Source organism: Amphiprion ocellaris, chromosome 23 (genome assembly GCF_022539595.1).
Source record: "Amphiprion ocellaris isolate individual 3 ecotype Okinawa chromosome 23, ASM2253959v1, whole genome shotgun sequence".
Classification (NCBI taxonomy): domain Eukaryota; kingdom Metazoa; phylum Chordata; class Actinopteri; family Pomacentridae; genus Amphiprion; species Amphiprion ocellaris.
Window position 1 is genome coordinate 12,229,004 of NC_072788.1, and position 112,288 is coordinate 12,341,291.

Sequence of the window (112,288 nt, forward strand, 5' to 3'; positions counted from 1 at the left end):
ACCTTTAGTTAACAGCGGTATTTTTCAAAAAGTGAAAGTTGGTAGCAGTGAGACGAATAAAGCTTCTTCATTGTCAAACTAAAATTGGAAAAATTCATAAAATATATTAAAATAATGCAACACATCTAAATGAATTGCTGCCGTGCAGATTAATTTCCAGCACTCACCAGTGTTTGTAGTATATTTATATTTAAAAAAAAAAAAAGGAATCACCACAGTGTAGTGTTTTTGCAGGACCTGAGGCTGTGGAGGCTCAGTGTCAGAGGCTGGAGGTGCGAAGCAGCGACGGAGGTAAACTTCTGTTCACTGCAGACGAAGAAGAGGTCGTCATGACGACAGAGAAGTTCACAGTCACAGGTAAACTGTGGCGCAGTCTCACGTGATCATCTTCTGATATCTGAAATGAAAAAAAGCATGTGTTGGTGGGTATTGTGTGGGAAAAAGTAACTCCAAATAAAATCAAACAAATCTAAAAAAAACTCCCCACCTGACCTCCTCAGAATATGCAGATTTATTTTTTTAGTTTAAGTTTTATTTTCATACTGTGAATATTACAGTACATAGAGGTGGGTCAGATTGTCACACTTTTTATTTGACTTTTTCCATAATTTCCGAGCCTCATAATTCATCAGTAAAGCAGATAAAGACTTATGAGTTCTGTTAAAAAACAAATCAATTTTACATCCACTCCAAGTGTCTAAATCTGTTTTTTTTTTTTTTTTTGCACCGTTTTTCCTATAAGCAACTTTGAGCATCAATATTATGGGGTGTGTCATAGTTTGAACAGTAAAACTGCAGCAGTTTAATGTCTATGACATAGAGACATTGAAACAATCATTGGTATCCTGGATTTGTTTTTGTTTTCTGATAATTTACCAGAGGAAACTTTAAAGAGTGCATTGTGGGTAAACTTTTAAGGCTCATATACTGTTCAAACTAAGATACAGCCCATAATATTGATGCTCAAAGTCGACTGATTTGGTTTTTAACAGAATTCCAATGTGTTTTTCAGTCCTGAAAATTCCATGTGTTTATCCGCTGTTCTGATGATGTTCAGAAATTATGGAAAAGTAACACGTACAGATTTTAGACTCAATATCTGAAAACACTCATAGTACAAAGGTAAAACTTTGCATGGCTTCATTAAATATACTACTGTTAAGTAATTGTACATGAAAATCAGCTGATTCTGAGGAGGCCAGGAAGGATTTTCTTTCAGGTTTGGTTGAGTTTATACGGAATAATCCATGTAAAGGAAACCTGTGAGAGATTTTGACTTTCATTTCTTTGAATGTACTTCAGTAATTACCAAAAAAGTGTCAGGAATAAGAAGCTTACTTGGGTGAATTATAAAAGTGAGTTTTGTCAGCAGGTTCAGACGGCGCCGTGTTTGGTCATTCAGTAGAAACTCCACTGATCCAGGCGAGGGCTTCTGAAGACCTGAAGTGAGTTCATATTCAGACACTGTTCAGAAATTCATTAAAGCTTAATGTCATATGTTCATATCCTATTGAATTAAAATTAAGATCTTTAAATAATGATGATAAATGTTCCTTGGCATTTCAAAGACAACGGCTGAGTGTCAGGAACCATTATTCACCAGTGTCATTACCCTAAGCACCCTCTTGGTTGCTTTGTTAAATTTGAAGCTAGACTCTCTTAATTCACAGCCAAAGGGTTGAGCTAATTTGTTAGTCATTCTGTACAGCAGTCAGGATTTGATTAAAGCAGTGACAGAGCGTTGAGAAAGTGGTTGAAGTTGGTGCACGTGATCATTGCTGCACTTCGCCTGAGGCTCTGAGCTTCCATTAACGAGACATAACGAGCGCCGGTTTGTTGTCCACCTTACTGGTCCTGAAAGGAGGGCTGGGATCAAAGTTGGCAGAAAAAGCAGTGTTCTGGCAGCTAATTCCTCCACAGTGAGAGGAATACTGATGAGTTTTTCACTTTAAAGCGAGCACACAGAGGCTCGGCTCAGAGGTGACCATCTGCAATGTGGTCGAAATCTTAACGAGAGAGGCGACGGAACAGGAAAACAGCAGCGTGATGTTCGCTCGGACACCACTCTGTTCTGCATGTTTGATCAAAGGCGTTTAATTTATCAAGGCTGGATCCTGCTCAATTTAGAAATAATTTCATTTCCAAAAATCTATCACGTCTGCTTCTAAATGACTTCAAAATAAGCACATGTTCTGTCTGTCACGACTGCATAAGCACTCCTTTTATCTAAACCCAATTTCCTTTACCAAACATCATGTAAAAGAAAATGAAACAAACTGAATCATGTGGGCTATTAATGACGTAAATTGGAGCCTAACACGATTTTTGTTCCTTTTTAAATTATTATTTACAGGGTTTGTAGAGTAATTGGGCTGTGGGCAAAGTAAACAACATGACTGGTAGCACGTCACAGCAAAAAAACGCCTTCTTTTATATGTTTTACAGAAATCCACACAACTTTAACATGCTGTAGGGTCTGGCAAATGCTGAAATGTTGAAATACAGATTGTTAAAACAACATTTGCATGCAATTAGGCTTAAAGAAATGTCTTTTCACCAGCAAATAGCCAAAACTACACTCCTAAATAGTGGGAAACAGTAAAATTCTACTCTTTCTTTTACTTGTAATAGTTCACTTTTTCTATAAAATGATATGTTATCGTAAGTTAAGGAGTCACAAGTTGGAAATAAGTTGTATAAGCTTCTAAATTTTGAAAACAACTCCAGGCTTTCCCTCCAAAACTGTAATGTAATGTCCATCTTATTTTAATAATTTTTTGACAACAGCTGCTGATCATCCATCTCTGACTGGCCTGAAATTTGAATAGCTTAAACAGTGGATATTTTTGAAGATATTTGTGAAGTTTTACTGGATGTATCAAATACTATCCAAGATACAAGTTGTCTACAATTGCCAGTCAATCTGCTTTCAGCAGGGGTTTTTTCACATTGAAATTTGAGGCTGTTTGAACAACAATATCTCAGAAATTATTGAAGATAAAAGCCTGAAGTTTTCACTGTTATTTCTCATCACATCAGTTATTCAGAATCTGGAATATTGGAGTAGATCAAATAATTTCTGATTCTGTTATGGATGAGTTGAAATCCTTCCCCCTAAATAATTGAAGCCATCATAAAAATGAAAAAGTTATTTTTGTTGAACTTTCGGAACTGATTGAGCAGGTAGCACAAAAATAAAGTGGGTTCTTACTATGACAGATATGAAAATATATATAAAAAAATACATTAAATAAAATGATAAATATTTTTTGTTAGTTAACAAATCATTTTAAAACTCTGCTACTTAGGTTATCTATCAATATTTTAGGCAAACCTGCTCAATCAATAATGAAAGCTCAATAAAAATAACCTTTTCTTTTTATTTTTGTCATCAAGTATTTCATTTTAGAAAGTATTCTGTATGTTTACTTTGTATTAATGAGAAAAACAGCTACAAATGGATGGGAACAACCCAAGCAGCCATTGTTTCCTAGAATACCCAGAGCCTTAGACTGTGTCGGCCCAGTAATGCTGACATTGATATAGATGCATAACTCTTTTATGCACAGCAATTAGTCTGCACCCGTATTTAATGTGATTTGACATTACCAGCCTGTGGAACAGAAAATCTGCAGCACCTCCAACTGATGTTACCGAAGTAGGAGCTTTTTCATTATAAAATCAGACAGTAAGTCATAAATTACAGTAGTGCACTGATTGATTACACAAGTACCTCTCATTTGTCAGCCAATATGATGACATCATACTGCACTTAACCACTCATGTTACCACAAAAATGCATTCTTTGCCTAACGTACCTTATTCAGTAAAGTCATTAAAGCCAATTTTGAAGCAATTTTTATTTTGTTTTTCATATTCGTACTAAAAGTGACATGTGCATAGTTGTGCATTGTTTGTGGATGCAGCTCTGGGGACTTTCCATCAATACTAATGAATGTCTTTCCTCCCTCTGCCACACCGAAAGGTAAACCTCCCTTGCAAATGGCATGCCACTTGTCAGTAAAACCCTCTGGATGATAGAAACATGTCTTGGCTTGCGTCCATGTTTTTCCTCTTTTAAGAAAGATCACTCTCTTTGTGGTGTGATGTATTTCTCTGCAAGCCAGAGGTAATCTGTGAGATGAACGGAGCGCAGACAAAATCAAAGAAAGCCAGTGGAGATCCTCCTCCTCTTTGAAACACCTATTCTGCTCCCTGAATACTTCATCTGTGTGCACTGGTACTCAAGTTTGTCATCATAATGCTCTCTCTAAGTGCAATAACTCCACTGACATTTAATGACGTTGTTCGTGGCTTACCTTAAAACATGACTTATGTTTTAAAGTGTACTTGCGAACAGGATTTCTTTACAAGTATATATGTAGAGTATTTCCTTTTATGAACTATCAAAAACCAAGACTTTGGAAAGACAGCATTGAGAATTCTGGCCCCACAATAGAAACTCAGTGCAAACAAGAGAGGAAACACCTGTGATGACTGAAACTAAACTGTCCACCTGTGATTTCCAGTCAGTCTAACTGCATAAACATAGTTATAAAATGAGCTGTGAACAACAAAAGACCTACAGACTATGTCTATCTGCATGTCTTCGTCATGGCTCCACATGGAAAAGAATTGAACAGAGAAACTGAAAAATGTGATAGAGACTTCACAAATATGGTAAAAGATCCAGGATGATCAACTGAAAATCAGTAAACCTCCCGTAGTAACCAGGAGGTATAGAAGGAGCCATAGTACCACTAATCAGAGCTGCAACGGTCATCCCACTAAAATTCACAGTTCACAATTTGCAAAAAATTTAGCTCTCAAAAACGGACATCAGCTGATTCAGACATGGCAGTGAGGTTATTAAGCAAAATCAGCTCAGACAGTGGAAAGGACAGTTCTTTATATCAACCTCTATGGAAGGCATCCAACTAAAAACCTCAAAAAAGTTAACATTTTAAGAACAAGAAAAGAAGCCTAATGAATGTTGGGAGAACATTCTTTGTTCAGATGAAACCGAGATGATGTGTTGGGCTCAGATGGACTTCAACATGTTTGGTGTGAACCTGGTCAGGACTACCACAGTGAATGCATAGTCCTGACAGTGAAGTGGGGAATGTGATAATACAAGGCTTCATGAGTGCAGAAGGTGTTGCGGAAATGGCATTTAGGCATGCAAATTCACAGATAAGTCATATGTCATGAAAGTATGTTTTACATTAGCTGCAGCTTTTTGTTACTGTGGTGACCAGAAGAGCTGGTAATTCGTACTACAGGCAATTAATGTTGGAAAGGAGAGAACATTGTCTGGGTTTTAGCTGGCAACAGGCACTATGACCAAGTCCTCTGTGATGGTTAATTATTTCTGGCCGGAGCTCATAATTTCAAGATGAGTTAATTTTCTCATACAGTGTTTCTGCTGTTGAATGACAAATGTGACAATTCTCTTTTCCTGGCCGTTGTTAAAGAAGATTCTATCAACATGTAGGACAACGTCCACTCAACCTTAATTCACTGATTAACAACGTTGAGCAGTATTTGCTATCAAAATAGTTTTTAGCTGTTTTGGTCCCCTGCAACTGACTTGCATCCTTTGTTTTTCCTAACAGCTAGGAAACATGTTGGTGTTTGACGACTTGTGAACCATCGCACTGGTGCTTATCAAGAACTGAGGCCTTGTTGGTGAGCTCTATAAAAGAAAGGGAGTGCAGTTATAAAGTGGATATGATCCTGCTGGAGAGACGTCAGTTTGTCATGTCTTGTCTCGGCTCACAGCTTCATTACCTTTAGTCACTGCTGTTGTCAGGCTCTGATCAGCTCCTTCACCTCACACTGACTCCTGTAGTTCAGTTCACTTCAGCTGCACTCTCAAAACACCCTCCGGGGCTGAGTTTGAGACAAATCAAACTAGATAATTGCTGAAAACTTGTCTGTAAGCATTAGTGTTTAGCTATCTGCCAATTCCATAATCACATAATTTTTTATGTTATTTTGAAGGATGGTGCTCTGATTCCTCACGCACATGTCCCAAATCTATCAGAGAAGACATGGAAGCTGCTAAAAACGCTGTGACATGAAGCAGATCTCCAATGTGGAATTGCTGTGTGATATTCCTCTCATCTGTTTTGTGAATAATGAGGGAGAATGTGTCTCTTCTTTTAAAGTCTATGGAGGACAGATGAGAGATGGACTTGTGATCAATGTGTCAAAAATTCTCCAGGTCTCAATCGTGTCAGCTTTATTTTTTGTACAGGCTGCAAACTGCTGCTTAAAACCACGTAGGAATCTGCAGCGAGACGAGTCTGACACTAAGCAGACCAGACAGGATTTGAAGGTGCTCCTGTTTCTTACAGTGCAGACATCACATGGAGCGTTTTCCATTTTATTTTCTGTGTAGCGTTCTGCCACTGGAGCACCCCGCCCCCGATCTTCTTCGGGTTTTAAAGTCTATTTGCAATGCAGCCAGTCGTACAGGCCTCTTCAGTTTATCCGAGCAGCTTCGAGTTCAGTCTCAGCAGCCGGCGTGTCCACACAAGAGTGACAGGTTCATTAAGAAGATAAAGGCAGAACAGGACAACTCTTCCTGGTCCCACTTAGCTCTGGTCCGACTTTTCTACCACCAGTTTGATAGGACTGAGATGTAGTGTAGCAGCAGCCTATTTCACCCTTTGTTTCTTTGTTATTATGATGTTTGGACAGCTGAGACAATTTGTGCAAAAATGGAGGAAATTGGTTTGAAATTTGGAAGGGATTATTGTTTCACAAGGTTCAGACACTGTTAAAAGAAAGATTGTTGCATCTCATAGTTCCACTGAACAGTAAAATCATCGATGCAAAACCGTGTAATCCGTATCACTTCTCAATGAAAGCACTACTTGAATTTTTTGAGTCATTTTATTGTGTCCATCCCATTCATCTGATGATGTGCTTTTGCTAGAAAAATCATGTGGCTAATGGTGACGTTTTTTTCATTTCACTTTGTGTATTTTAATTGGTTTCATTTGTCTTTGGTTTGCTCAAGCTTTACCTTCCTCAATTCGCTTCAGACAGACTCAGGAAATTTGTTGCTGCACCGTCTTTGGTCAACATTTGACCAACTTTTGAGGCCTCTACCATTACTAGAATTTAATGTGTGGCAAGTATGTCAACAATTTAGACAAAATTGCAGCTGAAGCTCCTGCCATCTGTGCCCCAACAGTCTTTTAAAGTTGCTTAGACCTTTTTATCTTCCTGTCTTGATACAAAATGATGATGTTTTGAGATGATAATTTTAGACCTTTTAATTTTCGTACTCTCACCCGCTAACAATCAAACAAAAAATCTTATTTGGCATGCAATTTTAAAGGTTCAGTATCTCCAGATATATAACTTTCACAACCATGAAAGTTGGTGAGACAACAGACAAAACTGTGTCCAGAAAATCCACATGATTGAATGGTTCTGGCAGAAGACAAATGATTTAATGATTTGCCCTTGAAAATAGAGAAAAGTGCAGAATTTGAAAACAAAGGTGCTGTTGGAACCCCAGAAAGTTCCTGTAAGTGTATATATATGGATGTATCCATATTTCTTTCTAGAAATTCAGATTTTGGTCGAAATTTCACCAGGCTTTGAGGTCTCTAACATCAGTAGAATTTGGTATGTGGCAAGACAAGGTTCCAGTTTTTGCTATTCTGACTTGACAAAATGTCAATGTGGACTCATTGGTAGAACCACAAAAACTGGTGCAAAGGAGTCTATATATTGTCATTTTGTGTGCAAAGTTCCAAGCTGCTTCCATGTTTTCTTGACGTTGAGATTTACCAAAACCTATTTTGTCTCTCTGAATGCTTCCGAACATATACATGAAAGGAACACTGAAAGCTCAAAATTGCTTCGTCATTTAGATGTTTTTTTGGCTTAGTTTTTTTTTAGAGTGAAAATACAAAAATTCCCAGGTCAAGATCTTGGAAGTAAATGCACCAGTGAATCACCTCACTGGTTTGTGTATTCCAGTATCCACACTACCAAACTCTATCGTGTGAAAGATTTAGCTTGCGAGAGCAAACTGACAAATGACAGCTCCTTGTGGACTACAGACTATGGATGGTGAAAGTTTCAGGTGCAATATTATAACAAAGCTGTATGTCCTAACAGTACGTACTTAAAGTATGTTATTTGGATCGCAGCCTTTGGAAAGTTTTGTTTATGCTGCGTCAGCCAGATGTTCATTGCCCCTCATTACTGACCACATCCACTTATAGAACACAGACTAATGCCGTAAATCCCATTGGGATACTGCATGTGCTTGTGACCGAGAAAGATAAACTTTCACCTTTAGACATGCAGTGTTTAAACCAACGTCTTCGTCTTTGGTGCCGTCAGCACATTCGTTCAGCTTCCTCCTCTACAGCACGACCTTTCTGTGGATGGAAAGGTCAACCTGAATGCAGGGAAAAAAAGAAAAGAGGTTGGTCAGGTTTCCCAGAGAACGGGAGCTTGTCATAAACAGCCTTTATGACCGCAAATACCACATAAGTTATCTCCTGCAAGGGCTTCACTTATCATCAGAGGTCTGTGGAAGAAATCCTAAAAATATCGTGGGAGCAACAAGCTTTTTGTCACGGAGGAGGACGAAGTTTTCGATGGCCTCATCGGTCATTCTGATAATGGGAAAACTTTAAGACATTGTGACATTTAAAATAAACTCACGTTGATGTCCAGGGTTTTCAAAAAATACCCATTTTCTCTGCAAAATGGAAAATTATTAGTTATTTGTTAGATATAACTGGTTGTTGTACCACAAAAGTAAAGCATTGGTACATAGTCTGATCTAACTAGAGCAGAGTTTCAGAATGGTCAGAGATTCTTTTATCTACTTGTCCAATATTGCAGATTCTGAATCAATGACATGATGGGGAAACAACAGTTAAAATATCAGACTTTTATCTTTAATAGTTCTTGAAATATTATTGGTTAAACAGGCTTAAAATTACTGGCTGAAAATGAGTGGACAGGCAATTTTTGTTAAAAAATTATCTATCTAAATATTTGATCTATCAAGCTAAAATTATACAGATACATTCTTAAATATATTTTGTGATAAAAAAAAAGTTCCAAGCAAATTAGTGTTGTAATGGTGTCGAAAGGCTAATAGATGATTAGAAAACAATTGTGCAATCATGTTAGCACGTGAATAAATGTGTGAGTTTTCATGGAAAACATGAAATTGTCTGGGTGAGCCCAAACTTTTGACCGGTAGTGTATATATAATAAATATATATATAAAAATAATAAATATAGATATATATTTAAGACTTGTAAAATCAGTTCAGATTACCATTTAGATTGGATCAGAATGCCAGTTCACTCATTATATTTAATACAATTATCAGGGATACTGGGGTTAAAATGATGTAATTAAACATGTGTAATGTATTTTAAATGGTATCTCATTAATGGTTACTGCTTATGACAGTCAGCAGTAAAGTGAAATGTGACTTCAGGCTGCTGTCGGAGCCTCACAAAGACCATACATGATAATGGAAGTAGTCCGGGGTGGTTATAAAACACGAGAGACATTTTTAATTTAATTTAATTCATTTAATGCTTTATTCTGGACTCTGTCTCAAACAAGCACTCTTGGAAATTGAGCACTTTGTCTTCTGGCAGAATTGCCTGGTCTGTGTGTGATGACAGAAACTGCTTTGAATGGAGTGAAAATATCACGCACACATGCGTCACACCCTGTATCACTGATTTCTTACTGTGCAGCCAAGTGCAAAGTGTTTAAAATGTGTCTTTTTAATGACTCCTCTGTCCAAGCCACAAAAAACATCGGCAGATTAATGTTGAATAATTATTGAAACGTGAAGCTGAGGAGCATCGAACGAGAAGAAATGCACATGTGGTGGTGCAAATGACTGAAAAATCACTCAAATTGTCATAAAGGCATCAAATTTGCGTTGCTTACAGGCTCCCCATTAAACTGGAAATGCGTCGATTTTTCAAGATGGCGGATACTGACTCATATTTATACACATTTGACTCCTTAGAATTTGATTATGGCAAGAGAAAGTAACTATGAACCTTTAAAATACAGTCACCAAAACCAAGCAAATCGCTCTATGAGATCATGTAGTGTGAAAATATATTGGATTGCATATCGGAAGTGGCGCTATCTTGAAAAATGGTCACCATTTTTAAATTTGCGCAGCTAACATTCTTGGGTCAATTAGGGGGATTTAACATACAAGAACTTTAGTGGCAGACATTTTTAAAATGGGAGCCATTTTACATCAATTTTAAATTAAATAATTATTAAATACATTACAAATTTTAAATAAATGATCAAAAACAATGCAAGGGTTGTGGATTGAGTTAAAAATTAAAAAAGAAAATCTGCATAAACAAGTCATGATGCTGTCTGTTGCTTCACAGTTTATCTCTGAAAACTGTGCAGCAGACGAGTAAATAAAAGTAACTGAGCAGATTTCCACTTTATTTATTGACACAGGTCTGAAGCACAAACAGTCCCAGGTCAAAGGCGCATTTCACAGATCCCCTTCAAACTGTATCTACTGACAGGCTTTTCAAATGCAGATGAAATTCATTTGCTTTTCTATTTTTTCCCCCTCTTATTCCACTCGCACATAATCCAGAATGTGTGTCAGTTTCAGAGGGTTTGGAGATTTAAGCGATTTCAAGGCGGCTCCTTAAAGTCTTCCATTTAAAATTCATTGAAAACAGATTTGGGGAAAGTGGGGGGTGAGGATCAATTTGAGACGGTTATGAGTTATGAAAACAAATTCCACATTGATTGGCTCCCACATTTATCTTTCCCCGTGTAAACAAACAGTCCGCAGGAGCAAAATGCAAATTGCATTAGCCTCAGTGTTGCTGAAGGTCAAAATCAGCTCATACAATTAGGGGCTCTTTAGGATCGCCGCACTGCTTTGGAATAATGAGAGGAGCTACAGCTACAGGTGCAGAAGTCATCGGTGCACCAAAAATACAAATGCAAACAGAAATAAATTGTGCTTTATTCTGACCCCGCTTTTATATGCTTTGCTGCTTTGTGTGAAACAAATAGAATGTAAAAAAACAAAAAAAAAGAACTTTTAATAATGCGACCATACTCACAGTATCAGCAGAATAACTGGAGTTTATCCTTTGAATCTCTAATCTTGTTTTCCTTTTTTTCCTGTCCTGGTCAGGCTGGAGTCTCCAACACGAACCCTGACCATGGAGGCTCCCAGAGGGGTGGAAGTCAGCGCTGCCAAGGGCCCTCTGAAGGTCAGCGGTCGGAAGGACCTACAGCTGGAGTCCACAGAGGGAGAGGTGAGGAGGATTAGATGTTAGTCCAGGACTGAAACCTGCTCTTTATTGCCCTTTTTCATTTGCACCTTCCTCACTTTGCTCAGTATTTCATTTTTTCCTATTTATAGAATTATGCTGATATTTAGTGTTTGTTACCAAAACATGTTTGCTGCATTTCCTTTCTCATAAAACTGGTCTTCAAATTTAAACTACTGCATTGTGTATCTTTTAGTGATGTCACCATAAATTGATTAAATGCTGTTAATAATACAAGAGAAATTGATGCATGTTGTAGATGAGCTGTAGTACCTCCTTGTTCCACCAGGTGGCGCATGTTTACTTAGATGTCAGACTGAAGGCGGTGGTCATTTGGACTACAGGCATGTTGGCAAGCAAAGAGCATTCTGTGACTTTAGCAAACAAGGGACACCATGACAAAGACTTAATAATTAACGGGCTTCCAACTAGAGTTCATATTCAAAGATGAGACTGAATGTTTGAGAAAACTGTTCCTGCCACCCAATGACTGATTTAACCAAGCTGCTTTTACGACGAGTGTCACATATCTGTGGTGAAAAATAGCTTCATCAGCATATGAAATAAGGTTCCCTGCACTTAATTTGTTTTAATTATAAATGAAGTACTGAATGGTAATGCCTGCGGGGTAAGAAAGTTCTTTTAGAGTTCAGAGAATGTGTCAAAAAAAAAAAAAAGCTGCAAAATCCTGTCAGCAATGGTGCCGGTAAAACATAAGTTAAAAAATGGTGGATTACTGTAACAGTCAAAAACTAATATTATTGGCAAACATCTGTTTACTGTTTATACATTACAGTAAAAAAGTGTTTAGTGAAATTACACATAACTAATAAAATCACAGGAAAAAAGTATTAATTAGGATAAAGCTGTAAATAATGTCCACATCAAAAACTCATATTTTCACAATTAGTCATTTGTTCTTTTATAATGTTTCAACGTAGAATGACACCATTTTCTTTACCATATTTAAATCAGAAAAAGTGTAGTTATTTTAGGAGTATTTGTTATTTAAAAGAAAAAAATCTGTATATTAAGGATTGAAAAATAATAATTTCTTAACTGTAAATTTAAACACATTTGTTGTTTTGACAAATTACAGATACTATTTAGTAAAACAAGGAAAAATATTAGTTTAAATGTTGACTGTAAAAAAATACGGCCAAAACTAATGTCTGTCAAAAATCTGGTATTTAGTAATTTGTACTTTACAATGTTAGGCCATACAATTACACCATTTTTACTCAGTTAAATCAGTCAAAAATATTGTTATTTTACAGATATTTGTTATTTGAAAGAAACATTTTGTATGTTAAGGATTGAAAAATAGTAACTAATGTTGTAAAGAAAAAATAAAAGTAAAAAAAATTACAGATAACTTTTAAAAGTGTACCCAGACAGAATTTCACAGTGAAAGTGATCCTTTAAAGGGAAGCAAACTAAACATAGACTGTGTTGTACTTCTTTCGACATTACACTGTACTGTCAACATTTACGGTTTAATGGCTAAAATGGCTAAAAATTGTCAGTTTTCTAAAGTAAAAAGCATCTTGACTTTACGTCCTACCTGACCGGATCAGGGCTGCTGTATTTCACTCCATTGTATTTACTGATTGCACCACAGCCATTCATCAGTTCCAGTTGGTGATACATCACTGCAGGGCTCCTCTGACAGTGTTATTTGAATGACTTCCAGCACCACGTTGTTTTCCTCACAGATACTTTTAGACGCCAACAGCATTCAGCTCGGCAGCCTCCCGCTGGGCGTCTATGCAGCGTCTGCCGCTCAGGCCTCCGAGGATCAGGCCTTGTACGAGGTTTGCGTTTGCCCCAGCGGTAAGATCTACCTCTCCCCCGCCGAGAGCAGCTCCACCTGCCAGGCCATGAGCAACATCTGCCTCTGGAGCTGACCTGGTCGACAAGGACGCCGACAACATCTGCTCTGGAGCTGCAGACGCCAAACTCTTCACTTCTTCCACCAATGGAAGCTCCCTGAAATCAGGAATCCGTACAGGAGAATCTCCACTACCTTCTTAGAGTCAAAGGACTTTCATTTTTCTACAGTCGGTTTATTGCGGACAAGCCGTGACTGTTTTCCCGACTCAAAGAACAGAAGGGAACAGATAAAACACAGGTGCCTTCAGCTTTACACGGCGTCATGTTGAAACTGTGCAATCGGAGTCAAATGTTGAAAGTGAAAGAAGCACAATATCCCCCCTTGACGAAATGCTCTTTCTTTCCAACCATGTTAGTGTGTGTTTGAAATTAAACATGTTTTTATGTGGTACATGATGCTGTTTTGAACATTCAGGTGAAGCTTTTACAGGACTTCCACTATTCCAAGGTAACTATTACATGTTTTCTATGGGAGTGTATAAACACTGAAATAAGCGTAAACTTTGAATTATTACAGTTTGAATTAATGAGATCTTACTGTAGCTGGAAAACAACATAACACTGATTTGTGCTTGTTCTTTAAACAGTTTGATTTATGTAAACAAACTTGGATCCACTTCAGGTTGCATCCTTGAACAAAAGCTAGCAACATTTCCTGAAGTTTTTGTAGCTGTAAGAGTTTAGTAACTGACAAGAAGGAAGATTCTCATATCAAAAAACACTATTAAGTTGCAAGCTGTTGTGTTGGAACTTGCAAATTTGGATTCTGCTGGCTAAATTCCACATATTTTGACACCAAATCCAAGCAAGTTGTTCTACAAGATCATGCCGTGTGAAAATATATCGGATTACATATCAGAAATGGCATTTTGAAAACTTGCGTAGCTAACGTTCTTGTCTGAAAATTGGGTCGATTAGGGTGACGTTTCATACAAGAATGTTAGCTACATACATTTTTTTAAAATGGTAGCCATTTTAAATAAATAATTTTTAAAATATAATAACTATTAAATAAACAGTACATGTTAAATAAATGATCAAAAACAGACAAGTGATTAAAATATAACATGTTTTACATGGTACATGATGCTGTTTTGAATGTTTAAATGAAGCTTTTGCAGGATTTCTACTTCTCAGGGGTAACTATTATACGTGCTTTTTATGGGAACTGTTAAAACACCTTGAAATTAGCATAAAGTTTGAGATTTTCATGATTTTTTTTCTAAAAAAGCACATAAATCACGTCATTAGTAGCTTTGCTGGGGCTTTTCATCATAACATTCTATTGCAGTGAACTCAAACTGATAAATAAATTCCGAAAAGCTCCAGAACAGCTAATAAATGAACTTTGCGGTAAGTATTTTTTAACAAGTGTACATTTTGTGTCTCATTAGTGATTTCAGTGAATTCCTGCCACTGTGTCTGCTCTCGCTAACTTCAAAGACAAGTGTAATGGTTTAATTGCCTGCTAGTAACTCCAGCATATTACATCCCACTCAGTGGTTGGCTGACCTTGGAGCTGCAGCTGACATCGAGGCTGGCGGCCACGTGTCGACCGACAGCGACCTCCGGCAGAGACGAGCTGCTTTGGTAAGAGCCGCGATGGCGTTTGCACACTTGACGCTCACTATGTTTGCTGCTTCAGACACACAGGATGACATTTTTTTTCCTTGTGTGTAAAAATCTACTCATGTAGTTCCCCGAAAGAGTCAAGTGTGGCTCCAGGAGAAAACTGTTGCTGCAAATCACATGGTGGTGAATGTTACTGATGAGTCATTTCGCATAAAATCAACCAAAAAAGTTCTCACCTAATGATTTTTGTGCAGTAACTAGTATATTTAATGAAGCCATGCAAAGTTTTACCTTCATACTATGAATATTTTCAGAGTTGCAGCAAATGAAAAGTCTCATTTTTCCTACATTTGATTTAATCTTTTGTATATGATTCCTTCTGTGTCAAAATAGTTTTAAGTGTGATATGATTTCAACTCACCCTCATCTATTTAAAGGGAAAAAAATCTGAAATGTTCATAGTATGAAGGTAAAACTTTGCATGGCTTCATTCAATATACTAAAGTTATTGTAGATTTTAAAAAATCTGCTGATTCTGAGGGAGTCAAGTTAGAACTTTCTTCAGATTTGTTTGATTTTAAACAGAATGGCATCTGAAAGCAGCTTTACTGTAAGAACTGTAACGGATTTTTGTATATTTATTATACTTTCTACTCAGAAGAAGAAACGCATTTTTGACGCCCTAAAAATACTCGAAAACGCATCACAATTTGAACACGCCAAGACCAGCGAAAAATTTGATATTTTAGGGGAGCACGTGTGCCAAAATGGCTCAATAGCGCCCCCTGGAATATTATGAAAATTCAGCCCAGGGACCGTGTTTCACCTAGAGCTACGAAATTCAGTACGCATATGTAACTCATCAGGATGCACAAAAAAGCCTCTTGCACCAATACCCAAAACCCAACAGGAAGTCAGCCATTTTAAAATATGAGTCATATTTTGAACAATTTTGTGTCATTTTTGGACATTTTCAAAAGCTATAAACTCAAACAGGCTAACCCCAAGAGAGCTGAAATTTGTCCAGGATGTACATCAGGAATAGGTGATCAAAATTTATCAAAATGCACCACAAAAGTCTGAAGGGGTGGAAATGGCAGCCCATGGAATGCGGCCATGTTGAAATATGGTTCAAATTTTGGATGATTTTGCGTAGTTTTTGGACATTTTCAAAAGCTATAAACTCAAACAGGCTAACCCCGAAAGAGCTGAAATTTGTCCAGGATGTACAGCAGGCATGGGTGATCAAAAGCTATCAAAATGTGCCGCAAAAGTCTGAGGACGTAGAAATGGCAACCAGCAGAATGCGGCCATTTTGGATGTTTCGCCATGAAACAGGAAGTGCTGTCAAACTACCCTCTACATGCTTCAATCTGCCTCAAACTTCACGTGTGATCAGAGTCCGGACATAATCACATCCATAGGCCAATATACATTCTCAGTTGCGGCGCCAGCTGGTGGACATGCGTGGGATAGCCGAGCTGCAAGGACGCGAGGATCCAACCAACGCTGCTCGCAGCTTTAATTATAATTAATTCCTTCTGAATATGTTTTTTGCAGTCTGTTGGTTCTTTAACATTTTAGCCACGTTTTTTGGCAAATTGTTTGCAGCTCAGGGGTGAGATACTGTGGTGACTTCTGATTCTGCCCTTTAGGTTAGAAATACTTGATTACACAATTACATGCACATCGGCCAACATAGAAATGCAGAATACATTGCACAGAGCTACAGATTGATCCCAAAGCACAATAACTTCTTCAGACAACTTGTTCTGTTTAACCAATATCAGAATTCAACCATATTTAGTTTAGTATCATAGTAGACTGAGAAAATCAACTATTGACATCAGCAAATCTGGAAACAGTAAAAGAGTCTTCTACCAAGTAATTGAGTTTGAGCCTTGTTGCTCCATATTAAAGTTAAACAAAACCATTACTTTAAGCACAGCAGCCATAAAACAGACAAGCGCCACTTTAATGAAAAAACAATTCCAATAAAGTGACTAAAAGTGATCGTACAAGTGAGTAGAAATGAGTTTCATTACTCAGAGCAACGCGAATCAATACCATTTACATCCAAGCAGTATCTACTTTGACTTTTATTTCTCTAAATTAAGAGGAAAATCTTGGATTGTACACCGAACAGAAGGGGGAAAAATGACTCAAGCAAGCTCAAAAAAAAAGTCCAGCCTGCCCTGCATAGATGCTGACACCTGGTAGATTTCATTATCCACCCTGTCCCTGTATCATTGATGTGCTTCAGCATTTCACCTGGAACATCATAAAGGCCTGAGGAGAGCGTTTAAGTGGCAGGGTTAAGAAGAGATGTTATTGTAGCGGGCTGCTGCACAGTCATGCCTCAGCGCACATTTTCTGGCTCTAATTAAGCCCAAAGTTGCCATCAAAAAGCACGGATTGGTGTCGTAACAACTACTGTAGAGGATGTATTTTAATCTCAGTTTTCAAAAAGCATGTGGAATTACTCACTAGATGTTCAGAGCAACTTTTTTCGCTTTGCAAAGTCACGTAATTAACACTGGGATGTATCTGCTTGACTTGTGAGCTCTTCAGGATTAGCATCAGTGGGGTGACCGGTTTGTATAAGTTGGTGCAGACTTCCAGAAAATTCAACAATCTGTTCACTTAAGGGAGTTGAATGTTTTTGCTGCTGGCTAAAAGGAAAAAATACACCATTTTGCATTTCTTATATTGCTGAAACATTCATTCAGTTCCAAGAGGCAGCAGATGCTAAAGTCCTCTGAGACTGTGGCTGTTTTGGATTCATATGCAGATCAGTTTAAAAGCTGAATGTGGATATTTGCGACAAAGTTGGGGACAAAACATGAATAGGTATTGAAATTGTTTGGAGAGTTGGGACACAGTTTGAAGTGTTGCTCCCAGATCACCGCAGACGAATGACATGTTGGATTTCATACAGAAAAAGGTTGGCTTTATCTCCAACCTGGGCTTCTGTGCAAACGACTTTCAGTTCCTAAAATCGTTAACATAGTGTGTTAATGTCCAGATCAGGTTTTGTTGCCTCCAATCCAAATTAAGTCATTAAATATTTACCTTTTGGCGATATTGAGTTCCAATCTGATACCATTTTCCAAGACGATACATATTTCAAGATGTGTAGATTAGCTGTAGTAATTGGTTCCGCCACCAGCCTCTTACTGTTTTAAACTGTAGCAACCAGAGAGGACGGACAGCAAGCAGAGAACACTATAGGGTTAAGCTAGTAGAGGGGCACCATGACAAAGACGTCTATGACACTTAATGATGTCCAACCACAGACAATAGAACCAACTAAGACAGATTTTTTTTTTTTTAATATCGGGATGACATTTTGTGACAGTTGTGAGTTTCTAAGATGCGTCTGTGGCCTAAAATAGTGATTATAAATAGTGATTGAAAATAGTGGTTGATAATGCTGCACTTAAGAATTTTTAAAAAATTTACGACTTGTGACAGCACGCGTAAACAAAATTTTTAAAAAGGCCTTAAACAGCCACTAATTTAGTGTATAAATCTTACTTTATCACAAAGTTGGACCTTTAAGAGCTCACTGGGGTTGAAATTGAACTTAAGACATGACAGCTGTTCAGGCCTCTCGGGTAGTTGAGATGAGATGAACAGCTGTCACTTCAAAAGTCATCTTGTGTTTTTTTATAATGTGATATTGCTCTAAATTCACAGATTGCATCACGGTTGACGTTGCATCACTTTGCCAACATGTTGAGGGTGGAAACACAGATTTTCCAGCTTTAAAAGTGTCTGATGTTTTACTGCCGCGCCTTAATGTAAAATATTACGTCTTATCAACCAGTTGTAAGTGCAGTTATTGGTACAGAGATGCCTCCACATGTCTGATAGGTCGAGTCAATTCAATGAAATTTCCAAGTTTCAGCAGTGCAGGTAAATGCAGCAATAAATGATTGTAAGAGGAAAGTGTAAGCAGCAGCCAAACATCACAAAGAGCGCAAAAGACGCAGTTTGTGACTTGTTGCTTCCAGCTGTTTGGAGTTTTTCCTCCGAGTTTGTTAAATACCTGCAGCAGGATCCATAAGTGTCTCCAAAATGAGAGGTATTTACACAATAACTTTATTATTATATATGTCCAACATGGGGACAGAATTAATCAAAATCTAACGTAAGGTCGTATTATTAACCTCTCTTCAGATGCAGTTAAATCATTAGTTACACAGTTGAATCCTGACATCTGAATATTATTCTACTGTAAAATTCTGACCTGTTTGCAAAAGTCAAAGTGTTTTTCTGTCGTATCTAGTTAGGGGAAATTTGCAGTTTCACAGCAGTGCAATTGATGTTCAAATGCATGACTTACAGAAAATGACCTCTGTAATCAATAAAGTAACAATAAAAACCCATTTTATTGCACCAAAAGTAGCTGTACTTTGATAAATTATCATCACACATGGACAGAATTTTTGATATTCAAATCACAAACTATTTAGAAGTGCTCCTCAATTACTCTGCACCTTCTTTTCTACTGGCAAGATGTTAACTAGCTAAATTAGTCAGATAATTAGTAACTTTCACTGGAAAATAAGCAAACAAAATATATCAAAATGCAATTTCACAACTCTCATACTGACAGTCTTTGACTTGCCTCCACACTACAACAGCATGATAGAAGTCCTAAAATTCAGATATGGCTTTTGGTATTTGTGTGCCAGTGTTAGTGTTCTTATAGGTTACAATTGCAAGCAACTGTATTTACACTGTGTTTATAAAATCTAATTAGGACCTCAATGCTGAAACAGTAAGTTCAAGTGTCCACCATCTATGACTCTCCTGTCGTTTCACTGCAGATTCAGTTGTGTTCTTGTGCTGCCATCTACTGGCTGACAGAAATCAGGTTAGAAAATTCAATTAACTCTGTTCAAAGTTGGATTTCTGCCTGGACGTAGGGCAAATGTCCCAAAGGACCAAAACACAGGTTCACGGCAAGTTAATTACTCTGTTATAATTCAATTTATAGCAAATTTGTTTGTGAAACATGCATTGCTCGCGTACATCAAAATTAAGCTCAAGGTGTATCCTGCTGAACTCAGCAGTGTTAACTTTCTATTAATACTGAAGGAGCATGAACAAAATCTAATCTGTGGCTCCAAAATGACCTCCTCAGAATCAGCTCATTTCCTATGTACAATACCTTTAATGTATTTATTGAAGCCATGCAAAGTTTTACCTTCATACTGTGAACTTTTTCAGTCACAGGCCCTTGAAGTACATAAAGGTGGTCCAACTTTCGTACTTTACATTTTAAGTTTTCCATAATTTCTGAGCCTCATAACATACATCAGTACAGCAGATCGACACATGCAGTTTTCAGGGCTAAAACACACATCTGAGTTCTATTAAAAACTGCAATCATATCAGTTTTAAATCAATAGCCACAATCGTTTTTGTGCAGCATGATTTTTAACCACCCTTTAGCGATAATAATGGGATATATCATAGTTTTAAAAGTAAAATTACACTTGTCTAATACAAATATATTTTGACATTTACAAAATGTGACATTGTATTTGAGCAAAAGAGATAGAAACAGACCAACAGATATATAAAACATGTCAACACCAAATTTGTTTCTGCTTTTAACAACCAGAAGATATATATTATATTCTAGCAAGCTAAAATATGTTCATATTCACTCCATGTATTCAGGATTCACACACTTCAGATAGTGACATCTGGAGTGGATATAAAACTCATTTGGTTGCAGTTTCTAACAGAACTCAGGTGTGTTTTTCAGCCCCGAAAATTTCACATGTCCATCCGCTGTACTGATGAAGTTATGAGTCTCAGAAATGGATAAAATGGAACGCAAATTAAAAAGCAGGAAATTTGGACGCACCTCTATACTTCAAGGCCTGTAACCCTAAAAATATTCATAGTATGAAGGTAAAACTTTGCAATGCTTCATTAAATATACAAAGTAACACCATATTTAGTATTTATATTGGTGAAGACCTGTTTAAATAATGAGGCAGAAATTCAGAGTACGAAAGAATCTTTAATTCTTATTTAAGAACACAAACTTTATAATTAATGAAGGGGCATCCGAACAAAGACTCAGATGTTCCACTCAATGATAAACCGTTGATTCAAAAGTCTTCTTAGGAACCAGTTTTTAGGTATATGACAAGATACTGCGTCATGTTGTATTATAGAGGGTTGCACCTGTTGTACAGCAAGGCAGGATAAAAGTGCAACTTACATTAAACGTATAATCTGTAATAAAGAATTCTGGATTAACATACTGATCATGGAGAATTTAGAAGCAGGTCATATATGTGAGGCTCCTGTGAGACCTAATGTTCTACAAATGGGAATTAAACTAGTAATAACTTACGGTTCTCAGTTTGTAAATGTAAAAACCATCCACTGTAATGGAATACTGAAGTTTGGTGAGCAAAGCTAATACCATAACTAAGGGGTAGTCACCAAGTGAACATATGATTGCAGATTAGTCAGACTTATGACATTCTTACAGACTGTTTTGTAATCTGTTGGACAAACCATGTTGCCTGTATACTGATATTTAAAATATTGACCTGTAACACCATCAGGCTATAAAAATCACATCGTTGTGATGTTTTTGTTGATGCCTGGAATCACTAACTTACATAAACCTGACAATTTAAGTTGTCAAACAATATTTTTAAAAATTATCCCTAAAAATCTGTTTAGCCAATGAGCTTCTGTGATCCAACAGAAGTAGAGATACTGTGAAGATACCGTTGATTAGTCATTTTTGAACATGACGAGGTCCTGTTTTTATAGAAGGCAATGGTCAGACCAAAGCAGTCGAAAGGCATCTGTATTGTTTCAGTAGTTGCCTCTGTAGTTCTGGACATGTTTGTAAGGGCGAACAAACCTCCGGTTTCCAGCTGCGTTCCTCCCATCATCATACTCACTGTGTCTGTAATCAATAAAATTAGATGCAAAACATGACTCAGTTAAATCTGGATAAATTGGCTTTGATATACTAATAAACGTCTGTTTCATTTAAGCCAAATAAGCTGTATATTTATATTTACAGGTTTAGATCTGGGCCTGTTCCAGTCAGTGTATTTACCAAATAAGCCAGGCTTTAGTCTGACTTGCTGTCAGGTTATTTTAATTGAATACAGCTAACCAGGTCCAAGGCAAGCTAACTATGAAACTAACTGTGAGGCTAAGTATGAGAAAAACCATTTGACTAAATGCCAGGTTAACTGAGACTGTCTAACTAAAAATAATAAGAATAAAAATTAAAAAAAAAAAACAATAAATGTTTCAATTGTCACATCATCTCTCCTTTTCATAGCATCTGCAGCATGTTTCTCCAAACTGGATGTGTTTTATCACTGCATAATGCAAAAGTAGCTCTTTAAAAATGTCCTGCTGTGACCTTTATGGGACTCTGTGTACATCTGATTTGATAATCTGGCCTTCATTAGCAAACAGCTTCACTTTGGAGGCAGTTTTAGAGACAGGCAACATGTGACGGGCTGAAAGGGGAGGATGGTGACAACACAAAGTAGCATGTTTAACGAAGAGATAGTAGGGTAAAATGTCAATGTGAAATACAGACTAAAGACAGCAGGAGTGCTTCTGTTGTTCACCAAGAATTAGCTACAGCACATAAATTTCAATAAAAACTCAAATTACTCCAGAAAGAAAATGCAGTTTTGTTTCCGTTTCCCTCTGCCTCAAAGCTAATCACATTCTGGATCCATTTTTTTTTAATCTAAACTCCCAGAATAACAGCAAATAAATTTATTTCCCAGAATATTTTAATGATTCCTTAACGTAGCCTGTATTTCCCATCAGCTGCTTATGGAACAATAGTCACATGAAGAAATGGTGTAAAACACAAAGGAACCAACAATTTACTTGAAGCAATTCATAAAACTCAACTCATTTTTGAAAATACTACTGTATAACGCCAAAGAGTCAGCACTGACCTGACGTTTTCGTCTTGCAGGTCTTCGGCTCTAAGGGCAGATTTGGAGATGCCCATACCTGGAGGAATCCTGTCTGGATATCTCACAACCATTTTGATGCCGTTCAGCTCATAGCCCTGGAAAAGAGAATAAATTACTTCATAGCAGGAGGCAGAAAAAGTCCTGGCAGGACTGTGAACAGACAGCAGAGGTACGTGTTTGACACTGAACTCAACCAAAAGTCAACAGTCCTGCAGAGCAACAAGACTTTCTGGTAAGATTTTAAGGGTTGACAGGTTTTTAGTCGTGGGTGTAAAGGACAGGTTTCATCACAATACAGAAATCAATACAATATTTGCTGATATCACAAAGTCTGAAATAGTCAAATAACAGTGAAAACTTCAGGTTATTATCTTTCATAGTTCCTGAGATATTGTTGTTCAAACATCGCTTCAATGTGCGAAGAAACCTGCTCAAAGTGAGCAGATGGGCAATTTTTATTCAACTTTTATTTGTTATATTAAGGTAAAATTTAACAGATACCATATTAAATAACCAGCAGAAAGTTTGAGCAGAAGGAATCTCATTATCTGAAATGGACTCCCCACCCAAATCCCAATCATGACCATAAAATGAATTACAAATCTTGTTATTAAAGCTCATAAGACAGTTCAGGATGTACTTACATTAAAGCGCCGGATTGCTTCATCACAATACTCTTGTTTTGTAAAGTTCACGAAGGCACATCGTTTGGAAACCAGAACCTTGGCACTATAAACAACTCCGGCCCTGCAGGAGAAGAATGAGTCACTACAGTAAAACTCAAGTGCTTTAATGCAGAGTTCATTTATCAGTTGAATCGTAGGAATGACCTGAAACAAAACAAACATTACATCATCGTGTCTTACTTGGTAAACAGGTTGATAATCATGGACTCAGTTACAAGGTAATTCAAGTTTCCGACCCAAACTGGAAACAGCTCTCTATGAAAAGACAATATCATTAAAACAAGAAAATTAAGGTGACAGACATCCATGAAAACTGTTTTGTAGACAAACATCAGTCATAACACACAGTCTGAACTGCATGAAAGCATCCAATGATTTTCTGTTCTGTTGGAATATACCGTCTAATTAAAGGTGAAGCAACACCAATAACCATAAATATACTGTCTGAGTACTTCATTAAGCTTTTCCATTACAAAAGCTGATTGGGGATCACAGTTTTAATTAACCTTTGTTTAGATTGGCTAGCATGGAGAATTTGTAATGCTTTGGTAATTTACTTATACATTTAAAGTGACAAGTAGTTAAAAGGTTGAGCTCTCAGTTTTTAAAGTTCTAATATTGATGCCTAAAATGGATAGTTATAAACAAAACAAGTAAATTCTGTGCTTTAAAGACTAAACTCTAGAAGATTTTAGTTGTCTGCCTCTATCTCCTGCGACTTCTTTAAACTCAGATAGAGATGTTGGGGATTAATTGTTAAATTATTGTGTTAATAATAATAATTTAGAAAATATTAAACGACAAGGCAGAAGATGAGGGACATGCATGTCAGACAAATTGTTGTAGATTAGCTGTAGTATCTGCTTGCACCACCAGGTGGAGCCTTTAACTGTTTAATAAGATGAAGTTACAGGTGTGTTTGCTGACCGCCTATAAAACAAATGCACCGCCCTGTTGTCTAACTGTTAACTGTGGCAGTCGTGTTAATGAACTCTGCAGCATCAAGTTGTAAAAGGGCGGCTGTTTGCAATAGCTAGCCACCTGCAGCTAATGCTAAGCTATGATACTAACACAGTTCAAAGTACAATACAACAGTCAGTATAGAAGCTTCTGAAAACACTAAAGTGATAAAGTGTGTTGGCCCGACTATAAATACATTTTAAAGGCAGCATGAAAGAGATTTTTCTGAGTGAATCAATACTCACGGTGGTGGTTGGTCACCATCATCGCTAGTCTTCACTGACCGAGGATAAACGGGCTTTGACTGACTCTGGACATTGGACGTATTGTGTACTGGACCTAAAGGTTTGTTAGTATGTGTTTGTTTTGGTGCATCCTGGGACGGAGCAGCAGCAGCAGCAGGAGTGGTGTTGGCTGACAGGACTGGAGAGACTCCAGTGATGTTGACTACCTGAGCTGGTTGGATTGCGCCATTTTGAGTAACACCTGAAACAAAAACAGAGCAGTCTTTGAATCAGTGCTGCAGAAAATGAAGAGTTTATCACACTTTATAGAAGCTTAGTGTAATGAGAGTTTGGACATAACCCCTGTTGGCTCACCTGGTTGTATGTTTAATTTGCTCAGCACCTCTAACGCCTTTTCTACCGTCCCATGAATAATTAAAGCATTTGAGCTCTGCTCTCGTGTAAAACCAAAGTCCTGAAGAACAAAACACAGAAATACAGGTTTAAAAACACTTTCTGTGACTTCCTGACTCCTAAAGCAGGGCTCTAGACTGCGACCAAAACGGTCAAATCTGCTGCAATCTTTTTCTAGAGTATGAGAGTTAAAATTTCAAGTGGCTGCATTGTGCAAGGTCATGATGATCATTAAGCTGTATTAGTGTTGCTCTAACTGGCACAGGCAGCTACTGTGTTAACCACAGTGATGGAAAGTAGTGCATTTATAACTTATTGACTAATTTTAAAAGAGTGCATGTAAAATAAAATTACTCTTGACATGAGACTTCACACGTTTAACTCTTTTTAAAATAATTTTTGGTCACCAAGCATCAGCTACAGCAGCCTGCGATGTGGGGCATTTAGGGAGCATTGGTAAATTGTGTCCATCAATAAGAAAATGTTCAGCAAGTGATGTGTTTTGCCTGTGACAATGTGGGAGGTGCTACCAAATGGGAAAGGTGGTCTGGAGCCCTGTAAACAACGCTGTTTTTGTTTAGATACATGGAATAAATGTCGTTTATGGAATACAGCACTAATTTTGACAAACCATTAGCCGTGTTATCTGCACACGCATCAGTTCCTGGGCAGCTTCTGCACATGAACTGTCCATTTTGAGGACTTCCCTGAAGGCCTGTGTAGCTTCTTCATACCTCTGAAAGAAGAAGAAGAAAGTTTTCATTGACTCTTCCACCGTCTTGTCACCCGGTTATTAAACGTCTCATGCAACAGCTAGTCAAAACAAGTCTGAGTGAATCATGCAGGTCTGCAGCTACAAGGACACAGTGATAAAAGTCATTTCAACCTGACCTAGAAATGAAGAAAAAACACCTTATTTCTTCACATCTACAAACACAGCTGACACAAGGCACAGAACTTACACAACGAGGCACAAACTTCTGTGATTTTATGGTCACTTTGATACAGCTCATTAACCCTCTGACCTCATACACTTTCTGCACATTTTTATTAAATGTAGGATCATTTTTCACTGCAACATAAAGTCCTGCAATTTTATGGAAACAACACAACCATGGTTAGAAGTAGAGAGAACTCAAAAATGTCTTTAGAAAAAAAAAGTCAGAATCCCACAAATCATATATAAAGAAAAGTTGAATTTCTTTGATTATTCATTTTACAAAAATTGAAAAAAACTTAGAATCAACAGATTATTCCCACAGGTGTTAATAATACTTGACATGACTCTACATATTACAGATGTTTTATTACTTACATTTTCAATTTGTTTCAATACCCACTTCCCATCTACTCGATGAAAACACAGCCTGCAGTTCAACCAAAACATCTGTTCCTGTTTGTTGCAGTTGAGTCATTAATGGTTTCATGACTGTCTCACAGAACTTTCAGTTAAACTCTTTAAAATGAGAATTAAGTGATTTTTACTCATTTGGTCATTTTTCCCCAATGAGACCAAACATCATATAATTAGTTAAAGAGTTGAAAATTCAATAACCGTTTCTGTTTTTACAGTTTCTTGCTTAAAACTTTGGTTTGGTGATGTTTCAAAAAAAAAAAAAAACAGGCCTTTAAACATCATCAAAAAGTTTTGGGGGTCAGAGGGTTTAATACAAAAATAACTTATCGATATGCTAAAAAAAAAAAAAAAAAAAGACAAGGATTCCTTGTTTTGAGTGAACATTACAGAAGAGTATGAATTCTACATGTATGTTCTGTCTTTGAGCCACACTAACCGCTACTCAGATCAAATACAGAGCGCATCAAACAGTACAGAGTATTTGTGTGTAGATTACAGATCATTTACCTTGAGTCCAGCCAGAGCTCTTCCCTTTCTAAACAGACCTTTAACCCAACCTGGACAGATTCCCAGAGACAGCTCTGCATCCGTCAGCGCCTTGTCATATTCTTGCAACTTTTCAAAACAGAAGGAACGATTTCCAAACAGCCTGTGACAGAAATACAGAGTGAACATGGCATAAAATCCAGCGACGTTACACCAACAGTAAATTTCCTTTAAATGAAGTTCTTACTTAAATTCTGTAGGATTATACTTTATAGCATCAGTAAAATACTTCACGGCCATACTGAACTCTCCAGCACTTGCATATTTATTTCCAAAATCTAGAAAAAAGGAGGAACTTTGGTTAGAATTAAATTCACATATGAATAAATATTTATCTACACTCGAGTCTTAAAACTTACTTGCAAGATTGGTACTTATTTTAACGTTTTCTTCAAAGGTGGCGCTGCTCGGTGCTGCAGAATCCTGTTTAGACAGAAAGATTAGATTAGCAAAAAAGTCCTGTGTACCAAATGCAGATTATTATTACTGCATTATAGTCAGACTGTAGTTACTGGAATCAACTGTCACCTTCTTCCCATCCTCCTCTCCTTTATTAGGGTCGTCAGGGACAGATTTACGTTCTTCTTTTTCCGGGGTCTTCTTTTTCTCCTTCTTCTCAGCTCTGGGCTTCTGCTCCAGTTTACGCATCGCTATAAGAGCTGCTTTGCTCACAAAAGTACTCCTCATATCCAGCCCCTGAAAAAAATACGCACATCGTAAACAGAGACAGAGTTACACAATCTTCCAGCAAGTCTCTGTAAAACTATGTATTCCCATACTAACTAGCAACTGTAAGCAACTTTCAGCGCACAGTAATAATTTCACACCAAATAAAAGCGATACAATGTTAAAATTTAAGCTACAGGGTAAAAAACATCAATACTGCTGCTGCCAAATGTCAAAAGCGTGGATGTTAATACACCAAAATGTTAAAAACATAAATATCACCAAAGCAAAACAGCCAAACTTGGATATTAATCTCCCTGGATATTGCAACAAAAGTCAAAAATATGGATATTAACACACCAAATTTAAAAAAAAATCTGGCTATTACCATAGCAAAACAGCAAAAATGCAGCTATTAATGCACCAAACTATGTAGATATTAACAGACTAAAACATCCGAAACCTAGATACCACACCTTCAACTGCCTGGATATTAATGCTGCAAAATTTCAAGAACCTCTACATTAACACATCAAAATATTAAAACCTCAATATTTTACACACTACAGCTCCAAATATCCAGATATTACTGCATCAAAATGTCAAAAGCCTTCATATTACTATAGCAAACTTGCCAATATCTGGATTTTAACTTACCCAAATGTCAGAAGTCTAAATATTCACACTCCCATGCATCAACACACTAAAATGTCCAAAACCTGGATATTAATCTAATAAAATGTCAAAAATCTGTATATTACAACATCAAAACATTACAAACCTCGATGGTAACACAGCAAAACAGCGTAAACCTGGATGTTAATTTGCCAAAGCATCAAAAATGTCAACACCAAACACACACCAAAATGTCCAAAAACCTGGATATTACTGCACCAAAATGTATAAACATGTATGAAAACAATAAGCAGGCCCAGCTGGGTCTGATTTTAAAAGACAACAGCAAGACAAAAAGCTCTAAGTGACTTTGCAACACTGCTGGGGCACAGATGGCAGGAACTTCAGTCGCAATACTGTAAAAATTGGCATATCATGCTTGCCACAAATCAAAGTCTAGAGGCTTCAAAAGTCAGAAATGTTGAGAGACACACACACGCACGCGCACACACACACACACACACACACACACACACACACACACACACACACACACACACACACACACACACACACACACACACACACACACACACACACACACACACACACACACACACACACACACACACACAATAACTTTCTGGGGCCAATAATTAGGAATCTCCTTCCTTGATAGAAACTATTCTGTTTGTGTCTTCACCAGGTTTGGGTTTTATTTCTGGAGGTAGTGAACTTTTCAAATGGCTTCCTAGATGTTTTTTAGAGGGTGAATTTCAAAAATGTTCAGGTCTGAACACATGATATCCTCAAAATTCAGTCAAAATATTTTGCATTCTTTAACACTGACTCCAAAACAACGAAGTAAACTCTGAGATGTTGGTGCACCACCTTACTAGGGCACTTCATTGGTTTTTCCTTTAATTTGTCACCTCTCTGTGACAAATTAAAGAACATAAATTCTGTATTTATTTATGTAAAATGTACCTCTGAGTTGCTTGAGTCATTCTTGGCGTCTCTATCTTCATCACTGGATTCATTTTCACTGCTGTCACTCGTGTCTGTATCTTTAGCTGAAGCAGAAAGTTTAACACTGGAATTGGTATCGCCTTCATCTTTACCCGCTTCATTCTCCTCTGCATCAGACTGCTGCGCGTCGTCTTTTTGCTGTAAAATAAAGAAAAATAAACCTATTAAAATGAGAAACGTTTATTTTTCGTTGCCTTTGAAGACGTTGCACAGATTATCGTCACCTCCTCGTTTTTTGCAGGGTTCTGTTTTTCCTTCTCCAACTTCTCACGCTGTTTTCTTTCCTTCTGTTTCTGTTGGAAAAGAAATTAATTATCACAAGTTAAGATTCACTCATTATCGAGCAGCTTGTGTTAGAGAAACCAGGACCTACCTGTTTTTTAAGCCGCTTCTTCTCAGCCTTGTTTTTGCATTTTTTAGATTCTTGTAATAATCTGGTTTTCCTTTCAGTATCCTGCAGGAACAAAGCAAACGCTGCATAAATTTAACATTAACACCACCTGAACCCGACAGATTCACTTCAGAGTGTCAAAACGAAGTCATCTGACTCAAATGAGACAAAAATAAAATCGAACTCACATTCTCTTTGGCCTGAACTTTTACAGCTGGATGAGAAGGCTCATGAGCTGAAGTGTAGTAATGCAGCGGAGGATGATAAACAGAACTGGATGGGTTTCTATGAAATCCTCTCCCGTCACTCCTCCCAGGCAGCCTCCCGTATCCATGGAAACTGCTATGACCATGTGCCCAGTGTTCAAAATCATCATCCTCACCTGTATCATCTAGCTCATCACGATATTCCATACCTGCAAATAAAATCCACATGATCACTTCTACAACTAATTTAAAATGCAATTTTACAAATAAAAACAGACAAGTGTGTGAAGAGGAAGTGTGAAATGATTAAATGATATCTTCTTACCAAACAGGCCACATGTTATGATCCTTTGCATATGAGGCTTTCCATCAAACATATTCACAACCTTTTGCTGGACAGAAAAAAAAAAGAAATATGAATGACAGTTTCAAAGAGTTGCATAAGCCTTTCCACAGCACTGTGAGCTGAGCTTCTGAGCTGCAGTGAGACATCCTTAAGTTTCACTTTCGTTTATGTAGAAAAAGTTGACTCTGGATACACATCAGCAGACAGGCGCGTTTATTTACACTGCTGAATAAGATGGCGACAATTTCACATCTATTTGTGGGAGGTTTCCATTCTCTCTAAGTCACTTTTGTTTGTACAGCACATTTAAAAGCAACAGGAGTCGACAGAAAGTGCATCCTACTTGTATAGTAACTGGATATTACCGTAGATAAATAGACAAAACCTGAATATTAACGCACCAGTGTCAACAATCTGGATGTTAAAGCAAATAAAAGTGAAACCATGAACTCAGACCACATATCGACTGCTTAGTAGTTTAATAATCTATCTTATTATGAATAAAAACCCTCAGAAATTGATTTCCGTGTCCGCTGGAAGCTCTGGCCGCTTCTAGACGCATTTTTCTGCGGATCCAAATGTCTCCAAGCCGGACAAAGTAAGTTGAGCAGCAGCTCCTGTGAGGCCGCTGCATCTCTTCGGTTAACGGACAAAAACACCGACATGACCCTGCTTCATAATGCCCGAGCTTCAGTGAGGAGAGATTTACTTACGACCACATGGATGTCCGGAAACTCTGCAAGAGGAGAAAGACAAACAAATCAGTTAAATTGTGATTTTCCTGCTAGTGCGACCGTTAGCCAGTTAGCTAGACGCAGCAACCAACTTCCACGGAGCGGCTCGTCTCCGTTTTCTTACCGGGGTCGTCCGTGAATATGTCCATGTGTGCTGCTCTGCGCCCCGCCACGGCTCCGTTCACTCCTACCACCGTGTTATTTTCACGCTAAGTGGATGTTAGCGGCCTCATAGTATCGCCGTTAACATGTCGTGCCCGCGCTCTCAACTTTCTTCTTGTGCGTGAACGGAGCTTGGCTTGCAGTTTGTGTGACGCATGCGCGCTGCGGCCCCTAGTGCTCTGTCGCCCCCTGCTGGACCCAAGGTGGCTGTACGGAAGTTTTAATGGACGCTGCCTGTGTAAAATATTAAAAAAAAGCTGGATTACAACTCCTCAAAACGATAGCACCTAAATATGAACACATTATAACCTCAAAAAGCCCTTCATTAACACATCAAAACTTTAACAAACCAGGATAACAATGGAAAAAGCATTCAAAACCGCGATATTAATGCACCAGAAATGGACCTTACGGTAGAAAGACATCCAAAATCTGCATATTAACTTATCAAAATACCCAGATCTGGAAATAAACACACCATAGCATCAGCAACTTGGACATTAACACACCAATGTGTCCAAAAACTGGCTACTAATGCATAAGAATGTCTTAAAAACAGGATACTAACGCAACAAAATATCAAAAACCTAAACATATAATTCCAATACCTCAGCTCCCAGACTGTTACATGTGTTTAAAACGCATGTGCAATTACTGCATGAGTTGTGCTGACCTGGGAAAAAAAAAGGGAGACACAGGATTCAAGCACAGTCCCAGGCTCTGAAGGACTGAATACATGAGGGTCATAGACAAGTCAAGATGGAGCTATACAGCTGCTTCACACACATATAGAGTGTCTCTGCTCTTCCTCACACAGCATACTCCTATTACCTTATAAGGCAACAACTGATGACACTGAAACTGCCTTTCCAAGGTTGATTTAACACTGGTAATCATAACAATCATCCCTGTGAGGTATCTGCATCACATCACAGCTAACAAAGGAATAGAACTGCACTGCAAAAACTCAAAATCTTACCAAGTCTGTTTGTCTTATTTTTAGTCAAAATGTCTCATCCCAGTTGATTTAAGATAAATTCACTTAACAAGTGACATTTCAGCAAGATGGAAGGACTTGTTTTAAGACAACGCATCTTAAATATCTTGTTAAGTCAAACAATCTTGAAATTATCTCGTGTTGAGCTGAATTTTACAAAAAAAAACTCAAAATAAGTTTAACCCTCGTGTCGTCCTGTGGGTCAGATTGACCCATTTCAAAGTTTGAAAATGTGGGGAAAAAAAATATTGTCACAGTGAAACTTCTGATGTCCACATTTTTGGGAAATCTTTGAACATTTTTTGGTGAAAAAAAAAATGTTTCTGAAGAACATTCACATAAAAATCAACCAAAATCCAGCGAATTTCGCTGGATTTTGGTAGATTTTTTTCTGAATGTTCTTAAAGAAAATATTAGAAGTTCCACTGATATATATGGAATTACTTTAGATATTTTTCGGATTTTTTGGAAGATTTTTACTCATTTTGTTCAAAATATTTACAAGAATTTTCTTGCCAAATTTGGGGAATTTAAAAAAAAACTTTTAAGGGAAACTTTCAAGGAATTATTGGAATTTTCTTCCTGAAGGTTTTGCAAATTTTCAGAAATTTGGGGAATTTTATGGCTGATTTTTTTGCATTTTTTTCAGACAAAGAAACAATATTTTTTGGTGCCTGTAAATGAGGACAACAGGAGGGTTAATACATCTCAAATTAGGAGGTTACATGAAAGCAGAAATCTATTTTTGAGTGAAAAGCTGATTTTGTTGTTTTTTTTTAGCATGTCTGGCTTATTTTAAGACACCTAAGCTTGATAATCCTGACAAAATAAGTTTTCCCAGCTAATTTTGAGATCTCAATATATAGGGGGATCTTACAGGCTTTGTGTCTGTGTGACAGATAGAAAATGCGCCTCTCAAAACACTAGTATGTGACACAAAAAGTGGATATTAAAGCACCATTACCCAAAACAAAGTGTCAAAAACATGGGTAATAATGCCCTAAAATGTCAGAAATGTCAATGTTAATGGACCAGAAAGCACAAAACCTGAATATTACTGTAGCAAAATGGCAAAACCTTAATATAAACTAAACAAAATATGAAAAATCAGGTGAAAAAACCTGGAGATTAAGGCAACAAAAAAGTCAACAACCTGGATATTAAGACACTAAAATGTCTAAAACCTTGATTTTAATGGACTAAACATCAATAACCTGGACATTATTTCACCACAACTTCAAAAACCTGAATATTGATGCAGCATAACTTAAAATACCTGGAGATTAACACACCAAAAGGTTAAAAATATGGATATTTATGCACCAAAAAAACTCGAACTATTATTGTGCAAATTGTATGTGACACAAAAAGTGTAACAAACGTAGTCAGACCGTGGGAAAAAGTGGTGGTTGGTCAGGTGACGCCATTTCTTGTGTGCCGTAATGTATGCTAATTTATGCTAATTTATGCATAGAGAACAATAGATTGATCAAAGTTTTGACACAAAGTATATGGATCCTCTCTCTCACATCAGCAAAGATGTCTTCTGGTCTCATCACACCATAAAGAAGGCCCAGCAGTGGCTGGACTTTTTGAGGAGACTGTGCAACTGTCTAGTTTCTGTGCACACGACAATAAACGTCTTGAATCTCTTAATTATTAGCACACCAAAATGCTAAAATCCCAGATATTAACATACCAAGCCCAGTTTTTACCCCGAAGTATCCAAAACCTAGATATTAATGCATCAGACTGTCAAAAATTTGGATTTAACACAAGAAAACGCCAAAAAAAATCTCAATATCAATCCACCAAATCACCAAAATTATGGACAGCAATGCACCAAAATGTTAAAAACCTAGACATTAACATATTATACCATCAACAACGTGGATATCAAAACACCATTACTCACAACAAAGTGTCAGAAACACGGAGAATAATGCCCCAAAATGTCAAAAATGTCAATGTTAACAGACCAGAAAGCATAAAACCTGGGTAATACTGTAGCAAAATGGGCAAAACGTGAATATTAACTCAAGAAAAATTTCAACAACCTGGATATTAACACACAAAAATGTCAACAACTGGGATATTTATGCACAAAAACACATTAAAACATCACAAACCTGGACATGAATGCACTAAAACAAAACCAAACAAAAACCTCTATATCAGCAAACCAATATATTAAAAACCTGGATATTTACACACCTTAGCTTCAGATATGTGGATATTACTGTAGCGAAACAACCAAATCCTGGATACTAATGGAGAAAAGTATCAAAAATTCAGATATGAATGAGCAAGAACGTGGGGAAAAATGGATATTAACACAGCGAACCAGAATACTGAAATGTCCAAAAATGGATAAAAAAGCACAAAAATTTCATTTTAATGTGTCACATATTAACACATCAAAATGTTCAAAAACTGGATATTAATGCACCAAACTCAAACTGTGTGCTTTGGAACTTCTTGTTTTCATCATTCATTTCATTTATCTAATAGTAATTTGGATGACCAACCTTTTCAATACTCCAGGAGGAAGTATGCTGATGCTGCTGAAGGGAAAACTTCACCCATAAAGTCCTGGAACACAAACAACTAATAATAACCAGAGCAAAGTGCCGTCTATGTCTGAATGATAACTTAGCAAATTACAGCAACTTACAATAAAACCATGAGAGAGAGCATATATATATATATATATATATATATATATATATATATATATATATATATATATATATATATATATATATATATATATATATATATATATATATATATATATATTAAAAAAACGTTTTTGTTTTAGTATTTTATTTAAACAGCTTTCTAATTTTTCTTCTTTCAATCCGTCTCTTATGCAGATCATGTTGGATATAATTTATAAATAAGATAACATCAGAAATGATAAAATACAGTGTTATTAAAGTGAAAATACAAACATAAGATCACATAAAATCTTTATCACTCAGTTAATCATTAGCATACACACACATACACACCACTTTGCATAATTTCAGGTAAACAAAAACCTTTAGTTTTAAACTACAAGTGAAGCCGTTAAAGGAAAATGGGAAAAATATTTTCAATATTCTTCAAGACTTCAGTGAAGGGAATGTTTAATTAGTACCACCAACATAATGTTTATCCTCCAGGAGAGTTTTCTCTCTCTGAATATGTGCCACAACTTCATTCACAGCAGGTTCCAGTGCAGTGTTAGCTCCTCTATAACTCACCAAGCAGCCGTCATTCCTTACCTCGGCCTTCTCTCTTCACTGTAGACTTTAAAGATCAGAAACCTGAGTTAGAAAATCTGAAAGGTTTATCAGTTATCACACTGTAAATTAAGGAGCAGCAACAGCCGTCACTGTGGCCAGGATTTTAGCCAAACAGAAATCGGCCTCCACGTTGTTATTCTACAGTCCTTCCATGGCGCACAGAGAAGGCGATGAGTCTGTGGTAGACTGAGCCGAGCAGGACGATGGCTCCGACCACCAGAGCACAGATGAGGCTGAAGGCCCAGCGAGGGCCCAGGATGGTGTAGACGTGAGAGACGAAGATGGGGGCCAACGTTCGAGCCCCGCTACCCGACGCCGTCAACCAGCCCATATAAACACCCTGAAGAAAACAAGGAAAGAAACGTGAGACTCGGAGGCTTTCTCCTTTCTTTGCTTTTCAACATTGATTAATGGTCCATGTCATTTATTTGTCTTTCTTAACCCTGTAAGGCCCAAATATAGAAAAAAATGAGCAAAAAAAAGTAAACAAAATGAAAAAAAAACATATATATATATATATATATATATATATATATAGAGAGAGAGAGAGAGAGAGAGAGAGAGAGAGAGAGAGAGAGAGAGAGAGAGAGAGAGAGAGAGAGAGAGAAACAATGAGCAAAAAATGAAATAAAGCTAAAAAAAAACATATATGTAGAAACACAAATCTAAAAAAAAAGCAAAAAAACCCAAAAATAAATAATTATGTATACATATATAGAAACCCAAATATAGAAAAAATGAGCAAAAAAAAAGAAAGAAAAAAATATATATATATTAGAAAAAAATAATAAAAAAAATAAAACTGATGTATTTTTGCAATAGTAGGTTTTACAGGGTTAACAAGAAGTCACATAAAAAGACTTTTCTTTGTCAAAGTTAAAGCAGATTCCTACAAAGTAATGTCAATTAATTAAAGATTTAAAATGTAAAATAAGTGATTGCATCAGACTTCCCCTCTTGAAGTCAGTATTCAATAGATGCACCTTTGGTCGCACATCTGGATGCTGCAATTTGACCTCATTCTTCTTTGAAAAACTGGTCAAACTGTTGGGTTACACAGTGATTGTGAGTGAACACTTCTTTTCAAGTCCAGACACTAATTCTCAGTTGGATTGAGGTCTGGCCGTTGACTCAGCCTCCAGAATATTGACCTCGTTGAGTTTAAACATTTCTGTGAATCTTTGGCTGTTTGCTTTGGCTCATTGTCTTATTGGAAAACAAATCTGCATATTAAGGCACCAAATCATAAAAAAATCTGAATATGAACTCATCAAAAATGCTTCTCTATAATAATATGATATGTTATTTATAGGACTATGTAAATATTACAGTAATTTCAGGTGAGTTTCAGGTCACAATGAATTATGAAACATTTGTTTATATGTAGTAGATGTTCTCTCAACATAATAACCCGAATAGTTTGTATATATGATATTAATGCACTCAAAGCACCAATTGGCTGCACTTGTGTTCAATAAGGTGACTCACTTTAAAGCGTTTGAATACTTATGCAATTATTATTAGTTTTCACTTTGACATGAAGAAGACTTCTTTTTGGGTAAATTCTTGTCCAAAAAAACTAACTATACTGACCATAATTCAATGTTTAAAAGCAATAAAAGGGGAAATCTTTCATGGACACTGTATGGCACATTCAAAAGTAGTTTAAAGCAATGCAATAATTTCTCTTTTTTTAAAAATGCACTTCCATTACCTGAGGTTTTGGTCCAAGGATTTTGGAATACAGCGTGTAAGACATCACATTGCAAGCTGGGTATCCCACCCCAATAAGGAAGTCAGATGAAATGTACTGGGCGAGGTGTATGGCAGGAGTATACTGGCACCAGGTCTGTTCATATGGGCAGCCTGTTGGCTCCAAAGAGCTGTTGGGTGCTATCGTGGCGCCAGACATCATACTGATCAGCGAGTTGTTTTTGACATCTGTATATGGAAAAAAGAACCTAAATGTGAGCACAAATTCAATCAAAAAAGACTGAAGTCTCAGCCAACATTTATATTCGTCCCACAGTTGTATTATTTTAATCAGAATCAGCAGAAAAGAGTCAAACTGGCATTGGAACAAACCAATTTAACTGTACAGTTAAATACATGAATCAATCCATACCTGCCCACTGGATTTTAGGGAAGTGATTTCCCCATGGAAGCAGAATAAAGAAGCCAGCAAATATAATAGCCAAGCCTGCTAGAAACACAGGACGATCCCCAACTCTGGAAGAAGGCAAACATTCTTCTTAATAAACCAAATTCAGGAGAATCTAATTAGATTTAATCATGCATGCAGGAGGGAGGGTACCTTTGAGAAGCCATTTTTACCACCAGAAACACCAGGATAGATTCACATCCAATGCAGCAGATGATAATGCCATTGTACAGCACAGCTTCCTTCCTGGTCCAGGCGAACATGTCCATGGTCAGCGGGGTGGCAATTCTGAAGAAAAAAAGTTTAAATCAGACCTTTGTACAACTGACTACAAAGAGGAAGAGGTGAAACTTGACTGCTGTAGTTGTGTTTAACGAAACACATACGTCTCAAAGACAGCGAAGATGAACATGACGACGAAGAACAGGACGTTGGAGGTCACGACCGCCACCTGATCGATGGTTTCCTCGGTTTCTTCGCTAATCTCAGCTCTATCTACAGGAGGATAATGGAGAATTAAACCAAAAAAACTAGTGCAACATCCTGCGACATCCTGTGTCATGATCCTATTTGGTGTGAGACAATTTTGAGCCCAAAACTATTTTATTTCTGTCTCTACGTACAGCATGTCATTCCTCTGCAGGCTGTTTATAGTGCTTACAATACATTTTTGGAAGTTTTCCCCATTTATTGCTTTACAACATGGAATCATCATCAAATTAAGTAAGCTTTTTTGCCAAAAAAAATTTACCAAAGAAAGACTCTTTTGTGCCAAAGTGCAAACAGATTTCTATAAAGTATTGTCAATTTTCTAAAAATATAATAATATTCGGCCCATTTAAACCAAAGAACGGGGTAAATATGATCCTCAACTTGAACCAAAAGGTGCATCTACTAAGTTTATTTTACGCTTTATATTTTTAATTAATTGACATTACTTTGTAGAAATCTGTTTTCATTTTGACATGAACGGGTCTTTGTTTTGCAAATTCTTGTCAATAAAAGAACTGACTGATTCAATTTTTTAAAAAGCATTAAAAGGGAAAAACTCTACTATAATCTTATCTGATAATAATCTTAATAAAAAATTAAAAAATATGACAAAACATACCTTCTGATGTGTAGTTGATAGCTTGAACGCATCTCCCGTGATCATCAACACGATGCTCTCTGATGGCAACAATCACAAGAGATATTTTAGCACAAGGACAGCGGATTCAGAATTTTTTAAGTCTGTGTTACAACAATGGTGTTTTAATATGTATTCGTGAACTCACTTCAACACCCAGAGAACAAGCATGATGTTGATGATCCCGAGAGCTGCAGCCAGTAAAGCAGGAGAAGTGTACATGTTGAGTCGCAGGTGGATGAACTCCACCGTGACGCCCTGTTCACCGATGAATGACAAACCCGCCTGCAGAGCTGGCACATAAAAATGAAGTAAAAAAAGATGAAAAATTAAATCTGCAACACGAGTTAAACACCTCTTTCAAGACACTTGCTGCAGTTCTTTTTATCGCTGCTCAGGTTTCCATAATGTTAACAAAGTATCCTTTACGTTTTGATGCTCCAAAACTGTCAAACTTGCAAAAACACATTTATCAGTGGCAATACTGGCACACTAACACGACCAAACATGCAAAAACACATTTTTTAGGATTGTTTTAAGTGGAGAAAATTTGTCATTTATTAGCAACATTTTTGGTGCACTAGACTGTCAAACTTGCAAAATACATTTTTAGCTACATGTTTGGTGCATCAAAATGGCAAACTTACAAAAAATCCATTTATTAGCGATGGTTTTGGTACACCAAAATGGTAGAACTTCAAAAAATGCATTTATTAGAGATGTTTTAGGTGCACCAAAACATCGCTAATAAATTAATTTTTGCACATCCAACAGTATGAGTCCGTTGGCAACACAATATCTTTACCCGGCCCGAGGATGAAGCCCAGAGCCTGACAGGCGCTCATGTTTGCCATGGCGTTGGTCCTCTCTTTCAGTGATGTAGCTCCAGCAACATAAGATCTCACCACAGCAACATTACCTGTCATGAAAACAGCAAAACTTACATTAGGCTCACATGATCAGATTTCTGCTCCACTATTTCTAGCACGAAATTTGGATATTTATAAAAATATCTGTGGCATTTTCAATTGTCGTGTAAAATACTTTCAGAAATTTTTTTGTAAATTGCCCATCGATTCACTTTTTTTCGCACACTGACATTTGAGGCTTTTTAAACGACAATATCTGAGGAACTATTAAAGATAAAATATTTAAATTTTTACTGCCATTTCTCATCATGTCATTGATTTAGAATCTGCATGTTGGACAAGTTGATCAAATTACCTAATAATCAATAAAACTGAAGCCATCATAAAAAGTCTCATCTTTGAGCTCATATTAACAAAAAAATATGATAATGCAGAAGTCAACCAGTGATTTTTTTGGTCCATATATAGCTGCATGTCACATTAATACAAAACTAAACATATAGAGTACTTTCGAAGAAAAAATAGTTGGTCACAAAAATGAAAAGAAAAAGCTATTTTCATTGAACTTTCATAACTGATTGAGGAAGTATGACAAGTTGTATAACAAAAACAAAAATATTGGTCTGATTGGTAGAACAGAGTTTGAAATGTTCAGAGATTCATTAATGTATTTGTTCAATACTACAGGTTCTGAATCAAATACATGATGAGAAACAACATTGAAATTCTCAGACTTTTATCTTGAATAGTCCCTGCGATATTGTTGTTTGAACAGTCTCAAAGTCGGGCAACTTTCTGAAGAAAAATTACATCAAAGTATTTGATACATCAAGCTCAAATTACACAGATAGCATTTTAAATATTCACAGTTTATGATTAAAAGTTTCAAGTAAATCAAAGATGGCCGAGCAGAAGGAACCTGACGACTTTAGATGGAATAAACCATCCTTATTTGGTGGAAAAGATTTATTCAGGTCTGTTGGTGTTTCAGAAATACATCACACAAAACCATAACCTGCTCCGAAGCCCACGAAGGCTCTGGACATGAGCATGTGAAACTTGTTGTTGGTCTTGGGCAGGTAGACGTAGGCGTAGTAGATGTTGGCTGACAGGTTGATGAAGATGGAGCACACCAGTGGTTCCCTGCGAGGCCGGTGGTTGGACCACCAGCCAAAGATGGGCGAAGCCACCATCTGCCCGAGGCTATAGGCTGCTACCACCCATCCCAGGAAGCTGGCGTCGGCACTACTGTCAATCTATAGGAAACAGTCGACCAGGAGGTGGTTAGAGTTGCTCTTAGTGGGTCAATCTGGGCCATATAAGTTTACTTAGTTGTTATTTGGGACACAAAGCTAAGTCCTGCAAAAAAAATTGGACATTTTCATATATATTCAGACCTGTGAATTTTCATATTTTCATCCTCCAAAAACATCCAACCTAAGAAATCATTTTAAAGATTCAATATCTCCACAAAATTAACTCACAAAGCCATAAAAGTTGGTGATGATACGGGCAGAATAGTTTTCAACAGATCCGAATCACTCAATGGCTCCAGCAGAGGACAAAATGGTAGTTAGTGGCTCTTGAAAATTGAATAAAACTGCAAACTTTTCACCGGTATTGGCCCTACAAAGTTTCTATAAGTGCATATATATGGATGTATCCATATTGCTTCTAAAAGTATAGTCTTTGGTCGACATTTCACCAACTTTTGAGGCCTCTAACATCAGTAGAATTTGATGTTTTGCAAGTATGTGAAGACAAGGTTCTGTTTTTTGGTTATTTTGACAAAAGTGTGACTGAAGCTCCTGTTATAGTTTCCAGCAGATCAAAGTGATTAAATGACTTCAGCAGAGGACATTTTATTTAATTGTTGACCTTGGACATTTGTGAAAAGTACAACATTTTCAAATAGGGTTGGTATTGTGGCCCTAGAAAGTTCCTGTAAGTGTATATATATGGATGTTTGCATATTTCCTAGTAAATATACAGTTTTTGTTCAACAATTCACCTACTTTTGAGGTTCTAACATCAATATAAGATTTGATTTCTGGAAATATCAAACCCTTACAACGGCTTCCGAGGTGAGACGTTGCTTTGGGGGTGAAATTCTAAAATTGGCAGGTCTGAAAACCATATGAAATTCACAAAAGTCAGCTTAAATATTTGACAGAACTCAGTTTGGGTTGAAATGATCAACAGTTTCTCTGTTCAGGGTTCATTTCAAGTATGTATGGAAAGAATCAATAGGGCCAAACAAGCCTCACATGTTGTTAAATGTTTCAACATGAAGACAACATGGAGGCAACTTCGAACTTAGCACAATATATAGATGTTTATACAGACCTGTGTTTGAGCTTTTACACGAGTCTCCACCAAAATAGCAAAAAACTGGAACCCTGTCTTGACATATTTGCCACACATCAAATTCTATTGATGTTAGAGCCTACAACGTTGGTGAAATGTCGACCAAAAACTGCATTTTTAATAGGCAATATGAAGACATTCGTACACATTTACAGGAACTTTCTGGAGACAAAATACCAACTTAGCTTGAAACTTCTGCCCTTTTTTGCATTTTCAGTAGTCAATAATTAAAAATGTGTCCTCTGTGGGAGCCATTTATAGTTGCATGCAAAATTATTCAATCCCCCTGACGCAGCGCACTCCATGCTGAAGGGCTTAATACCAGATTCCCTAGATGGACACTGCTTCTGAAGCCACACCAGAAGAAAAATCGTCTCCAGTACCAACCTATCAAAGCCACACAAGTTCTGGGAGACTCTTCTATGGACCGATGAGACAAAATTAGAGCTCTTTGGCCCTATGGATCAGAAGTATGTCTGGCGCAGGAAGAACGAGGCATACGAGGAGACAAACACCCTGCCTACTATGGATGGTGGTGGGTCTGTAATACTGTGTGGGCATTTTGCTTCTAATGGAACTGTAGAGGCTAAGCCAATGCTTGAAGTCCCTGAGGTGCTTCACCGGGACTTAAAAAGTTGACGCAACGACAAACTTTACCGCATCTGATGAAGAGAGCCTGAGACAAATGCTTGCGTTGCAATAATCTGTGCATTTATTGCTCAAAACAATTGTAGTCCAACAGTCTCCATCTAAAACAAACAATTCATCATTACCGGCTTCTTCAGCAGTCAAAACTGTTTTACCTTCCGGGTGGAACACCTGCCTGGACAAAGATTGGTTCCTACCTATAATGTAGCACACATTGGCTCCTACAGGAACCAGGAATCTCCGATGTATTGACGGCACCGTGCATTCAGGCAAGTACCAGGATATTCTGGCCAAGAATGTCATTCAGTCCATGAAAAAGTTGAAGCTTGGATGTAATTGAACATTCCAGTAAGACAATGACCCCAAACACACATCAAAATCAACAAAGGTTTGGTTAGAGAAAAAAGCCTGGAAGGTTCTTGAGTGGCCATCACAATCACCAGACTTAAACCCAGTGGAGAATCTGTGGTGGAGCTGAAGAAAGCTGCTGCAGCATGTAGATCTGAGAACATTGCTGAGATGGAGACCATTGCCAATGAGGAACGGGCTAAAATTCTCAAGGAGCTGTCAGAAGCTTGTTAAAGATGATACCTGCCATCTACAGCAGATCATTGCAGCAAAAGAGTGCTGCATGAAGTATGAAAGATACAGCCTCATAGGGGGTTGAATCATTTTGCAACCTCTTTTTTGCAAAAAAACCTTGAAATTTTGTATGGATTATGAGTTAAATCATGATTTTTTCCATGGTATTATATTTCAATAAAATAACTGTTCACTTCTCATATTATTTATTAATCGTCTGCTGTTGTAATGTTGCTCATGTTGCCAGAATGTCAAAAACGTCAGGGGGGTTGAATCATTTTGCATGCAACTGTAGCAATTTGGATTATCTGGAAACTATTATGTCTGTGTCCTCACCTATATTTTTATATGTTTTAAGTTGCCTATGAACAGCAAAAGCGGTCAATAATTTTACATCAGTAATATCAGGCAACAATTTTTTACTCAAAACAATAATGAGACATGCATACCTTTTGCAAATAGGGCCACAAGGATGTGATGACAATAGTGAAACCTAAAATAGGACAGAAAACAGAGATGATGTACATGCTGCAATCAGATTACTGGAAATGATGGATTGTCTCCTCAGCTTTCAGACAGTCTTTGAACATATCATGTATGTATGGGAAAGATAACAAAAATGTAGCTTTAACTAGTGATATTTCACCAAAATGACTTTTTTTTCAACAATAAAAACCTTTGAAAAATTCTGAGTTTCAGATGAACTGTAGGCAGTGTTTTCACAGAGCAGACAATAAAACATACTGGAGCAATAAATTAAATGCAGCATGGTTCAAAAACGTTACACATAGGGGCAGGATGTTAGAAGATACATTCAGCATGGTGAAACATCTGTATGGTGGGTTTGCTCACCTACACTGCTGAGGAACATGGTGAAGTACATGACCCGGATGGACCTCCACCGGCTGCTGCTGTCCTCCTCCACAGATCCATCACTGCTCACAGACAGGACAGGTGATTTAAAGTTTTATTCTGGACAGGTGGTTTAATATTCATCCTGGAACCTTGCTTCACTAGAAAGCACCTGGACTTTCCTTTATGTTTTTATAGCATCACAAACAACACACATTTATTTTAAAGCCAATATCCTATAACATCCCATCAAGGAGGTGAAACATCTTCAAGAACTTTAAAGGGAAGGATTTATGTTGCCAATCACAGAATCAGACAGTCTCCTTCCTGAAGGGGGTGTGACAACAACTGCTCAGCTGCATTAAAAGCTAAAAACACCAAAACATCTTGTTTAGAACAGGACGAAAACCAGCAGTTATACAGTCATGGCGAAAGACATGAGACAATTAAAGTAAAAACTGAACAGTTTTAAGGCCATCTCGTGTGTTTTTGTGGCATCACCAACTACAAGCATTTATTTTAAAGCCATTATCATGCAACATCTCATCCTAGAGGTGAACCGTTTTCAAGAACCTTAAAGGAAATTCCAGGTGCTTATTACGCAAGCTAGGATTGCCATGACCTGGTTGACAGAGCATCTACACAGACATATATGATTCAATTACACTAATATGAGACATTAAAAAAGTAGACGTGCTTCGACAAAAGAGACTACTTTGAATCTGACCTGCTCTCGTCGTCCCTGAGCAGCGGTGTGGTGTCATCAGGATCGAGCTGAGACATTTTAAAGCTGAATCACGACGCTGCCTTTGGACTCTGAAGGTTCAAAACAGTGCCACTAAGTCGCCATGTTGCCCAGGGTCAGTGAACTACGCGGCTAACTCCTCCGAAAAGGCTCTGGACGAAGCTAGCTGCGGTGTCAGGCTAGCGTCAGCTAACGTAAGCTAACGGGTCACATGCTAGCATGTACGGTAGATGAGCTAAAGCCGTAAACGGTTCGTTACCGACCGACGGTGAAGGGAGTAAATAACGGTACGAGTCGGTAAAGCGCACACAACTGGACTATGACACCAGAGGAAGTTTAAAACTTGACCTCTGTCAAAGTAGAAAGCGTCAAACCCGCAACTTCTGGTTAGCTCTTTCAAAATAAAGTTCTCCTGAATCCTATAAAAGCATCATGTTTCTGCTCTTAAAAGACAAGCAAATTACCAATAAATAAATAAATATATACAATTCTTTAACATGAATTAATCTTGGTTTCTATTGTATTGTAAGAAATGAGTTTGTTTTCTTCAGAATTGGCTTAAACTGATGCTATTTATCACTCTACATAAAGATTTAGTACTGGTAATCATTCTAATACTCATTACTGTTAGCTGTAAGATAAGTTAGGGATGGTCCTCCCTTTGTCAGGCCTCAAACACACTGTTTTATTTATTTATCTTACTGTTTTCAACCCCTTACAATACTTCATTCCTGTCTATAACAAACTTTTTTTATTACCTGGAATAATCTGCAGAACAGTCTAAAACTGGAGTCATTTTAATTCTTGGCGGAATTGAGGTTTTTAATTTCATCCTATTTAACTTCCATCTGCTTTACTTTTAGTTGATTAACTTTTTTAAAAAAATAAAATAAAACACACATGCATGTTCTTATTATTTCACTAAGTTTGGCTGCAAGAGTGAACACAAGAGTCTTCATGCACTCCTAGCATCTGAGGGACTGAAGACTGAGTGGATCGCTTTTATTTTTTGACGGCAGTCACTACAATAATTGGCATAATTCAAAGTCTACCACAAAAACACTGTTCCCATCACTGTCAGGCCTCATTCAAGTCATGCATTTTCTACTAACTTGATCATTAAAGGTCAAGTATGGTGAAAATCAGTCGCTATCGTATTTTGTTGTTGTTCTAAACTTAAAGGTGCCAGATAAAAGCTTTGAAAATATTAAGATGCACACTACAGCCAGACTTTCCTTCACCTGATCTGCCATTAAGAATTTCTACTTAAAATCTGGGTAACAAGTAGCTCTTGACATAAAAGTTTGCACTGCTTTCAGATCAACCATTCAGAATAAGCAGCTGCAATGGTGCAATATAGGAACTTCAATGTGAAAATTAAACAATTTTAAGGCCCTCACACTTATTTTTGCAACATGCACTTACTTTGAAGCTATTCTCATTCAACATCCGGGGATTTCGTGTTGTTAACTGTTTACCTTGACGCAGCGTTCTCACGTGAGAGCAACATAAACACACCTGAACCTCCCTTTAATCATCTTCTGTCGTTTCAGTCCGAAAACATCCAGCAGGATTACATATAATTATTTGTAAATGTTTATAACAGAATAAACCAAAAACAACTGAGAGAAAATACATTTTACCAGAATATAAAACAAAGAATATTAACTCATTTTTCACATTTTCTTAAGGCAGAAACCGAAATAATGTAATGTCAAATATATATCATTTACAAATATCAGCTATCAATCTTGATTACCAATAAACAATATTGATATTAGCTCTTCAAATACAAATCAGTCAACCACTAATAGTCACCTACATACATTGAATGTCATTAGTTTTGCAGGAATCTGGTTATAAACCAAAGCATTGGACTAATTTAAAATTTTGACCAGGTGGCTCAAGCTGAAAAGTCTTAAAATTAACAATATTATTACAGTTTATGATGAACAAGTCAAATGTTTCACTCAGAACTGCTCTACAAGTAAAGGCAAGGTGTTAAAAAAAGTCTTTTAGTTCATTACCTGGGGACGATGAATGTGTTTGAAGAAGAATGCTATGTTGACTCATGTAGGAGATGCAGAAAAAAAGATATTTAATTAAGTGAAAGTTGTGTGGAGGTAAACCAGTGGGACGCCAACATCAGTAGGATCCATTCTGAAATGTCTGCACAGATTTTACATCTAAGTGACAGTTGATAATTTATTATAGGCCAAAGTGCCTAAAAAAGGATTTAAAAAAGAGAATATGCACCAAATGTAGCTATTGTTTTCATTTCTGCAAAATAAAAATCACAAATTAGAGTTTTTTTTAAAGTGATCATGTTTGTTTTTTGTTAAAGTATTAGCTGTGACCGTTCAGTTTAGATCGAGTTCATTCACTGAAACTCTGATGTCCAAGTTTCAGTGAATGCAACTACGGTGTCAGAGTGCAATTGAAAGCAGCACTAAATGGTTTCACGTTTGACAACCATTTACCATTCATCATTTAGTGAAATGTGATATAGTAGCAGGTACCATAAATATCACAGAGAGAGAAATACATCATTTGTAATTTCAGCTTATAGAGGCGACACACAAAAACCTTAAAGGGTTAACAGGAGCTGGACTTTAATTTGTTGCTTCCAAATACCATCATTTTATTCACTATATTTAAATCAGCAAACATTCTAATGCTGTATCTCAGATATTTGCCACTATTTGAAAGAAAAAATATGCATATTAAGAATAAACAAATAGTAAATAATTGTCTGATATCAACTGTAAAGATGAAAAAGGCCAAAACTTAACATCTGCATCATAAATCTATATTTTTTTCAAATGCTAATTTGTTCTTTTATGTTTGACTTTTAAATTACACTATTTTTAAATTTTTTTTTTTTAGATCAGTTAAAACCTACATTTTACATTGAAATAAAAATCTTGTTTGTACTCATTTTGAAAGAAAAATATATAGTAAGATTTGGAAAAAGGTAAATATTTTTTGACTGTTATTTTACAGATTTCCCCTGTTTTGTTAAATATTTAGTAAAATCACAGAAAAAGGGGTCATGATTTAAGTAATAATCATAAAAAAATATTGTCCACATCATGAAATGGTATTTTTTTTTCTTTAAAAAAAACAAAACATAAATGTATATTAACAACTGAAAAATTATTTGAAAAAAAGAAAAAAGTACTTTTATTTTAGAAATTGTCTCTGTTTTCTAAAATTAGCACAAAAAAAATCGACCAAGAACCACACACAAAAAAAGCAATTAATTAAAAATGTTATGTTGACTGCAAATAAATAAATGTCCAAAACTGCACATATTGTGTCTATTAAAAATCAATACTTCTAAAAATTGCCATTTCTTCTGACTAAAAATGAGCTGTTTGTCTGTATTTAAAACCACAACAACAACAATAATAAATAGATCAATTGATAAATAAAATAACAAATAACTAAAAATAAAGAGAAGATCGGACTTATGCCAGATATTGCTCAGAAAAATGCAATGCCATAGAAGAAGAAATGTAGTGCCAAAAAGTAGAAGCAGTGACATGTAAGTACGACACGACTGAAAATAATATAAGGCTATAATAGAACAGTTTAAAATAAAGCTGGCAGCTCTACTGAGTAGCAGCAGCCGCTGACAGACAGGTTTAGTGTTTTAGTTCCTTTGAATTTCTGCAGCCTTAACGTTGCTGGATGTGAAAGTGAAAGTAAACCTCTGTGAGGCGACATCTTGGAAGCGTGGTTGTTGTATTTTCGAGCTCCACGGAGAAATCACACTAAAAAAGGCAAAGCTGACTTCAGACCTATAAATATAGGTTTAATTACACCCTGATTTCTGTCTCTAAGGAGTTTAGCTCGATTTCACAGCTGGGACTGTAAAAGCAGAATGGGTAGGTCGACGCTCCCTGTTTCAGTGTTTCCGACTTGGAATGAAAAGACCTTCAGTCATAATTACTACATAATTATTAATTACTTCGTGTTTTACAGACGGACGTGTGATTCATTTGTGGCTTGTGGGGTTTTTGGCATCATCTTGCGGAGCTTCTTCAGGTAGGACAGGTTTCTCTACGTCACATGTTGACACAGGTTTTATTTGCTTACCTGAGGGTTTTACTCACTCAACTGGGGTCAGATACCTCCCTACTATAACTACTTTCTTCACCTCTATATATGTGTGTGTGTATGTACATTGTAAAAAATAAAAGTTTTTGTTGTATTTCTTTCTTTTGCTATGCCCAGTTATTTTGCCAATATGAGTTACAGATAATATCCAGTAAAATCACAGAAAAAATGAATTACTTTGTGTTAACTATAAAATAAACTTCCAAAAACTGTAAATAACATTTAGCGCATATATATATATATATATATATATATATATATATATATATATATATATATATATATATATATATGTTTTTGTTTGAATATGAATTATAATAAAGTTATTGTCCAAACCCATAAATTCTAAATCATTGAATACAGAAACACAATAATTAACAAGAAGTAAAAAAAATTCTAATTATCTATGTTATGCTATATTAGCTTGCTGTAGCACTAGCTAGCTAGCTTGAATTCTTATAATGTCAGCTAATCCTGTAGTGATTTGACTTTTTTTTGTCAGGGATTTAAGTATTAACCATGATAACTTATTGTAAACATTTAATAACCAATAATGACTGCTTTTAAAAAACAGTTAAACGTATTGTCTGTTTGAGTTGGCTAACAAGACATTTTTAAGTTCATATCCTTCATAAGGAACAAAATGGTATTGATAAAATGACTCGTAAGGTAGGATTCGCTAATATGAAATACAAAAAGAAAAAATACAAAGACAGAGAAATGTGATTGACATGAAAAACGGTATGATTTACACAAAAGTGTTTCACTTAACCAAAGCGGTACCGTTTTAATGTCTTAATGCGTTGATGCTACAAAATATTGGGTAGGTGTACATCTTGCTAGCCTGTGTCGACACAATAATATGCAGGTAAAAATGTAACTTAACCAACGGCATCCATGTGACACTTTCAGATAGTCTGGTGGTTTTGGTTGGGCCTCCTGTCTCGGTGCACCGTGGCCACACAACCACATTACCATGCTGGCTAAATCCACCGCAAAGTGCTGAGGATCTGGAGGTACGCTGGTTTCGTGACAATGACTTTGACAGCCCCATCATACTTTATCAGGGGAAAAAGGTCACTGTAAACCAGGAGGCTTCGTATGCTGGCCGAGTCTCATTTGGCTTAAAGGACACAAACTCTGACGGGTTGAAGTCAGGTGACGTGAGCCTGAAGCTGGAAAATGCCGTGATTGAAGACATAGGAGATTACACCTGTTATGTAAGCAGCTACCAGGGTTATGACAGTGCAACTATTAATCTCCTTGTAACAGGTGAGTGTTATGAAGATGGAATGAATGCAGATTATCAAAGAAAAGATGGGTGCATCTAATGTTCTTGATTTTCCTCCTCCTTCCCAGAAACTGGAGCCCCTCCTCTGTTGTCAGCTGTGTGGACAGAAGATAACAGGGTGAATGTGAGCTGTGAATCTGAAGGCTGGTATCCGAAACCAGCGCTGCGCTGGTTGGACCAGACGCAAGATCTGACCCCTGGAACTGTGCTCTATGGCAACGGTTCTTCTGGCCTTGTCTCAGTCAGCAGTTGGGTGCTTGTCAAAAGCTCCTCAGAGGTCTCCTGCTCTATTGGTGTTCCCAACAATGCAGCAAAGGAGGCTAGAATGCGCCTGGAAGGTCCTCCTGCTCAGAAGGGTAAAGAGAGTTATGTGCATGTGTGCAACAGCTCTGTTTATTCAGTAAATGAGTTACAGGCCCTTGAAGTACATAAAAGTGGGTACAGATGTTACTTTTTTCATTATTTCTGAGCCTCATAACTTTGTGAGTATAGGAAATAGGCACATGAAATTTCAAGGTCTGATAAACACATTTGAATTCTGGTATTTTATATGGAATGACTTGAATATAAGATTTCCTGCTCTTTATTTAGAGTCCGGATCCTCGACGGCTGGATGGGTGGCCTTCTCACTGCTCCTCGTAGGCATAATATTAGCTGGACTAGCAGTTATGTACATCAGAAGGAAAGGTAGACTTTAATACATAGATGTGTGTGTAACAAATTGAAAGTGTGTCCACAGTGATGTAAATATGAGCACTGACTGAAGCAAACCCTGACATGTTTTTATTATGTTTCAGGGAAGAAAACCAAATCAGACCGAGGGCAGGGTGACGGTAAGAAAGACCATCGACGATTACTTTGTCACAACATTTCCTTTAAACTGCATTATATTCATTATATATTTGTCTTACAATTATGGTGTTGACTTTCCATAAAGTTTAGGTAACAATCTGAACTAAGTGAATAATTTACTAAATATTCTCAAATCATCAGGTTCCTTTTGCTCAACCATCTCTGATTTAATTGAAACTTTTTTTTTAACAATAAATTATTATCTCTGATCATGAATGTGAACAAAAATTTAAACTGTGATGAAACTCCCATCTTTGAGCTCATATTACCAAAAAGTTGCTAATACAGAAGCCAGTGAGTGAACTTTATGTGCTTGGAGGTAAACTCTTCAATAATTCTTATGAATATGCATAAACTCACACTTTAACTTTCTGCACAGAGTCCAGCTGTGCCTTTGGTCTTGAGTCCAAGTTTATTCCCACTGAAACATAAAAGAAGACAATCATTTTGATCCTATCACACATTTTCCATATGTCAAGTCATGAAAATTTCTCACTAGAAAAACCCCACTATCCCAACAGTTCTGTGTTTTTGGCTGTATTATGTTGATGTCATCCTAATGACTTAATGCAGTGATGATTCCCATGGAAATTGCACAAAACTACATGACAAGTCTCGTCCTAACCAAAGTTTCTGTTTACAATGTGGGGTCTGAAACTTGAAACATCAGCAGAATATAACCATGACCAAATATGTAGATCTGTTGGGACATTGGGATGTATAAAAGATGAACTCAGGCCGAGAGACCATAAACTCGCGACGAAAATGTTTACTGAGGCAACACATCAAGACTACAGTTGAATCATTTTCTCAGCGACTTCAGTACAATCCGATTTATTTTTGCAACTAGAGGAGTCGCCGCCTGCTGGCTGTTAGAAAGAATGCAGGTTCAGTTTCCAGACCCAGATACTACGTCCATCTTTTATAAACAGTCTATGATCATTTCTATGAAGGATACAGCTGTACATCTTCGTTCATCCTTCAAGATGTCGGGCTGTGATCGATTTTCTTTAGGAGACAAGGTGACTAAAAATAGAGAGGTAATGCAACAGATTAGCGGGGTTGTGTTTGCAAACTTCCTCTCAGAATCACAGATAATGGGAAAGGAAATTCAACTTTCTGTGTAAACTCGGTATATTTCTTTCATAAAAAACACAGCAATTTTTTTTTTTTCCCAGAGATTGGTGGACGTTTGCCAGAAGATAGGAATGATTTCAGACTGTCATTGTTCTTGGAGTCAAAGAAAAACCCAGCAAATATATTAACAGATTATTTACATTTCAGTACAAAAACGTCCAGCAGGATTACATTTATTTGTTTAGAAATGTTTATAACAGAATAAACCAAAAACAGCTGAGACAAAATATATTTTACCAGAAAATAAAACAATGAATATTAACCCATTTTTCACATTTTCTTAAGGCAGAAACAGAAATAATCTAATGTCTTGGAGCATAAAGAAGAAAATTGGACTCTTATGACAAATAATTACATTTGTCAGATAAAAGATAATTACTTTGGATTGACTGACTAATGGATTTATTCACCATTTTTAAAAAAGCACAACTTTTTATATCATATTTTAAAACAATTCTCTCCACAAAATACAAAAAAATATATATTTAAATATGCATACAGCACAAATAAACAAAGGCTGTTGTTGAGAAAGATTTAATTTTTTACTGTAAATATATATCATTTACAAATATCAGTTATAAGTCTTGAAACAGTACAATAATTACAATAATAAACAACACTGGTATTAGCTATTAACTTTTCAGCACATCGGTCAGCCACTAATAGTCACCTACATTTATTGAATGTCATTAGTTTTGCAGGAATCTGGTTATAAATCAAAGCACTGGTCAGATTGTACATTTTCACCTGGAACTGGCTCAAGCTGAAAAGTCCTAGAATGCAGGTTCAGTTTCCAGACCCAGATACTACGTCCATCTTTTATATACAGACTGTGTTCACTTCTACGAAGGATACAGCTGTACATCCTCGTTCATCCTTAAGATGCCGTGCTGTGATCGATTTTCCTTAGGAGGCAAGGTGGCTAGAAATAGAGAGGTAATGATTAGCAGGGTTATGTTTGCAAACTTCCTCTCAGAGCCACAGATAATGCTCCTGACAAAAAGAAAATTAGACTTAATGTGTAAAATCAGTGGACTTTTTTCATAAAAACACAGAATAATGTTTTTGTATTTTTTTTTCAGAGGATGACCCCCTTTTGCCAAAAGAAATTTCTGTTCTATCAGAACTTCAACAGTATTATGGTAATTACTTCATTTAATTTCTGGAGAGCCACAGTTATGAACTCCTGTTTTTCTAATCCAATTCTAATCCGTTTTTGTTTTTAATCACTTTCAACAGTAAATATTCAACTTGAGGACACAAACAACAGATACATCACAATGAAAGGTACTTTACTCCGAGATGCCCCTTGTGATAACTTTCCTGATGGACAAAACGTCACCTGTCTCACTGCTGTCAAAGGAACATCTGGGTTCTCCTGTGGACGACACTACTGGGAGGTTTCTTTGAATAATCCAAAGCTCGGCCCCAAACAGTCCTGGTGGGTCGGAGTGACAAGTGCAACTAAAATTCCTCAGAAATTAGACCCTCCAAACACAGCTGACGGCTTCTGGTTCCTGTCTTCTTCCCCCAACAGAGCAGACAGATTTCAGTTTAGCACTGAGCCAAAGGTTTTTATTGGCTGTCCAAGACCGCAGACAGTTGGTGTGTTTTTAGATTATGATGGTGGAGAGCTCTACTTTTATAATGTGGAAGATACAACTCTAATTGGATCTTTTAAAGCCACATTTAGAGGTGAAGTATTTCCACTTTTCAATCCTGGGAAAGGTGATCAAGCACCTCTTGAGATTTTACACAGGGAAGAAGTGAACCAGTCTGGTGATGAGAGGGATTGTGTAGTTTCAGTTGCACAATAGATGGAAACCTAACCAGAATTCAGGAAATACTGTATGTTGCTGCAGCAGCTCATATTTGTTCAGGCTTTTCTTATTTGCTATTTGTGACCCAAAACCAAGTTCTATAAAATATTTTGGCTGAGTTCTGAGAATTTCATATGTTCTGAGCTGGGAATTTTTCTAATTTCACCCCCAAAACAACGTCTTACCTGTGAAACCATTTTAAGGGTTGAATATCTCCAAAAATGCAACTCTTTCAACCACGAGATTGGTGAGGACACAATTCAATTTCAATTCAGTTTTGTTTATATAGCACCAATTACAATTCAGATTGTCTCAAGACGCTTTACAGAACCTATATGCCTGAATACAGCCTTTCACCAATCTGAAGGCCTCGTCAGTAGAATTTGATGTGTAGCAGGTACAGCAAGACAAGGTTCAGGCTTTTTTTTTTTTGCTGCTATTTCTATATGCCAAAATCATGATTTGAACTTGTTGGTAGGGCCACAAAAACTGGTATATATGATGTTCTATACGTGCAAAGTTACAAGCTGCTATAAAATACCGAAAAACTGAAACCTTGTGTTACCACAACAAATTCTACTGTTGTTAGAGGCCTCAAAAGTTGATGAAATGTTGGTTCAAGACTATTTTTAGTTGCAATTATGGATACATCCATCAATATACATTTGCAGGAACTTTCTGCAGCCCAGTTGCCACTTCTTTTTTTGCACTTTTTTCCATTTTCAAGCACCAGTAAATAAAAGTTTGACTTCTGCTGGAACTATTCAATCATTTGGATCTCCTAAAAAAAAAACACTGGTCTGTGTCCTCAAATGGCACAGCTGTGGTAGGTATATTTCTGGAGACATTGGATCCTTATAATGGCTTTCCAGTCAAGACATTTCCTGAGGGTGGAAATACAAAAGTTCCCAGGTCTGACAAAAAATAAACAGAAGTCTTAGCCAAAATATTTTACAGAACTTAGCTGTGGGTCCCAAATAACAAACAAGAAAACCACTGAGAGCGTAGTACTCCGCCAAGGCTGCTCAGTCGTATCGTTTCTGACGGCTAAAATCTTGAAAAAAAATTTGTGGCAGAAATCATGGCAGCATAGAATGTGGCCATTTAATATAAATGTACCAACAAACAAAATGACCTTGCGCTGAGCACAGGTTTGTGTTGTGCATGTGTACGTTACGTACGGATACGAATCCCATGACCTAAAAATGTAGCAGGCGGCGGGAATTAATGGGACTTGGAAACACATCCACAATTTAATCAATTGTTCCTTGTTTCATTTCCAAGGGATAAGTCCCGATAAGTCCGCAGCGGCCGATTTGTAGTAGGATCACAATCATGTGATCAGCAGGCAGCTGACATAGTGTTCACTTGTCATACAGTGATGTCGTGCCGCTATCTGGGAGTGATACAGAAATCTTTAACAAGTCCATGGATCCAGACTATAAGCCGCATCACTGCCAAAATCTAAGCAATTGGCCCTTGTGTCATTTCTGACTTTCCCTGAAAATTTCATCCAAATCCATTATTCCATTTTTTGAGTAATGCTGCTAACAGACAGACAAACGTACGCCGATTGTCACATAACTCTGGCGGTTCCTTGGAGGAGTAATAAGTAAACTCTGAAAAGCGAAAATTCTGACATGGTGGCGCAACACGCTAACTGAAATGACACTAGCTGACCCTACTCCCATTTCAAGAAGCTGGTTGAATGCTTTTTAATGTTTCAGCATTGTCCTGTGCTGAAGAGAAATCAGGGAAGTGAGTATTCTGAACTTATAGATTTTTTCATACACATTTTTCAGCAGCAAACTGTACACACTTGAGTAATGAAGGATGTTGTCTAAAGGGATTATGTAAGTGGCATAATTATCGGCAGCTTTGTGACACATTTGAAATAGCTAAACAACTGAGACGTGACCGATGGAGAATCAAGGGTTTTGTAGCAAATAATCGACGGGGATGCAGTATTACGGTTACGGTTTCTATGAGGCTCAGGCACAGGAAAGGAGATGGAGCACGAGGGTTTAAAACAATGGCTTTTTTACAGAAAGTAATACACAAGCATACAAGACCTACAAAGGAAACCAGAAAACTACAACCGGAAGTATACCAAGAAACAATATTGTCAAAGACACTAACACTATGAACTCCCCTAGTGAACGGGAGGAAAATTACACAATAAGCTATCAGGCAGGTAAGAACAAACCCACGGAAGGTAACGCCTAGGCAGGCTCGAGGTATAGGGAGAACTAGACAGCAAAGGAATACTAACCTGAGATATACAACAATCAGAAGAGTGACACTAAGCACTCAGAAAAAAAAAACTAATCCAGAAGAATTTAAAATTCACAAGACAGGGTGATACGAGAAATACTAACACAATCTGAGAACACGAATAATTCTACAAGCTAGATTAATACAATTAAATCTAAGACTAATACGGGCTACACTAGCAACAAGAATTCAGTCTGGATTTGCAGGAGACTGGGACTTAGCTGAGTAGAACAGGTGGAGAGTGGAAGGGTTTGGGATACTGGGGTTTCTCCAGGCCAGGAGGGAGCTGGGTGTTAGGAACCGGAACAGCTGGAGGGACCTCGGTGGTTGGCAGGTGGCGTGCAGAGGAGCAGACTGAAGTCGAGAGGCAGGGGATCCAGGGAACGGACGATAGCTGGCTATGGCAGGCAAAAACCAGGAGAGGCACGAGCAGGCGGGAATACAGACTAGAAGAAAACAAACACAAGTTACTAAGAGCTCAGAAGCCAGGGAGCAGGACTGAACTGAACAGAGAACTGACTGGTGATCATTCACGGTCTGGCGACGAGTGGCTGTGGCGTCTGTATTTATTGCAGCTGGGGATGTCTTGATTGGCTTGATTCCACCTGCTCATGCTCAGCTCCTGTTGATTACCAATGACTAGCACCTGCCGCCACAGCCTGTGTCACACACACCTAAAAAAGAAGAAAGGGCGGGGAAAGGGGAGAGAGCTACCTGGAGATGCAGGCGTAACATTAACTGCAAAAGAACCCATTAACCTCGAGTGCCACTGTATTGTAGACCTGCGACCTACCTCAGGTGTCCAGGAGTATAAGATATAAAGTGGTCAGAAAAATTCAAAAACTTGATCGCAACTTAAAGATTCACAACTTTAAGAGCCAAAACATACGTGAAAATTAACTTTTACAGACTTTATGGACAAAACAGCACTCCATCACATGTATCTAAGTAATCCACTGCTTGGCTCAAAGGCCTCAAAGATGACTGAATAATGACTCACTCGTTTCTCACTGACTGGAATCTTTTTGAGAACTTGAAATGACGTTGATGGTAATGGGAGATGATATATCTCTAAGCAGCATTTTATGAGACTCTGTTTGCTGCGTTGGTGAAAGTAAAGATACCAAGAATCTGACACACCACAGATGGCAGTTATTGAACAGGAGATTGGTTCTAATGGTGTGACATTTACGATACATTTTTATAATAAAAATGGGAGGGACAAAACTCACTTTCCCTTCGTTAAACATTAAACTTCGAGGTACAGTTAAATTTTTAATGATCTGAACGCATAGTATTTGTTAAACCCAATTATTCTGATATAATTTGTTTCATAATTTCGCACACTATCTACACACTACTGTAGCTACCAAACCAAGACCCGGTCATTGTTTTTACTTTTATATTATCGTAAATATTTGTGTGTAATGTGTATATATAATTCATGTTAAAAATGAAAGTCGTATTAGCTCAAATGACACACCGGATTGACAAAATGATCCGTTTTATCCGTTTAGCAGCATGTGGCATTTTAAAGTAATTATAGTTAATATTTTGTTAAGTCCAGTATGCTTATTCACTTTGATGCTTGCTGTGTGGTAAATATGTAGCTGGAGCTGGCAGCCTGTTAGCTTAGCACAAAAACTGGAAGCAGGGGAAAACAACTAGCATTGCTCTGTATGAATTTTAATGTCTAACAGATGTTTAGACACTTTTTGTGGGATTTAACAAGCAACATATATACATTCAGTGAGCTTTTGGGATTCTGGTAGGTCAACTTTGTTACCTGGAGACTAAACCTACCTGTTTGATCTAAGCTAATCAGCTGCTGGCTGTAGCAACCAACAGGTGAATTTTCGAAATCCATTGCTTTAAGTGTCTCTTTGTTGGTCGTCTTGAGGTAAAATGCAAACCATGACTGATGTTCTGATCGAGTTTCAATCTGATACCATTTTTCTAGACAGTACACACATTGAGTTCATTGAAGCTATTCAAAACAATCCAGTGTAGATGCTTGACAACTGAGTGGCATCCATGCTGTTCCTCAATGTTCTATAGGTGGTCAGGAACTATGGCTGCACAAGCTCAAACATGGTGAAAACCTATACTCTCTACATGCATGTCAAAAAATGTATTGTCGATTAGCTGTAGTACCTGGTTATTCCACCAGATGGAACCTCCTACAGTTTATTTCTGTAGAGTCCAGAGGAATTGGTCATTCGGAGTTCATGTTGTCAAGCAGAGAGTGTTGTGGGGGTTTTAGGTAGCAACAGGTACCAATGACAGAGACTTTTGGGACAGTTAATGACCTCCAGGCAGAGCTCATGTGTTTAAGACAATCTGGGATCAACTGCAACACAGTTTTTATATCTTAGTGATGTGTGGAACAGAGCTGTGATCAGTCGTGATCACAATCTGAGCTATAACAGGACATCCCTACATACCACATAATGTCATGCCTCTGGTTTGTTGTGACATGCCTCTTAGTCAGCATTGTTTGGAGTTCATATGACCACATTGCTACATCAGTGTGATCTTTGAGACTTAAATAGTTCTGCTGTGTCTACATTTCAATAATTTCCTTTTATATAGAAAGTGCTATCCAGTACTGTAAGTTTTATTGACTTTTCTTATTGATGTGAAGCTATTAAATGCTGTTATGTATTAATTTACAATAAGCTGTTGTTAAGGTACTCATTACAACATGTATCATCATGTTGTCATTTCTTGTGCTTACATACTTCCTTTAGCATCTTGACTCTGCAGTTTTTATAACAAAATGTAAACGTTTCTTGCCTTGTAACCTAAATATCATAGAGGTACTTATTTACATTTCAAAACATTGTTTTCACAATCTGAGTAGGACAAATGTGAACATCTACTCTCATTTCTTAAATTGCTTTGCTGCATACGTGTGGAATTTTAAATTAATTTAAAGTGGATTTATTTTTAACATGTGTTCCTGGTACAGTATAACTGTGTAGCGGTAAACAGTTCTAACTTGTCTGGTGTTTTAACTACTGTACATGTCTGATGACGAGAACGTTGCCTGGTCTTGGTGTTTTGAATTTAAGTCCAACTCAGTAACTGATAAGTTGTAGTAACACACCTGTGGAGGGCGCCGCAGGTGTCTCAGGTGAACTGACTGAAGCAGGAATGACGCGTGAAAGGTGTGTTATTGCCACCTACTGGACTGTAATATGAAACACTAGATTGTCAGATAAAAAGGAAAAAGAAGCGAAATTAAATTCTCTAAAATAATCCTGTTTCCTTGAGGTACTTACTGTAATTGGGTGACTGTATATTCACCAGGTGTCCCAATCTGCTAAATCTATTAAATGGGTCACTTGTTAAAAAAACTCGGAGATGAGCCATGATTGTGAATCCCTCCACTTAACACCTCCTATTACTAGAACACTACTATTATTTAGATTCTTTTTGTCTTCCTCTGTTTTTTACAGAACAGTTTATCAACCACGAATACAGAGAGAAATATGGTTATCATTTCTGTACCTAAAGATGCATTTGACAGAAAATATACACGAGTTGTTTAATTGTTTAAGTGCAAAATCATTGCCGACAGCAAATGACACATATTTGTACTTTTAACGGGCTTATTGTACAGGCCAGTGATGGTCATCGTTGATTTAAACAGTGTGATGTGCTTCTTTAAATAAAAATGCTACTGGCAAACTTTCATGCAGTTCTGGGTTGTTGTGGCTTTTAGACACTTCTATAACCTTCATTAATAACTATGTGGATTTGAATTTTATTCAATTCAGTCAGTCTTTACATTGCATTCTTATTTTGCGATTTATGATGAACACTTTTTAAAATAATATTGTAGGATCAGTGTTCAGAATGAATAAATGTTTTTATTGAGATTTATTTTGGTGTTATTTTGTACATTTTACTTCATTAGTAGTTTGCATCTAGTTGCAGCACTATCGATCAACTTTTTAAAGAAGGAAACAGCCATCATCTGCTAAGTAAAACAGTGCTTAATAAAAATGAAGCAGTTTAATATTATAAGGACACCGTCTTAAAATAATGGCCCATGTCATTTTTTAAAGTTTTTCAGAAAACACTAAAAAACTGAACCAAACATTGAATATAAGATATTTATTAATAATTTCACTCAAAAAGGTTCTGACAGTAAATGACTACTGACATACCTTGGCAAATGTTTTAACATGCCTTTGAGACTGAAGCAAAGAAGAGACAAAGAAACCAGGTACCTTGACCTGAAGTGTTTTGTGCAAGGTACTGTTGGCTAACTGAATATCTTCATTGACAATACTCAAGCTAATGCTATGTTGTTGAAGTTAGGTAGTTACCTAATTCAGGATACTGTTAGCTAACTAGCTAACTTTAATGATTTCCCTAAGATTACTGTTAGGTTGTTTAAGTTCGGTTGTTAGCTATTTTAAGCTACAGTTAGCTAGCTAGCTAACTTTAGCACCTTGTGGCTTGTAAGCTACACTCTTATTTGCTATTTGTAGTTTGTATGTTATGTCATTTTCATCTTTTTCTCTTTTTTTAAACAAGTATCTCAACTTAAAATTATGAAAAAGTTATGACAGGATAGTTGTTACTTCAGAGTGAGTTTTGTTGTTGTCTGTTTACACCGGATCTTCCGTACAGTAATAATTACAGATTTGGGTATTGGAGTCATTGGTTCCCCTGAAGTTGTGTCGCGACCGTAGACTGACCCATTCCTGCTGCGGTAAGTTTGTCTGTGCTGGACATGGCTGAAATAGGTTATCTATAATGTTTTTAATGTTTTGTTTTTTCAAATGTGATTTTTATATACGGTTTCTTTAGCATCATAAGTCGATTATTAAACGGCTTTTATGCTTCGCTTCAGCCTCCGACGGTCCCGGCCTCCTGTACTTGACGCTGCCTCGTTAATATTAATCAATATTATTATTATTTACATTTAGGCGTAGAGAGCAGAACTGTCACGAAAAGTTGGTGTGTTGTTAACTAGCTAACTGGTTTGTCGTGTTTTAATGGGAGTTTCTCAGTCATAACAAGAGACACCTGCGCTGTGTTTAGCTAACAGGTAAGCTAAGCTAACTTCAGCCATTTTCCTTCCATTGATCCTCTGGTTACAAGTGTGTATTTTACATTTTACATAAGTTATTTATAATGTCGCTTTTCTTTGTCACTGAGACTAATTTGCCGGCTCTGTGCTCTGAATTAGAAACCAATCCAGTTGTTTTTAACCAGTTAAACTGACCTAAAAGTGCCAATTCAACTCATGTAATACAGTTTTCCACATAGGTAGAAGTGATTTCAGCCCCTAAGCTGTGAGTGAAATGTTATTAGATAAGATAAGCCTTTAGTGCAAAAATATAGATACGTTTATATTGTACGTATTTGTCTTTATGCCGAATTTCAGATATTGGATAGTTCTTTCAATGTGGAAAATTACACTATTTCACAGGGTTTTCTGTATGTTAAAATATATCGCTTTTGCACATTGTTCCATGATTAGAACATACCGAGAATATAATAGATACTGATATTGCACAGATTCTATTAATATTTATATTAATGCATCGGAGTTGATTGACACAATAAATTAGGATTGCATCTTGTCTTTATATATTCTTATTCCTTTTTATATTATTATACATTTTGTTGAGCGTGTTCGTTTTTTTTTAGATAGAAGACAAACTAATTCTCTCCAGTTATGCTGTTTATTTTCTAAATATCAGTGTCTCAAAAGAGTCTTGTACAAGGACCTTTTCTGTTTGGAACAGGTGGGGATAAACCGTGGTTGAGACTCAGTTCTCCCATTAGTTGGTGCACAGAAATGTCCATATGTCTTGGCACACGATTCATCCAATCTCCAAGAACCGCACCCGGTACAAAGAACCCTCCTGCAAACTTCTTTCCGCTCTTTACCGGTTAGTCTTATTCCTAGGTTAGCTGTGATGTGATGCAGCGATGTGATTAGTGGTATTTCATAGGGAGGATTATTATGGTTTCCACCCTTAAACAACCTTGAGTTTAGCAGTTTCAGTGTAATTCATTTCTACCTTATAAGGAAATGGAAATATACTGTGAAGCAAAGCCAATCTCTATATCTTTTTGATGAGCGTGTGTGAAAACACTCTTTGTACTGATGTGTGTGTGTGTGTGTGTGTGTGTGTGTGCAGCTGTAGCTTTCCAGCTTGACCTGTCTGTATCCTTCATGTATTTAAACCTCCTGTTGTCCTCATTTACAGGCACCAAAAAATATTGTTCCCTTCTCTGAAAAAAATCCAAAAATTCAGCAAAAAAAATCCCCAAATTTTTTGAAAATTTGCAAAACCTTCAGGAAGAAAATTCCAATAATTCCTCAAAAGTTTCCCTTAGAAGTTTTATTTAAAAAAATAAAAATAAATAAAAAATCCCCCACATTTGGCAAGAAAATTCTTGTAAATATTTTAAAAATTGAGTAAAAATCTTCCAAAAAATCCTAAAAATATCTAAAGTGATTATATATATATATATATATATATATATATATATATATATATATATATATATATATATATATATATATATATATATATATATATATATATATATATATATTTATATATGTAAAACTTCTAATATTCTCTTAAGAATATTCACATAAAAATCAACCAAAATCCAGCGAAATTTGCTGGATTTTGGTTGATTTTTTTGTGAATGTTCTTAAGAAACATTTTTACCTTTCTTTTTTTCACCAAAATATGTTCAAAGATTTCTCCAAAATGTTGAAAATGTGAACATCAGAAGTTTCACTGTGAAAATATTTCCCCCCCCCCACATTTTCAAACTTTAAAATGGGTCAGTTTTGACCCGCAGGACGATACGAGGGTGTAGAGCCTGGGGTTAATGCGCTCTCTCTATTCAGGTCAACTCATACATTAATTACACAACAAATGAATATTAATATCAATATTGTGTTACTAATAGCTGATATCAATTTCAGTGTTCAGCTGGCAATGCCTCAAAAAAAATAAATCATAAATTGGGTATTTTAATGTGATTTTACATTAGATGTGAAAAATAAAATATAAAAAAATACAGAGATAAAATATGTCAACTAGAAAGGAAAAAAGTCTGTGAAATTACACTTTTTTTTTCACAGTGATATGACAACAGCCGTGTTGCACAACAAGTTTACAATATGCATGTTCCTGGTGATAATGCTGGACTTTTACTGATGTAAGAGTTTGATTACAACACTTTGAGGAGGAGGGAAAGTCTTCAACAGCACGGTCTTTCCCCTCACTTCTCTTATCTCGCCTTCAGTCATAAAACTGGGCTTACCACGCACAATGGACACTAAACAAACTGCTCTCTCACTGTCAAAGTCATTGATCTCTGCAGAGTGACTCCCTGCATTTTCCTGCTCAGCGTCCTGTGGTTTGGATGTCCGTCAGCTGCTGCTTTTACTGGATTATCTGACATCATCAGGTGGGAGAAGATCTATTTATTTTTTTAGTATTTCAGGTGTTTGTTCAGTATTGATCTTGCTCTGGTTGAGATTAATCTACATTAGGAGTAAGTAGAGACACTTTAGAGCTTTAATTTTTACTGAACAGGATTTCTTGTGTAGCAGAAAAGGGGAAATGAGCATTAGCTGCTTCTGAGTCTTACAGACTTGGCTTCAGTTTCGTGATCAGCAGCACTGCAGCCTGGTGAGTCCTGCTGATTGTGCAGATACAGCATTTTAATGTGATTTTCAGCAAATGGAGCCTCTGTTTGCACATCAGCTAATTTGTAAGCAACTAGTCAAAGCTTAAAACTCTTGCTGGCAGATACACAAGCGTTGGTTATTTGTTCAAATGTTGTGATGTGCGTCAACAAAAGTGCCTTGATTGTGTTTTGACGGTTCTACCCACGTGAGTGAGCTTTCCTGAAATTAAATCAAGTAGTTTTGTGCGTGAACCAAAACAAACTACATCAAAGGGTTACAGAAGTCACTTTTGCAATGTTTATTTGAGGCACAGACAAACAATTGGGTGCTGATAGATAGCGCAGTTTTTACATTGATGGTCAAAATAATGTGATTAATCAATAAGAAGCCCTTAGTCTGTGAAAGCAATTGGCTTGGTTACTATGCAGGCTAGTAATCTCATTAGCTGAACATGCTAACTTGGGCGGCTAAAGAATTGTATAGAAGTCTATGAGAAAATGGACATTGACATCTCATTAAGGTGGTCACAAAAGAACCCAGACTAACTTCAGAAGAACTGCAGGCCGCATTGGCCTCAGTTAAGGTCAGTCTACATGATTCCACAATACGGAAGACACTGTGTGAAAATGGCACCCATGGGAGAGTTGCAAAGTGCAAACCACTACTCATCAAAATGACCATAATGGTTCGTCTGGCATTAGCAAACAAAAATTGCTGGATGATCATCAAGACTTTTGGGATAACATCCTGTAGACTGACGAGTCAAAGGTGGAACTTTTTGGAAGACATGGGTCCCGTTATATCGGATGCAAAGCTATTACTACATTCCATTGTCATAATTCATGGAGCCATGAATTCTGCTCTCTATCAAAAAATCCTCCTGGAGAATATCCACCCATCAGTTCATGACCAAAAGCTCAACACAAATGGTTTATGCAGCATGACAATGGCCCAAAACACACGAGCAAGTCCACCTCTGAGTGGCTTAAAAAGAACAAGATTAAGGTTTTGGAGTGGTCGAGTCAAAGTCTTGAACCTAATTGAGATGCTGTGGCAAGACCTTTAAAGGACAGATCAAAAACCAACTTATGTAGCCGAATTAAAACTATTCTGCACAGAAGAGTGGGTCAGAATTCCTCCATGGTGATGTAAAAGACTGATAACAAGCTGTAACAAACATTTGACTGCACTAATTAGGTTCAAAGGGGCAATTACTTTTTTACAGGGGTAGTATAGGCTTTCAATAGTTCTTTAAAAATCACCATTTTATGTTTTGTGGGTTATCTCTGTATAATATTCAATAAATATAAATATTATTTTGATGATCTGGAACATTTCAGTCTGAGAAATATGCAAAAATAAAAGATTTCTGTAAGGGAGAAAATGCTTTTGGACGGCACTGTATGTTCTCTGGTTCTTGTCACATCGGGTTTCAAAGACCAAGAGGGAAACAGCCATATTCCAAACCTCAAAACAGTAGTCACAAACTAATAGGACACTTCACACTAGCGATATCCAACTTTTACACCAAGTCAATGGTTAGATTAGATTAGTATTAGATTAGAAAGTGTTTATTGTCCAAATGTGGGTAATTTGATTTGCAACAGCAGTCAATACAATACAATAAAATAAAATACAATACATAGAAACATAGATATAAATAATAAATGTCATCAGGTGAGTTATAGTGACCATATATGTAGCCTACAGTGCAGGGACACAAGCCTAGAGCTTATTTAGAAATCCTACAGCTGAGGGAACAAGTCAACTGTACTGTTTTTAGTTGTGGAAAAGCCATTAAAAAGATCCAGCCCTCAGATGTTTTAGAGGAATAGGAATTTATTACCCAATTTATTGGACTCCAAACCCCAAAAAACTGGTTTCATCTGGCTCTGGTTTGGCAAAATATTAAGATTCAGCCTTTTAGCTACCAGATCTGATATTATTTACTATATTTGTTTTTTATTCAGGCTTCTTATTTGTAGTTGCAGCTCGCTGACGTTTCAGGTAATTGCAGTTAATTCCTTAACCCTGCTTGGGAGTTTGAAAGGCATACTATCTTTTAAAAAAAAAATTGCCAAAATTACACAATTTATCTCCAGATTGTAAACTTTCTGAGGGTCCTTAAACTAATCAGTGTGACTTTCAGCTCCATCAAGAAACACAAACAAATCCAAAGCGTACAGTTTCATCAAGATCAATTTGTTCTACGCTTGCCATTTAAACATTAACTATAAATTAACTATGTGCACTCATTAAATTTCACTTAAAAAGCAACAAAAACGTCATGACCAGAGAACCACGAATGACTCATAGTTCATGTTGGTATAAAATGTTCCTTCAGGGTTCTGCATTCAGGAGGAAAGAGGGTGAACAACATCGAACAGCAACGTGACGATGGAGACTGGCATGAATGGCGCCTCCAAACACCAGGTACCTTTCTCTCTAGATACTAGCATTACAAATGTTGGAAATATGCCTGTGTGATCCTGGTTTTGAGGTGAATTAACTGTTTCTCAGCCTGCAGACTCGAGTCGACGCGGTGCCACCGTCAGCTTCCACAATATTCACTACAAGGTGAAGCAGGGCGGAAGCTTCTTTTGCCCGAAGAAGGGGACGACCAAAGACATCCTCATCGACCTCAAGTGAGTACAACGCTGTCTAACACTATGGCTCGGTGCTCCACTAAACATTGATAACCAGTGAGAAACTGTATTTTAATGCTGAAAGCCAGACGAGTTCAGAATGCCCTGGTGAATCCGTACCACACACTAAAGTATGCATAACTTTAGGCCATGCTCCATTATGAGGGATATGATCTGCCATTATGAGGCAGGGTGGGACCTGCTTGGCGTTTGTTTATGCAACCAAACTTCCATCTAAAATTACATATAAATGAAACTAGCAAACATGTTTTTACTTCGATATGGTTATTGTTTTATGGCCCAGGTTTAAGTGCCACTCAGGTGCAGCCATAAAGCTTTTTAAACCCTTCTTTCTCAGCGTCACCTTTTCTGTAGTTGGCCAGAGGTGCACATCTGCATCTCAGAGTTCACCAAAGTTAGTCTCAATGCAACAGATTTGCTCAGATTTTCTTCATTTTGCATACTGGCAATACCATTGACCTAAACTGCATTTTACGCAGAATCTCATCATTTTTAATTGTCCAGAAACCTCCGCTCCCTTAACAAAAAGACACTACAGCGTTATCCAGGCCCCGAGCTCTGAGTTTGGTAAACCGACGCTGCACGATCTACCTCGTGTGCAGTTATTGTGCGACTGTGTGTCTACGTGCCGACAGCAGCCCACCTGGCAGGCAAACGTGACGCGATCAAGGCCCCCTTGGATCAAACATTCCCACATGTTTGGAGGCAAAGGAAGGAAGTTTGCTTTGTCGAGAATCTCAGACTCCTTCTGCACATACAGAAGACAATGACTGTGGGCTTAAACTAACAAACAGGCACAGCAGCAGGATGCTCAACTGCCTCAGTATGTTTTGGTTTAGTGAGAAAGTTCAGAGTGTTTAATTCACAGAAAAATTCTTGGATTCTAGCAACCTGAAGATGAAGAAGCTTCTACAGATGGATATGTTGGCACTGGTCCACCGTTGTGGTCCAAACTGAAATCTGTCAACGATGAATTAGGACAAAATGTGCTCTAGACAGTTGTGGAACCCAGAGAATGAATCTTTGCAACTTTGGTGACCCTCTGATTTTACACTTGCACAGTTTTAATCATTGCAATGAAATTACCAAAGATATTCATGTCCTTGTCAGTATCAACTGTAATAATATGGTTTTCTAACTTTTCATGAAGTGCACTCATGAGGTCAAAATTTCTTCACCAAATACCAGCTGCAAAGCTGTTTACTGCCATTTATTAATCCTAATCTAAAATTATCACAAAGTAGTCATGTTACATTCTTGCCGAAATTGATTTTCGACTTTTACTTTGTTAAACCATTGAACTCAAAGCAATTTCTTTTGCAGAATGACACAGTTATAATTCCATAAATCATAAAATTAAGGTGTAATATCTGTGAGCATTTATTTTACAAAAATGGAAAACCCTCAAATCAACAAGTTCAACATTGTTGTTTGTTTCTCATAAATAGTGTCATTTTGGCATTTTAGAGGGTAATAAGGAAATGCAGATGATTTAAAGATTTTTTTTTCTGGCGAGTCTGGCTGTAGTGTTTGAATCTGACAAATCAACAAGCTGTAAAGTCAGCTATTGTGAAAAGAAAAAAAGTCAACACTCATTTCCGTTGCTGTCAGAACTCTATCTTTTACTGTGCATCTCAAACACCAGCACGTGACACCAAACAAAGTCTTTTATTCTACTCTCTTATGAAACACATCAAAGTCCTTTATTATGTATGTATGTTATGAAAACTGCAGTCGGCCAAAGTGCAGCATGTGTTTCGGTTTACAGTGACTGGTATCTCTGGTATTTTATTGTTCAGCATGTGTAATCATTGACAAACTTGAATGTAGGGACAGTTTATCTGTTCGTGTGAGAATGAAGCCTGCATCATGTCCTGACAGTTTTTTATAATGTGCTTAACTATCATTTATTGTGCATACAGCTTTTCTGCATCCAGTTGTTACTCAAACATTTGGATAAAACTGCATTTGGATAAAAGTTTATAGTCAGTGAAGGTCACAGACAGGTTGTTTTATTGCGGAATGATGACTAAACTGTATGAGATGCAGATTCCACATTTTACTGCTTATATTATTCCTTTGTGCCAATATGATGCCAATAAGGAGGCTTTATTCTGCTTTTCTAGTGAACTTAAAAAGTCCAATTTCGAGGAGTCATAGTAGGCTGGATGTTAAACATTTGGTTTGAGGATTAAATATGAGATGGTGGGGCTTACTGAGCCTCTAAATAACATGTAGATTTCCACATTTTACTTTAAAATGAGCACAATGTTTGACATGGTGATTGTTTTTCAAAGCTGATTCATTGTCCCCAAATATGAAATGTGCAATTTGACAATTTTTACACCATCATACCAAGAGACAATTAGAACTGGGAAAAGAAAAAACGAAAGAAGAAATGATCCGATGACAGAAAGATGGGGAAGAAATAAAGGCATACTGAGAAAAAGAAGAAAGAGGGAAAAAGATGGAGAAATATGAAGGACAGAGAGAAAGGAAGACAAAACAGAAAGACTGGAATGGTAATGGGAGAGAAAAGACATGAAAGAATGGAAAAAAATAGATGTGAAAGAAAAGACATGAAAATCATGTAGTGGAGAAAAAAGGACGACATGATAAGAAAAATGTAAAAAGATGACAAGAACTGAGAAGAACAGATGTGGAAAGACAGAAGGAAAAGCTTCTATCATGGAGGAGTTGAAACAAAGCTGTAGCGTCATGTTTTCATCGCTGAAAATAAGCTGCAGTGTCATGTTTTCTGCTGAATCAATGACCTGACTAACTGAGGAAGTCATCTTCCTGAGTCCAACCACAAGATGATTCAAACTTGCTAAACAGAGATCTGCTGACTAATGACCTGACAGACGTTTCATAGCGGGAAGTTATCCCCCTCGGTTTTATCAGAATCTCACCGTGAAACCTCCATTTCACTCTACTCTTGAACATCAGAGGTAGAGAACAACCATTTAACTATTTATCACAAAACATTTATCAGAAACAGAAACTGTAAAAACAGCAAGAATCGCCAGATTTCCAACTTTCCGACAGTCCTTAAACTAATGAAGAAGAGGAAATGAGTAAATCTACGCTTCAAATTTTTGATATTTCATCAAAATCCCTTTATTCCACATAACTCACTTTAAAAAGTGCCAAAAATTACTGTTTGCACCAGATTCTACAAAAAATTAAAAAATAAATTGGGGCTTCTCTGCACTACAGAGAAGCCATGACTCACTGCTGTGTCACGGTCACAGCATTCAGGGACTTTTCAGGGAGGAGAAGAGATTGAATTTAAACAAAACACACAGAACTAATAAAATAAGCGCAGTATGGCTCAAACAATATGCAGAGGAGCAAGTTGTTGGGAGATACATTCAGCATGGTGAAACAGCTTTCTACAGCTGATGTGCAGAGTAGCGGGAAAGAGTTAGTAGAGGCTGTCGAAATGTAAATATTAAAGAACATTATATCATGTAAAGACAGCATTTTTTCCCAGTATTAGTAACACCTGTGGGCACTAATCCTAGTGTAAATGTTGTACACGTTGATTTCACCTTTTTTTCAATTTTTGTAACATATACACTACCGTTCAGAAATTTGGGGTCACTTAGAAATGTCCTTATTTTTGAAAGAAAAGCACTTTTTTCAATGAAGATAACATTAAATTAATCAGAAATCCAGTCTAGACATTGTTAATGTGGTAAATGACTATTGTAGCTGGAAACAGCTGATTTTTACTAGAATATCTCCATAGAGGTACAGAGGAACATTTCCAGCAACCATCACTCCTGTGTTCTAATGCTACATTGTGTTAGTTAATGGTGCTGAAAGACTAACTGATGATTAGGAAACCCTTGTGCAGTTATGTTAGCACATGAATAAAAGTGTGAGTTTTCATGGAAAACATTAAATTGCTTGGGTGACCCGAAATTTTTTAACGTTAGTGCATGATCACAGAAATCCCCTTTCGTTTTTACATTTTTGTGATTTATGGCAAAAAAAGACAGATGTTCTAGGATTAAAATTTTTTCAATTCGTCTGAGATAAATAATTATAAAATTCGATTTTTTAAAAACAATTTATGGCATTATAATGTTGGCGTATGTTACTGCACAGAAGACATTTCTGAATTCTCTCTACGTATCACAATGTGGACAAAAAAGTGAGGAAAAATGTGACAGGAGCAAAAAACACCTAGACACGGCTTTTGGTTCATAATGTTTAAAGACATGCAAAGAAAGTGAAAATAAAGGAAGGACTGACAGAAAGCAAAGACAGAATCAAACAGAAGGACAAACACTGCAGCTTCATGACAGCAGCGTGTCACATTTGCTGAGTAAATGACCTGACAGACTTTGGACTTCCTCTGTTTTTCCGCAAAAACGCTAATACATGACTCAAACTGTTGCAAAACAACCGCCCAAACTGTCACTGCATTTACAACTGGCTGAAACTGAGGAAAAAGCAGTTTCTGTTCCACAAAAATAAGTTGACAGGTCACTTGTAGTCACTGCATTTACCTCTAAGAAACTCAGAACTGAAACTGCTGCGTTATTTTAGTAAAAACCAGTAAATGCAGAAAAAGTAAGCACCTCTCAAAGCTCATGAATTGACACTTTATTTCTTGTTTGTTTAGTCTTTCCAGAAGCACAAATATTGTATTAATAATCTGAATAATAGTGGAATTAGAATAAAGATGCCTCCAGTAACCATCGCAGTCAGAAAATATGAAAATATTTGCATCTAATAAGATGAAATAATGCAAAATATTAAATATTTTTTTCTTCCTCTTGCTATCGCTTCCTGTTTCCTGACTGTGTTTTGCTCCCGTTTCATTTTGACTCACTGTGGGCTCATTTTCCACTACAATATAAAGTCCTGCACCTCTATGGAAACAGCACAACCATGAAGAAGCAGAGAGAACTCAGAAATGTCTTCTGTGCATTAGGACACAAGTATTAAACTAATAGCATTTTTACAAACTCTACAAAGCTTTTTCACACTGCTCTGTACAAAATGCAAAACTTGTCCAAAATAGCTCAAAATGCGTAAAAAAATTACCCACATTTATCTAAAATGACTTACAATGTGTTCAAAATGACTCAAAACATGTTAAAAATGACTCCAAAATGATTGAGAAATGTCCGAAGTGACTCAAAACTTCTTTATAATGACTTAAGATATGTTCACAATGACTTAAACCTATCGAGAATGACTTAAGAGAGAATTCATAAAAGTCTCTTTTGAACTTAATATTCCACCTAAGGTGCCCCAAGAAACCAGCAGTAAAAAAATTCAGTTAAAAGCGTGATCCATTTCAGTGCAACATAACATATCAGTAGCAGGAGCTTTAAGTTCTTTTGTTCTGAACAAAGGAACTTAAAACCCCTTCATTAGTAAGAAGACATGATGAACGTTTTTGAGCTAGAATATCAGTAGGTTCATTATTAACTTGTATTTATCCAAGATCTGGAGAACATCATCATCACTGTGAACAGTGCATTCTCTAATTTACCTCAGACAGGTTATTGGCTTCACTTAATCATTTGTTTAACCCATTTTCCATTGGAGTTTGGTCACTTTTGACCCATTTTGTGCATCAAAGGGTTAACTATGGAGATTTTAGCGTTTCACATCAGGACATTTGCAGCGGAAATCAATTCAATTCAGTTTTATTTGCATAGCGCAAATTCACAACACGTCATCTCAGTGCTTAGCATAGTAAGGTACAGATGCTATGAATTATAAATAGAAAGCAGAAAATCAAGCAATCCAAACTTGCCTTTGGATCCCCTGCGAGCGACGGTGGGAAGGAATGAAAAAAGCCCTAGAATAGGGAGGGGAAAAAAGCCTCCGACATAACCAGGCTCAGGGAAGGCGGCCATCTGCATCGACCGTTTGGGTGAGACTGGGGATGAGGGGGGTGGTGATACACATCTCATTGCTTTGGCCTCTAATTCTACTGTTAAAAACTTTGGAGATCAGAGACGTGGAGCTCCAGATCCAGACCCATCCATGAAGAGAACAAGCAGAGGACCTCGGGGGAAACACAGAGTTAGTGATATATAATAGTGATATATAACAGTATATATAGAGAGAGTAGAGTAGAGGAGCCCAGTGCATCATGGGAATCCCCCGGCAGTCGGCTCAGGTGATCCCGAGCAGCCCCAACTATAATCTCATGAGAGGAAACAATTTTTCTTCTTTATTTTTGGCGATTTAGAATAGTGATAGTAAAATAATGAGTGAAATCACAAGTGTAAGCTGAGATTTGGTTAAGATTCCCAACAGAACGCATTTCAAAAAATCCCACAATTATTTCTGTCTTTATTGTTTCTGACTCTGATAAATGATTTAATTTTAGCCATTTTTAAAGAAGGTAACGTCTTTCAAACCCAACAGCAGCTTTTGGAGTTCAGAGGGTTAAAGAGTGCTGCTTAGTTGGAAAAAATGCAGAAATAGAAGGAAGAACTTGTAACTCAGGGACACTATGTTGATAATTATCTTCTGCTGAATGAATTGAATTCTCTCAATTAGGTTGGATTAACAAGATTAGATGCGTCACAGAAAGCAGAACTACTGATCACATTAAAAAAATGTTTGGATTATAGTCTGTTAAGAAAGGAGAACGCTATTTTCCCACTTGTGTTATTTCATAGTTTGATACACTGTAAAAGGAAAGCCCTCGTCCGAACTGAATAAAAACTTCATTCATGTGAACATCATTTACATCTTTAATGCGTTTTTTCTCTGTTTCAGTGGGATCATGAAGCCGGGTCTGAACGCCATCATGGGAGCGACGGGAAGCGGCAAATCATCGTGAGTGTTGTTGAGAACAAAGAGCTCTCCAAGCATTTGTCAGGTTCAAATTTAGCACAGATTTTCACGTAAATTTCCAGAAAATTGCAGCACAAAACTCTAGTGTTGTTTTCCATCTGTTGTGTTATGTGAGGTCAACAGCTAGTGGTGCTAATTCTTCAGGCAACCGTTAAACCAGTGCAGAAGAGGATAATTTGAGGAAAACTTTTCGACATTTCAGCTCCAACATTGATCCAGAGAGCAAAAGACATACAAGTTGAAAATCAAAACACACAATTCTCATTTACTTTCCATGAAAAAACTAATTAATCTCAATTCTGTTCTTAATTGACAGTTTTCTTACAGTGTGATATTAATAGTTTTAGTTAAGAAAACACTTCTTCTAGCCCTAACACCTAAATTCAGTTAAACAGACCTTTTCTGCAGCCTCCAAATCACTAAATCTGTCCTGCTTCAGAGTAAATTTATCCCTGGGACATCATTAAAGCCATGGTTCAGTACCTACCTCTAGTCTGAGCCAGCCTTGTTTTGCTTTTCTTTCAGTTTCTTGGATGTTTTGGCTGCCAGGAAGGACCCTGCAGGTCTTTCAGGGGAGGTTCTGATTGATGGAGCTCCTCAGCCTCCAAACTTCAAATGTTTGTCTGGATACGTGGTGCAGGTGGGTAAAACAGGCAGGAATGCAGACTTGTGTTTCAGAGTGCCTTTGATTCAGCAGAGTTTCCTGGAAAGAGCCTCTGAGACCAAATCTGTTGTAGTGTTACATCAGTCATATCAGCAGAAAATGAAGTAAAAATGCTTGTTTTCTGTCTGCAGGACGACGTGGTGATGGGAACTCTGACCGTGAGAGAAAACTTCACCTTCTCTGCGGCGCTGCGTCTCCCGTCATCCATCAGTCAAGAGGAGAAGAAGCAGAAGGTCGACAGACTGATCCAGGAGCTGGGACTGGGCCGAGTGGCCAACTCCAGGGTGAGGAGGGAGGAAGAAGGAATAATAACAATAAAACCATCATGTGAAGTCTCATCTTTAAGGTCACGTTAACAAAAATATATTGAACCATTTTGAAACTCCAGAACTCTGTTCACACTATGTAACAATATTTCTATTTTTGTGGTACAACTTGTAAAACCTGCTCAATCTTTGAAAATAACTTTTTCATTTTTGTGATCAAGTATTTTATAAATGACACAAAAGAAAATGACAGAACAAGAATATGGACTAAAAACAATGAACATGAGTGATAAAAAAAAACATTTAAAGAAACAGGAACAAAACATGTCAAGGAAAACATGAAATCATGAAAGCAAAGAACACAAAAAAAAATAGTGGTGAGACAAAAAATACAGAAAAAAAGCAACTACAATAGAGCAGTAAAAAAGGCACAAAGAGTGAGTTAAAAGAAGTGAGAAAAGACAAAAACAGAAAATAAAAGGAGATGTAACGAGGGAAGAAAACAGACACATGGAGTAAAGCAAACTAAAGAACTAATAAAAGTATTGAAGTATGTGTGTTTTTGTGCAGGTGGGCACTCAGCTGATTCGTGGAATCTCCGGCGGTGAGAGGAAGAGGACAAACATCGGCATGGAGCTGATCATCGACCCGCCCGTCCTTTTCCTGGACGAACCCACCACCGGCCTCGACGCCAGCACAGCCAACTCTGTGCTGCTGCTGCTCAAGAGGTGAACACAAAGTCACAGATGCAGAGAGAATTTTCTTCCTGAAGGGGGCACAGCAGCATCTCAGCTGCATTTAAAAGCTCCATACATTGAAACGTTAAAAAAGGATTAAATCCAGGAGTTAAACGGTCATTGTGAAATCAATCATTTTTGTGGTGCTTTGAACTGAAAAACTGAAAGACACCTTCTGGGAACATGTTCAACTTGTGAATTTTCTAAAAGTGGACAATATGGGACCTTCAAAGTTTTAAGTTAATTCCATGTTGGTTTGTTTGCATATGTGCAGAATGGCGAACCATGGTCGCACCATCATCCTCTCCATCCACCAGCCTCGATACAGCATCTACCGCCTGTTCGACAGCCTCACCCTGCTAGTCAGCGGCAAACAGGTCACTCACACCTGCTGCCTTTTAACATACTGTTTCTTACTGAATTGTGGTTCATAGACTCTTCACAGTCAAGTAACTTCTGGAAATACACGATGTTAATATTACTTTTGTTTTCTCTGTAATTAAAATGATCAGGTTTACCACGGCCCTGCACAGAGAGCACTGGAGTATTTCTCAGACATCGGTAAGAAGCTGAGCTCAATATGATGCAACATGATGGAAAGGGGGCATTTGTAACTCTGCTGGGAAACTCTATTTCCCAGGATACACCTGTGAGCCCCACAACAACCCTGCTGACTTCTTCCTGGATGTTATCAATGGAGACTCGACCGCCGTCGCTCTCAGCAACACGGACAAAGATGGTGAGTTTGTTGTTACGTGGACCAGAAGGCAGCAGTGGAAGAAGTAAAAGTGGAAATACCGCACTGTAGTAAGCACTGTTTATGGAACGTAATCAGTTTTATTTCATTGTCACTGGAATGTTACTAGTGATGCACGATCTCTCAAATGCATGGACAGCCAGGCAGGATAAGCTGTATATTGACATTATATTAGATAGGAGGCTTTGCAAACATTTACAGATGTCAGAAAAATTCTTTTTTTCCTCCCTGGATGAATATAAGTCAGATCAGACGATATGTTTTATATTTTACTGTCTTATGTTGCTGTAACTTCTCATAAAGTGACACCCACCAAACCCACAGTATTTATAATTACATAATAATAGTAATTACAGTCACATTTTCTTGGTTAGTGTAACGTGGTTATTGTGGTTGAGTGTGGACGGACAGAGTTTGTTTATGTTTGAGTTTCTCAGCTAAAAAACTGTTTCTGAACAGACTAAAGACTTTTAGAGCCTCCATCAGCTTTTGGAAGTCAAAGCTTCTATTTCAAAGTTTTCCAGGAGAGTTTATAAGATCTTTTGGCTTCACCAGTTTCAAATTTAATCTAAAAAACTACTTGTGGGTTTATAGCAGCAGAGTTGAGGTAGATGAGGAACTGCATGAAATTCATAGTCAGTTTTGACTTCTCTCGGGAGAATAACTGGACATATTTTGTCCATTTTCCTAATCTGCTTTTAAACGAGTACTCAAGTTCTTCTCCATTGCTGCTGTCATAGCCCAACTAATAGAAAACACATACAATAAATGGTAGAACAGCACCACCATCAGGTCAAACTGGGAAACGCAACATCTAGCTCTATATTTTTCATCATGAATGATGCTGTTTTAAAAAAAAAGTATTACTCACCTCTGCACACTTCACATAAAAACAATGCTTTAAATCCTTTTTTAACATTTCACACAGAACGCAGTTAAAGACAAGTAGTTTTGTGACAAACAACAGCTTTATTGATCAGTTTTTTCCCCACATTAAATCAGTATTTGAAGCTTGTTCAGTGATTTCAAGCACAGATTAATTTCATCCACACAGTCAGTGTGTTTGACTCACAATATCAGTTACATACAACAAAATATTGACCAATCGATAATCACCACAATCATTACAGTTTACATGACCTCATCTGTACAGCAGTTTAAGCACCAACATTTGTTCTGCCAAACCATTCAGAGTAAATGTAGTTTTATGTTTCATGTGATAAAAGAAGGTCTGCTGATTTCTTTGTGACGGCCCACGAAGTAGAAGAGAATCACCAACATACAAACACTCAGGAAACGTGGCGCACAGAGTTTCCATTTTCATGTGGACAATGTGAATAAAAGCCATCATGACAGACACTGGAGGGATCGCACACACAACAAACTGCAACATCAACAAAACAGCAGACGAGAAGGTGTTTAAGTACCGTCCATAAAGTGCGACTGACAGAGGATCTACTGGAAACTGAAACACATTTTAACCAGCTGTCCATTAAAAAACTCTGTCTATTTCAGTTGAATGAATTTAACAGTGTCGTCCATATCCCAAAGGTAAAGTCCAGCATGTGTTGGCTGAGTGAATGTGGTCTGGACTCTGTGGAGGAGAGTCATGGTCCCAGAGACGCTGTAGAAAGACAGAATACCTGCACTGTGATCCAGATAAACTCCTATTCTGGAGGAAGGAGGACCTGAGACAAGAGTTCTGATTTTGTTGTACCAAAACGTATGACCGTTTTTGTGACAGCGCAGAGCCCAAGATTTGTCATTTAATCCAAATCGACATTCACCTGACCGTCCTTCTCTGCTGGTATTCTTGTATGCGACCGCTACATCAGCTGCTCTTCCTCTCCACTCCACCTCCCAGTAACAACGTCCAGTCAGACTCTCTTTACTGAGAACCTGCCAACATCCAGTGAATCTGTCCGGATGATCACGATAAGACTGAGGTTTTTTCATTGCTGTTACTTTTGAGTTTCCTTCAGATAATAACAGCCATCTGTGTGGTGTGTTTGGATCCAGTGTGATTTTTTGTGAATATTTTAAGAATCCAGCTCTGGTCTTTGGTTCTGGCTGAGAATTTGACAGGAAAACGTCCCCGTCAGTGGTCGTCGGTGAGATGTTTGTCCGTGTGTCCCTCAGAATGTCCTGTAGTTTGTCTCTGCTCTCTGTCACAGCTGCTGTCACTTTCTCATAGTATCTCCGAGGATGGATGTTGATGCTGGATGAGTGTGTGGACTCACTGAGTGCTGACACTGAGGGGTAGTTGTGGAGAAACTGGTTGTGATCTTGTGTATCTGAGAGCTGCTTCAACTCAGCATCTTTCCTCTTCAGATCACTGATCTCCTGCTCCAGCTTCTCCTGAAGCTCTTTGACTCGACTCACTTCAGCCTCCTGCTGGGATCTGATCTGCTGCTTCACATCTCGGCTTCTTTTCTGGATGAGACGGATCATCTCGGTGAACATCTTCTCACTGTCCTCCACTGTTTTATCAGCAGAGCCATTGATGTTCTTCACCTCCTGTTGAAGCAGCTTCACATCTTTCTCTCGGTCCTGGATTCTCTGCTGGATGTTTAGTCGACTCACTTCGAGCTCCTTCTGCTTCTCCGTCCTTTCTGCTGCAGCTGAGACTGTTTCATGGCCTTTATGTTCATCCATTGTGCAGAGATAACAGAGAGACTGCTGATCAGTGCGACAGAAAATCTTCATCACCTCATCATGACGAGAGCAGATGTTCTCCTGGAGGTTCTTGGAGGGCTCCACCAGCTTGTGCTTCTTCAATGGAGGTGAGTCATAGTGAGGTTGGAGGTGCTGCTCACAATAAGACGCCACACAACCTAAACAGGACTTGATGGACTTCCTCTTCCTCCCAGTGCAGACATCACAGGCCACATCTTCAGGTCCAGCATAGCAGTGATCAGCAGCAGCAGCAGCTTGGAGTTCAGTCTGCTTCAGCTCCTCCACCATCTCTGCTAGCATGATGTTTTTCTCCAGGACAGGCCTTGGTGTGAAAGTCTTCCCGCACTGAGGGCAGCTGTAGGTTCCCCTTCCATCCTGTCCATCCCAGTGTGTTTTAATGCAGTTCATGCAGTAGCTGTGTCCACAGGAAGTAGTCACCGGATCCTTCAGTAGATCCAGACAGATCGGACGAGAGAATTTTTGTGAATTCGACTGATTTCCTCTCTCTGCCATTTCACCTCTCAGCAACTGCAGACGTCTGCAGTTTTTTTACTTCCTCCATAGCAAATTAAAGCATCACATAGGAGGCCACACCCAAGTTTTTTTCCTTCAACCTTTGCACACTGATTTTCATCAGCTGGGTTTGTCAGCTCTTATACTTTGCAGCGTTGTGATGACATCAATCCCTCAGCTGGCAGATCTGTGAAAGAGGAGGAGGCAGGAAATCTACCGTCAGACCTGGACTCTGTTGGAGAGGAGGGAGGATCATCAGCGTTGATCTCATTCAAGCTAACATTATAGCCTTCAGTCAGCTGGTTTGGCAGCATCTTCACCCAAAGTCTGCAGACTTAAATCTGCGGTTTTCACTTTATATAGTGACTTCTTTTAATTGTATGAGCCATTGTTCTTCAAGTTTGGACATGAGCAAAGCTTTGTGGCTGAAAAACATCTGTTTTATTGTTTTTGCCAGTGAGATCTTCATCAGTTTCAGTTTGCTGTACCCTGTCCTGGCATGCTGTGATTCAAGTAAACACAGCCGTTTCAAGTTTGACAACATTCCCAGTTTGAATGTTAGAGGTGTGTAGCCACATTCACAGTGGATGTTTCCAGTATATATCCAGAATAAGCCTCACGTGTGTCACCTGCAGTTTTTCTTTGCTGACAGTCAGTAAAGGTTCTGCCTTTCCTGATACCAAAGTCATGAAATAGTCATAAGTAAAAATTCTGCATTTTAATCTACATTTCATTGTTATAAGTGCTTTTTTTTCTTCATGTTAAAATTTTATACAGTCATTCCAAAAAAAAAAACTGGCAAAAACTCTCTGAACTCTACCAGCTGTACCATAGCCACCAAAAAAAGTGTGATTGCACTAAGAGTAGTTTTTCAGCTGCCATTTTAGTATTTTTTGTTTTTACTTTGAGTTGCTAATCAAGAGAATGTACAACTTGTTTTCATGCTCCAAACATGAAGGAAGATATTGCAGGTTGAAGAACTAATAAGCTGAAGAGAAAGTCAGTCTGAAGTTTCTGTAGCACTGAATCTGAATAAAAGCTCAAAAGTGAGTTTTATAATTTCATGACTAGATCTGATGTACAGGCTGCACGTTTCATTTGTTGCTAAAAATATTTGACTTTAAAAACTGTTACTTTTGTTTTAACATCGTAAATCTCCACCAAATATCACAACAGTAACTTAAGTCAAGACAAAACAACAGCAGCACTTCTAAACTTCTAATTTCACATATTCTGAGGTTCTGAGAGCTGCATGATACGATTCAGACTTTAGTTAGATAAGCAACAGTTTCATATGGAAACAAACACACCAGGGGGCGCTACAGGTCAAACTCTGAGTAAATTCTACAGAATAAAGTGAATTCAACTCTGGACTGTGAAAAAAAATTGGACAGTGTTCAGTCCTGACTAACTCTGTCTGCTCTTCTTCCAAACTTTGTGCTTATACTATCCAGAGCTGCTGTCACTGTGCCCTGATGTGTAGTCCTGATCAAAAACTGGCAAAAACACAACCCTTGTGGTCACATTGTGGCACAAAAAGTAAATATGCAACAAATGAGACAAAACCCTCTACATTTTCTGGTCCCCCAACCCGACAGTAATTTCTGTATTGTAGCTAAATTTAGACCTGATTTTAAATGCTTCTTTGTTTGTCCAGAACCAGAACCAGAACCAGATCCAGACTCTATATCGATGTCCAGACGAGGAATCGAGGACAAACTGGTGGAGGAATATCGAAGCTGCTCCTACTTCAATCAGACCAAAGCAGAGCTGGGTAGGTACACAAGTGTTTTCATGTGCACTGAGGTGTCTGAGACTGCTTTAGACATCAAGATGGCAAAAATGAATGCCACGAACAAATACACCTCCAAAAATCTTAGTAGATTCCTTAAACAAAAGCACTTCATCTGACTTTAACTTGATGCAAATGCAGTTTAAATTTACTTTCCAAGGAGCTGAGAAAATGCCTCCCCAACAAGAGGTTTTTACACAGTTGACAGTTCCCTTTCCAGAACATCAACAGTGTGGTTTGAGGAAATAATGAGGGTTCAGAGCTATAATAAGAACATCAGCTGAAGCCAGGAATGAGGAGCAATAAGTGCTGAAGATAACAAAAGTCAGAATCTGAACCCAGACCATAAAGAGACACAAAATGTCCTCAAAAGGATGCAAAGTGACCACAGAGAACCAAAACCTGTACAGAGATGGAAAAAACATCATGTTGAGGTGAAAAGCGACTGCAAACAGAAGCAAAACAAGCACAAAGACGTGCAAACAATCATAAAGATACGGAAAATGGCCATCATGAGATGCAAAATTACTACAAAGAGACACTAAACAACTGCAAAATCAAGTAAAACAACAACAGGGAGAGGCCAAATAACCAGAAAAGGTTAAAAATGAACACACAATAACCACAAAGAGACAGAAAACGACCACAGAGACACAAAACAGCCACAAACAAAGGTGTACCAACCACCAAAACATGGAAAATAACCACTAAGAGACAAAATAACCACATAAAGGTGCAAAAATGCAGCCACAACGAAATGCCGAAGACAAAATAAAATGACCAGAAAGCCGTGCAAAACGGCGACAAAAGGCACAAAACAACCACTACGAATTGCAGCATGTTGCAAACATATGCAAAACAACTAGATAAAATACAGAACGGCCACACAACTATGGAAAATGGCTGCAAAGAGAAACAAAACAATCACAAAGAGACACAAAAAACCTAAAAGACAAGTACACAAACACATGGATATACAAAATGGTGCAAAACAACCAGGAAACAATGGAAAACAACCACTAAAAGATGCACATTGAACTACCAACAGACACTAAATAAACACAAAGACATGCACAACAACCACAAAAAGACACAATATGGCCTATTAGACATGTAAAATAACCATACAGACACGTAAAATGACTAAAAATAGCCACAATGAAATGGAAAGTGACAAAATACACGCACAGTAACCAGAGACACAAAATGACCACACAAAGAAATGCAAAATGACGACGACGTGCAAAACAACCAGCAAATACACACACTGACCAGAAAGACACAATAAATGAAAACAAAGACACACAGAACAAGCACAGGGACACAAAATGACCTAAAAGACACGACAAACAACCTTAAAGGTGCAAAATGATTAAAAACGCACACAAAACGACTACATAGAGACATTAAGTGAACACAGACACGCAAAACAACCTTGAAAAGATGGAAAATGACCGCAAAGAAACACAAAAGAATGCAAAATGACCAACCAAAAAGAGATGCAAAACAACCAGCAAAAGATACACATGGAACCAGAAAGTGACAATAAATGAAAACAAAGAAATGAAATGCAACCACAACGAAATTAAAAATTACCACAGAGATAAAACAACCAAAAATGCATGCTAAATGACTAAAAACAAGCACAAACTGACCACAAAGAGACAAAAATGGCCAAATAGACAAGCAAATAACCACAATTTGATCACAAAGAGAATTTAAGTGAACACAAAGACTCGCAAAAAATGGAAAACAGCCAGTAAAAAAGCACACTGACCAGTATGAAACACTAAATGAACACAAAGACATGCAGAACAACTGTAAAGAAATGGAAAATGACCACAAAAAAACACTACACAGCCACAAAGACACACAAAATGACTAAAAATACACAGAAACTGAACACAAAGACAAAAAATGACCAAAAAGACAGGCAAAACAATCCCAAGTTCACCACCAAGAGATATTAAGTGAAAAAAAGACAAAACAACCTCAGAGAAATGCAAAAAATAACCAAAAAGAGATGTAAATTGACTACAGGGAGAAATTACATGAACACAAAGACACACAAAACAGTCACATGGAGATGCAAAACAACCAGAAGAAAATAGGCAATGGCCACAAAGAGACACAGAGCAACCACAAAGAGGTCAAAACAACCAGCAAAAGCAGCACATTGACCAGTAAGAGACACTAAATGAACACAAAGACATGCAGAACAACCCACCAAAAGACACCATACGACTGCAAAGAGTTGTAACTTTACAGGTAACACAACAAAACTCTTGGCATTTTCGACAAATTGTGCAAATTTCAACTTTTGCCACCTTCTGCGTCTCAGAAAGGATCATTGAGGGAAAGCCAACTACCACTGTTCGCTCCAGAACCATCACCTACAACACCAGCTTCCTGACGCAGTTCAGATGGGTTCTCAAGAGAACGTTCCGCAACCTCATGCTCAACCCTCAGACCTCCGTCGCTCAGGTTGGAGCATCAAGCAAACTCGTGTCTGATTTCTATCATTGACTGACTCCACAGCTACTCACCGCTCCGTGTTTTCACTCCGTTCAGTTGGCGGTGACGCTCTTCCTCGCTCTGGTCATAGGCGCCATTTTCTTCAACGTCCAGGAGAATGAAAGCGGAATTCAGAACAGGTGATTTGTTCTTTTCTGGGCCAACTGTAGCATGCCAGGAGATCTAACAGGAGGAGACATAATCGTAATACTATCGGGTCATTCCAGCTCAATTCACTAGAATTTTGTTGGCAAATACGTGTTTGCTGATGGTAAGAGTTTTCATAAAATAGTTTGAAGCCCTATGAGTTGGAAAACCATGATTTTACTTACAATATTGTATTAGTCTTCCATTTGAGACCACTTTTGGAGTGGTTTCACCATCATACCAGCTCAGTAATCATCCTAATATTGGCCATAAATGCAAAAAAAAAAAAAAAAAAAAAAAAATGGAAAGAAATCAGCCTCTTAGGTGAAAAATAAAGGTTTTATGGCTGGTGGAATATTGAAATTTTCAACTTTTTTTGACCAAATTTGCACCATCATATAACTGGTTTGCACTGTTGTACCATTGAAGATCATTTGTAAATATTAATGAACCTGCAGTTCCAGGACTTCAGCTACATTATTTCTCACGTTATGGCACTTTGAACAACGCTCGGGGAAGAAAATGACGCAAAAATTGACGCAACCCCAGCTTCTTTAAGAATATTTACCTCAAGGACTAATGTTCCCCTTGACCCCAGATTTGACACATGGTCAACTCAATCAATAATCACCACTTTAAAAAAAACAATCTGTCAAACTGAAGCCGGTCAAGTGTGAAACGTTCAGTGAATTGAGGCAGAATGACCCTTCCACTACGAACAGTTCCCGCCGTGTAAATGCTGTGTGAAAAATGTCACGTTTGTTGGCTAAATTGTTTTATTCTGGTGTTATATCAGATTATTCACTATGTTTTCAGGTTTGGCGCTCTCTTCTTCGTGACGGTGAATCAGTGTTTCAGCTCCCTGTCGTCTGCCGAACTCTTCATCACAGAGAGGAAACTCTTCACGTGGGTCTGACACACAAACGAAACTTCAAAGAACTAATTTAACATCAAGGGTCAACCAATGTTTTTATTTTCAGTGCAGTGCAAATATCGATTATTAGCGTAAGAAGAATGCCAATAGCTAGTTAATAACCAATACATTTTTAGTACAAACAAAAATGTTGGTGTCAAAATTAAGAACAACTCCTACATAGAACCATGTTGACATGCCTCCCTGCACGTTTTATTTGTTTAATATAAAGAGAACTTCAGTGTTGATTGGCTCAGGCTACACTGAACAAAGAAGAAAAACTTAACTCTACAATACTCAGTTTTTCTTCTTCTGCCGGAGATCAGTGGTGGAAATGGTGAAACAAAAGCATACGATTGGTTGACGCATCACTGGAATTTCCCTTATTTTGAAATCCCATCACTGACAGGAGTGTGGGAAGCAAAACGTGCAACAAGAAAAAGTCCTGACTCCCACTTAGCACCCAGACTTGGGGCAAAGTTTTCACTTCAGTTCCACAGATAAAGGGAAGATGTTTCCTAAATTATACTGTTATTCTTTCCACATAAAAATAAAGTTGTAACATCGTACCTTCAGTTTGATGCTGCCCCCTACAGGACAGCAGTGAAATACATCTTAGTACACATCCTCATGTTGTGTCACAATGAATTTAAATCCATTTGATTATTTAAAACTCAAAGCTAAACAATGAAATGCAAAAAAGTGAATTAATATACAGCAACTACGCACTTTGTTTTATTGGTTTTATGTTGAATTTTTAGATCTTCATAGACCTCTGTGCTTAATCTTTTTTTAAAAGGCAAAATTACACCTTTTATGATAGTAAATTACAATTTTGTTGGAAAAATTACTCAAATCTAAGCTTAAAATTGTGCTATTTCATCGAAATCACTTTATCTACATGTCTCATTTAAAGGATTTGGCAGAAACAAACCACTTGCACAAACCAGATTCTGTAGAAAACAAAAATTCTGTGCTCCTTGGAGCAACCAACAAGTGATTCATTTGTGACCAACAACCATGTGACAAAAATTCAGAGATTTTTCAGCTGAACTACAGGCAGTGTTTACATGGAGCAGAGAGGGAACAAACATGGAAACCAATTTTAAACACTGAAGTATTAAAATACTGTAAAATATCAAATGCAGGGCCACAGGTTGTTGTTTTTACTGTTTTTTTGCAGTAAAACTGAAGGACATGTGGAAAAATGTTGGACATGCTGATTCCAAGTGTTTTTGTGAAATGAATAATCAAAGACATGTAACTTCCATGTTTTTCTTTTTATGAGTAAAAACATGCCAGGAGCATAAAACATCCACAAACTGCTCCTAGTTCAGACGGTTACATCTGACTTGAAATTTACAAATTTAAAGAAATAAAAGCATCACTTGCACCATTTTCTATAAAGAGTACAATAGCTGTGTTAATTCTAACATTACCAGTAGTGGCAGAAATAGCAATAAATATGATCCAAGTAGAAGTAAATTCACTCACAATCGACACTGTGGCTCTTTGTCTTCATCTTTCTGCAGTCATGAGTACATCAGCGGCTACTACAGGGTGTCCATCTATTTCCTGTCCAAGATCCTGTCCGACATCATCACGCTGAGGACCATCCCCGCCATCGTCTTCAGCTGCGTGGCGTATTTCATGATCGGTGGGTGGAGACGCACAATACGCTCTGTTTACCACGAGACAGCTAGCACACAGGGCATCCAGGGAAACCTCGGATGTGTTGGGTCATCGTGTGTTTTTGTAGTCGTAACTTTAGTTCAAAATTAGTCCGGTTAATCTCCACAATTAATAATGCAGTACAGTCTTTGCCTTAATGTTTTAATTACTCAAGTCGATCTGCACAATTAATAATACTGTAAGGTCTTCGCCTGAATATTAAAAGTAGTTGGGTTAATCTCTAGAATTAATAATATTCTAGGTTTTTATTTGTATTATTTAAATTAGTCAGGTTAATCTCTATAATAATATCATAGAGCCTACGTCTTAATGTTTAAATTAATCAGGTTACTGTCTATAATTATTAATACTGTAAGATCTTAGCCTGAATATTTAAATTAGCCAAGTCAGGCTCAATAATTAATAATACTTTAGTTCATTTTTTGAAAATAGGTTAATCTCTATAATTAATAATACTGTAGAGCTTTAGCTTTAATATTTAAATTAGCCAGGTGATTCTCCATACTTCATAGTACTCTAGAGTCTTAGCCTTGATTTTGTTTTGCAGGTTTTAAGGCCACAGCCGAGGCTTTCTTCCTCTTCATGTTCTCCGTCGCTCTGGTCTCCTACACGGCCACATCCATGGCTCTGGCCATCTCTGCTGACCAGACGGTTGTCGCCATCGCCAACATCTTCATGACCATCGCCTGCGTCTTCATGATGGTGAGGCGCACGGACACGAGCTCAGAAATGTTGGCATTTCTGCAGCTTCTGTCGCCTTACTGGTTTTTGTTGAACGGTCGGTTCGGTTGATTAGCAACTGTTTTTATTCATTTGTTCATTTCATGGTAAGAAACTGGGAAAACAGGCACAAGTGAAGGTTGTTTTCAAGTTAAAAATGAGGATCATCTTGATTCCCATCACAATCTTCCACATCTCAAGGCTCCAGACGAACTTCTTCTTATTTGATCGCACCTAACATCTCGTCACAGACAAAACACATCACTTGCTGTACATCTTCTTAGTGATAGACTCTACAATTTACCGATGTTCCCTAAACGCCCCACACTGCAGGCTGAGGTAGCAGCTGTTTAGTAGCTGCAGTGCTCAGACAGATGTGTGACCAAAAATTACTTTGAAAAGAGATAAACAAGGGCATTCTAATGTCAGATTTGTTGCAGATGAAACTAAATAACTAAATAAAACTAAACTAAATGCTCCACATTTCCCAAGAAGACCACATTACCGCAGAACACCAAAGTTCTAAAAGTACTATTTTCCACTACTGTGGTTAGCGCAGTAGCTGCCTGTGCCAGTTACAACAACACAATTACATCTTAGTCGTCATCATGCACTCGCAAAATACAACCACTTGACATTTTAACTTGCATACTTTCAAAAAAGGTCGCAGTTTGAAGCCCTGCCTCTGGACGTTTCAGTATGTTCTCTATCTGTCCTTCTCTGCAGATCTTTGCAGGTCTGCTGGTGAATCTTCCATCCATCGTCAGCTGGCTCGCTTGGTTAAAATACTTGAGTATACCGAGATATGGCTACACGGTAAGTAATTAAATTCAGGTTCTTGCTTCTGTAATCGACTCGTTGGAAAATCCTTTTGTGGTTAGAGCAATAGAAGTAGTCAAGGAAGTTTTCACACGTTTTTATTTTCTCCTCAGCGTAGGATTAGAAGATAAAACACCGTATGCGATGATTTGTGGAAGTTATAATTGTGTATTTGTGTGCTTCTCTTCAGGCTCTGCAGATCAACGAGTTCACTGGACTGAACTTCTGTGAGGAATTAAACGTGACGACCCAGTAAGAAACACATTCAACAAACCCTGTGGAATTATGATGAGTCTAATCAATAGTTAGATGGTAGATATGATACATGAACTTATCTCATGACCTACTCACATGGTTGGTTAGTTTACCTAAATCCAAGGTGGTTATTAATCTTATTTTCATATTACTTTTCTAAAAAGGTAGTATTGATAGTTAATTCTACAATACATTTCTGTGGGTTTTCCTAGTTAAATAGTTAATTTAAACTCAGGTATTTTAGTTAATTGGTTGTCTAAAATGTAAACTAGTTAGTATTTTAGTTGCTAACTTTAAGAGTGAGCTGCTCAGTTAGATAGTTTTTATACTTGGGTAAAAGCTGAGCAAGTTAGTTATTAGACAGGTAGTTGGTTTCATATTTCTATCTATTTCTATCTATCTATCTGTGCCAACAACCAACTAAATGAAGAGAGAAACTAGCTAAACAGTTCACTAACTAATAAACTAGCCAGCTTAGCTTTAATTCAAATACAAAACCAACCGTCATTCAGACCAGCTCACTCTGTAAGTCACAAACTAAACGCTCCCTCTAACCAAATGTTAGAGAACTGAAAGAGCCACGCTTTAACTATGAATTAAATGACCCACTACTAACTTCCTCACTTTAGTAACCATCTAACTAACAAACCGAGCGACTGGCACAGAAAACCTAAAGTTAGGAGTCTTCATCCAGTCAGCAGAGATCTGGAAGAAACATCAGTTATTTATCTACTGAATTAGTGTCTTGTTAATTCAAATATCATCAAATGTGTTAGTTGTATCAACACCTACACACTTGCAGAGATAAAGCATGTTAGAGCATCAACAGATTAAAGTAGCATCCAGTGACCTGGTTAGTTGTCTGGTTACTCAGGAACCTTTGTGGTTTGTTTCTAGTTGCACTGGGGAGGAGATTCTGAAGGGGCAGGGTGTGGATTCTTCCTCCTGGGACTTCTGGCAGAACCACCTGGCTCTGTGTATCATGACCATCTGCTTCCTCACCATCGCGTACCTCAAACTGCGCTTCATCAGAAAGTTCACCTAAACCTTCGTCGCTGTTCTCAGACCTGCGACTGGAACCTCTGCAGCTTACTGTTATTTTGTAATTTTCTCTCAGCTTGGCTCAGTTTTTCATTCAATAAGCAGTAATACTGTTGATTCCTTTGTAAAAATTCATTTCCTGTTTGTTATAAAGACTTTAATTATTTATTCACTCCTCACCGACACTGAGGCATTTAACTCATATCAGGATTTTTGCACTTAGAGTTCAGAGCCACACAAATACAAGAATTTTATATTTATAATTTTTTACTAAATAAAATACAGATTTTCCGAATCTCTGTTCTGTCCATTTTTGAGTATCCTACTGAAAAGGATTTGTTCCACTCATCAAGATTATTTTTATAGAAACTAAAGATAATTTTTACTCTGAAAATACTGGTTTGATTGAATCCATCCATCATATATACACCTATAATCATCTATAATCCTCTGTAGGGGGGCTGGACTCTATCCCAGCTGAGTTAGGACGAAGGATACAAGACAGACAATGAAAGACAACTCACCAGTTCCTTCATAATGGTAGGAAGAACCGTAGTCCAACATGAGGAGGTCTTCCTGCCACTGGGATCACATCACCCAGATAGAATGTTTTAGTGGATTCTTTAGCAGGAAACACAAAAACGCAAGATGTGACCCTGTAGGAGCACGGAGATAACTGTTAGCAAAATGCATTTGTACAGAAATAAGCATGATATAGAACAATAGTTTACATAAATGTAGTCAAAATATTTGAGTTTCTGATTCTTTTGTTCAGACATTAGGTGAATGGATAGATGTTATTTATCTGCTTGACAGTTTCAGCGAACACTCTCTCCTTCCTCAGAAGCGTCTCACTGACAGCTGATGTGTCAGCCTGCAGATTTTGACAGCTGGTATTTGCGGCCCAGTAGAGTCGCCAGATGCGCCGGACCAACCACACCCACACCGTAATGGCATGTCATGGTGAGCCCAACGGACCCGACCATCCCACCAGGCATGCTGCATCCCCCGCCGTCCTATTTCCTCTGGAGTATGGTGTCCCAGGTGTGGGAAAGCATGAAGCCTCCCTCGTCCCTGTTCATGGCTCTCTCCGCCCGCCTCCTGATCTCCATCGCCTCCTTAATCCAGCGTTTCACTTTGTTTTCTTCCGTTCCGATGATTCTTGCCCCGTCCCAGTCCATAATATGATTGTTCCTTTTGCAGTGGTCAGATATAATATTAAAGAATAATCCCACAGAAAAAAAGAAGAAAATACTGAAAGACCTGCTAAAACCACTTCTGGAGAGCAAGAAAATAACACAGGAAGCATACGATCATCTCACACCCACAGCAAGCATCATCCCCCGAATATACGGTACAACAAAAATCCACAAAAAAGACTCCGACCCATAGTAGACAACTTAGGCAGTTAGGTAAAGTTGGCAAGATATTCACAGATTCGGACTTCCGGCATCAATAACTCATGACATATACGTTGTAAAAACATAAACAATGCCTCTTTCAAATCGCTGTAAGCTAGACAATGTGCTACAAGGCCAGTTTTATCAAAAGTCGCTGTCTTTCAAGCTGCAGAAATAACATTGATGTCTATGAGCAGCTGGCTGTGCAACGAGTGAACAGGGACCGTCTGCAAATAGCAAAACCGCTGCAACAGCGAAGAGAGGCACTACACAAATATTCAATTACTTAACTTTTATACACTGTAGTGTCACCAAATTTACTGCAGCCATCAATTGTCTCCTGCTGGTCATACTACAGCTCTTGGTTTGACACTAAATACAGAATCTGAATTTTAAGGAATTTTCATTGTTTTATTATTATTTTATTTGTCATAAAATTCAATAACTTCACTCTTACATACTGTAGTGTCACCAAAATCACTGGAGCCATCAATTGGCTTCTGCTGGTCATACTACAACACTTGGTTTGATATTAAGTACAAAATTTGAATTTTAAATAATTTTTATTGGTAATAAAATTCATTAACTTCACTCTTATGTACTGTAGTGTCACCAAACTCACTGCTGCCATCAGTTGTCTCCTGACTGTCATAGTACAACCCTTGGTTTGATATTAAAAACAAAATCTGAATTTTAAGGAATTTTTGTAGTAAATAAAATTCAATCACTTCACTCTTAAACACTGCAGAAAAAATAAACTCCATCCAACCATCAAAAGGTCCTACTGATCATACCTTCAGGTTTTTTCTTCCAAGTATTGTCCGTACAGTCCTTAACTTGGAAAATATTATTAGCTGTTTAACATTATGGTTTAAATGAATCAGTTAACGCTGCATCCTTGTAAGAAGGCATCTTATTTTCTTTCTTCCCAATCATCAGTACTTGAGGAGACAGTCTAATCAGTTTAGTTTGGTATGTTGGTGTTATCTGATCCTCTCTTTGGTGAGGATTCCAAGTTCCATTACTATTCAGTATCATGTATTTGGACAAACAGGTGCACTGTGGATCTAAAAATATAGCACCACATACATAAAGAGAAGAGCCGTCAAAGATAATTTACTCATAATCCTTAAACTTCACACACAAGCATGCACACTAAATAGTGTGTACAACTTCACATGGCAATAAACAGCCCAAATAAAATATAATTCTGTTACTTTTGGTTATTAATGTTCCACAATCTACCAAAAAAAATGGATGAGCACTTTTATATGTTACAACAAAAAATATTTGAGATACATTACAATAATTTCAATACTAATAAAAAAATCCTTAAAATCATGAAAAATAGTTAAATATCAAACCAAGAGTTGTAGTATGATCAACAGGAGCCAACTGATAGCTAGACAGTGTAATCTTTCTGCAGTACATAAGAGGGAAGTTACTGAATTTTATCACTAATAAAATAATAATAAAATAATAAAAATTCCTTGAAATTCAGATTTTGTATTTAATATCGAACCAAGCATTGTACTATGACAGTCAGGAGACAACTGATGGCAGCAGTGAGTTTGGTGACACTACAGTACGTAAGAGTGAAGTTAATGAATTTTTTTACCAATAAAAATTATTTAAAATTCAAATTTTGTACTTAATATCAAACCAAGTGTTGTAGTATGACCAGCAGAAGCCAACTGATGGCTGCAGTAAATTTGGTGACACTACAGTGTATAAAAGTTAAGTAATTGAATATTTGTGTAGTGCCTCTCTTCGCTGTTGCAGCGGTTTTGCTATTTGCAGACGGTCCCTGTTCACTCGTTGCACAGCCAGCTGCTCATAGACATCAATGTTATTTCTGCAGCTTGAAAGACATGACTTTTGATAAAACTGGCCTTGTAGCACATTGTCTAGCTTACAGCGATTTGAAAGGGGCATTGTTTATGTTTTTACAACGTATATGTCATGAGTTATTGATGCCGGAAGTCCGAATCTGTGAATATCTTGCCAACTTTACCTAACTCTCCGTTACATACAACCTATCCAAAGCACTGGCAGAAATAATCAAACCCCTTATTGGACTTACAGAACACCGCTGCAAAAATTCTAAAGAACTGGCCAAAGAACTCAACAACCCAACAATAGAAACAGACGAGATCCTCATTTCACACGATGTAGTATCCTTATTCACCAAAACCCCGGTAGACGTCACCCTGCACATAGTCCGGGAACGTCTACACAAGGACAAAACACTCCACAAACGCACAAATCTCACAGTCCATGGCATTTACAACATATTACAGTTCACTGCCAAGTCTACTTATTTCCAATTCAACAACATCATCTACAGCCAAAAAGAGGGATTCGCCATAGGAGACCCTCTCTCCGCCAAGCACTCACACGCTGCCAGTAGCCCAGGTGGACCATCAATAAAGGAACACAACAGGTAAAAAACAAACAGAAAGCAAAGAAACAGCAAAAAACTAAACAGTCACGAGACACCATAGTCACATTACCGTATATCCGGGGAATAACAGAACCCATCCAACGAACCATGAAAAACACAACATAGGCACCGCCGTAAAACCACACATAAAACTTAGACAACTAGTGCACCCAAAAGACAATATCAAGCAGAACAATAAGTGCAATGTCATTTACGAGATACCATGCAACTCTTGCAATAACACATACATCAGGGAGAACATTTCACACAAGGAAAAAAGAACATCAGAAGGAATGCGAAAAGGAAACAGCAACACGACTCACAAGATCACAGAAAGAAAAGGCACTACAGGAAAATCTCAAATCTGCAATATCTGACCACTGCAAAAGGAACAGTCATGTTATGGACTGGGACGGGGCAAGAATCATCGGAACGGAAGAAAACAAAGTGAAACGCTGGATTAAGGAGGCGATGGAGATCAGGAGGCGGGAGGAGAGAGCCATGAACGGGGACGAGGGAGGCTTCATGCTCTCCCACACCTGGGACACCATACTCCAGAGGAAATAGGACGGCGGGGGATGCAGCATGCCTGGTGGGATGGTCGGGTCCGTTGGGCTCACCATGACATGCCATTACGGTGTGGGTGTGGTTGGTCCGGCGCATCTGGCGACTCTACTGGGCGTGACGCAAATGCAGGCTGTCAAAATCTGCAGGCTGACACATCAGCTGTCAGTGAGACGCTTCTGAGGAAGGAGAGAGTGTTCGCTGAAACTGTCAAGCTATGGAGTAAGATGAACGTTTTTGAGCTATGTAGTCAAATTATTACCCCAAATAGCCTTCCATGTTGAGCTACTTTCCTGCTAATGTACAAGCTTTGCATCAGAGTCAGATTTAAAATAAACTTAATGATCCTTTGCAGGAAATTACAGTGCCACAGCAGTTTCCTAACAGTCATAACACCACACATTTCCATACACAAGTTAAAAAGCACAATGAATAAATACTAAGAACCATAAAAATTAAAAAATGCAGTCATTTTCGTGCATTGTAAAATCTGACAGCAATGACTGTGAAAAACTAAAATGAGGCTATTTAATGTGAGATTTATCAAAGATGCAACATTAAAAAAACACTGGGACAAAACTAGCAACTGAGACCATAAGCACATCATGAAACTATTCACTAAGCTAAAAAATGTGAAAATTAAGCATTTTTTTCTTAGACTTTAATGGAATCAGACCTAATTTTGCAACAAAAGGAGTCGCCACTTGCTGGCTGTTTGAAGAAATGCAGGTTCTGGATTGGCTCAGGCCAGAGTATGATTAGCTGGTTAGCAGGTATGTTGAGATTAAAGCCATAGTTTCAGTGTGATGGAGGTTACACCACAGTTGATCGTGTTAGTTTTTTCGGGGGGGAACTGAAATCGTGATGAAAGTTCCATTAACTGTGCAGCCTTAGTCCATGGTTAGCATGCTAACACCTGCTAGCTGGTACACACAAAACACAGCTCTACATGTATTCAGTAATAAACCCACAGACTGTAAAAGACGGATGAAGCAACCATGACATATCCTGCTTTATCGTCTATTTTCCTCTAAATTGGACAATAACTACCGAACTGGAATGAAGGAGAATTGATTGAAATGATTCAGAGCATAAACTGATCAGGAAAATGTTTGCTGAGGAAACATGTTAAGCGAGAAGTTTCTCATTTTCTCATGAACTTTTATACAATTTGACTTTGAGAGGAGGCGCCCCCTGCTGGCTGTTAGAAAGAATGCAGGTTCTGTATTAGATTCGCCTTTCAGACTCAGAAATTATGTCCATCTTTTATGTAGAAAACAAATTACAAATTCAAGTTTTGCATTAATGATGGCACTACAGTTATCACAATTCACCTTGAGGGGAACATAAGTGTCTGAATTAAATCTCATGCTGATCCAGTCAGTATTTGTTGGCATATTTGAGTCATGACCAGCTGAGGTGAAATCCCTCTTTTTTGGGTTTATGACAGGATAATGGCAGAGGATAATAAATATGAAACACCTGCACACTCACACGTCTACAGATTAGATCGCTATGGTTGACTGTACAGTAGGTGTGTGTCTGTATACAGACACCGGCTCCCACAGCAACCACTGCTGCAAACACACTGTGCTCCACGTTAGGAAATCTCCTGTTCCACTTGAGTAACACCTGTAATGAGATACAGGTAGAGAGCTGCTGTGTGTTGGCAAAATCCGCATGTGGGAAGCCAATGAGTAACTGTTTCCATAAACTGTTTAATGTGCCCTTGAGCAAGGCAACGGCAATGAAGAATAACAAGCTTGTTCCCCCAAATTAAACCAAGTTTCCTTCTAAATGTTTAGTTTTAAGACTCGTGAACGCAAAAGTACCAGACTAAAATAAACAGTGGAAGTTACGGAGGAAAGATTTGGGTTTTAATCCATCAGTCTCACCTGTGTGTCAGATAACTTCAAGATTAATTAACCCTCTGAATCCCAAACAGCTTCTGGTTGTTTTCTGCTACCGGCTCATTTTTTGGCTGCAACATAAAGTCTAGCACCTCTACGGAAACAGAACAACCACAAAGAAGAAGAGAGAACTCAGAAAATGTTTGCTGTGCAGTATGACAAATTTATAATGCCAGAAATCCTAAAAGAAAAAAGAAAAAAGTGGAATTAACGTGAGCATTGGTCCACTGGTGTTACCATAACTGGGAAAAATCAGTGACTCTGATATATATTTAGCAACTTGCAGACTTTTTTGGCTTATCTTCCATGTGTAAACAGCCTGCAGTTCAATCTAGTTCAGCTGAGAAGTCCCACAAATTTTCTTTCCTAATTGTTAGTCACAGCTGAGAGTTGCAGTATAAAATTTCTAGTTTTTACAGAATATGGTTTGAGCAAAAGGCTTAGATTTGACATTTTTTAAAAAATGAGACATTTAGAATAAAGTTTTTTTGTTTGTTTGTTTTTTTTTTAATCATGATTTTTGGGTCAGGTTTGGTTCCCCTTTTCTGACCAAAGAATCCAAATCCAACAGTTTTCGCTATTTTTACAATTTCGGGGTCTGATAAATATTGTAATTTTGGTGATTTTTTTCAAACCTGCCAGCTAGTTTTGGTGTTCAAGTCCATTTTTATTACTCGGAAAAGGAACATGGTGGAGTTATGTGATGATCGGCGTACGTTTGTCCGTCTGTCTGACTGTTAGCTACATTACTCAAAAACGGACGAACAGATTTGGATGAAATTTTCAGGGAAGGTCAGAAATGACGCAAAGACCAAATGATTAGATTTTGGCAGTGATGCAGCTTATAGTCTGGATCCATGGATTTGTTATGGATTTCTGTATCATTGCGACAAATCGTGCAAATCGACCGCTGCAGACTTATCGGGACTTATCTATAGGAAATCATACGACGACTGAGCAGCCTTGGCGTAGTACTGCGCTCTCTGAGTGCTGTTCTTGGTACTTATTGCAGTTCATTTACTTGGTTGAGAGCAGAAATACCACAATGCACCAGGACACGAATAAAAGTGAATAAATATAAGCGTCAGAAGCCAAATGCAGAGTACTATACTGCTTAGGTATTGATGCATTTGTGTACACGTCATTTCAAACTGTTGGGCAGCTTAATCCATAATAGTTTACTCTTATTTATTTTTTTTATGTAAAACAGTGAAGTCGTCTAAAGCAGCTTTAAAAGGAAGTAAGTCAATACCTCAAAACTCCACTTGTTGATCTCATGGTTTTGGCAGGTAAATAACACCAGACTGGATTCTAGACAAACTGAACCACGTTATGATGATTTCTCTTTGCATCACTCTACATAAACACTGTGTGTTTTGGAAATCCCTCACTGCAGTTCAAACAAAGCTTTGTGGTTTTTATACTCCTCTCATCTCGACTGGAATTAAATTACACAAGCTGCTGCTCTGAGGTTCAGTCAGACACTAACAAGGATTTTAAAAAAAACCTGGCAGGGAAACTCCAGGTCTGTCTCCATGACAACTGGTGTCAAGGTGAGGAAACCTTTTAACATCATCCAATAACCTGCTGTTTTTGCTGTAAAACCCTAAATTAACATAGTGAAATTAAAATGTTTGTAGCCTCTGAACCATTTTGCACGAATAAATGAATGAATGGGGTCTTTCCAGAAAAAGAAAACTTCCTAAAATGTTTTGTCAAAATGTTAGAAAACAGATCAGTGAGGGATTAAAGTGACTAAAACTGAAGACTGAAGCTATTTTACACTGAAAACCATTTAGAAGACATTCACAGTCCTGAAACTTTCACTGTTTAAATGCTGCAAGACCTGACTTGTAACTTAAGTTAGTGAGTTTAGGCTGCTTATGTGCAAATTATATCCAAACTATAAGAAAATCGATGCAACTTTTGCAAAGACGACAACTTCATGAATTGTGAAATACCAAATAAGTTCATGCTAGCTGGTGTAGTGGGTGAACTGGAAGAAGTCTAATGGACAATGCATACATGCATCCATGGGGAGTTTACTGGGTTAAAGCACACAAAGACACTTAACACTCATTTAACATCAATATTTTCTAAATAGTTCTCAGAGTTTAATGATGAAACCCTGCATTAAAGGAACATAAAGGTATCTTAGGTTCTTTTTCCGAGATAATACACACAGCAAGTATTGTAGATTAGCTGTAGTACCTGGTCGTTCACAAGGTGGAGCCTTTTACCGTTTAATACTGAGATGAGGTGAGCAACCAGAGAGCATTGTGAGGGTTTAGCTAGTAAAAGGGCACCATGACAAAGACTTCTGTTTAATGGCCTCCGGCAAGCGCACAATATGTTAAATCAAGCAGGAATCACCTAGGACGGTGTTCTTATATCCCAGCAGTGTATGTAATACGTGTCTGTGGCTTGAAATAGAGAGATGAGCACAGGGCGCATGTCTAGTGTGCTCAATTTGTAACACCTTTATCCATTATGGATCAACAATGCTGCACTTATTAAGACTAATTTGCAATTTAAGACGCCCACTTTGACGGTGATGGCCAAATTTAAATCAATTAATTTGGGATTTTTACTGGGGCAGTCTGATAGATTTTTAAATACACTTCTTGTGCACAGTGTTAGCCACAAATCTGCTATGGGATGCAAAAAGCAGTTAAACTCAACAAACTACACTACAACTAAAGATGCTGGATGTTGGTCAAAAGTTTAGAGCATTCATTTTGAAAAATCTGATAAATTAAGGTTAAAATATGCTGACAAAAGCTTGACAATCATTTGCACTAATGGAAAATGTGTGTTCCTGTAAATCCAGGTGTTACTGAGGGAGCTGATGTTGCTTCCTCACATGAGTGAAGTTTAGAAAAGCAGCTCGGATTAACAGGGTTTTACTCTGTCGCAACTCTCACACTGTCAGAGCTGCCGTGACTAAACTCAACAGTCTAGACGTTTTCATTTCATTTCTCCTCCCTCCTCTTCACTCCCTCTCTGCCTTTTATTCCTCCTCACTCACTCTGCAGTCTGTCTTCTTGCTTGTCTCCTCTAATTTCCCTCCTTTTCCTTCATTCTATGTTTCTGTCCGTCTGTAATCATGTCCCTGGCAGCTCTGGCCATCATTTCCCTCCTTCACGTCCTCAGAGTTCAGAGCATCGACTCATCAGATGGTGAGTGCAGAAATATTCATGCTGACCTGAAACATTCGACTCCGTTTGCTACCCAGGAGAGGAAACTGTGAAAAGACGTGTTGTTGTTGTCGTAACTGGATGCTTTTTCTCCACATGTTGTCTTCACGGCAGATTTGCAGCAAACAAAAGACAAAAGACAAACACACCTTAGAGCTGTTGTCATGAATTATGCAGCACAGACTGACAGATCAGATAACAGCACAGACGCCTCGACACTAACAGAGCTGTTGACCTCCACACAAACAGGGAAGAGCTTCACTTTATGAACTACTAAACCAGCTAAATCAGGAATATAAAGGCGTTTAAAGGTGAATTAACTCATTTATTCATCATTTCCCTGATCTTCGTCTAAAAGTAGCAACAGAGAGTTTATCTTAATGATTTAATGATATTATATAATGTTATACATAAATCCTTTAATGCTCAGGGTCTATCAAAGCAAAAAATCTCTCTCCTATCAAGAACCAACACTATTTCAGCTTTTGAATTTGACAGTCAGTGTTTACAGAGTTTAGAATGAACGGAAAATATGCAAACCTGGAAAAAAAAATAATGTTTAAGAATCTGTACACACCTTGTCCACCTGGCAGCTGTTGGAAATATTTAGTGGTTGAAATGACCTAAAATATATTTACTGCACAAAGAACAATTTTGAGGCAAATTTTTCTTCGATATTTTAATTTTAGATTCAATTTACTTTATATTTTTCCTTAATTTCAGTTCAATTCAATTGTATTTATATAGCACCAATTCCAATTCAGATCGTCTCAAGATGCTTTACAGAACCCATATTGCCTGAAATGCCAGAGCAAGCCCTGAGGTGGAAATGGCAAGAAAAACCTCCCTTTTACTGTTTTTACCAGGGAGTATTTGCACAATTATACTCCACTGCTTGTAAAATACAGTATGTCACAGCTGTGATCACTTAAAAACAGCTTTCCAGATATCTGAGTTAATATTTCCCCTTTAAACTTAAAGTAAAATGAGGTAACTGTGGCTGGAAGGGACAAAATTATACAACATTTCCAAAAGAAGCAAAGATTACAGAAAAGTCCAAAAAACAAATACAGTTGTTCTATAGCTGAACTTAGTTTTATCTTTTTAATTACCTCATGACGCCTCAGATTTGTTTTATGACCCTTAATTAAAAGTAATATATTCCACATTTAAAAATTCACCAAAAGTAAACCGATTGCTGTCAACAGATTATGTAAAAAAATAACGGAATATATAACACTTCTTTGTGCATCTATGAAGCCATTAGTGACTCAGCTGTAACCAAGTCATGCAAAAAAAAAAAAAAAAAAAAGTTTGCAGCTGAACTACAGGACTTCAATGAGATATCTAGAGTGTGTCAAGTGACTATTTTTTACAGTACCGGTAACATCTGGGGACACTTGGAAAAATGTTCTACATGTTGATTCCAGGATTTTTGTAAACTAAATAAATAAACCACAACACCTCCAGTTATTATCGCATGAGTGACGAAAAGTGAAAAAACGCACCTCTGATTTCACTCCATTAGCTTGGTCCGCCTCCTCTCTGTCGGGTTTTGAGTTTCCAGAGATTGATGGATCTGCTGTGGACAACACCTGCAGGATCTACATCATTACTGATGCAACCACAACATCCACCACGACAACAGCAACCACAACAACAACATCATCAACCACAACATCACCCATCACCAGGAAGGTAAGCAGCAGCGTGATTGGTCAGCAGTAACCTCAGTGTCCCCAAAAAGGCTTTTAATTTCAGATTAGTGGGCAACATGTTTGTGTTTACATCCACTATAATCGCCACCTAAACCTTCTCAAGGCTAATAAGCTGTTCCCATAATGTGCAGTATTTGTTTCCCAAATGACTGGAGTCTGTACTTGAGCTAAATGCTAACATGACAGTGATAGCATGTTGATGTTTAGCAGATCTAATGTTTGTTCACTGTGTTTAAAGGAAAACAATAAGCAAGTACAATTATTTGGTTTTGTATGAACCACTTCTGTGTTTGAAAGGTGCTACACAAATAAATGTTCCGTATAATTCTTCAGCAGGTGGTTGAAACGACTACAAAGTCAGTCGTCCAATCGCCGCCAAAGAAACCAGAACCCAAAGACAACGGAGCACCAATCAGGATGCAGCCTGCTGCAGGAGGACCAAACATTGATCACCGTGTTGTCAGCCTCCTTTACCGCCTCCTGGCCAATAGCAGAGGACACGGGGCTGGTGTTCAGCCAATAGGACGGCAGCCTCGGGGAGGGCAAGCCGCGTCCTCAGACAGCGACGAATCAGTGGCAGCCTGGAAAACCGGTTCAGTTTCTTCAGACTCCAGCGACGAATCATAAAACTCAACCAAGAGCCTGCTTTGAACTTCTTTTCTATTATTGCCGCTGTTAAACAGTTTTCGCTAAAATGTCATCAGGATTTCAAGGTGAACTTATGTTGAAAACACAACCAGTATTTCTTAGTTTTTTATTCTTTATCAGATCCAATTAAAAGAACTGCATTAATAGCAATATCAGATTGCAGTTGTATTTGCTGCTTTAAAAAGATGCAACATAATAAAATAAAACAAACCTTTTATCATTAACAAACATTTCATACTCACTTAACTGTATTTACATTAATATCTGCTTTAACATTAGATTGTTTACACTGAAAAAATGTAGCTAATGAAAAATCAATTAAAAACAGAAGGAAAGTTGAGAGATTTCTGAATTTAGGTAAAATCAGTATTGTTCATGTAGACATCTAAAGTAAATATTAAGTGCGTCACTGCGTTAGTTGTGTGTTTGTGTCGGTACTGTCGTGTCCCTGCTGCTGTGGATGTGATGGTGAACTGGAGGGAGCTGGATGTTTGTCTTTCCTCTGATCCTTTGTGGTGCCTTTGTTGTGTTTGCCTGAGAAAGAAAATATACATTTTCACATTTTTTAAACTTTTCCAACAAGCTGATTGTTTTCTGGATAGATAAATTAGGATTTTAGAGCAACAGCCTAAGAACAACTGCAGTGTTTAAGAACCACTGGACATGAATTTTGCCAAGTGGCTGAGTTTTGTGCAACACCTACTTGTGTCCACAAACAAACTCTCTGAAATTTCGCCATTTATCAGAGCTAGAAATTATAAATACTAAAAGATTTTCACATTTCCAATTGTGCTTGAACTACTCTTCTGTGAAGTGTCCTTCCATCAGGGAAATAAACCAAATCTGATCTTAAAAAAGCAGTATTTCGTCAAAGTAATCGTGTTCTACGTCTCATTGAAAAAAATTCTAAATAAAGCGCAACAGGCTCAGCCATGACTAACAGTCACATGACAAAAATTCAAGCACTTTTCAGCTGAACTGCAGGCAGTGTTTACACAATCAGAGGAGATATGCACTGAAACAAAAAACATAAACAGTAAAAGAAATCTGGACTAAAAATTGGTGTTTGAAACCTTTGTTCATCTAAAGAGGGATACCGCTAAGAGGCGTACCTTCTCTTCCTCGGAGCTCCGGCAGCACTGAGCTTCTTAGATCTGGGAAATGGATGTGTGGTTTATTTTTGGTCACTCCAACACCGCTACTGTTGGAGATCAGACCCTTCTCTGACGCCTGAAAGGACAGAGAGTGTTTACTTTGGAAGAGTTCTCCATTTTGGCTCAGTAATAAACAAGAGAAACACCAGTGCCTACAGTTACCTGAGAGGTGAGGGACACTGTAATATGGTTTGACAGAAACTGTTGGGCCTGTCGACTATAAACCCCTCCATGATGTCTTGATTTGTCAACACACCTGTAATACACACAGAGAAAAAAACTGTATATACCTGTGTCAAATCAGACTGTGCTGAATAGTGACTTCTTGGCTACATTGATTCTAACATGTAGACTGTTTGCTGAGCGGCTGCTGCAACACTACACTTTAATAAAATCAAAATCAATAAAACTGGCTATACCAGGCACGAGAGCCTAAGAATTAAACTGTCAGTATGCAGGAGCAGGGCTTCCACTTTGAGGCCTTGATCAATCTGTTGACATTCACTTTGCTAGTCGCTATCAGCTAACGTAAGGGAAACTTTAGTCCTCACATAGGCTTCTACACTCTTTCGATGTTACCCAAGTTACACAAATTTGGTTTCTGGGTGCAGAAACTGAAGATACAACAATCACAAAAAACAAAAGTTCACCACTTTCTTTTGGCACAACCCCACACTATACATGTGCTGCAAGTGTAGCTAGAAGAAGAAGAAAAAAAATGTGTTCAATGAAAGGTGGGGTTTCAAACTCAATCATGACCCAAGGAAGCCTCGTAGGAATGACAAATTTAAGCAAAAATGTAGTTCAGGAGTGTGTTTTCCCTGTATTCAGGTTTGATCTGCAGGAGTAGGTGAAAGTTGGGGCGAATATTTACAGTCTTACTGTTTCCATTGCAGTGTTGAATCCAACAAATAGTAGTTGCTGGTCGTACCTCCAGTTGTATGAGGATGTAGGAAATAGAACAATGGAAGTCTGTAGTATTTGCCTATAAGGTGAATTTTGCATTGTTTACGGTGATTTTAGAGAGGAGATGGCTGCAACTCAAAACAGTGGTCCTACCCACAATAGGTTTTTTTTTTTTTTTTTTTTTTTTTATAAATACATTTTTACTTATTAATTCAAACCAAGGTGCCACTTTTTTGTTGTGCTGACCAATACTAAGGACCTCCATTGATAAGAAGTGGATCACTACACTGATACAATACTCCAGTACACCGACACCAGAGGGTATGCCACCCGTTTACAAAACAAAGGCCGTGAGTTAGATGGTTAATTACGGAAAATATAAACCGCAAAATACGTAAAATAGAACCACAAATTGTAGCCAAAATGTCAACATTTGTTTAGCAATTCATGTATGGGGAAATTTTCCTTAATAGCAACCAAAATTGACCACAAAAATCGATTGAAAACACACATCTACCCCGTCACTACCAAGATACGTCACTCGCTAGTGACTAAGGTCAAACAATTCTACACTGAAGAAATAGTGCAACAAAATTAGAATTCGGTCTTTAATATGTACCCATTTAGCAAAGATTTTGGGAATTGTTTTAGCTTGGATGTTAAAATATAGTGTTCAGACCAGAAATGTCCTGAAGCTTTCTGGCTAAAATCAATCTCAAGTGTGTCGAAGTCTGATACTCCATTGTTCTGCATTGTGAGTTCAACAGTACCTAAAACTGTGGGTACCAGGATGGAAACCTGCCCCCAAGGAAAGGTGATCACTGGCAGCTGGGCTGTTGGAGGGGATAACAGATGTGGTAGATGGAGGGAGGAGGAGAGGAGTGGAAGAGGGCGGCGGAGGAGGAGGAGGTGGAGAACAATGAGGCACTCTGAAATCAAAGTCATTTAGGTCTGCGATGTCCATGTGGGGAATGATGGAGTTTCTCATCAAAGCTTTGTTGTCTGGAGACACTGCAGATGAGGCTGAAGTCAAATCTGTTGTGTCGCTTTTTTCTGGGTTTTCACTTGTTTTTCTTGGCTCTGTTTCCAGTGTAGTTTTCTGAATCTTTGGTGTCACTGTAGACATCGTGCTGTTGCTAAAAGATCCAGGCTTCGTCTTAGGTTCTCCGACCAAAGATTTAGGGTAAGGGGCTTTTAAAGATATCACATCAGATTCAAACTCACTGCTGCTTTTGGGAACATTCAAGGCCTGATTTACTAAAAACTTTGTTATTGGACTGACAGACACAGAAAGAGCTAAATCCTCTGGAATCTCTTTATTTGAGACGTTGAGTGTTTTCAGAATATTTGTCCCTACTAATGTGTTTTTATTTAGCATGGAGGTTGCAGTTGTTCTAGCTTCTGTGATGATCTTAGACTTGGAAGTTGCTTGTTGATGTAGGCAGGAGGGCTCTAAAGATTCAGGACTCTTCTCGTGTGCAGCTTTTTCGGTCATTGGATTCACCTTCAAGAATCCGTGATCCTCCTTCAGGTCCTTGTCTTCCGTAAGTGCCCAGTCTTTTGAAGGCCTCTGTGAAGTCAAGCCAGTTTTAGATTCCTTTGGATATGAGAGTCCTTGAGGTAGTGCTGTAGCACTGTGGGAAGGACTGGTCTCTCGAAAAACTGCAGAGGACAGCACTGAAAGATCTGAGGTAAAAGTCTTTGAAGGACTGGTGGGCAAAGACAAGGTGTTCTTGTTTGGTTTTGGGTTTGAAGTAGTTGATTTATGGTTTGAGTGTTGAACCTTTGGACATTCAGAGGTCCTTTGCTCCATGTCAGTTGTCAGTTGGTCGGTCTGGTGCTCTGAAGTAGTGCTGGTCTTGCATGGCTTGGTATTCACCTCAATGTGATCGCTGTTTGATGATTGAGATGACTCAAGTGCCATACTGGTGTCAGTCCGATCAACAGCTGATTCCAAAGATACTTTGGGAGATGAAATCATATTTGCATGGTCAGTGGATGAACCTTTAGGCAACTTGGGCACTTTTGTGTTGGTCTTGTACCAGCTCAATCCAAACTCTTGACTTTGCTCTGATTTAGGCAATCTACAGATCTCCATCTTGTTTGCCTCAGTGGCATTTGACGTTGTGCTGTCTGAGCCACAGTTCCTGTCATTTACATTTTGCAGATTGTCTTCAACCTGTTCTGGAGACAAGACTTTTTCATGTTTAGGTTTTGCGGTCACTGTATTACTGTCCTTAAGGCACATTGCAGTCCTGGGGGCGTCTGATGTTTCAGACGTAAAGGTTTTAGTTGACTTGGAACTCTCGGTTCCCTTCCTCAACTCTCCACCGGTGGCTTTTCCTGGTTTACTTTTCATGGCCATGGGCGATTGCGCTGCATTATGGATGCCCTTGTTAGCAATAGTTTTGGGTTGTTTGACGGCTATCAAAGGATCTGAGGTATTACGGATGGTCTTTGACACCTTTGGAGGCTGTTTTCCTTTTGTTTTTTCCATCTTTTCTTTGTTCACTTTCTCATCCATGTGTTCTGGTTGTTTCTTTTCTTTTCCCCTGTGGTTTTTCTCATCACCATCATCCCTTTCTTGCCTTAGGTTTTTGGTTATTTTGGGAAGGGTAGAGTTTTCTCTGTGGTCTTTTTGGATTTTAGCATTCAGCTCATCCAAAAATCTGTATAGATACACAGAAAGATGCAGTGGGTCAATTTGGAGGCTCTTCAACAAGGAAAAGGCTGACATTTTTTTCATTTTAATTTTTACTGCCGATTTTCTACTCCCCCATGCTTCATTCAGTAGGAGGCAGTAATGCTCATATAAGTTGCCAATTTAGGTGGTTGACAACTGCCAATAAAGCCCAAGAATGAGAAAAAAAAAAAAAAAGAACTATGCTGGTTTAATTCCTGGAATTTCTTTGCTCTCTTGCCAACATGCATTTCAGTCTAACCAGTTTAAACCAAAGGTAAAAACTAGGAGACTATGCAATCTAATGATCAACCAAAATAAAATCCACATTTTAAATAGAAAAAGTTGTATTTTTGTAAGAACTTATCACATATAACTGTAAAAATGGAAAACATAGAGAGATGTACCTGATGTGGAAAGAGTCTTGTGTGAAGAGAAAATGCTCTAAGAGCTCTGAACACTGAGCTCGTCTTTCTGGATCCATCTCTAGACAGCTCTGAGAGAAAACACAATGGTATTACTGATATTTAGACAACAACCCTAAAACAACAAACTCAACAAGTTTCCACAATGCATCAGCCTTTAACACTGAGGCAATGTCAAAACCTAAAGGGACCAGGAGTTATTCAATACTAACAAAATAACATAGACTTAACTCTATTTATAGGTTATCAGATGGAATGAGAGGCAACAAAAACTAACAAAAACTCCATGCTTCAGACTGCTTTGGAAATTCAGACTGTTTTACTCTAAAAGCTATAGGTGAAGTCACAAACACCGTATTTAATCCAGAAATGATAGAGCAACACAACTAACCTGTGCTAGATCCAGGGCAGCAGGTGTAATTGTAGGGAAGCGTTGATGCAACTGGACTCGACCAGAACATTCAGGGAGTGTGACTCCAGAAAAGACGGGATTTCTGTAGAACAATTCCTGGTGATGAGTCGTCAGGTTACCTATGGCAGACAAAAAGAACGTGCAGTTAGGATGGAGAAGAGAAAAAAACAAATGTCTAATGTCGTGTGAAACGCTTACCAAAGCACCTGATGATGTGGTATATCTGGTCTAGGTCAGAGTCTCCCGGAAACAGAGGCTGACCGGTTAACATCTCTATTAACAGGCACCCCAACGCCCACACATCCACTGGTCTGCAAACACATACATACTTGTTAACATTTATATTAAGCAACAACCTGCAGGTAACATGCTCATTTCTCCAGAGAGATACTCACTTGCCATACTTGATGTCTCCCACCAGCAGCTCAGGTGCTCTGTACCAACGAGTGGCTACGTAGTCGGTGTAGACGGCGCCTTCAGAAGGCGAGGCCATGGTGCGGGCAAAGCCGAAATCACAGAGCTTGACTACACCCCCTTGAGAGATGAGGATGTTCTCTGGTTTAATGTCACGGTGGATGATCTGAGACAGAAAAGACAGAATCACAACACTGCATATATATTACAAATCAGCAATCCTTTATGTGGTATGTTGGAAGCCTTTCCTACTGTCACAACAAAATGGAAAATGCATGGTTTATTTCAGTGCCCATTTTGGGAAGATGTTAGAGAAAATTTTAAATTATTAACCCTCACATTTTGCTGGTGGCAGAAGGCGGTGGCCCTCAGGATCTGGTACATGTACTGCCGGCTGGTATTTAGGTCCAGTCCACTCTGGTTTTGCTCCAGCTCCTCCAGAAGCGTCCGGTCCACAAACTCAAACACCAGATACCAACGGCGACGTCGCTTCCACACTTCTAGGAGGTTCACCAAGTTGTCGTGACGGAGTTGCTATAGGGGTTAAAAAAAAAAAAACCTGAGTGTCAGAAATGGATGTGATGACTCCATGGCTGCAGACAAGACAAGAGGCAACACTGTGACCACCCCTGCCTTACACACTGTTGCATTAAAAGAAGCTCCAACCCACCAAGGCCTGGACTCTACAAGACCCCTGAAAGTGTTGTGTACTGTGTGGCACCAAAAAATGACTTCAGTGGATTTCCACAAGCTTCTGCATTGATTTCTTGCCCTTACTGAAGCTGTTTTTTTTCTTCTTTAGATTGGGAGGATTTGTTTTCTTAATTTTAAATACGTCAGCTTAAAAATTTCAGTCTGGCATGGTGGTAATCTAGCCTCCAGCCCCTGATGTAAACTTTTACTGGGTCTAACAAACAAAAAGTGTTGGTGCCATTCTGAAACCAGTTTTCCTGAGTCAATTGTTTGGCTGTTGAAACAGAAATAAACAGTTTGAGAGTAGGCATCGCCTCCAAATCAACCTTTGAACTACATTGTTACAGATGAAATGTGAAGGCGCAAAGACCTGAACCACTTTACCACCAAACAGGTTGCCTGAAAGAACCAACTGTTATTTAATACCTAATATTTCCAAAACTTGACAGGTGGCACAGTGGTAAATATTAGAGTTTCTTTAATTAGAAGCATGATTTACTTCATATGAAACAGTCTTTTTCATATCAAGATTCTCCCCCGTAAGTTGTATTATTGAGAACATCTCATCTAAATTTGAGTATCAGACCCTGAGTTGATTGACAGGTTTTTCTTAACTCGGGTTTCAGGCTCCTACAGACCTCACTGACTCATTGATTGTTTGGCCGACTGACTGACAGGTCGGCCGATGGATTGACTGACAGATACCCTGAGCAGCTTGATCTCCCTAAGGGCGATCTTCTTCACAGCCTTGTCATCGTCGGAATCCATGAATTTCTTGATGGCGACGAGGCGGCCGGAGTCTCGGTGGCGGCACTTGAGAACGGTGCCGTAACTGCCCTCCCCGACCGGACCAAGAGACTCGTAGCGCTCCATCAGACTCGCACACTGGAGGGACAAGGAAAGATGTCTGAGCTCCAAACTGTCCTGATTGTATTTTAAGACACCAAAACGGTTTCCAAATTTATTATCTATGCTACTTCTGAGTCCAAAATGAGCCATACCTCTGATATAGTTATGATCAAAACAAACTAAATTACTAAACAAATGAACCTTTCCACTATTTTTTGAGATGCATTAAAACGTACACACACACATTTTTAACACACACTCATTATAATTCATAGGTTAACTCGTAACTACAGCTGTAAAACCAATGTCGTGAATTAAAAGTTTACATGAAGTACAAAACCTTCATGACATTATTATATCTTTACTACGCCTTCATCATGGTCATCTATGAATAAAAAAGCTGCTAGAGGGGTTTCTGGATTACCATCAGACATTATTACAGAAAACAACAACAACAACCTACTGTGATACAAGACACACACACCAACACACAGACCTTACAGGGTTTCCTTTTCTGGCTTTAATCTGCGTGGTGAGCTCCCGTTATCACCGTAAACACTGGAGTAACGCTGCGCATAACATGTTGCAGTCACCCGAGACGACAACTCGACTCCATGTGTGCGTGTCACCCAACACGTTGCCATAGTAACACCCCCCTCCTCCAGTTGTTATTACTTGAAGAGAGTTGCGTCGTGTATGGATTTGAGGTGAAATACCTGTTAAAGGAAGAATTTTTTTTAACATTTTAAAAATCTAATTAAGCTGAACTCATTGATAACTGTTCTTTTATCTATGTATTGTTGGATGTAATTACAAAAATCAATGAATTGCTTTTTATACTCAATCCTAAAAATGTTTTAAATACATTTTTTTTTCCAGAATTTCAGTGGTATCATGTCTGTGTTTAGATCTGACCAAGTTATGACACTAAAACTCTTTTTTTTAAAGCAACCACTTACAGTAAGTTACCGTCTGTTGAAACTCTTCTGCATATTTTAACATTTTTTGTTTTTAACATGAGCAGAAAAATACAAAAACGATAATTCTCAAAACCAAACTGAAAGCAGACTGTCAACATGTTTATAAAATGACTTCAGAAGTTAAAACAATACTACACATAAAATTACTACAAAGTATTTCTGACACTCACTTTATATTTATTCATGTTAATTTGGGGCTCTAGTGAAACCTGTGAAAGAAATTAAGCATTAAAATAAAACATGTATACAACATAATTAACTCATTTGTTATTCTTGCCTCTTAAAACACCACTATGTACATGACAAGCTTGTAACAGGCAGTTTTACCATTTAAAATAAATGAGCAAAACTGGCCATGAATTATCTATAATCCCCATGAGGACACCTTTATTTTGAAAAACTACCACCTATTAAAAGTCAGTGCTTAGTTTTTGTACTTACCAGGTCTTAGTGATTCCAAATAGAGGATAAATTAAATAAAGGTTGATGAGCTTCACCTGAACAGTCCATACATCTATTGTTAAAGGCTGTAAAAACAGAAAAACACCCGTTAAAACCAAAATTCCCACATCAGTCTTCTTATTTAATAAACCAGTTTTCAACCTGATAGATTTTTAAATTTATACACAACTTTATAGCCAATACAATCTTGTGTGTGTGTAAAAAGCTACCACAAACAAAAGCTCTGTGGCTCCACCTGGTGTCACTTTTGCGGCACTGCACACTGTAACAACTACTGATTCCTTTTTTGTACATTTTTACATACAAAATTGCAAGGCAAAATGAGAAAATTTGCAGTAAATAATATGAATGTAGGGCTACAGCAATATATACAACCAGAAAGTATTTTATTAGATTTATTAAATCACTATTCATAAAAACTATGACTGCTTTTACAATTATTATTCATTCTATACTGTTATACACCAGCAATCAAACCTTGGAAATGAACCCCGACTGTTCTGTGAATTTGTTCAGATAACCTTAGTACAAATTCTGATACATTCTGCCTTTTATCTGAGAGGTCTACATTATTTTTGCCAAAATGCCTTTAATGCATAGCTGAGTTGTACAGGGATAAAATCCTAATTTGAACAAGAATATACAACATAGAAGGAATATGGCAGCGTGCAATGGAACAGAAAACAACAAAACTTATATTTATGGTCAAAACAATATAAAACTGCAAGGTAAAAAAAACAGAATTAGCGTTAAATGTTATGTATGTAGGGCTACAGCAACTTAAATGAGAAAATGTAGCAAAGAAAATGATTTAGTTACGGTGGAATACATTCATCAAATTCACCCACGTGGTCACAGATGGAAAAAACTAACACTATTTAAAATATCATGAAAGATTCAGTGATAACTGACTTCTAAATGTTTTTTCCTCTGCTAAGATTTTGAATTTAAACCAAGATTAACAATTATTTCTGTTTGTGGCACACAGAAGTCTTTCTGTGGAAGTGTTTGAAATTTAGCTGTGTCTTTTAAGTTTTAAAAAAAAGAAACATATTTACAGATTCTGTGCTTTTTGCTTCTTGCATGAGGCTCTTTTGGAATTCCTTTTGATATGATACCACAAGAGCATAACTGGCCATCAGACAGCATTGTGTGACTTCAGTGTGTCGATGAGGTTAGGATTCATTTGCATTCAACATATTTACTCTGACTACTGTCACCATTTCAGAAAACACCCAGAAAAGAGAGGTTTTTCAGACAGAATTTGACTGATGGCAGCGAAATGTAGAATGCGATCGTGATTTACGTTTTAGAAGGGAAAACAACATCTTCTGAATCATGCTTGTGGCTGAACACTGGGGTTAAGATGCAGCGCAGTTTTTTTTAAATAAAATTTATCCAGATTTTTAGTTAACCCTATGAACCCTCAAAACCTGGTGTGAAAGGCATGTCCAAATGTCCAAAAAATACACAATTTAAACAGAAAAAGCTGTTAGATTTTCAACTTTCTGATAGTTCCTGAATTACTTGTTAGTGATCTGCCGATTTCATTGGAAAACTTCACCAAAAATCAGCTTACAATTGTGATATTTCATTTAAATGATTTTATTTTACATGGCCCAGTGTTTGCAGTAACTAAATTTTATTTTAAAAAATTCTGTGCTACTCTCATCTGCGAGGAACAGTCATGACAAAAATTCAAGATTTTTCAGCTAAACTTCAGGCTCAGTTCACACAGAGGAGAGGAGTCAAGAATGGAAACAAAAATAGAAAATGAAATAGTAAAATGTAAAGGATTAGTAACATATATGGGCACTTGGTAAAACTTAATCAAATGAATATAATCCCACAGTAAGTAAAAATGTGACAGAAGCAAATAAATGCTCAAATAAATTACTTTATAGTTCAGAGACTATTCACAGAAAAAAATATGACTCATGTTATGAACCTTTATAAAACCTGCAAATGAATCTTAATTGTTCTGTATATTTGGTGATGTAATGTGGCTACAAATACAGAAATGTCATTTAAAAATACCCAAAAAAACATTCACATAATGACAACCAATAGTTTGCACATGACAGGCCTCCTACAACATCTGAGAGGTGAGATAAATCTTGCTAATATGTTTTCTGTGGGTTAAAAGACGAATTTTAATTGTGAAAGAAGAACCACCACAGCGCCACCTGGTGGTCAGGATAGGAAGTTACAGGAAGACTATAGCTAAGCTATTTTTTTAAACTATTAAAAATCAAATACTAACCTGTAGAGCATTGTATACAAGTCACACGGGCTGCTGAACTGTTTATCTGCCTCCTGTATGAGCCTAAAACCACATTAAAACGGGAAATAACCGCAAAGTCACGTGGCGCAGCCGCAAACAAACGCGGGTGAATTGAAAAGTCGAGTCGTTCAACCTTGGAAAAAACGCAAAACAGCGAAGTTGTACGACGACATTAGCAG

At 37.7% G+C, this 112,288-nt stretch overlaps 8 protein-coding genes and 1 long non-coding RNA gene across 15 annotated transcripts in view; 4 read left to right on the top strand and 5 right to left on the bottom strand.

Annotated features, from left to right (window-relative positions):
• Window positions 1-12,436, bottom strand: part of LOC118470033 (uncharacterized) — a 34,916-nt gene extending 22,480 nt beyond the window's left edge. Inside the window, exons 1-4 of one of the 2 annotated variants that reach the window (XR_004847036.2) lie at window positions 11,128-12,436; window positions 8,321-8,428; window positions 1,339-1,440; window positions 238-397 (exon numbers count right to left, since the gene is read on the bottom strand). This is a non-coding gene — a long non-coding RNA (uncharacterized LOC118470033). Of the gene's footprint in view, window positions 1-237; window positions 398-1,338; window positions 1,441-5,590; window positions 5,696-5,790; window positions 7,251-8,320; window positions 8,429-11,127 lie in introns of those variants that run through there. The other variant, XR_008600604.1, reaches the window with a different exon arrangement.
• LOC111566014 (zeta-sarcoglycan) overlaps window positions 1-14,851 on the top strand; it is a 64,144-nt gene extending 49,293 nt beyond the window's left edge. The window contains exons 5-8 of the mRNA XM_023266371.3: window positions 235-357; window positions 1,373-1,445; window positions 11,202-11,325; window positions 13,056-14,851. Coding sequence (XP_023122139.1) covers window positions 235-357; window positions 1,373-1,445; window positions 11,202-11,325; window positions 13,056-13,247 — 512 coding nt within the window. The 3' untranslated portion in view covers window positions 13,248-14,851. The remainder of the gene's footprint in view (window positions 1-234; window positions 358-1,372; window positions 1,446-11,201; window positions 11,326-13,055) is intronic.
• A 5,977-nt stretch (window positions 14,852-20,828) lies between these two features.
• On the bottom strand, window positions 20,829-31,473 carry si:dkey-33c12.4 (uncharacterized protein LOC560112 homolog). Its single transcript, XM_035946481.2, has 18 exons — window positions 31,104-31,473; window positions 30,959-30,981; window positions 30,225-30,291; window positions 29,882-30,108; window positions 29,676-29,756; window positions 29,527-29,595; window positions 29,261-29,440; window positions 27,521-27,688; window positions 27,352-27,415; window positions 27,180-27,270; window positions 26,954-27,095; window positions 25,721-25,825; window positions 25,051-25,150; window positions 24,697-24,937; window positions 23,672-23,746; window positions 23,450-23,552; window positions 22,785-22,900; window positions 20,829-21,757 (listed from the first exon to the last, which is right to left on the bottom strand). The coding sequence occupies exons 1-18, from the start codon at window positions 31,126-31,128 to the stop codon at window positions 21,664-21,666; spliced, it is 1,971 nt and encodes a 656-aa protein (XP_035802374.2). The 5' UTR covers window positions 31,129-31,473; the 3' UTR covers window positions 20,829-21,663.
• A 3,470-nt stretch (window positions 31,474-34,943) lies between these two features.
• On the bottom strand, window positions 34,944-45,130 carry mfsd8 (major facilitator superfamily domain containing 8). The gene is made up of 12 exons (XM_023266370.3): window positions 44,764-45,130; window positions 44,037-44,119; window positions 43,634-43,677; window positions 40,603-40,843; window positions 39,524-39,637; window positions 38,867-39,011; window positions 38,701-38,759; window positions 37,976-38,084; window positions 37,743-37,877; window positions 37,554-37,657; window positions 37,143-37,369; window positions 34,944-35,768 (listed from the first exon to the last, which is right to left on the bottom strand). The coding sequence occupies exons 1-12, from the start codon at window positions 44,817-44,819 to the stop codon at window positions 35,562-35,564; spliced, it is 1,524 nt and encodes a 507-aa protein (XP_023122138.2). The 5' UTR covers window positions 44,820-45,130; the 3' UTR covers window positions 34,944-35,561.
• A 3,308-nt stretch (window positions 45,131-48,438) lies between these two features.
• LOC111566007 (butyrophilin subfamily 1 member A1-like) lies at window positions 48,439-59,974 on the top strand. Its single transcript, XM_055007922.1, has 8 exons — window positions 48,439-48,671; window positions 48,769-48,831; window positions 49,816-50,175; window positions 50,263-50,550; window positions 50,786-50,881; window positions 50,992-51,027; window positions 53,266-53,325; window positions 53,423-59,974. The coding sequence occupies exons 1-8, from the start codon at window positions 48,668-48,670 to the stop codon at window positions 53,998-54,000; spliced, it is 1,485 nt and encodes a 494-aa protein (XP_054863897.1). The 5' UTR covers window positions 48,439-48,667; the 3' UTR covers window positions 54,001-59,974.
• A 1,011-nt stretch (window positions 59,975-60,985) lies between these two features.
• Window positions 60,986-89,265, top strand: LOC111566005 (broad substrate specificity ATP-binding cassette transporter ABCG2-like). Of its 4 annotated transcripts, XM_055007707.1 has the most exons (20): window positions 60,986-61,003; window positions 63,652-63,738; window positions 66,306-66,394; window positions 66,482-66,606; window positions 73,387-73,446; window positions 73,990-74,104; window positions 74,260-74,412; window positions 74,965-75,122; window positions 75,406-75,508; window positions 75,644-75,692; window positions 75,772-75,870; window positions 80,735-80,851; window positions 83,211-83,353; window positions 83,441-83,523; window positions 84,347-84,436; window positions 85,976-86,100; window positions 86,683-86,837; window positions 87,582-87,671; window positions 87,865-87,926; window positions 88,827-89,265. In XM_055007707.1, the coding sequence occupies exons 3-20, from the start codon at window positions 66,359-66,361 to the stop codon at window positions 88,972-88,974; spliced, it is 1,911 nt and encodes a 636-aa protein (XP_054863682.1). In that variant the 5' UTR covers window positions 60,986-61,003; window positions 63,652-63,738; window positions 66,306-66,358; the 3' UTR covers window positions 88,975-89,265. The 4 variants fall into 4 exon arrangements, with proteins under 4 accessions (XP_054863682.1, XP_023122123.2, XP_023122126.2 ...); XM_023266355.3 differs by lacking the exon at window positions 60,986-61,003 and having other exon boundaries at window positions 63,584-63,738; XM_023266358.3 differs by lacking the exon at window positions 60,986-61,003 and having other exon boundaries at window positions 63,584-63,738; window positions 80,741-80,851.
• On the bottom strand, window positions 76,844-95,383 carry LOC111566006 (tripartite motif-containing protein 16-like). Of its 2 annotated transcripts, XM_055007711.1 has the most exons (4): window positions 95,273-95,383; window positions 89,495-89,626; window positions 83,416-83,566; window positions 76,844-79,264 (listed from the first exon to the last, which is right to left on the bottom strand). In XM_055007711.1, exon 4 carries the CDS (start codon window positions 79,075-79,077, stop codon window positions 77,395-77,397), a length of 1,683 nt encoding a protein of 560 aa, XP_054863686.1. In that variant the 5' UTR covers window positions 79,078-79,264; window positions 83,416-83,566; window positions 89,495-89,626; window positions 95,273-95,383; the 3' UTR covers window positions 76,844-77,394. The 2 variants fall into 2 exon arrangements, with proteins under 2 accessions (XP_054863686.1, XP_054863685.1); XM_055007710.1 differs by lacking the exon at window positions 95,273-95,383 and having other exon boundaries at window positions 89,495-90,570.
• Window positions 95,384-98,263: 2,880 nt separating this feature from the next.
• On the top strand, window positions 98,264-101,000 carry LOC118470035 (myb-like protein X). 2 transcript variants are annotated; one of them, XM_035946488.2, is made up of 3 exons: window positions 98,264-98,466; window positions 100,013-100,182; window positions 100,539-101,000. In XM_035946488.2, the coding sequence occupies exons 1-3, from the start codon at window positions 98,394-98,396 to the stop codon at window positions 100,827-100,829; spliced, it is 534 nt and encodes a 177-aa protein (XP_035802381.2). In that variant the 5' UTR covers window positions 98,264-98,393; the 3' UTR covers window positions 100,830-101,000. The 2 variants fall into 2 exon arrangements, with proteins under 2 accessions (XP_035802381.2, XP_035802380.2); XM_035946487.2 differs by having other exon boundaries at window positions 98,267-98,466; window positions 100,536-101,000.
• On the bottom strand, window positions 100,977-109,009 carry LOC111566009 (cyclin-dependent kinase-like 5). Its single transcript, XM_055007706.1, has 11 exons — window positions 108,880-109,009; window positions 108,240-108,419; window positions 107,181-107,375; window positions 106,823-107,007; window positions 106,626-106,738; window positions 106,407-106,546; window positions 105,998-106,086; window positions 103,681-105,579; window positions 102,167-102,260; window positions 101,963-102,080; window positions 100,977-101,384 (listed from the first exon to the last, which is right to left on the bottom strand). The coding sequence occupies exons 2-11, from the start codon at window positions 108,405-108,407 to the stop codon at window positions 101,257-101,259; spliced, it is 3,129 nt and encodes a 1,042-aa protein (XP_054863681.1). The 5' UTR covers window positions 108,408-108,419; window positions 108,880-109,009; the 3' UTR covers window positions 100,977-101,256.
• Window positions 109,010-112,288: the final 3,279 nt, after the last annotated feature.

Coding starts and splice junctions, on each gene's coding strand:
- LOC118470035 (XM_035946487.2), top strand. CDS start 98,394: ATGTCCCTGGCAGCTCTGGCCATCATTTCCCTCCTTCACGTCCTCAGA. Junction 98,467..100,012: donor GAGCATCGACTCATCAGATG/GTGAGTGCAGAA, acceptor TCACTCCATTAG/CTTGGTCCGCCTCCTCTCTG. Junction 100,183..100,535: donor CATCACCCATCACCAGGAAG/GTAAGCAGCAGC, acceptor ATAATTCTTCAG/CAGGTGGTTGAAACGACTAC.
- LOC111566005 (XM_055007707.1), top strand. CDS start 66,359: ATGGAGACTGGCATGAATGGCGCCTCCAAACACCAG. Junction 73,447..73,989: donor ACGGGAAGCGGCAAATCATC/GTGAGTGTTGTT, acceptor CTTTTCTTTCAG/TTTCTTGGATGTTTTGGCTG. Junction 75,123..75,405: donor GTGCTGCTGCTGCTCAAGAG/GTGAACACAAAG, acceptor GCATATGTGCAG/AATGGCGAACCATGGTCGCA.
- LOC111566007 (XM_055007922.1), top strand. Junction 50,551..50,785: donor AGGTCCTCCTGCTCAGAAGG/GTAAAGAGAGTT, acceptor CTCTTTATTTAG/AGTCCGGATCCTCGACGGCT. Junction 50,882..50,991: donor TATGTACATCAGAAGGAAAG/GTAGACTTTAAT, acceptor ATTATGTTTCAG/GGAAGAAAACCAAATCAGAC.
- si:dkey-33c12.4 (XM_035946481.2), bottom strand. CDS start 31,128: ATGGACATATTCACGGACGACCCCG. Junction 29,757..29,881: donor AAGTTCAGGCCAAAGAGAAT/GTGAGTTCGATT, acceptor TTGTTCCTGCAG/GATACTGAAAGGAAAACCAG. Junction 25,151..25,720: donor TGCAGATAACACGGCTAATG/GTTTGTCAAAAT, acceptor TTTGTTCTTCAG/GACTTTGGTTTTACACGAGA.
- mfsd8 (XM_023266370.3), bottom strand. CDS start 44,819: ATGTCTCAGCTCGATCCTGATGACACCACACCGCTGCTCAGGGACGAC. Junction 43,678..44,036: donor CATGTTCCTCAGCAGTGTAG/GTGAGCAAACCC, acceptor GTCCTATTTTAG/GTTTCACTATTGTCATCACA. Junction 38,085..38,700: donor TATCAACTACACATCAGAAG/GTATGTTTTGTC, acceptor ATCCTCCTGTAG/ATAGAGCTGAGATTAGCGAA.
- LOC111566009 (XM_055007706.1), bottom strand. CDS start 108,407: ATGGAGCGCTACGAGTCTCTTGGTCCGGTCGGGGAGGGCAGTTACGGC. Junction 107,008..107,180: donor CCTTCTGCCACCAGCAAAAT/GTGAGGGTTAAT, acceptor TTTCTGTCTCAG/ATCATCCACCGTGACATTAA. Junction 101,385..101,962: donor GGAGCTCCGAGGAAGAGAAG/GTACGCCTCTTA, acceptor TTTCTTTCTCAG/GCAAACACAACAAAGGCACC.
- LOC111566006 (XM_055007711.1), bottom strand. CDS start 79,077: ATGGCAGAGAGAGGAAATCAGTCGAATTCACAAAAATTCTCTCGTCCG.